This window comes from Panthera leo, chromosome C2, assembly GCF_018350215.1.
Source record: "Panthera leo isolate Ple1 chromosome C2, P.leo_Ple1_pat1.1, whole genome shotgun sequence".
NCBI lineage: Eukaryota > Metazoa > Chordata > Mammalia > Carnivora > Felidae > Panthera > Panthera leo.
Window position 1 is genome coordinate 151,376,656 of NC_056687.1, and position 144,179 is coordinate 151,520,834.

The 144,179-nt window shown below is 44.7% G+C and overlaps 1 protein-coding gene across 1 annotated transcript; it reads left to right on the plus strand.

Moving 5' to 3' along the window:
- The first annotated feature begins 12,166 nt into the window (after nucleotides 1-12,166).
- Nucleotides 12,167-107,041, plus strand: SCN11A (sodium voltage-gated channel alpha subunit 11). The gene is made up of 27 exons (XM_042955574.1): nucleotides 12,167-12,466; nucleotides 21,311-21,621; nucleotides 24,718-24,836; nucleotides 26,882-26,983; nucleotides 34,506-34,634; nucleotides 35,934-36,037; nucleotides 39,899-40,072; nucleotides 41,019-41,082; nucleotides 46,488-46,629; nucleotides 47,195-47,392; nucleotides 48,227-48,400; nucleotides 51,484-51,613; nucleotides 52,933-53,171; nucleotides 57,279-57,461; nucleotides 59,880-60,248; nucleotides 62,400-62,831; nucleotides 73,062-73,175; nucleotides 73,907-74,021; nucleotides 76,029-76,183; nucleotides 79,121-79,294; nucleotides 84,781-84,882; nucleotides 85,348-85,617; nucleotides 86,300-86,353; nucleotides 89,049-89,186; nucleotides 97,103-97,207; nucleotides 102,216-102,486; nucleotides 105,412-107,041. Exons 2-27 carry the CDS (start codon nucleotides 21,349-21,351, stop codon nucleotides 106,440-106,442), a joined length of 5,361 nt encoding a protein of 1,786 aa, XP_042811508.1. The 5' UTR covers nucleotides 12,167-12,466; nucleotides 21,311-21,348; the 3' UTR covers nucleotides 106,443-107,041.
- Nucleotides 107,042-144,179: the final 37,138 nt, after the last annotated feature.

Sequence of the window (144,179 nt, forward strand, 5' to 3'; positions counted from 1 at the left end):
GTGAGCAAAGCAAGACAGAGCAAAAAATAAAATAAAATAACAAACAGTGGTAACAGCTGACATTTGTCGAGTGCTTATGATGTGTCAGGCAATGTTTGAAAGGCTTTTCAAACACCAAGTGTTCCTTCTCCTATCAGCCTCATGCCTCATGTGACTTATTGTTTTCTGTAATTCACAGAGGAGGAAACTGAGGCACAGAGGGCTTAAGTGACGTGTTCAAGGTTGTGCAACTCTAATTCAGTAGCTAATGGGCGGGGGTCCTCCAAGCCTTCTGAGCAGCTGTGGTCTCAGGAGTGCTTGTGTGCCGGGCGGATGGAGGGGAAGAGGAACAGAAGCCGAGAAGCGACGGCCAGGGAGGAAACCGCACTCGATCTTGGCCAAGAGGCCGAGAAGCGATGGCCAGGGAAGACACCATAACATTTCGGACAAACTATGAGCGCTGGACTAGCCTGGTGGAAATTCGTTGTGAAGCAGAAACCTACTGTTCCGTTTCGTTTTGTTTGGAGTAATCACTGTGTACTCAGCAACAATAATTTTGTTCATGTCATTTTCTTTTTCCTTTTTTTTTTTTTTTTTTTTAGCAGAAATGCACGTGGATCCAAATTCACCATAAGACATCTGATTGAGAGGTTTTGAAGGGAGGCTTTCAGAGGGTTTGCTTCTCAACCCTAGTTAGGAACCACTGCTCTCGAATGATCTACACTCTGTGAGCCGTATTGGATATTAAATTATTTCTCCGACCACTTCTAGTTCTGCATGTAGTGATACATCACGACCTTCTGAGGACGAAGGCTCCTCTGAGTTTGGACAGAGGGACGGGAGAAAACTGAGTTGCTCAGAACAAAGACCAGGGAGGATTGGAGACCCTGGTTGCCAGAGGGGTGGGTGGAGGGAGAAGGACTAAGCCAGTGAGGTCACTTGAGGCATGGGACTTTGAGGGGTGACCAAAGAACTGTCCAAACTTTGGTTTGAAAAGGTTTGTATATCTGCAATGTGCAGGCCCTGTCACCATCTCCCAAGACCTTCAGTAATGTCCCCTGCATGCAGAAACGTCTAATGTGGGGTGTGAGTGGATGCTTCGAGTGTGTAAAAAGCGAGAAACAATACTCATATAACTATGGAAACTTGGTTTGTCACGGTATGTGTGTTTTGTTGGTTGACTTTCAGTATTTCTGTTTCCTTATGTTTTAATCATGTCTCAAAACGAGCCTACACCCGGAGTTTTAATTTTAAATCTAATATTACAACATTGTTTGAAACTGGAGAGCCCTGTTCACTTTTACAGTAATTACTGATATACCAAGATACATTTCTACTACGTTATTGTTTTCTTCTTACACTGCACCGTTTTCTCATTTGTTAAGAAAGAAAATCTCCATTCTTTTTTCTTTTTAAAAAACTTGTGGTAAGATCCACATGACATAAAATTTACCGTCAGCCGTTTTAAGGGTATAGTTCGAGCGTCAAACACATTCGCATGGTCATGAGACCGAATCCCCGGAACTCTTCTCACCTTGCAAAACTGAAACTCTATATACGTTGAACAACAATCCCCTGTTCTCCCCTCCCTCTAGCCCCTGGCAACCGCCCTTCTACTTTCTGTATGAAGTCAGTACTCGGAGTACCTCATGTAGGTGCAGTCTTTTTCCGACTGGCTTATTTCTCCTAGCGGAATGCCCAACAATCTCCTCCTTGTTTTCTTCTTCTTTTTTTTTATTATAATTTTTTTGTCAACTTGTTTAGAAGTTATATACTCTATATCTATTTCTTTTTTTTTTTTTTAAGTTTTATTTAAGTAGGGGCGCCAGGGTGGCTCAGTCAGTTAAGCGTCCGACTTCGGCTCAGGTCATGATCTCGTGGTCCGCGAGTTCGAGCCCCGCGTCGGGCTCTGGGCTGACGGCTCAGAGCCTGGAGCCTGCTTCAGATTCTGTGTCTTCCTCTCTCTCTGCCCCTCCCCCGTTCATGCTCTGTCTCTCTCTGTCTCAAAAATAAATAAACATTAAAAAAAAAAAATTTAAGTACTCTCTAAACCCAACATGAGGCTTGAACCCACAACCCCGAATTGCACACCCCTCTGACTGAGCCAGCCAGGCGCCCCTCCGTGTCTATTTCTTAGCAAGTTATTTTAACATGCCTTCGCTAGTTTAAAGTTAATCAACATTTTAATCCTACTGAGTTAGACAATCCAAGGATCTGAGCATGCTTTGATCCTTCTCCCTGTGATCCAGTATTTTATTTCTAGCCTACCTTTCACCCCTCAAATTAAGCATTATTATTAATGTTACTGTTATTATTATTAATTTTTAAAGTCAGTGTTTGTTTAGCTTTACCCACATATTAACATATTTTTACTTGGGGCGCCTGGGTGGCTCAGTTGCTTGAGCGGCCGACTTCGGCTCGGGTCATGGTCTCGCGGTCTGTGAGTTCGAGCCCCGCGTCAGGCTCTGTGCTGACAGCTCGGAGCCTGGAGCCTGCTTCGGATTCTGTGTCTCTCTCTCTCTCTCTCTCTGCCCCTCCCCCGCTCATGTTCTGTCTCTCTCTGTCTCAGAAATACACATTAAAAATTTTTTTTAAAAACATATTTTTACTCAATATCGTTTCATGTGTCTCAGACTTTCCATCTGGGAAAATTTTTCTTTAGCTTGAGGGATTGTGGCAGAGTTCCCTCCCTAAGGAGAGGAAACAAACAAAGAAACAAACAACTCAAGGCAACCTGGCTATAGCTTCAGTGACAACAGCCCTCAGGACCTTGTAACATGAGACCACTTGATCAGACTGCATGTTTGTGTGTTACCATATATGGGAGACAAAGAAATAGAAAATGTATATAAAAGAGGCTACGTGGCCTGTGGGGCTCAGTTCTTCAGGTAGGAACCCAACTGAGCCTGAGCTGGCCGGCAGGAAGCTTCCTGGACAGAAAAGTCTTGGTGTCACGACTGTGTGAGAATCCTACTACAGTATATTTTTAGTGAGGATCTTTTGTTGAGAAACCTTTCCTAGTTTTTGTCCAAAATTGTCTGTATTTCACTGTTGTTCTCAAAAGATAGTTTTGTCAACATGGGATTTCAGGTTTACTTTTTTTTTCTCTCTCCCATTCCATTGGATGTTTTATTCGGTTCCTTCCCGGATTATTTTTTTGCTGTTGAGTTGTTAACCGTCAATTACATCACCATCCGTTGTTACATGATCTGTCTTTTCTCCATGGAAGCTTTTAGAATGTAGTTACTTTGGAGGTTCTGAAAATTTTTTTTTTAATTAAAATTTTTTTCCCTTCTTTGGATTTATTGAGCTCCTTGGACTTAAAGATTGATATTTTCTAACAGTTCTGGGAATTTCTGCCAATTATACTTTGAACATTCTTTTCTTTATTCTATTTTTTCCTTTTGGAACTTCAATATGAACTTATGTTAGGCTTAATCTATCTTCCATATCTCCTAGCCCCTCCTACTGATTTTACATCCTGTGCTGCACTTTGTTCTAATTTCCTTATATTTATCTTCCAGTTTAAAATTTTTCTCTTTATGTGTGTCTAATCTGCTGCTTTACTAGTATATTGCATTTCTAATTGCAGTTAGTAAATGCTTTACTTTCTAGACATTTTTCGTTTCATTTTAAAATTTGCAAAGATCATTATTTACAGTCTCTTGCTCCCTCATATTTTTAAGCTTTTTAAAATCAGTTCCTAAATTTCCTGTCAGATAATTCTACAACCTGAAATCTTTGTGTTGTCTGTTGCTTTGACTGGTTCTTGCTCTTGGTGACTTATTTCCTTCCATGTTTTGTGATTTTGATTGTGAACTGCTGAGTTTTATTAAAACATTATTGTGGGAATTGCTTGAGGCCCTGGATCACAGTGGACTTTCTCCTGAAAGGATTTGTGTTTGCTTCTGCCAGACTCCTTCTGGAGGCAGATTTTATTTCTTGTTTACTGTGCATTGTGGGTGTAAGTGCTTTGAGGCTTCCACCTTATACAGTGGACTGTTCTGACATATCCCACTTTAGATAAGCCCTGGGCTTTCTGTCCTGCCCCACACACTGTGCAGCCGTCTATTGGACACATAAGGTCTCTAAGGCTTGGCAGAGATCCTTTAGGTAAAAGCTGGTTCCAACACTCTTTTCCATCCAAGGGTTTCTGTTTTGTCTTTATCTATAGAGTCCTTCGAGCTTTTTAAATATTTTAATTTTTCATCTTTTAATGTTTTATCCAGTATATTAGTTGTTTCAAATACAAGAAATTTTCAAGGTATCTAACTCTCCATATATATATATATATACACACACACACACACGTATTATATATATATGTGTGTATTATATATATATACGTGTATATATATACATATAGTATATATATACACGTATACACGTATATACATATATATTTTATATATACATGTATTTTATATAATTTTATAATTATAAAATTTTATGTATACATGTAATTTTATCATTATAAAAATAATTATATATATATATATATATAAATTATTTGTTTTCTCCCAGTACTGACTCCTGACTGTAAGGAGAGTCTGTGAACCTCTAATTAATAGTCCTGTGAAAAAGCTTTTTCTCCTGAGATAACATGTATTTACACAAAAGCTTCATGAAAGGAGTACAGCAATTAAAAAGTTTTTCCTGTGATAAAACTGAAGGTTGAGAACAGTCTTTAAACATAAGATTAAATATAAATTTAAGTCCACGTTTAGGAAAAGGGGCAGGGTCTTCAACCTTCTACTTGTGCTATGTCTTATAACCCTTGTTTTTTATTTCTGTAACCATAAAAATGTCTCTTGATAGTATTTGTTAAACTATCTTGTAGATGGGTAGACTTCAACATTTGAATGTCATCTCCCATATCAGGTAACTGTAACTCTCCAAGCCTTGCTAATTAATTGCCATGTAAACATTACTTGTGAAAATCTAGTCTTATAACAGTTCTAAATGTTTTGAAACCTCTTTCTTTGTTGATGTTGTTATCAGGCTAGCTTTGCCTGCTTCTTCTTCCTTCGGCCACAGGATTGTCAATAAAATCCCACACTCTAACAGATCCTTTGTCTTAAATTAAATGTTAGAGAGATTTTTTTTTTTTCTATGCAGCCAGCGAGTTCCATGTCTGTTCTCTCAGCTGAGTGAAGGCAGACGCTGCAGCTTACTTATTTCTGGGTCCCCTTAACCCTCTCCCCCACTAAGCGCTTTATAATTTGGTAGGAACTCAGGATATATATAGGAAATAGAATAGAAACATAAGAAATAACAGTCAAAATCCAAGTTTTTGAACAGAGATTGAATCTGCTGTTGAAGCCACCTGGCTTTCTTTAGGGTGAGAGACATCTGAGTAGGGCCCCGTGGGGCAAGGTTGGTGTTCAGAGCCTGGGGGATCATAAGGTTACCTCCTGCCACTCAGCTCACCCCTCTGATTCTCTCTCCCTTAGGAGACTTGGCTGCAAACAGCTACAGCCGCTGGGGACCAGAGTGTGGGTAAGGGGACCTGGCCACCGCAGGGGGCTAGGGAGTGAGGTTGGCCCCATGCTTGTCACCCCTGCGTGATGGCTTTGCGGTCCTAGAGAAGCTGCAAGCCTGAGATTGCTGCCGTCTCCCACCCCGTTCGGCAGGCTCAGCGTTCCCTCCAATTAACTGTGCATAACAACAAGGAGTGAAACCAAGTGATTTAAGCAATAATTTATCATATTCAGTTCACCATTAACAGCCATCTAGTGTTTCCTTTGCCCTTTTAAATGAGTCTTTGTTCTGATGCTCAGCTCTTCTGTGTATTCGAGAAGCTTTTAGTGAGCCTTTCCTTCCCTCCCTCTCCCTCCCTCCCGCCCTCCTCCTGCTTTCCTCGAGCTCTGAAGCACAAGGGTCTTTCTGGAAGCAGCTGAGCCATCCCTCATCTAGCTTCCTTCATCCCATTTAATAGGGAGCTTGAATGCTAATTCATGGGCACCCAGAGAGCGGGGTGCTGAGAGATGCAAGGGAAGAGGACGCAGCCTTTGCCCTGGACCAGCCTTCAAATAGGGTGACGAGGCTCATCCAACAGGGAATGGTCAGAGGAGGAAGGGGGGGGGGCAGTCAGTGTCAGCAAAGTGCGACCTTGCTATGAGAAAAACTCCCTAGAGGAGAGGGTGTCACCTAAGTTCTGAATGTTGGTGTGGATTCCAGGAGGAGGTAGCAGGGAGGGCAGCGTGGGCAGGGAACTGGCAGGAGCACAGGTGTGGCTTTGAATGTGAGCCTCCAGCTGGCACAAGGGAGGTAAGTAAAGGTCAGGGAGGTGAGCCTTAACCAAGCCAGGGCTGCTCAGGGCGGCCCTTTGTCTGCCTGCTTGCTAGTTTGTCTCCTCTTTGGGATCACCTGGCCTGTGAGCCTCCCTTTCTTAGCCTCCTGGTGTTTGGGGGTGTGGGGAGCACACTCTTATAGAAGAAATCAGGTAATGGCCCCAACGAAGTTTTAGGTTTTCTTGGTGTTATTTACTGTCACGTCTCTGTTTGCTGGGTTGTGTGGATGAGTGTCTGTGGTGTGTGTGTGTGTGTGTGTGTGTGTGTGTGTGTGTGTGTGTGTGTGTGTGAATGCATACCTGGGCTCTCAGGGAGCCTCATCAGACACTTGTGTTCTGGACTTGAGCCTGGGGCGATAATTAACAGAATTGGTGCGGCAGGGGCGATAGCTTTGAGTCACTGACGCTGTGAGACCCTCAGCCCCACTACGGGGACTCTGGTAGCAGCCCTGTCCTCACCTTGAGGTCTGCCAGGCCCCTTGATAGTGGAGGATGGGCCCAGGGATGGGGAGGTGGGGAATCCTGGGCCTTCAGAGGGGCTGAGGGAGCACCCAGGAAGGCCCTTCGTCTTGAGCAAGGTCCTAGGCCCCTGGGGACACACAGAAGGTCCCAAGGTCAGGGCCCACCGACCCACTGGGCCGGCCCCTTCTCAGAAGGAAATTCATGCTGAGTGCTGTGGGAGAGTGGTCTCACTGGCCTCGAGGGGCTGAGGTGCTGACAGGTTGGACTGGTCGGGGCACAGATAATTCCAGAGAGTGGAGAGGAGCAGAGGGGGAGAAGCTGCACCCCAGTGGTCTGACTCCCCAGGCATCTAGGAACGTCTACACCCGTACTCGCTTCATGGTGTCATTTAAGACTGAACTGTCTTAAAAACGAGGCCTCAAAAACATGAGGATTTACGGCATCCATTTTGATTTCTAAAGTTAAACGTAAAACCGATGGCAAACAAAATAAGACAGTATTACCTTTAATTCCAAAGTAGGCAATCCAGTGAGGGTAAAGACTTGTTTCTTTACCACATTTCTTTTGCAGAGAGCATATTATTTGCTCGAAAGAAATGCTCAGATAAATCGCTTGAGATGGCAGGTGAGACCCGAGGGCATGCGGGTAAAAAAATTGAGGGGGCATCTTTGAAACCGTTATGCTCAAGGCATGGAGAGAAATGTGCCTCATTCTTGAGGGGAAAGATGGCAGGATATTGAAGTGAATACAAAGACTTGAGGGCCCAGGGGGGCTGGGGAAGGCCGAGAGAGATTTCCCCAGAGCCAGAAGCGAGGGACAGCCGGGGTGGGTCCAGGAGACTTTGGAGGGACAGACCGCTGACATCGGTGCTACAGTTAAAAGGCTGCGTTCTCTAGATGGCCGCCAATGGCCACCGACGGCCACAGGCTCCAGCCCTCCTAGAGGTCTGGGTCGGGCCACGTTTTACAGCGATGGCCAGAGGAGCTACTGTGCTGAGGGTTTTAAAGAGACCGAATAGCATCAAGTTTAGGCTTTGACGTGAAGCACTTAACCCGAGGCCAGGGGAGGCAGAGGAGGAACGTTTTCCGGCTTCTCCTGGGACCCCCCTTCTGTGTCTGAACTTGAACCTCAGAAGACCTTGTTTCTCTTCTGTTGCACATGGTGAATTCATTTCCAGATGGCTTTACATTTGCTCCAGAAATACCAACATCCACTTTCTGCCCAGTCAGGGAAAAGCAGAGAAGACGCTGAAATGACAAAACAACGGTGGGGGTGGGTGGGTGAGGGGGGGACATCCTGAGGCAAACCTGCTGAACTGCAGTCCTGAGACCACCTTCAACCCCTAGGGGATTAAGGGCTGCTGGGGAGGGGGTGGGGAGGCAGTTGGGGCAAGACAGCTTCATAGGTAGATGTGTTTCTTCCTGTCACTACAGCTCAACCCCCCCTCCTCTGTCTATTCTCTGAAGGAGAGCTGTGCGGAGGTCTGATGCTGCGTGTTTGTTCAAAGCCTAGACCGTCCCTCTCCTTTACACGCTTGGGGGTGCTGTCCCTTTAAGACTTTTCCTTGCCTGTATTCCTTTCCTTCCCTTCCTCCTCCACACGGGCAAACCACCGAGAAGAATGAAGCCAGGGTAAATTGAGAAAATATTTGAAACCTATTAAGTGTGGCTACAAGTTTATTGCGATTCTTAAGTTAATTATATCCTTTTTGACTTCCAGCCAGTCCCTTCCCTGGGCTTCCTTATAGACTTGGCCACCTATCCCAGCCTCAGGCTGGCGGCATGCCTGTCTGCCTGCCTTGTTTCCCCCCTCCCTCCGTCCTTCGCTCCCTCCCTCTACCTCTTCCCCTCTCCCTCCTACACAAATAAGTTAGCAATACACTGTAGCTACTACTTGCTGGAGATTAAAAGTGGTAGGGGCTGCGGTGGCCATAAAGACTTTGGAGCTTGTGTGTATTTGTATCTATGGGGGTGGGGTGGTAAAGACGCGGTAGCCAGTGGGCGACCACACATGGGAACGCTGACTCTTACCGCAAGGAGCCTGCGTTCATTTCAGCTTGTACTTTGCAGTTCACAAAAGCGGTAGCCCCTGATCAGTTAAGTCTCACAAATGCTGCATACAGCAGGCGTTATCAGTGCCGCTTCTGGACGAAGAAACCAAGATTTAGAGAACGTTGAACAAGAGATCACATGGCTTTTAGGTGGCACAACAAGGCAGGATTCCAGGCCAGGTCTTGTGGTTCCCCAAGAACAATAAAGTTGTTTCTTTGTATACCGTGTAGGACTGTACAGAGAGAAGTTCGCACATGTTGCCTCATTTGATCCTTAAAACATGGTGATGTTGGTGCTGTCCCCATTTGGCGTTCTCCAGGAGCTGCTCCCCCTGGATCCATTCGGGTTGGCAGTGGGAGTGGCCAACCTCCAGCACCCTGACCTCTGTTGATCGGTTCAGAGTCAGGCCTCGGAGCCGAATGGGGTCATTCAGATCCTTCCCCAGGGATTTTGCATCCCAGAATGGAAAGGCTCCACATTTAAACGCAGAGGTTAGGATGCCATTTTCTGCCGGGTCAACTAGGATCACAGAAAACTCATGTACAGCAGAAAAGGGAGCACAGGGGCTGGGGAACAGCAACAGGAACAGGAGATGAGGAGAGACAGAGCTTCCTGAGTTTCCTGCTGGACTTCGGCTTTTCCGTCAGGGGCCACAGCCATTCTTCCCTTGGATTCTGTGCGACACCCCTGATCCCTGCCAATAAAATCTCTTTTCTGCTTATACTAAACGCTAGGGTTAGGATTTTGTTAGCTGCAACCCAAAGAGTCCTCACGGTTACATATCAGAAATACGCATGTCAGCATGCATATCAGACAGTGGAAGCTCTGTGGACTAAATGTTAAATGCAGGCTCCAGCAATGAACGGTAGGGGTTAGGTGATGGGGCAGTCTTCACTCCTGTGTTGCACGAGACCTCACGAGCTGGACATTGAAGCCTTCGCTCAGTCCCTACATGCTTGTCCGAGCCTTTGGCTGACCATGTGGCATCGGGGAAGGGAAGAATATATAGGAACCAGCTTTTAGGCGGTCTCTGACTAGAGCGGCTGCTTTTGGTACCCACTGCTACATTTCCTCGGACTACCTCTGATTTCAGCTAAATAGGTCACAGCCAGTTCCCCTGGGTTGGTTTGCTCCCTCCCAAGTTTTCCCGCACACGTTCCGTTCACTTCGGCTGCCCACACCTGCCGTGGCAATCGTCGAACCCTCCGTGAACATTGTTTATTTGCACGGATGTCTTACTGTCGGTGAGATATCGGTGGTGGTGCACATTAGGGAAACAGAAGACTTGGTGGTTATACATCATCAGAAGCTTACGGCTGTGCCGGCGCCATGCCTGTGACTCCATACAAGTTCAAGTTCAAACTCCCGGGTGGTAGTCAAGTGGTATTCAAGGCCACGCAAAGCCTCCTCCTCTTCTGTATCCTTTTCTGTGTCACCACTTCATCCTCATGGAACAACCTGAGGTTCTCTACACATGTCCTGTCCTTGCCGGCCTGTGTGTCCTTGCTCAGGCTTTTCCTGGAAGGTCCACCCTACCTGCTCTGCATATTGAGTTCTCATTCATCTTCTCAGCCTCAGCTCAAATTCCCACCTCCTCTTGGAAGCCTTCCCAAGGCTCTCTGCTCCCTTCTGTGAAGGCCTCTGTTTGCATCTTGCTTGCAGCTTCTTGAAGCCCTCTGTCCTGTTTTTAGTTCTTCGTACATCTTTCTTTCCTGTGCAGGAGGCTGCATGCTCCTCAAGGACTCAGGTCCTGTTTTGGTATTTCCAGGCGTTCTGCAGTAATAGAGGTTCAATGTCATCTTTGCTAAATAAACAGATGGGTGTGTGGCTGCTGCTAAAGCCGATGATCCCTACTTGGCCACTGATGTCAAAGCTGGTCAGCCTATCAGATGGAAAGACTGAGACTGTCAGGATCTTGCTCCCTGCTAGCACCCAAGGGAGGTGACAGTGCTCCAGGGACACAGCAGACGTGGGGGCGTCCTGCCCACGTGCTGATGTTGGCATCCCCTTATAATGCACACTCAACACAGGGGCTCTGCTCCAGCCTTCAGGTGCACATCCGCTTTCCCCAAGGGCTCCGCAGGAGAGGCGAGTCTGGGGAACGTCCTGAATGCAAACCCCATGCTGCTTCTGTGGCCTGTTACATTTGGAATCATTTGCATTTACCTTGAAGACAGAAGCTAGGATGTTCTCTGAGACTTCAGAGTGGGAAGTCAGAGAATGACTTAATAGCTCAGGAAAATAATATTTGCCAAGAGTTTGTATTTAAAAAAAAGCCAGGGCCTTTTAAGATAATGGATTTAGATGCCTCCTTTAACCTCTTCAGACACACACATTTTTAACCATGTAAAAAAAAATGCTTATTTATTAGCTCTAGGTCCTTTTCTTTTTTTTTTTTTTTTTTAAAGTTTTTAATGTTTATTTATTTTTGAGAGAGAGAGAGAGGGACAGAGAGAGAGCATGAGTGGAGTAGAGGCAGAGAGAGGGAGACACAGAATCCAAAGCAGGCTCCAGGCTCTGAGCTGTCAGCACAGAGCCCCATGTGGGGCTTGAACTCATGAACTTGGGAGATCATGACCTGAGCTGAAGTCGGATGCTTAACCGACTGAGCCACCCAGGCGCCCCTCTACGTCCTTTTCCTATTCACTGGTCTTCTCTTATTCTGAGAATCGCCCTGAAATCAGACAGAGGTTTAGAATTTCTGATCACTGCTTTAAAAAGTCAGGGCATATACATTGTGCCAAGCCCAGCACTAATCCCATGTCTGTGACTTCAGTGTGGCTGCGTGGGATTTAGGTGTCGAGTCAGTAGGGGGAGAAAAGCAACTAGGCCTTTTCCCTCTTAAAAATGAAGATACTCATATCCGGTGTTTGCACAGTGTTTTTGTAGCTATTATCATATTTGCTTCTTAAGGCTAAGGAGGTTTGAAAGAATGATCCCATTTTATGCGAAGAAAATTAAGGCTCAGGGCCACTGAGTGCTTCATCCAATATCATGCAGCTTTAGCGGTAGAGCTGGGATTTATGCCCAGTTCTTTTGACTAGTGTTCAGTGCCACTTCTGGCAGGACCGAAATCTGCCTGTAATTGCAATCCAACACTCCTTTAAACACCTACTTCCTGCCTCCTGCCCCCGTATAAACATCTTGTATCGTTTATCTCAGCTGGTTGTCAGCTAGCCTCTGGAAGGGGACAGCGGCCGAAAATAGCTTATGGTGCAACACTTCCCAAAGAGATCTAAGTTTTCCCCAAGAATTAATAAAACAAAAGCCGAGTTGGGGGAGTTTGGGGTTGGATGACAGATCATTGTAGCATCGCTTTGGTGGCCAAGGGATGTGCTTGGCGTCCCTTGTGACAACCACCTAGGTAAAGCATGTCTTTTCACAGGTCTGAACCCTCAGTGTTGATGGCCCGAGAGAAAAGAAGGGAGGAGCAGCCGTCTGGGAGCCTTATGAACCATTTCACATCGTGGGCCTTGGCAGGTTCCGGGGGGCAAGAAGCCGGAGCGCCTGGGTCGGGTGGCCTCCAGGCTGAGCGGCGTGGCTTTTCAGCTAGACTCTTCGCTGTTCTCTCACCCACTTGGACGAGGCCAAAGAAAAAAAACAACCTGTTTCTTTATTAATGATGCTCTCTGCAGGGTTAGATTAAGCGCTGATTAAAGGCAGATGCTTCCAAAGTATAAATGTAAGTACCATCTCAGTCACTTCTCCGGTTACAGGGTTTCCTACACGATTCTTTAAAATCACTTTGGCTGTGTTCCCATTTGCCTTCCTCAACACTCTCCACCCAGCTTCCGAGCTGCCCCTCCCAGAAGGCCTCCAACTGCCAGGAGCAGAGGCTCAGGCTCTGTGAGACTTGCTCCGTGGAGAGCTTTGAGAGGGGCTGCTGTCCGAAGCCGCCTTCCCAAGGCAGGTAAGTCCTCTGGGCCGGTGGCATCCCTGTTCTTCTGGGCTTTTGAGGCTAGACCTGTCACTATGGAACTTGCTCTGTGTTTTCCATCAGGATGGAGTACAGGCCTCTTGTAACCACGTCCTACTCAGATCAGAGTCAGGGACCAGGTACAAGATACACGGCTCAGGTGATGGGGTCCATCGGGTGCTTCTCCTCCATTCAAGTGCTCTGAGAAGACATGGGGCCAGGGGGACAGGAGATGGCTGCCTGGCCTGATAGGTGCTCGCAACACCGGACTTCATGTCAGGAATTGGGTTTTTCTAGAAAAGATGTGCTCAAGTCTTCTATCCCGAGACTGCAGTGCAGACCCTCCAAATAGTTTCTGAGTTCCCTGTGGCCAATTAGCTTAATCAGAAATTAATGTGTACTTAAAAAAAATTTTTTTTTTTTCTGAAGAGGTAGTAAGCTCATCAACCTAGGATTGATTTTGGATTGAGATCAATGAGAGTCTATTCATGTTCGTTTGTTTTCTGATCTTCTTGTGGGATCTAGGAAGGAGGAAGGGGCCATTATTTATTTGTAACCTGTGTTAATGGACATGGTTTGTGTGTCACCAGAGTTAAAATCTTGTTGTTCAGACCACCACCCAAAACGGACAAAGGGGCGTCTTACAGGGTACGTTACCATCGGGCTGTCTGGCTTGGGTGGATGAGACAGTGTCACGGTGGGGGTGGTGGGGTGCCCGAGGGAGTGACGTGTGAGGCTGTGGCAGTGAGGCTGATGTCCTGGGAAGCACGTCACACAGTGAGGATGTCACAGACCCCACCCAGCCCAGCTGGAAGCTGTGTGGCTTTCTCCTCCTGACTCCCTTCTCTCACCTTCTTGGGTTGTCTTAGCTTGGACTATGAAGAACTAGGCAGGTAGGTGGATTGCACAGTGGTGATTACTTGGGATTGAGATTCTCTGGCACTTCCGTATGTGATCTTAGGCAAGCCTCCCAATTCCTTTACGTCCTCGTGCTTTCTTCTGTAGAATGGGGGCGATATGACAATATCTACCTTGTAGATTTCCTGGGAAGTTAGGAGAGATTATGAGAGATGATCCATCTAAAGCATTTGACCCAGTGCTTGGCCCATAGTGTATAGCTTTTATTAACCGCAGTGTTGCATCTCAGGTTGTGTGGACCAGATCCACATCGAAAGGCTTTGGGTTGCAAACCTTTGGTGACTTGCCCAATGACCTCCCCTACTGGTTAGGGTCAAGTGTGAGAGTCGGTTTGTCCTTTCTCCTACTAACAGAGAAAGCTGGAGAGAAACTCTAGCCAAGGAAGGTACAAGGTTAAAACCCCTGCCTCTTAAGAGAAGGCCACAAATAATTCACCTTCATTTCAGACGAACATTTCCTTTCAGAAACCCCTCAAGGTTAATATTTATCTCATGAGATTGTTCTGAGGCTTAAAGGAGATAATGTGTGTTAGCACACTTAAAATTTTACCTGGAACAGGGTAGATGCCATTAAGTGATACCTATCTTTGCAAAAATGTTCGCAATATCCCATTAATTGAAAAGTTCACGAGATAAAATTGCCTATGCATGACAATGCCAGCAGCGTAAATATATGGAAAAAAGACCGCGGAACAGAAATATACCAAAATGTTAAAACTTGCATGTGCTAGGTGGCTTTGGTTTGTGGGCGATCGTTTCCTTTTCTTGTTTTCTAAATTTTATTTAATGGATGATGCCATCAGCCAGAGCCCTGGCAGGAAGCAGATGGCACATTCAAACTGGGCATTTCGAGGATATTTTATTAAAGGGACATTTTTTTTTTTTTTAAAAGGTGCAGGCAGAGCTCAGTAACAGCAACCGGTGAGGGTGCAGTTCTCAGGTGTGGTGAGAATGGGGTGCCATTACACCCACATCTGAAGGGGCCGGGGGAGGGAGGTGTTACAGAACCGGAGAGAGCCGTGTGGATGGGCCACCGGGCAGGAGCCGTGGCGCATGGCCGCCACTGGGGAGAGAGCTGGGAAGGAAAACCCTGACCTCACTCTCCACCGTTCTCTGGGTCTCTTGCTGGTGCCTCCCACTGGCCAAATGGAACCAGAAGCCAGAATTCAGGGGCTCCCACTGAGGGGTCCACGTGGATCAGCTGCACAGGCACAGAGCAAGGAGGAGAAGGACAGGGAGAGGCTTAGAGCGCAAACTGCAGATGTGCAGCACAATGAGGTTACTCAACTTTTATAATGACTGGTAGAGTCATAAATAGGGGAAAAAAGCCGTTTGCTACCCTCAGTGTTTTCACACATGCTCACACCTCCCTCCATCCTCCCAGCTCAGTGATTTCCGATTCTTCATAACCACGTTGTCCTCTGGGCTCCCACAGCACCTCGGGTTCCCCGCTAGTGCAGCCGTATTCACTGTGTGGTTTCATCCTCGGTCCCTGACTCACCCAGGTGCCCACCCCCACTGTAAGACCCTTGGGGCCTGGGATGGTGTTTTAAATCATTTTGCATTGCCCGTGCCCAGAGCATGAATGAGCGAGCAATCGGAGTTCAGATCTAACGTCTCTGTGAGGCTTGTAGATTGGACACAAAGCCCGGAGCGACCTGATCTTAACTGCAAGTGAATTCCCTGAGTAATTTAAGCTCTCTGCTTAGGGAATGAAGCTTCAGCCCTGTTTCCCTGGATGGGAGCTTGTTTTTTATCTGGCAAGCGTGGGCCTGTGGGCCTGTGAGCCTGCTGAGGGCCAGTCCTTAGAGGAGCAGGGACAGAGCCCCCTCTGACGGGGAGCCCTCCAGCCGGTCTAGGGCATCCCCTCAGGGAGGTCTGGCAGAGCCTTCTGGGGGGGTGGATGGGGGCTCCTGGTCTCTGTGGTTTCCCTATCACATCATAATTCACACGGCGCTGGCCTCCTGCTTTGGACTTCAACTTGAGATTCTGCTTGCTTCCTTTAGGACTCGAATTAGTTTAGAGCCTGTCATTGTACCTGATATTTTTGTACTCTCTGTTTTAAATCCGAGGATGTTTGGAGGCCTGGAAGGATTTTTAGTCTTTTAGCAAATCTGTAAAAGTGACACTTAGGTGTACGTAATTCCAATAACTCAGAAGGAAGAAATGCTGGGAAAGGTATCACATGAAAAATAAAATGCCCCCCCCCCCCGCCCCGCCCCCCCTTGCCTATCTCCTCCGTCCCACTTTGAATCCCTTCAGTGTTTCAGTGTTCTGGTTGTTGTCTGGCTAACTCGAACTGATCCTGTTAATGCTTTTATTTCTTGAGTTGTCAAGTTTAAGTAACAGTTATTGAATTGTCCCTGTGCAAGATGAGGAATTTAGTGTACTGACGGTAATCCTTCTCCCGTACCCAGGATTCCTTCAGTTTCTGCTACTTAGCATGTTTTTAATTTGGTCTTGCGCTGGATTACCTGCGTAATTTTCAGGGGTAGACTTACACTTGTATTGCTTGATCCACAGACCTTCTATAGGATGTCTTGATTCTTCAGGTGCTTAGGATGAGGAAACTGTAGCTCTGAGCATCCCTTCATCTTTGCTCTCCAACTCGAGCTTGCGATACAATTTTATAACATTTATGTCATTTGAATTCTATTCTGTAATTGTAATTAATTCTGCTTTATCTATAGGATGATTGTTAAAATAAAAAACTGGTGTATAACTTTTATGATATAATGAATTTGTAGCTTCTAGTCTCTAAAGCCAATATTTGGTATCTTATTTGGACCCATAGAGATGCGAATGGACTCTGATGTCACTGACCTTCTGTTTCATGAAGGAGAATGTCCTAAGTGTCAAGGTCAAGTGGACTTTCTTTCCCTCTTCTGTCAGCTGCTCAGGCCATTTAGTCAGCTTCATACGTAAAATCTGACTTTCTGAAGAGCTGTTGTTTTGATGGAATTTCTAGTTACCTTTCTTTTTTACCTATTAAGAAACCACTTGCTTAATCATTTTCCTTGTGACAGAGAACTTAACTTGTACTTGAAAAGGTTTTTCTTAGGGCTCTCTGACTTCTAGTTCTTCTTAGATCAATTGCTTTTTAAGCTGATCGTAGTGCAGTTATCCTGGAATTTTTTTTTACTGCACTCTTGGGTTTGGTACACTATGTTTTGGAATTCATGTGCCCACCATTTTTGAGATTCTGTTTTCATTATTTGGAAGCATATACCCAAGTAATTTTTTTTTTTTGTAAAGAATCACTCAGTGTCTGCAAACCTTGCCGTCATATTTGATTATTAGTAAAGCTTGAGAAAGATTGCACTGTAGCCAATTTTTCAACCAATTTTTCCATGCAATGCAGTCTACTTGCTGTATAGAAAAATTCTCAGCATCAAGTATCTGGGGTATAAATTTCACAATGAAGATTTGAATTGTTCCAAATGTTACCAATTATGCATACTGATTTTATTAATTTATTAATTGAGTTAATTTTGCATGCACAGGCTTTATTTCCATAGTCCAATTTTCCTGAGTCTACTTTTATTAAAAATATTTGATTCATCAATGTTTTTCAATTATAAGACAATTTTGCTGTGTGACTTATTTTTTCAGATTTGAGTTGATAATTTTTATAAAGTCCTCTTTTTTATTTTTTTTATTTTTATTTTTTATTTGAGAGAGAGAGAGAGAGAGAGCATGAGTGGGGAAGGGGGGCAGAGGGAGAGGGAAAGAGAATCTTAAGCAGTATGCACCCTCAACACAGAACCCAATGTTGGGCTTCATCTAATGACCGTGAGAACATGACCTGAGCTGAAATCAAGAGTCAGACACTTAACCGACTGAGCCACCCAGGGTCCCCTAAAGTCCTCTTGTTCCTGGGTCAATTTTTGTAGTTTTCAATGGTACCTTTAACATGTGGTTCTTTAGTTATTTCTGTGTCTATAACAAATTTTATTTATTTATTCATTTTTAATTCAAATTCAAGTTAGTTAGCATACAGTGTAGTCTTGGTGTCAGGAATAGAACCCAGTGATTCATCTCTTACGTGTGACACCCAGTGCTCATCCCAAAAAGTGCCCTCCTTAATGCCCATCACCCATTTAACCCATCCCCCCACCCGCCTCCCCTACAACAACCCTCAGTTTGTTCTCTGTATTTAAGAGGCTCTTATGCTTTGCACCCCTCCCTGTTTTCATCTTATTTTTTTTCCCTTTATGTTCATCTGTTGTTTTCTCAAATTCCACATATGAATGAAATCATATGATATCTGTCTTTCTCTGACTGGCTTATTTTGGTTAGCATAATACACTCTAGTTCCGTCCATGTTGCTGCAAATGTCAAGAATTCATTCTTTTTCATCGCCAAGTGGTATTCCATTGTATATTATATATATATACCACATCTTCTTTATCCATTCATCAGTTGATGGATGTTTGGACTGTTTCCATATTTTGGCTATTGTCAATAGTGCTGCTATAAACATTGGGGTGCATGTGCCCCTTTGAATCAGCATTTTTGTATCCTTTGGGTAAATTCCTAGTATTACAATTGCTGGTTCGTAGGGTAGCTCTATTTTTAATTTTTTGAGGAACCTCCATACTGTTTTCCAGAGTGGCTGCACCAGCTTGCATTCCCAACAGCAGTGCAAAAGGTTTCCCCTTTCTCAGCATCCTCGCCAACATCTGTTGTTTCCTGAGTTGTTCATTTTAGCCATTCTGACAAGTGTGAGGTGCTATCTCATTGTGGTTTTGATTTGCATTTCCCTGATGATGAGTGATGTTGGGCATCTTTTCATGCATATATCTATAAAAAATTTTAATGTGTGCAGTTTTTATTTTGTGTTACTTATTTCCATTAAGTCTCTTTTCTGCTAGAACCTAGGTGAAATATGCTTAGGGTCAGAACAACAGGGTCAGAGTGTACAGTTTCTTCTTTAATAGTCTCCTTATTATGGTAGCAGTCCTGTACTGGATTCCTTGCTGTAACTTAGCGTAAGCTTTTGCCATCCAGGGTCTTTCTAGGCTCATCTGTTTTCCAGGATCAACTAGCATCCATAGGCTGTTGACTGCAGAGGACTCCGTCCCTGTCTCAAATGTCTTTCATGAGCTCCAGAACCAAATACAGTAGAGTCTCACATAATCCCACCTTATTTATACAAATTCAATAATATATGTTTATGAGAGAGAAGGAAGTGGAATGGAAGAGAAGAGGATTGGAGGGGTGGGAAGGGAGAGAGAATAATTTAAATTGTGTGGCCAATTCCATCATCCAGGCATATCCATAAAGAGCTTAATGCTGAATGGATGGGACAGAATGCAGTGAATCTAGGTTCCATATGTCATTTCAGTTGACATATGACTCACACTATGGGCATTGCATTACCCTTAGTGTGTTTAAAGACACATATGTTGCCTTTATCATGGCCCTTAAACAAAACCTGACCACTCTGTTTGTGGATAACTGAAGGGTGACTGGTTCCGGCACTAGAAGAAAAACTGGCCATGTTGACCTCGTTGACCAGTGAGTTGGGATGTCTCTTCAGTATGGTGCCTTGCTGAGGGATTTCCAAGAGAAACTTGACTATGCTTTTTTTTTTTTCTTATATGCTATATTCAGAGGCTAATGTGTAAGCTATGATTGCCCTGTATTCAAATGCCTCCTGGCTCTCTCTACTTACAGGTTCATAAACAGCTTCAGCTTTACCTGTTTTAAACTCAATTTCTTCCCCCAAAGCTTCTTCCTTCCCTAGTGCTCTCTGTCTGAGTGAGTGGCACCTCTGACCAAGCCATTGGTGCCCAAGCCGGGAACCTCAGCTCCTTCCTGTCCCTCGAATCTCTCCCTCACCATGGCTATTTCGAAAGTGACTCTCCAATCTACCCACTCCATTAGGTCATCCTCAGCGGTTGCGATCATTGCAACAATTTCTTCAGTTCTACCTCCTCACCTCTTTCAGCCCCTGTCCCAAGTCCTATCTATTCTCATCAGTAAGAGGGATTTTTTTTTGAAACCCTGACAGTGTTACTCCTCTGTAACAACAACAACAACAACAACAACAACAACAACAACAACAACAGTAGCAACTCACTCTTTAGCAACCCTCCATTACCATCAGGGTGAGGTCCATGGTTTTCACTAGGATTCTAGGGTCCCACATGCTCTCTCGATGCTGACTGGGGCCTTATCTGGCCATTTTACAATGGCAGATAGAACTTGTTGATGGATATCATGTTCTTTTTCACCCACGGGTCACTGCATATGCTGCTTGTTTCCCCTACCATACTCTAATGTCCTCCTTTTTGCTTATCTATGTCTTATATCTCTTTCAGGTTTCAGCTGAGACATTAAAGCTTTGGGAGACCATCCCTGATTCCCCAAGACTGGTTCGATGCCTATCCCATGCACAGACATAGTACCCTCTCTTTCTCCCTATAACAGCATCTGTCTTACTCTTATAATTTCCTGCCTTTTATCTGTCTTCTCCACTTACACCAGGAGAGCATAACTTGTAGGACTAGGAGGAAGGACTGTTGTGTTTTTCCATTAGTGCCTACCACTGTTCTTAGAGCAGACACCACGCATGTGGTTGCTGAATGAACAAACCAGTGCTATGCTGGATTACTCGTAATTCTCTGGAGTGCCTTGGAAGTCAATCGTAGATTGGTATTCAGGTAAATAAGAAAGGAAAACGATGCATGGTATGGGAAGTAAAGGCATTTAACATGAGCCCTACTGCCTTGTCTCATAGCCTACTTTTTTGTTTCTTTAAATGTTTACTTATTTTTGAGAGAGAGCGAGAGAACGAGAGCGCAAGTGATCAGGGGAGGGGCAGAGAGAGAGGGAGACACAGAATCCCAAGCAGGCTCCAGGCTCTGAGCTGTCAGCACAGAGCCCAATGCGGGGCTCAAACTCACCAACTGTGAGATCATGACCTGAGCTGAAGTTGGACGCTTAACCAACTGAGCCGCCCAGGTGCCCCTTTCAGAGCCTACTTTTAAACTTGAAGCTATAGAGAAAGTCCTTGTAGAAGGGTTGTCAGGGATGGGGGCCAGTACAGCTATTATCCCATGGTAGAGTGACCCCGTTAGTGTTGGCAAATCATTTCTGCTTTCTTGGATCCTTACTTCTGCCAGGTCTGGGTTTCAGAAGTAAGAGAGTTGGCATGGAATCAGAGGTGTTAGTGTAAATGTCCTTGCCTGTGTTTATGGCCTTTTTGTTTCCATTTCATCATATTTTAAGAACTTTGCTGACCAAATGTGAGAAGATGTGTGCACTTAATAGCTTTGATTTTGCAGCTCATACTTATGTCCCACTTGATTCCCTATTTTTTCCTCTCTTGTTCACACTATGGCCACTTAGTCACCATCTGCAGGCCCCATTTCAGTAGTTTAGCTGGTTCAGTCTTACTGTGTTGCTCAGTGCTTGGGTCTCAATTTTAGAGACTGGGCTTCTTCTGCCCACTGTTCCCGAACTTAACTTTCCACTTATATCTAGGTCCTCCAGGAATGATGGCCTGCTTTGGTCTTCCCTGCGCCCAGAATTCCTGCTGTATCCACAATGGTGGTCACCTCTGCTGGCCTGCCCCACAATCAGTGAGCTCCCAAGCCCTCTCACCTCACCCAATCTTATAGCTCCCCATGACATCACCCCTAAGGAGCAGAATTCCAGGGCAGGCTGTGTGATTTCTATCTTCCAGAGCTCTCTGAGGATCTGCTGCTTATCTCTGTCCCGAGGATGAAAATGGATGACAGGTGCTACCCGGTGATCTTTCCAGATGAACGAAATTTCCGTCCCTTCACTTCGGACACCCTGGCTACAATTGAGAAGCGGATTGCCATCCAAAAGGAGAAAAAGAAGTGCAAAGACCAGACACCAGCAGAACCCCAGCCTCGGCCTCAGCTTGACCTAAAGGTCTCCAGGAAGTTGCCCAAACTCTATGGCAACATTCCCCATGAGCTGATAGCAAGGCCCCTGGAAGACTTGGACCCGTTCTACAGAAATCATAAGGTAGTTGGCTGGGGTTCTGGGGTGTTCTAGCCATGCAGTTATAACCGGTGTCACAAGAACCTCCAAACATTGATCTTGGGGTTTGCAGGGGTGTCTGTCCTCCTTTGCTATCACCACTTGTCATTGCCTCCATAGTCCTGAGACCCTCTTTCAGTCTTCATTTTCTCTCTGTAATGCATGTCTTGGCGAAGAAGAGAAGGTCCAGGGGGCAGCAGGAAGGTTAAAAGGAAAACAGAGAAAACATAAATGGTGTCAGGAAAGAGGACTAGACTAGCAGTCAGAAAAATTAGGTGTAGGCCATTTAAGTGACTGGCTTTTTGACTTTGGATAAATCCCTAATCCTCATTCTTCTAATCTGTAAAATGGGAATAAAGCATGCTTCCTACAACATGCTTCCCACGGAAGCACTTATAAACTGTAAAGCATTATACTGATATGAGAGATGAATATCACTGTCCAGGAACGTCCAATTCAGTAGTAAGTTTTCCTTGAAAAGCTCCCCAGCTATAGGCTTTTTAGGCTATTAAATGAGAATTCTGGAGGTTGGAACCATACGCCAACATGATGCATAAGAGAAGTTCAATAAGTGATGTTCAAGAATATGGTAATCAAGTGGGCAGGTGGAGATTTTGCATAAATCCCATGCCGATATGTGATAGGCTTGCTATTTAACCTACCTGAATATAGTTGTTGCAGGGAAATTCTAGTAAAAGTTCTTTAAAGGGGCTCCTAAGTGAGGAAATGTGAGCTCTGGGCTCCTCTGATGGCTGCTTGGAAGCCTGGGACAGTGAGGACGGTCCTCTGCAGACCATCCGGAAAAGCTCAGAAGACCTTGCCATAATAATCCCATTGTGTGATCCAGCAGAGAATGGAAAACCCACCTCACCAGACTGAGGGCAGAGAGGAAGGAAGTTTGGGTAGAAGTCCTAGAAATATGAGATGCTGAGACCATTCTCTGCTGGCAACCATGAGAAATCGATCTCTCCAGAGAAATATTGCCTGGTATGTTACCTTGCATTGGGACAGACTTAGGGTTACCAGACCAAATGGGAACTGTGTGTATAGAGGAAAGTGGGGTGTGAGTGGGAAAGACAAGAAAGAAGAAGAGAGATGAAGGAACGAAAACACCCCACTATTTCTCCTTCTTCTTATGCCCCAGAATCCCAGGGGCTTCTTGGAGGCAGAGTTGTTAAATGCGAATTAATTTCTGGAGGTCTTCTGCTTCAAGGCTGGAGCAGGTGGCAGCTTGGTATGCTGCAGACAGTCCTGGGAGGACAGGTTCTGTTCCAGCCTGGCTGAATGTTCTAGGACTATCTACCTCTTCTCAGCTTGGGCTCTCCCTTTAAATTAGAAGACACGATACTTTTTTAGAGCTCTGCACACCCATGACCCCGCATGGCTGGTACTCTCAGCAGTCATGTGAGGTATATGTGATAGTTAGCCCTCCACCTCATAAATGAGAATCCAAAGACCGGATGGGGAAGTGGATTATGACAGGTCAAGCAACCAGTAAGGGATGAAGCTGGGCCCTAAACCCAAGGGCTCTTTCGATAGTCTAAGGCCACTTCCTGTCTTTTGAAACTTCCATTTTGAAGAGCTACAGAGAGAGGGGTGGAGATATGTCAGCAAGAAGACAGAAGGAGCGGGTACCTATCATTTTAATAATTTAAACCCTGGTGAGTATAGTTAAATACACCATTAGCTGAAATATTTAAAGCAGGGAGAGATGGCATTAATAAAATATCAAGGGGCACAGAGACAGAGCCATATCATGCCACCTGTTAATCTGGGGTGACCTGCCTCAAGGAGGGGTTTGCTCTCTGCCCTAAAATTGTCTTTCTAGCCGAAGGAAGGGCCCAGAATCCCTAAAGTGGGTCTTGGGCTCCTGAGCTCATAGCTTTCAGAGAAGCCTGTGGCCCATTTCCTTTTGTTATGGAGGCAACAGAAAATATCCTGCCCCATTTTTTCCTGCCGCCAGATGGCCAGCAGACAAGTAAGTTCCAGCAACTCAGCAAAGGGAGGTTGATGGTTGGCAGTGGCTGAAGTTCTGGTACCTCAGCCAAGGCAGCACCCACCCTGCTATATTGGGCCTTGGCGACAAGGCCTGTCTTTCCTGTATAAGAACACACTGGATTACATGCCAAGTAGTACTTTTGCAGATCTGAAAGGAGCAGAGACATGGGGAAACAGGAATGACCCTCATTCTGTGAAGGCTTTTGTAACCAACAGCCTTGGGGACATGTAAGGGGACAGCCAGATTATAGCTAAATGGAAAGAAGGAGGTTTCGGGGGGTTGATGTGAGACCCTGTGAGTGATGGGTTCTTCTGCAGGCACTGCTTCATTCCTAGGTCCCAGGAAGAATTGGGCACACGTCTGGTGTTGTCTTCAGTGGAGCCCAGTGGGCATTTTGGATGGGACAGTGTACCACTTAGCAGATCTGTCCGGGGTTCGGCATCCCTAGACCTACCCACTAAAGACCAGTAGGGCCTCCAGTCGTTGTGACAGACAGCCAAAAACACCCACATGTATTTCCAGACGCCTTCTGTAGGGCCTCCCCCACCAGTTGGGAACCGGAGGCAGATTTGCTCATACATCAGTGGGGAGAATGGGAGAGCAAGTCTGGGAAGCTTGATGACTTTTTCTGTTGAAGATCCTCAAGGTTGGAATTGATCGGCAGACTATCTCGCGTAGAACTGCTCAGGTACAGCAACACAGACTCCCCGGGTCCCTGACTGTTCTAACCTTTATTACGAAGCTCTTATTCGTAACCAAAATAATTTAAAATAATCTGCTGAATGTGAATGTTCAATACTACTCCCCATCTCTTCAAGTTCCCTCCTAGTTCTTATCTCTCTAGACGGAGATACAAGACGAAGGGTTTTGCTGGTGTCCAGAGTCACAGCTTGGGCTGGTTGGAAAGTGCCTCGGGCTACAGAGTGACAGTAGCCCAATCAGAAACTGTCATGATCATGATAAGCCAAGCCACGCCTCAGTCCGCGGTCCCACTGAATTTCCTCTGAATGAACTAACTCGCGATAAATATTGTTCCGTCACTGCATGTAATTCTTGTGGCATTTGTTTGCTTGTCTTCGCAGACGTTTATGGTGTTGAACAAAAAGAGGACCATCTATCGCTTCAGTGCCAATCGTGCCTTGTTCATATTTGGGCCTTTCAATCCAATCCGAAGTTTAGCCATTAGGATCTCAGTCCATTCATATCCTTTCGTTGCATCTTCTGCCAAGTCCAGGTCATGTGAAAAGTGCCAGAGCCCCAGATTGAGGGGAAGGAGCTGATTCTTGGAACCAATAATGGCAGAGTGCCTGTGGCTGCATGGCGGGGGCTGTGCTTTTACTGCGTGTGAACAAGGCTTGGCCCTGCCCTGGGATCCTGTGGCCTCAGAAGGAGACGGGCCAAAAGGCAGGCAATTTCTTCAGTGGGTCGGGCAGTTTGGGAGCGGTAGTGTGGAGAGGCACCGCTGTGCTTTGGAGGCATCCAGGGGGACTTCCCGGAGAAAGGAACATCTAAGTTGGGGCCCAGACTAAGGTGGCAAACCATCTACCTGTCTCTGTATTTACCTGCTAACGGTGTTGTGTTGGACCTAGACAGAATTTATTTTTATTTAAAAAAAAAATTTTTTTTTAACGTTTTATTTATTTTTGAGACAGAGAGAGAGCATGAATGGGGGAGGGGCAGAGAGAGAGGGAGACACAGAATCGGAAGCAGGCTCCAGGCTCTGAGCCATCAGCCCAGAGCCCGACGCGGGGCTCGAACTCCGCGAGATCGTGACCTGAGCTGAAGTCGGACGCTTAACCAACTGAGCCACCCAGGCACCCCGGACCTAGACAGAATTTAAAGCTTTATGGAAACACTCTGTAATGTGGAAAGTCTGGATTTCTGGCTTCTTTTGAAAAACGGAACCTCTCTCAAGGCTCAGCCTATAGTCCTAGCTGGCAAAAATCGGTGTCGTGAGGAACCACTGCCTGTTTTAGAGGGTCCATGCAAGCTCTGCTTCACCACCTCTCCACCCCTCTCTGTGGCCCATTTTACCCATTTAAAGGACTCCCGAGGGGCGCCTGGGTGGCGCAGTCAGTTGGGCGTCCGACTTCAGCCAGGTCACGATCTCGCGGTCCATGAGTTCGAGCCCCGCGTCAGGCTCTGGGCTGACGGCTCAGAGCCTGGAGCCTGTTTCCGATTCTGTGTCTCCCTCTCTCTCTGCCCCTCCCCCGTTCATGCTCTGTCTCTCTCTGTCCCAAAAATAAATAAACGTTGAAAAAAAAAATAAAAAAAAAATAAATAAAATAAAGGACTCCCGAGACTCTTAAGGCTTTGAGTTTGCAACCTCAGTCTTAAGGATAAAGACAGGAGGGGATTATTGAGCATTCCTGCTGTGTGCAGGGGGTGGTGGAAGACGCCAGGCAGTTTTAGACTGGGGGAGGTCAGAAAGACATGGACTGGTACATGTATTGAAGTACTGGGGGGATGGGAAGGAACAACTGTTCAGGTTGGCTTCCCTAGAAGCAGAATCTGAGATGGGGATTCTTATTTAATCCCCATCTTTAGTATTATTATTATTTTTTAAATTTTTTAACGTTTATTTATTATTGAGAGACACAGAGAGACACAGCGTGAGCAGGGGAGGGGCAGAGAGAGGGGGCGACCCAGAATCCGAAGCAGGCTCCAGGCCCCCGAGCTGTCAGCCCAGAGCCCGACGTGGGGCTCGAACCCACGAGCCGCGAGATCATGACCGGAGCCGAAGTCGGACTCCGAACCGACTGAGCCACCCAGGCGCCCCCGCCCCCCGCCCATCTTTATTATTTAATTATTTAATACCAAATGATGACTTAGTAGAGGAGTTGCCCTCTGGAGAAGGAAAGAGGGAAGCAGGATGGAGAGAAGGAGGAACAAACAAGGATAGGGTCTCAGCTGAGCCCACATCAGCTGGAGTCCACCAGGAGCTCTGGAGCACCGATGACGTCACAGAGGAAGCCCACCTGGAAGCGAGGGCCAGCTTTTTTCTACGTCTCAGTCAGTCGGACATGAGGGAGGGAGTTGTAGCCCTCCAGGTGAAGGGGCTGCCATTTGGCTGAGGACCGTTCTTCAGGGGAGGGGACAGGTGTGGGCGGTCGCCCGCCAACACGCACCGTCCGCAGACAGGTTGCACCTGCAGCCAATGGGGCCTGGAGGTATGCCTGCAGCCTCCACCGTGACGGATGACCCGGGCCACCCTGAAGTGTACCTGCCTTAACAGACAGCGGTTACATTGTTCAGCATGTTCATCATCTGCACCGTCATCATCAACTGCGTGTTCATGGCCACCGCCTGTGGGAAGGACAACAGCAACATATATACCGACAATGCCGAGTAAGTGTTTGTCCCGCGCTCACCCGACCTAAGGTTTGGAACAAATACGCCTAAACGACCTGTGATTAGATCAGAGTTCAGCTATACGGAGAAAGACAAAGTCGCCCATGGTCCCAACTTCCCAGTGCAAATGCCGGAAGGGTCCATTTTAGTTTGGTACACATATTTTTAACAATTATTTTTAAAGACCTCCAAAATAATAAGCAGCGCACTTACAACTTTTATGTCTAACTTTTAAGAGGTTTTCTTTGTGTTTATAGAGGCTTTATAGGAATCTGCTTTTATGCTAATATAACATTCTATCAGGCGAATAAACCATAATTTACTTAACCGTTCTAGTATCTTACTCCTATAAATATCACTGCAGCAAGCATCTTTTTTGCATAAAGCTACTTTTCAAAAATGATTACTTTTCTTAGGGTAGAGTCTTAGAAATGGGTTTACTAGATCAAAAGTACATTGCAATGCTTGAAAAACATATGGGGACAAAATGTTTTCCAAAAGGTTTGGGATAGTTGTTAATTTATGGAGTTAACAATATTTCCATTTCCCATGTATCATTTTTGCTTTTTCCCTGGTGAGTTTGAGTGAGTTCTTCCTATAATTAAAATATTAACTTTTCGTAATTTTTAGTTGGCTATTCAGTAATGCAAGTTAATTTTTCAACTTAGAAAGTTCTGTATTTTGATAAGTATTCTCTTATCAAAGAGAATGTTGTCCTAGTTTTTCTAATTGAACATATTTGCTGCTTTAGTCTTTCAGGAATATATTGAATAATTGAGAGAATAATAAGAAATCACTTATTTTATTCACATATTTTTATCCCATATTTAGCTTAACTGTGTGATAGAAACCATCACAGTCAACATACAGAACGTACAGAACATTCCAGACACTCTAAAATTTCCACTTGGCAGTCAATCCCTTGACCCCCACTCGCAACCCCAGACAAATACTGATCTGCCTTCTGTCGCTCTAGACCAGTATTGCCTTTTCTAGAATTTAATATAAATGGACTCATATAATGTATATGATACCATACTTTCCTATCTGGCTTCTTCCACTTAGCATGTTTTGAGATGCACCTGTGCTGTTGTTTGTATCACTTGCTTTTCCCCTCCTTGGTGTTGAGTTGTATTCCTTTGTATGAGCATATCACAATTTGTTTTCCCATTCACCTGTTGATGGACATGTGGGTTGTTTCTAGTTTTGGCCATTATGAATAAAGCTGCTAAGAACATTTCTGTATAAAAGTCTGTTTATGGGGATCACTTGGGTGGCTCAGTCGGTTGAGCATCTGACTCTTGATTTGGGGTCAGGTCATGATCCCAGGGTCGTGAGACAGAGCCCCATGTTGAGTTCTGTGCTGGGTGAGGAACCTGCTTAAGATGCTGTCTCTCCCTCTGCCCTCTACCCTGCTCATGCTCTTTCTTTTTCTCTCTCTAAAAATTGAATTAATTAAGTAGGTAAGTAAAAGTCTTTTTGTAGATATATGTTTGCATTTCCCTTGGATAAATACGTAGGAGTGGAATTGCTGTGACATATATGTGAAGTATATGAGTGAGTAACTTTGTAAGAAATGGCCAAACTTCTCCAAAGTGAACTGTTTTACATTCCTGCAATATATGAAGGCTTCAAAGTCTTTATTAATTTCATCCTTAATTTGCTCTTCTATTTCTAGCTTCTTAAGGTAGAAACTTAAATAGTTGGTTTTAGACCATTCTTCTTTTCTTGTACAATTGTATAAAGCTATAAATTTCCACTACGCACTGCTAAAGAAAGCTTCATCCCACATATTTTGATATGTTGTGTTTTTATTACCTTTTGGGTAAACATTCCCTACTTCTTATGATTACTTCTTTGTCCCATGTGTTATTTAGAAGTGTGTTTTTTTCCAAATATTTTATATTTTTCTAGTTGCCTTATTGTTAATGATTTCCAATTTAATTCTGTGGAAAGGATATACTCTGTAAGTTTTCAATCTTTTGAAATTAGGAGAAACTTATTTATGGCTCTATGGGGAATGTTTCATGTGTACATGAAAAAATGTGGATTCTGCAGTTTGATATGATTGTCTGTAAATAGTCCTATTAGGTTAAGGTGGTTGATAGTGTCATTTATATATTTTATCCGTTTGCCATTTCAATTAGTACTTCTATGAATTACTGAGGAGAGGCTTGAAATCTCCATCTATGATTGTGAGTTGGTCTATTATCCCTTCATTTTTGGCAAATTTTGCTTTATATATTTTTGCAGCACTATTATTAGGCACATACAGATTTATGGTTATTATATCTTTCTGATGTATGCATTCTTTTATCAGCATGAAATGCCCTTCTTTATCTTTAGTAATATTCCTTTTAGTATTTGTTTTGTCTGAGGTTAATACAGCTGCTCCAGTTTTCTTAGGCTCATTGTTTGCATGGTATATCTTTTTCCATCCTTTTACTCTCAACCCTTTTGTGTTTTTGTATTTATAGTGTATCTCTTGTAAAGAGCACATAGTTGGCTTTTGTTTTTTATGCAGTGTATTTTCTAATCTCTGCCTTTTGATGGTATATTTATTTCATTTGCATTTAATGTAATTATGAATATGCTTAAATTCAGGTCTGCTGTTTTTCTATTGGTTTTCTGTTGCTCTCATCTGTTTTTTGTTCCTTTCCTCTTCTATCATTCTTCCATTCCTACCTTCTTTTTTGTTAATCAGGCATATTTAGTATTTCATTTTAAATCTCTACTGTTTTTCTGTTAGATTTACTTCTTTGCATTACTTTTTAGTGATTGCTCCTTCTCTGTCGTTAAGTGGGACTTGGGTCTAGTTAAGGACAGTGAGCTTGGGGCTATGCCTTGAAGCAAGGGGCATGGATACTGCTGAGAATAGAAGTGATCCTGGGCAATATTACTGGGGAAAATGGTCTCCCCTTTAGATAGTTGGCTATTCCATGTGAGGAGCTAATTGAGAGTGGAGGAGTTGCTCATTATTTACTGCAGTGTCTCTGGAAGCCTTTGTAGTCAAAGTGTAGCTGAGCCTGCTCGGCTCTTCTAGTGAGATGCAATGAGTCTTCTTTTTCCTATTAATGGAAAGCAGTGGCCCAATTGGATGCTAATCTGCTCAAAGGTCATTTTCACTACTAAAAGACCCATAAGGCAAAGATATGAAAAAACCCTTGTCTAGGCTGTAGGGAAGCTGCTGCTGTCTCCTGGTGGCATTTGTACTGACAATGGATGCATAAAAGTGAGGGTGGGAGGAGGAGGTTGAAAACGTTTTTACAAAAGAAGGCATGTGGTTGAGTTATTAGGCCCATGGGGGGAGAGTTTCTCTAATTTTGTCAGTGTCCTTTGGTTAGAAAACTTTTAAATGGGAAATTGATTCCAAGTCTATAGCTCTCAGAGAATGAATGCCAAAGTGCCCTAGGATCAGGCGATGGTGTTCTCTTAACCTACCTGGACACCACCCATGGCCCTGATTGGGTACCCTAACCGTGCTTGAACTGACAGTGACACGCTCCAGAGGGCCTCATTTGCCTGGTGGGTTGGGATCTCTCTGTCATGGAGCTCCCAAGCCCTGTTCCTTGTGGTGGGCATGGCTGTACTCCATATCAGATATCATGGTGGGTCTGCCTGTCCCTCTATTGGCCAGGCTTCGGCTGGGAGTGGGAGGTGGGAGACCAGGTGGTTAGGTAGAAATGGCAGTCAAGGGCTGCTGTCTCATTTGCCTGAGACCTAGATGGAGATTTGCAAAATCCCACAAATCTGCAATTACAGCTTTTCCCAAAATACCCTTAACTTTGTAATTATGCCTGTTTTTTTAAAACGGTATTTCAGGGCAGACATGAATTAATCTGCTATGTTCTTTTGTCACCTAAAAGGTGATCAGCTTAGAAAAAAAGGGCTGAAGCAGAGAGCAGCTCATAACCATTTCTGCCCTTGGATTTGGCTACTTTGGATTTTTCAAGTTTCCAAGATCTTAGCTCTTTAGCTTTGTGGGCTGCCAGTGGTTGGATGTTCTACCAGAAAAGGTCCATTTCTTTTACTGTGAACCAACAGATTGTTTGAATTGATTGTTTCTGTCCCCAAAGTGGAACCTGTTGGTGTGCGTGTGCCCACGTGCGCATGGACAGACCCAGCATTTTTAACAGACTGTTTTAATTGTGGTAAAATACACATTACAGTCACATAGTTGTGCAACCAATTATCACCATCCGGCTCCAGAACTCTTTTCATTTCGCAAAACTGAAACTCGGTGCCTATTAAACACTAACTCCTCTCCAGTCCCTGGCAACCACCATTCTACCTTTGGTTGCTATGTATTTGACTGCTCTAGGCGCCTCACTTAAGTGGAATAATACAGTATTTATCTTTTTGCACCTGGTTTATTTCCCTTAGCAGAATGACTTCAAGGTTCATCCACGTTGTAGCCTGGGTCAGGGTTTCCTTCCTTTTTAAGGCTGAATAATATTTTTTGGTATGTACCCCATTGATCTGTTTATCCATCAGTGGACATTAAGGGTTGTTTCCAACTCTCGGCTATTGTGAATAATGCTGCTGTGAACGTGCATGTACAATTATTTCTTTGAAGTCTTGCTTCAGTTCTTCTGTGTGCATGCCCACAAGTGGGATTGCTGGATCACATGGTAATTCTATTTTTAATTCTTTTGAAGAGCCTTCGTAGTGTTTTCCATGGCTGTTTGCATCATTTTACAGTACTGCACGAGAATTTCTGTTTTTCTGCATCCTTACCAACACTTGTTATGTTCTGAGGCTTTTTTTTTTTTGAAAGCAGCCATCCTAATGGGTATGAGGTGATATTTCACTGTGGTTTTGGTGTGCATTTCCCTGATGATTAGTGGTATTGAGCATCTTGTCGTGTGCTTGGTTGGCCATCTGGATGTCATCTTTGGAGAAACGTCTAATTCAAGTCATTTAGCCATTTTTAAATTAGGTTACTTGATTTGTGCTGTTTCTTTTTAAATTTAGTTTTTTAATTAAAATCTTTTTATGGAAATGTAATGACATCAATACTGTATTAGTTTCAGGTGTATAGTGATTCAAAGTTTATATACATTATGGGATGATCACCATAAGTCCAGTCACCATACAAAGTTTTACAGTGTTATTGACTGTAGTCCCCATGGTGTACATTACATCCTCATGTCTTCTTTATTTTATAACTGAAAGATTGTACCTCTTAATCCCCTTCACCTATTTCATCCATCTCCCAACCCCCTCCCCTCTGGCAACCATCAGTTTGTTCTCCGTGTCTAGAAGTCTGTTTTGTTTTGTTTCGCTCTTTAGTTTCTACATAGAAGTGAAATCATACAGTATCTGTCTTTCTGTGTCTAATTTTACTTAGCATGATACCCTCTAGTCTATCTTTGTTTTCATGAAGGGCAAGATTTCATTCTTTTTTATGGTGGAATAATATTCCATTGTGCACATATACCACATTTTCTTTACCCATTTATCCATTGATGGATACTTAGATTCCTTCCATATGTTGGCCATTGTAAGTAATGTTACAATGAACATGGCAGTGTGTGTATCTTTTCAAATTAGTGTTTTCACTTTCCTTGGATAAATACTCAGAAGTGCAATTGCTGGATCATATGGTACTTCTATTTTTAATTTTTGAAGGAACCTCCATATTGTTTTCCACAGTGGCTGCACCAATTTCCATTCCCGTTAACAGTGCACAAGGGTTCCCTTTGCTGCATCCCTGCCAGCACTTGTTTCTTGGCTTTTTGATAATATTCACTGCGACAGGTGTGAGGTAATATCTCACTGTGGTCCTGATTTGCATTTTCTTCATGATCAGTGATGTTGAATGTCTTTTCACATTCCTGTTGGCAATCTGTATGTCTATTCAGGTCTTCTGCCCATTTTTAATCAGATTATTTGTTCACTTGATATTGAGTTGTATGAGTTTTTTTTTTTTTTAATATTTTTTGGATGTTAACCCCCATGTGATATATCATTTGCAAATCTTCTCCCATTTAGTAGGTTGCTTTTTCAATTTTTTTTAAATGTTTATCTCTGAGAGAAAGAGAGAGAGAGACAGACAGACAGATAGAGCACAAGTGGGGTGGAACAGAGAAAGGGAGATACAGAATCCCAAGCAGGCTCCAGGCTCTGAGCTCTCAGCACAGAGCCAAACACGGGCGTGAAGGGCTCAAACTCGTGAACTGCGAGATCATGACCTGAGCCGAAGTTGGACATTTAACCGACTGAGCCACCCAGGCACCCCTAGTAGGTTACCTTTTCATTTTGTTGATGTTTCCTTTGCTGTGCAAAAGCTTTTTACTTTGATGTAGCTCCATTTGTTTATTTTTGCTTTTGTTATCCTTGTCTGGGGAGACAGAACCAAAAAAATATTCCTGAGACCGGTGTCAGAAAGCTTACCGCCCAAGTTTTTATCTAGGAATTTTATGGTTTGGTTCTTGCATTTAGATCTTTAAGACATTTTAAGTTTGTTTTTGTATATGGTGTGATTTTTTTGGTTGTTAAGTTGTGGGAGTTCTTTGTATATTCTAGATATTAACCTCTCATCAGTAATATGATTTACAAATATTTTCTTCTTGAAGTTTTATAGTTTCTGCCCTTGCACTTAGATATTTAATGCATTTTTGAGTTAATTTTTATACATGGTGTAAGGTAGGGGTCCAACTTCATTTTTTTGCATGTGGGTATTGAGCTTTCCCAGCGTTATTTGCTGAAAGGCTGTCCTTTTTCCATGGAATAGTCTTGGCATCTTTGTGGAAAATCATATGACCATATATGTTAGGGCTTATTTCTGGGCTCTCTGTTCTATTCCAGTGTTCTATATGTCTGTGTTTATACAGGCACCACACTGTTTTGATTAGTTTAGCTTTGTGATAGGTTTTGATATAAGAAAATCTGAGACCTCCAAGTTTTTCAAGATCATTTTGGCTTTTCAAGGTCCCTTAAAATTTGGGGTCCCGAAGTATGAATTCCAGGATGGATGTTTTTATGTTTGCAAAGAATGTCATGACAATGTCATGTCAATGTGATAGAGATTGTACTGAATCTGTAGATCATTTTGAGTGGTACAAACATCTTAACCGTATTAAGTCTTCTAATCCATGAACATGGGCTATGGAAAGATCCAGCTTTTAACCTTTTCATTTATTCTCCTTGTTTCTTTGCTATCATCCCCTTCTGTACATCAAAGTGACAATTCTAGAATAGTGATGACAAAATAGCAGTGACAACCCCCGTCCCAAGGCCCCAGGTTGCTAAAACAACTCTCAAGAATGTGGCCATGGAACTAAGCACTGAACAGCAGCTTACAACTTTATCTGTGGGCCTGTTGCTTAGAAATTCTGACTACTAGAACTTGCTTACGATGCTTGCCACTCTGAACTCGGGTTTACTGAAAATCAGAATGCTAAACGTCACACTGAAATGTAAAAAAACCACATAAAGGCCAGGTAAGACAGATGGCCTCTCTGCTTTTCCCATCACTTACCATATTCCTTCTTGTTCTGAATGATTTACTTTGCAGGTATGTCTTCACTGGGATTTATATTTTTGAAGCTTTGATAAAAATATTGGCAAGAGGTTTTGTTCTGGATGAGTTTTCTTTTCTTCGAGATCCATGGAACTGGCTGGACTCCATTGTCATTGCAACAGCGTAAGAATGTCAGAGATGTTTACTGAGGAGACTTGGGGTGGGAAAGAAGCTCCTTGGCTTCCACCAGGGGTCTCTGTGGGTCCATGTGAGTAGCTAAGCATGTCCTAATAATGCCTAGAGCTCTGAGTGCAGCGTGGGTTGGCCCTGAACAGCATCATGCAGCCAATTGGCCAGAGGCCTCCACACGTGAATCCATTTCTAGGCCACATTCATGCTCTCCTTCCTCCAGCCATTCACTCCCCAAACAGTGGCCTGTGATGGGCCAAGTTCTGTGCAAGATACAAGGGTTGTGATAATGAAAACAAAACAAAACAAACAGACATGGTTCTCACCCTCTTGAAGCTCACAGTCCAGATGGGAAGAGAGAAAATTAACAACCATTGCAATCTGGTAGGGTGAGTGCTGGGACAGGAGCTGGGCATGTATCGGGCTGTCGGAACGTGTAGGAGGAACCACGGAATCTGGAAAATCTTTGGCTACTGCAAGCTGTCAAGGAGTTTTCCTCATTTTCCTCTAGAAGTTTTCTAGATCTGGCCCTTATGTTTAAGTCCATGGCCCCTTTTGAGTTAATTATTGTGTGTATATTGTATATGACATGAGGTGAGGATTGAAGTTCTTCCCGGAGGAAAGGGCATCAGTTTGGCATCTGAATGATGACACAGGGTCGGCAAAATGAAGAACAAGAAAAGCAACGGCCCATCACTGGCACAATAATAGTAACCTAACATTACTTAATTTGTGCCAGCCATCGTCTTAAGCACTTTGCTTATGCTTTCCTGTTTAGTATTTGCAAAAGCCCTTTGAGGTAGATGCTATTAATTCCCAAGTTTGACATTTGAAATTCAACGGTTGGGTGATCTTGGCTATTGAAAGGTGGCGTAGTGCAGTGGTGAGAGCTCAAGAGTCAGATTGCCTGGGTTCCTTCTGGGCTTGGCCACGTAGTGAGACCTTACGTAAATGCACTGGGCCTGGAACCCGGTAGTCAGTCAATACATGTTTTGATTGATTTCTCTTATCGATAGCTGTAGCCGCAACTGCACGGACTATTCCAAGGGATCTTAATCTATGTCCAAATATAAAAATTAGCCGAGAACAGCCTCCCGTGCAATCTGTGGCCCCCAGCTATGGAGAATGATACTACAGACCCCGAGATGAAGGTGGGGCCAAGAAGGTGAGGCCCCAGATTTCACCTTGGTGGACAGAGAGCTGAGGCCACGTTTATTTGTGGCCCGCGTGGAGATACACAGCGCAGCTGCAGGACTGAGTAGGCCCAGGCTTTTCCTGTGCTTTGTCTTCTAGGTTTGTATCATACTCACCAAGTATCAGGGCCAGTGGCATCAGTCTGTCGTCCCTACGTACCTTTCGGGTGTTCAGAGCTTTGAAAGCAATTTCGGTGGTTTCAGGTAAGTCAGTCTGACTTTCAGCATTGCCTTTTAGTGGGAGGAATGTTCTTGTACGTTAAACGTTTCCCAAGATGACGTATAAACCAAAACCAAACAAATTCTGCTTTCTTCATTTGTTTGATCATTCAACAAATGTGTCTTTGAGCACCTCATATGTCTAGACACTGTGCTAACTACTTGGGGTATATCAGTGAGTGAACACACAGAGGTCCCTGCCCTCAGGGAGTCTACATTCTGAGTGGGAGTAGGGAGACAGATACTGAGCAATAACTATAATAAATAGGTAATTACCTGCCCTGTTAGAAAGTGCTATGTGCCTTGGAAAAATAAAAAGGAAAAGTAAACAACAGGAGGGCTACTGGAAGCCATGGGTTCAGGGAAACAGGATGCGGTTTTCAATAAAGTGATCAGGATAGGTGTCATTGGGGAGGGCATGGGAGGGCACGGGAATGGATTTGAAGGCAGTGAGAGAGAGTCCCACAAGCGGGTGTATGGGAAGGAGTGTCCTGAGCACAGGCAAGAGCTAGGAGTGCTGAGACTGAGGAATAGAAAGGATACAGATGCGCCGAGCAGACAGAGTGAGGGGCCAGGTGGTGGAGGTGGACCACCCTAGTGAAGGCGGGAGGTATGTAAGCACTAGGAGGACTTGGGCTTTGCTGTGAGATAAATGGGAGAGCTTTGGGCAGAGGAGTCACATGACCTGACAAGGCTTTGGTTTTGCTTTGTTTTTATGCAAGTTGGCCAACACACCATGATACGTTCATTTCAGGTGCACGATATAGTGATTCAACAGCTCTATAAACTATGCTGAGCTCATCGCAAGCGTAGCTACGATCTGTCGCCATACAGCACTCTTACAATACCATTGACTATATTCCTTATTCTTTTCTTTAAATGTTTATTTATTTTGAGAGGGAGAGAGAGTGCAAGCAGGGGAGGGGCAGAGAGAGAGAGAGAGAATCCCAAGCAGACTCTCCACTGCCAAGGGAGAGCCTAACACGGGGCTCGATCTTATGAACCGTGAGACCATGACCTGAGCCAAAATCAAAAGCTGGATGCTCAACCAACTCAGCCACCCAGGGGCTCCTCTATTCCCTATTTTGTGCCTTTCTTCTGCACGGATTACTCATTACAAAACTGGAAGCCTGTACCTCCCACTCCCCTTCTTCTGCCCATCCTCCTTCTTCCCCCTCTCTGGCAACCACCAGTCGATTCTCTGTATCTATGAGTTTCTATTTTGTTTTGTTTGTTCATTTATTTTGTTTTTGAGATTCCACATGTCAGTGAAATCATGCGGTCTTTGCCTCTCTCCATCTGACTTATTTCACTGAGCGTCTAGGTCTATCCGTGTTGTTGCAAATGGCACACTCTTGTTCTTTTTTATGGCTGAGTAATATTCCTGTGTGTGTGTGTGTGTGTGTGTGTGTGTGTGTGTGTGTATTTACATTTACCACGTCTTATTTATCCATTCATCTAATCTGACAGGTTTTAAATGGACTGCTCTGGCTGTTACATGGAGAATAGAGCGAAGGGAAGGAAAGGCAGAAGCAGGGAAATCAGATAGGAGACATGGTGGTCGCCATGGAAATGTGTCACTCAGATCTGCTGCGGGCAGCATAGCTGAATAATGATCCCAGCTGCCACGTCTCTGGATTCACCACTGCATCCGTTTCCATGCCAAGATCATGCTTTCCCTGCATGTCAGGGGGCCTAGTGCAGGCCCATTGCTGAAGGACATGGGCCCCCTCTAGTGGGAGACGTTAGTTCAGGGGCTCCTCAGCAGCCAGGTTGCGACTCTCTCGCAGTGGCTCTTCTTGTCCACTCCTGCTTCCTTCCCACTCTCCTTTCCCAGCTGTCAGCGCTGTGTCACGGCCCGAGGCTCTCCCTGCCAGCTGTGCTCTCTTCCCCTTTTTCTTCACGGGCATGTCACCCAACACATCCCATGCAGTTCTCATTCCAGAGTGTCTGCTTCTCAGAGAACTCAAACAGAGGCACAAGAGGCCACTGTCATAATCCAAGAGGAGAGACGGTTGTGCTCTAGGATCAGGTGGTGTGGAGGAGTGAGTCAAGGTTCTTGGCCCAGGTGACTGGCCAGATGGAGTCATCATTAACTGTAAACCCTCTTCACTAAAAAATTTTCCCTCTCTGCAGTCCTTCCCTTGCCCCTTCTTCTTCCCTTCCCTTCTAGTCTCTTCTATCAATGCTTAGCTCCCCCACCAAAACGCTAGGCAATTTGGATCCTTTTAAAAAGAGGGAGTGGGTTGGTTATTTTTTGAAACCTCAGAAAAACAGCTGCGTAATGGTAAACTGGCAGTCAAGGACACTTTATGTAGGATTTGCCCCTCTCCTTCTTTTCTTCCTCTTTTGCAAGGTCAGCCTTGGTTTCCCAAGTTAAGTGAGCGGCTCAGTGCCTTGTGTTTCCTATAGGTAAAATATACATCAGGCAGTCACTTAGCAGCTGTAGAGTTTCCTTCTTCATCTCTAAACGGGTGACCATAGTCTGTGTTTTGACCCATGAAACACATGAGATCCCTGGATACTTTCTGGAAGTAAGGGCATGAGGTATGATCCTTTAAGGAACTTTGTAAAAATTATTCAGGCGTCCCAGCCATCTTTCAGCCAAATCTTCTTGCTTGGGAGAAGACTCAAACGTGTTGTTATAGATGCGAGTCGGGCTTCGGTAAGGTTGAAGCGTCCACTTGTTTGGCTGCCGCTGGGGACACAGTGAATGTCCCAGCTTGGCCTGAAGCCTCCTCCTTATGCGGCACTGCACTTTGTGGGAAAGTCATTTGCTGCCGCTTTGGCCTCCTGTTAGGTGCCACTTTCCGTTCTCAAGTCTACCCGTCGTGGTTTACACTGATCACTGGAAACGTTGTCACTTTGTGCCATCCCACACACTGTAAGTCCTGTCTGGTTTTTATCTCTCCACCTGTGCTGACAGCGGGGCCCCTGGCTCAGTCATGTGCTGGGGCTGACTTGTTCTGGCTCCGCAGCAGGAGAACGTGCCCATCCTTTTCCAGCTCTGCATCCGGGGACGTCGTGCTGTTTAGCCTGAAACCAGCTGGATGGGAGGGCTGTACGGAGGGAGAAGAGGGATCTGCTGCGCAATTCTGCAAACAAGGAAGGCTGTAAATGCTACAGATGGGAATTTCCCTGCACATACACCCCCTCTCCCCTCCCCAGAAAGCTGATTTTAAACATTTGCCGTCCTACCAAGGATGGTGTCCTTATTTTGAAACTTGGCAGCCTATAGAGTGCCGTGGACACAGTAGGTGTTTAGTAAATATTTCTTGAATTAAAAAAACCCCTATTAGAAGTAGTGATCCGAGTTCCCCCCGCCCTAGAATATTCTCATTATCTGAGTCCAGAAAGAGCTCCTCCTTCTAGCTCCCTGCCCCCTGATTTAGCGAGGTCTCATGGCACCTTGCAGAGCTTGTGGTTGGTAGTGACCACTGAACGTTAAATACAGCTCTGTGTCCTCCTCTCGGGTGGCCTCACTGTGGCCTTAATGCTGCACGGGACCCCCAGCTGTGCGTTGTCTGCACAACTGTAACCAAGTTGCCTATATGGGATGTTTCTGTTCGGTCTTCTAACTCGCCCTGCGGAGCAACCCCGTCACAGACACAGGGCGGGAGGAAGAGGCTGAGCCCTCGACTGGCGCCCACCCAATGGCACGTAACTGCTCTGGCAGAGTTAGAACCAGAACCCGGGGCAGCAGAATCCTGGGCCAGGCTAGTTTACAGTCCCAGCCTGCAGTCGGGTGACACCCGAGGCCTTGGACATTCGCTCCACGCCCTTTGCCTGTGTCTGCTGTAGACGTGAGTGGGGGCTTCTTCCCACCCTGGTCCTTTTCCTCCCCAGGTCTGAAGGTCATCGTTGGGGCCTTGCTGCGCTCTGTGAAGAAGCTTGTTGACGTGATGATCCTGACCCTCTTTTGCCTCAGCATCTTCGCCCTGGTAGGTCAGCAGCTCTTTAAGGAAAATCTGAACCAGAGATGTGTCAGGAAGGACTGTAAGGATATGGATAACCTTGACGGTAAATATTCTGCCTTCCACACCTTGGTCCGTGCATGGCTAACTTTTATTCTCACCATTCATGCTATCTACAGATCTACGTTCCAGAGTCTTAGAAGGGAGGATGATTTCATCCTTCCAGGGGTCTCACGTGGGCAGATGCGCTTCTTAGAGAACTGCCTCATTCTTCGGGTTTCCGTGGAGAAGGCAAAGCCTGAAGCCATATCCCTACAAGTGGTGTCAGCTCCCATCCCTTCCCCTGTGGATCTGTCCACTCTGTGTCATGTTTTGCTTTTTTTTTTTTTTTAATTTGAGAAAGAGAGAGGGAGGGAGAAGGAGAGGGAGATGGAGGGAGAGAGAGAGAGAGAGAGAGAGACTGAGCGTGAGCAGGGGAGGGTAGAGAGAGGAGACACAGAATCTGGAGCAGGCTCCAGGCTCTGAGCTGTCTGCACAGAGACCACTGTGGGGCTTGAACTCACAAACCATGAGACCAAGAGCTGAGCCAAAGTCAGACACTCAACCGACTAAGCCACCCAGGAGCCCCGATATCACTTCTTTTTCTGCTGCACCCTCTCCACACTGAGGTCGACCCTCCAGCAATTTCCCATGTCCTGGATCTCACATGGCTACCCCGTTTCCATGTCTGTCTTGGTTTATTTAACTTCTCGTGGGTTGCGTCTGTGTCCAGCTTCCCCCAGGGCCTGGTCTCTGGTTCAGTTTTATGCACTGAGAGGCCAGGGGGGCATGGTGGTGTCCCTGCTTCCTCCTCGTCCTTCTTCCTTCTTCCTTTCCTTCCTTTTCTCTTGCTCCTTCCTGAGGGCTTACTGTCTGCTTCTTCTCTGGCTGCCCACTTCGATCATTTTAGAGGATTCCAAACCATTGGTTTCAAGCAAACCTGGCACATTGGCTGTTGTCTTTCCTTTCAGGTTTTGCTTTTAAATCTGAATTTATGATTCTTTCCTTTTCAGACCATTGCTTTGAAAAGAAAGATTCCACTGAATTCAGAATATGTGGCAGCTGGATGGGTGAAAGGTAAGAGGTTCACACTCTCCTTTTTTCTCCCAAGCAGATCACTTGTGTACCTTTTGGGGTGCTGTTGCAAACGGTCTTCATCTAATGACTCGTGGAGGCAGTGATGGCAGTTGACAAACAGTCCCGATTATTGCACGCATCTACGCAAGTTTCGACATGCATTATTAAGTTATTAACAACTCACCATTGTAATTAATAAAAATAAAATCAATTATTTTTAAAATTAGTAATAAAACAATAAACTTACTGTAATTGCTACGATATTCATTTAAACATGAATTTAATATAATTCAATTAATTTCATATAGTTTAAAAATAAAAAAATAATGTAACATAATTTTAAAAATTAATATAATAATTATTTCCAAGTGTTTACAGCAGCTTCCCTTCCTCCCCAAAGTTAGGTTGAATTAGTAGCTGAAGAAACCTACTGAGAATGTAGTATTTTGACTTTATGGAGTGAGTATTCAGGACTTTCAAAGGTTAGGAAGAAGGTTATGACTGAGAACCTCATGGAATCCTTATTTTCTGTTCAATGGCATGGTCCTGATGCAAGGCTATCTGAACGTCTTTCTCAGGTGCTCACGTGTTGATCACCAAAGCCTCTAATTTCATACACGGTTTTATGTGTGTTCACAGGCCGCTCGTAGCTCTCTGGCCCTTTGGGGATACCCTTCTTTCTTCCAGGGCCTCGGTGCTCTCTTGTGGTGAGAAATTCAATTCCGGGTGATTTAATGAGCATATTTCAACGTTTATTTATTTTTGAGACAGAGAGAGACAAAGCATGAATGGGGGAGGGTCAGAGAGAGAGGGAGACACAGAATCTGAAACAGGCTGCAGGCTCTGAATGGTCAGCACAGAGCCCGATGCGGGGCTCGAACTCACAGGCCGTGAAATCATGACCTGAGCTGAAGTCGGACGCCCAACCAACCAAGCCACCCAGGCGCCCCTAATGAGCATATTTCAAATTAAGATAATACGCAAATCCTTCTCATAAAATAGGCTAAATTTGCGCCCCAGTAACAGATAAGTATCAAAGGCCAGCAGCATGCCAAGCTCTGTGCTAAGCCCAAAGACTGCAAGTGCGAACCAGGGAGCATATTCCTCTGGAAGCTGGCCTCTCGCAGGAACGAGAGAAAATGTGTTTGACTCTTTGAAAGTATGATGAGTGTTTTAAGAGAGATGTGTAGATACTGAGAGAAATAACAGGGGATATAACCCTGTCTATAACATGAGAGAAGCATCCTGCAATACCACGTGGGACTGTCACAGGTTCAGACTCAGCCAAGCCCACAAGACGCCATAGGCTTTAATCTAATACAAAGTTTATTGAGCTTTCTGAAAGGATCCCCGGCAGGACACTGCACCCACAGTGCTTTCGTTTAATGAGGAGACAGACACTGTAACGTACAGTGCTTCCTTGACCCCACGCAGGGCAGGTACAGTTACTATGGGCAAAATCCAAGGGGGGTTGGGCCACCTGGACACACAGATACCGCAGCCTTGGCTTCTAAATGGTCTTTATTGTGTCTTCGTCTCTCTAAGCTTGTATGCCGGTCTTAGTTCTCTAGTCTAGGTGTAGTCTCAAAGCTCAGGCGTTGTGTTTTTTTTTTATTTTGTTTTTTAAGGTTTATTCATTTCTCAGAGACAGACAGAGCGTGAGCAGGGAAGGGGCAGAGGGAGAGGGTGACACAGAATCTGAAACAGGCTCCAGGCTCTGAGCTGTCAGCACAGAACCCAATCGGGGCTTGAACCCATGGACCACGAGATCGTGACCTGAGCCGAAGTCGGACGCCCAACCGACTGAGCCACCCAGGTGCCCCAGGTGTTTGATAGACCAACTCTTAGTACATGATCTTCTGCATTGATCATAGCACAGTAGTTTCCAAGGAGATGGCAGGTCTCAGGTCACCTTCCTAGGCAGGTCTCCTTCTGCCCAGGGCCCAGGCCTGGTCTTCAGCCTTTCCTCGCTGCCTCGTGCCCTGAAGACCATCCGGCTGGTTCTGAAGCATGAGTAGGAGGTTCTGGTAGGTGAGGAGATAGTGTGAACAAGTCCATTCAGTAGAAAAGTAACAGGGAAGGCTCTGCGCCTGAGGGCAAGTGGTCAGGGGGAGTAAGAAGAAACCCAGCAGCTTGTTGGGCAGAGGGGCAGGAGACGGGAACTAACTCTGCAGGGTCTGGTAGCCCGTCAGTGCCTAGGGTTTTTACTTTGATCACAAAGGAAACAAGACCTGACCAGGTTAGGGGTTTATAAAGGTCCCTGTGGCTGCTACATGGAGAATGGATGCATGGAGTAGATGAGGCAGCCACTTAGGAGACTACGTTGATACAGGTGAGAGTCACGAAGCAGTGCGGTAGAGATGATGAGAAATGGATGGATGAGTTCCAAAGGCATTTAGGAGACAGAAAGAGCAAGATTTGTGAATTGAACAGTAGGGTTTCGCTGAGGTCTGAGAAAGGGGCACAATGGATGTCTTCCTTCTGAGTCACCCTAACGCCAAGTCTACCCCTCACCGAGTCCTATTCTGCCCACCAAGCAAACTCCCAATCAATTTGTCAGGACCTCTGATTAAATGTGACTGAACAGCCCAGGCTTACCAGGTATCTGAAGAAAGCCTTTGGCATAAAGGGGCCGACATAAAGAAATGGGAAAAATGATCATTGTCATAGTTCAGGCAGCTATAATAAAATACAGTAGACGGAGTGACTTATCGACAACAGGAATTTATTTCTCACAGCTCTGGAGGCTGGAAGTTCAAGATGAGGGCACCAGCTTGGTTGGGTTCTAGTGGGGGTCTCTTCCAGATTGTAGGTGGCAGTCTTCTCTGCTGTGTCCTTGCATGGCAGAAAGGGGGTGAGAGAGCTCTCTGGGGTCTCTTTTATGAGGGTACAAATCCCATCATGAGGGTTCCACTCTCCTGCTCTAATCACCACCCACAGGCCCCACCTCCAAACAGTATCCCACTGAAGATAACAACTGCAAGGTACAAATTTCAGGAGGACCCAAACATTCAGGCCATAAGAGCTGCGGACAAAACAACAGTTTAGAGAGAACCAACAAGGACTTTTAAAACCTCAAATAGGGTCCTCAGTGAAATTAAAAGAGCTATTATATACATAAAAACAAAAATAGCTCATTATGAAAAAGGAACAGGGCTGTCTGGGTGGCTCAGTCGGTTGAGCGTCCGACTTCGGCTCAGGTCATGATCTCCAGTTTGTGAGTTCAGCCCCGCGTCGGGCTCTGTGCTGACAGCTCGGAGCCTGGAGCCTGCTTCACATTCTGTGTCTCCCTCTCTCTCTGCCCCTCCCCCAGTCAATGCTCTGTCTCTCTCTGTCTCAAAAATAAATATAAACATTAAAAATTTTAAATATTATTTATGTAATTGTTAAATTATTATTTATTTTATTATTATATTAAAATTTTTAATATAAACATTAAAAAAAGGAACAGTGAACACAAGGTTTTTTTGTAACATGATTCCAAAAACTCAATAATAGAATTAAAAGATTAAGTTGAGGAGGGGCACCTGGGTGGCTTAGTCGGTTAAGCGTCCAACTTTGGCTCAGGTCATGATTCCATGGTTTGTGAGTTCGAGCCCTACACTGGGTTCTCTGCTCTCAGCACAGAGCCCAATTCAGATCCTCTGTATCTTTGTGCCCCTCCCCCATCTGTGCGCACGTGTGCACGCGCGCGCTCTCTCTCTCTCTCTCTAAAATAAATACATTAAAAAAAATTTTTTTTAAAGATTAAGTTGAGGAAATACTCCCCAGAAAGTAGCAACAACAGAGACAGAAAATATGAGAATAAGTATCAATCCAGAAATTCCAACTTTCGACTAAATAGAAATTTCTGAAACAGAGTACAGAAAAAACAAAAGGGAGAAAATTAGCAATGCAACAATACAAAGAATTTTCCTCAGCTTGAGGATGCACGTCTCTCTGTCCCTCCGTGTCCCATAAAGTGCCCAACACCGTGAATGAAGAAAGGCCATGCCAAGGGCGTTATTGTGGCATTTCAGAACCTTTAGGAGTCAAGATCTTAAAATAAAGAGAAAAAGGTTACCCACAAAGGAACAAAAATCAAAATGACATCAGAATTCTCAACAGCGACACAGGATAACCACTGCACAATGCCTTCATATTTCTAAGGAAAAATTATTTTCAAACCAGAATTCTACTTCTGACCAAACTATCAACTGTGAAGGCAGGATAAAAGTATACTCACATAGGCAAAGATCACCCAGTCTTCTTAAGAAGCCACTTGAGATTTGTTCCAGAAAAATGAAGAAATACAACTTGGAAAAAGCAGCACACAAGAGCCAACAAAAAATGGATCTGACTGGGGAGAGCCATCAACCAAGGCCGCGGTACTTTTCTGGAAAGAGGGATGTAAGTGGTGATGGAGTGGGATAGGATATTGGGGAGCTAACCCTCAGAGCAGCAACTTAATCACCAAGGACTAAAATTGAGAGATATCGGCATAAACATTATCTTTAGAGGTACGGACATAAACGAGTTGAAAGTTGTTGACTTTGGGGTATGTAAATGGTGGTTAAAGAGTGGTGATAAAGGTCTTAATTACAAGTCTTTGGGTACCACATGGCTTTTAAACTGTATGCATGTATTCCTTCGATCAAAATGCTGTACTTATCAAAAATGAAGAAAGTATGTACCCTTAGTATTATCTGATAGATGCACTTAGTGATGTGTGCTCTGATGACGTGGGCAAAGACCCATGTACACGATATCCACTGTTTGTAAAGTAAAACCCAAATGTTTGTGAGACCAAAAAGACTTAACAACCGAAGCATAAATCTTCACCATTAGCACAGCAGTTAAAAAAATCATCGTGCTGTAAGGCACGAAAAGAAATGAGATATTTCCCTGTATGGTCAGGTGGAAAGGCCTCCGTGCTATCTTGTTCCATGAAAAAAAACAAGGCGCAAGAGAGCGGTCAAAGAACGCTCCCATAAATGTATTGTAAAAGGTGTATACGGGTACATACGTGCTTCTCTTTGTAGAAAACTGGTGGAAAGTTATAGAAGTCACTGTTAAGCTGTTACTTCTAGGAAGTGGGACTGAGGGTCTGAGGAGAGAGGGAGATTTCATATCTATTACCACTAATTGTTCACTGTGTCCCCGCACTCCATTTTTAATGAAAAGAAAAAACCTGCTGATATGAACTTACTAATCAATCCAGTTGAAAAGAGCCAGTGAGTGCCCACAGTAAGGTGCGGGCTGGGAAGCTTGGCAGCTGGGGCACAGTCACTCGACAAAAGCTCTAGGGCTTTCCAATGGGAGCCGTGGTCCCCAGAAGAGCAGGTGCGTTGGCCAGGATGGGCGGGAGGCAGGAGCGAAGCTGGCCTGGAATGTAATTCCTCCTCTGTTCCTTTGTTTCCATCTAGTGCCTGTTCTGAACAGTTTCAGTGCAACCACACCAAAAGGAATCCCGACTATAATTATACCAATTTTGACAACTTTGGCTGGTCTTTTCTGTCCATGTTTCGGCTGATAACCCAAGATTCCTGGGAGAAGCTTTATCAACAGGTTATCTAATTACCCTCCCTCCCCCTCCCCCTCCGCTCCCTCTCCCCCCTCCCTCCCTCCCCCTCCATCACTCATCGACATTTCTGTCGTTTATTCATAACTTGCCATCCACTCCCCGCCATTGTCATCTGCTCTCCGTCCTCAGCAGTTGTACTGTTAGGTTCTACTTCAGCTATTCCGTTAGAAACGCCAAAAAAGTGCCTCCTTTTCCTAGAAATGCTGCCCCTCTCCAGATTCCCTGCAGCCTGCGGTTCTGCTACCCATGCTGGGGTTTTCAGGAAGCATTCCTTTCTCTCCTGCCTTTTCAATTCTAAAATGCAAATACCCTTGAGAAAGTCATCATAAAGTTCCGAGACCCACATGGGAGTTCAGGGCCGGCCTCTCCTCACTGATGGGCAGCAGGAGCCCCCCAGGAATGGGAGGCTATCCATGATGCTGCTGTGGGCGGCTCAGCCAACCGGTGCTGGGGGCGGGCCGCTTGCCACTGTGCTGTGTCTCCTTGAGGTGACGGTCACCTCCTGTGGAACAAGGCTTCAGACGCAAGCGTGTGCTGTGTCCTTTGCAGACCTTGCGTACCTCAGGGCTTTTCTCAGTCTTCTTCTTCGTGGTGGTCATCTTCCTGGGCTCCTTCTACCTGATTAACTTAACCCTGGCTGTTGTCACCATGGCTTACGAGGAGCAGAACAGAAACGTAGCTGCCGAGACCGAGGCCAAGGAGAAGATGTTCCAGGAAGCCCAGCGGCTGCTGAAGGAGGAAAAGGAGGTAGGGACACACAGCGTCAGACAGTGGGGTCTGCTTAGGGGGTGGACTGCAGAGGTCACGAAGCCTTGAGCCTTAGGCCGGGGCTCAGAGCCTTCTCTACTATGCTTTTTGGAGAATTTAAGCCCCTTGAAGACTGGCTCTGCTGCTGTTCTTACTGAGCTGTCCAGGCACAGAGCTCTCGAGAGCAGGAAATCCTCGGTCTTCTGAGACCCAGGCCTTGTACGACAGACCCCAAACCGGGGCTAGAGGATAAAATATACATCTATGTACATTAAGGCTGGGCTCCAGGCTTGTTTATGGGAACCCGGAGATGCTTGTATTCAGGGCCTTTGCTTGCCGAGGCTTGGGGAAAGTACAATGGTGTTCTAGACACAATAGCCGTGATTACCGCTCCCTTCTTGAAATTCCCGTCATATTTACAGGCCATTCTCATTGTTTCTTGGCGTCTTTACATTTTTCCAACTCTAAGACTTCAGGAACGTGTTTTGTTCTCTTTCTCGTCCTCCACGGAGATTTGTCAGAGGGAGGCCCCACCGTGCTTCATACCGGCATCATCAGGCACAGACACGATAGAGTGCCGTGCTACGGTTTAGCGATAGAGGCACGAAAGCATTAACCTTGCCTTTGAGGCTGCAGTCTCTGTGGATAAATAAACAGGATATGTCCTTCTGGTAAATAATAACAAAGCTAGCATATTCCCAGTCGGCGATGAGCAATCTAAGTGGGTGGACGCCTCCAGGAGGGAGGAGAGAACGCTCACGAAGGTCAGGTCATTTGCAGTGTTTTATGGGGAGGTATAATCTGTTTATTAATTGCTTTTGTTCACTTTCTAAGGCTCTCGTTGCCATGGGAATTGACAGAAGTTCGCTTAATTCCCTTGAGGCATCATCTTTTTCCCCAAAGAAGAGAAAGCTATTTGGTAGTAGGAAACGAAAGTCCTTTTTTTTGAGAGACTCTGGGAAAGACCAGCCTCCAGAATCAGATTCTGATGAAGATTCCACGAAAAAGGCAAGTCTCGGCCCAGGGATTGATGATCCTATAGCACCGTTAGGGGGACAGGTCAAGTTGTCAGCCTAATTGAAGGGATTCACTCATTCATTCAGTCATTCATCCATTTGCACATACTTTCCCACATCCATGCATGCATCTGTTCAACTACCCATCTCTTTACAAACATCTATTTGAAGTGTTGACAGGGTTTACCAGCCACGTGGCACTGGGGTAGGTACGAGGGCTCTGTGAGATGTCTGAAACAGACAACTAACGATGAAGACCCACGAACAAGGAGGCAGTTATTGTTTAGTATGACAGCTGACATGATGATCACATATGGGAGAACAGAGGAGAAGCCATGTCTTAGTAGGGGTTCCTGGCGAAGCAAACCCTGAGACGTTAAAGTGCAGGTAGATTATTTGGGAAGTGATCCCAAGAGGCACCAAGAGGAGTGAGAAGAAGGGTTACATGGAAGGTAAAGTGGCCAACTAAGGTTCGTCATGAAGCTGGTTACCACTGAAGGTACTTGGAGTTTAATCTCCGTGGAGTGAGGGCACTAGAGTATTTATACACCGACTTTGGTCCATCATTGGTTCCAGACTGCTGGATTCAGGTGACAGTCATTTTCCTGCATTTCTGACTTTGTGTTCATTAGGGCAGAGGGTGGTCAGGTCGCCAGAGAAAGCCCTCAGGGAGGACCCGGGGACATACAGATCCAGCCAACGGCAGCATCTATGACTTGGGGGGGTGGGGGGTGGGAGAAGAGCCATGGATCAGAAGAGTTCCCAGAGGAAAAAAGCATCCGTGCCCAAAGGATGAATTAATGTTTCATCCCTGGGTAAAAAGTGAATGGAGCACCACAGGTAGAGGGAGCGGCACACACAAAGGCCTGGAGGCAAAGGAGAGCGGGAGAATGTGACCTCGTAGAACACTTGTGAGTGTGTGTGTGCACGTGCATGTGTGTATGAGGCTGGAGACGGCCTGGCAAGAGGCTATAGCGGTAGGATGGGGTCATCACAAAAGGCCTCGAAACCAAGCTGAGGGGCTCACCCTTTACTCAGGGACCAAGGGCTAAGCAGTATTGAAAGCTGTTTGTTTGTTTTTTTAAATACTTATTTATTTTTGAGATAGAGAAAGAGACAGAATGCGAGCAGGAGAGGGGCAGAGAGAGAGGGAGACACAGAATCCAAAGCAGCTCCAGGCTCTGAGCCGACAGCAGAGAGCCTGGTACGATACGGGGCTTGAACTCATGAACCATGAGATCATGACCTGAGCCAAAGTTGGACACTCAACCGACTGAGCCCCCCGGGCGCCCGTGAAAGGTTTTAAACAAAAGAGTGACTTGACCAGGTCGACAGTTTTGAAATCCTAGATGCACTGAAGAGACCGGACCAGAGCAGGACGAGACTGGAGGGAACCAGTTGAGAAGCTGTGGCGGCAATCCAAGTAAGAGGAGACAGGGGCTTAAACTGTGGTGAGGGCAGGAGGATGAAGAGACAATAATGGTACAGTGATTTCCAGAAGAGAAAATTTGGCACTTGACTAGATAGATGCAGAGAGGGGGAAGATGCCAGGTTGACTGCTTGGGTAGCCAACTTGATGGACGGTAGTTTACCGAGACCGGAAAGGAGCTTGTCCTGGGGGAGGGAAGGATGGCGAGCTCAGTTTTGGGTGTGGCAAGCTTGAAATGCCTGTGGGGCATCCTAGCAGGGATATTTTGTAGGCCAAGTGGATATGAAGCTATGAGGGGTAGAGAAAAACCCTATCTTTATCAGTGTGGTGGGGGATGTTTGAACATGTTTTAATTGTGGAGAGAGAAATCGGAGGAGAGGAAAATGTTGAAGATACAGGTCAGGGAATAATGGCGAGAGCCACTTTTCTGAGATGGGAGGAAGAGGTGAAGTGGTCGCAAGGGAGGGTGCATGCCTGAGGGGAGGTGGGGAAAGGAGGTCGGGGGCCTTTACAGAAGTAGGTGGACAGACCTCATCCATTGCTGTGTGCATTTCTCTGATGGAGGGACAGGGACCCATCTTTCAGTTTAGAGGCTTCTCTAATGTCAGACCATAGCATATTGAAGAGCCTGCAAATATTTTTTAATATTTTGAAGGGTTTTTTTTCTCATTTCACAAAACAATAGACCAAGAGCAGACAGCTAATAAAAAGTGTCTTTTCCCTAAGCCAAAATAGGAAATAGCTATAGAAAGACTACAGGTTGCCTTTAAAATAGCTTATCACGGGGGCACCTGGGTGGCTCAGTCAGTTAAGCATCTGACTTCAACTCAGGTCATGATCTCACGGTTTGAACCCCGCATGGGGCTCCGTGCTGACAGCGTGAAGCCTGCTTGGGATTCTCTCTCTCTCCTCTCTCTGCCCCTCCCCAACTCATGCTTTCTCTCTCAAAATAAATGAATAAACTTAACTAAAATAAAATAGTTCCCTCTGGGGCCACGGTTGGTCAGAACTTTGGGGAAATAAGTCATCTAGGTAGCTGAAGATTTATGTACTGTCGTGTCCAGAGACCTTAGAATTGTAGGTAAGGCGAGAGTCGGGCCCCCAAGCACGGCCTGAGAGAATGCTTGAGGTTTAGGATATAGACTTTGTCATATTTATTTTGGCTGTTCTTTTTAGTTACTGACTGTTTCAAAATCCATTTAGGCAGCCATTCTAACCTGGCCCCGATCCACCCTTCTAAATGTATCTATCCCCCCACTCCTGCCCTGCCACTCAAAAACATTATTTCTAATTTTGACTTTTTATTGCTTTTGTGTCCTGAACCGTTTATTGCTCCTTCGTTTTCGTAAAATTTTGTTTGCTCTTTGTTGACAATGAATAAATCACAGAGAAAGAAACATTTCCGTAGTTAGGATCCGGGAAATTTGCATACATTGAAAAGTATGAATGCCACCCTGTATTTTAGTTATGAAATCTGAAACAGGAAAGCTGAACCTTCATCCTGCCGTGAGATGCAAGGGAGCAGAGCTATATAAGGTACTAAGTCTTTTCCAGGCATGTGGCGTTCAAACAGAGTAGCTTGTGACCTTTTGAGGAGGGGCAGTCCCTTCCCTTTGAAGGTCTACCGTGCCTTCCTTCTCTTACAGCCACACATCCTAGAGCAAACCAAACGGCTGTCCCAGAATCTGTCAGTGGATTTCTGTGATGAGCACGGGGACCCCTTCCAAAGGCAGAGGGCCCTGAGTGCCGTCAGCATCCTCACCATCACCATGCAGGGTAAGCTCTGCCCTCCTGGCCCCAGGGACAGCCCAACTGCAGTGACGTCCCTCCATTTTCCTTCTTTCCATCTCCCCCAGAAGCCCTCTGTAGCCCCTTCTGCTTCCTGCAGAGTGACTTCTTGCGCCTCTTTGGAGCATGGGAGCCAAGTGGCTTGCGGAAGCAGGCCCACCCTGAGTTGGCCCTTGGGTATTGGTGGGAACTGGCTAGCTTTGGCATTTAGGACCAAGAGTACAGACAAGACCCCCGCCCTTACCCACCCTGATCAGGCCAGGCAGTCACAGGGGGTCGCAGTGGCAATGACAGTGACCAAAGAAGAGACGACACAGAAGTTTCCAGAAGGTGACGGTTGTCATGGAAGTTAGAGTTAGGAATCTGGCATGCAAAGTGGAAGACCTGTGTAGGTAGGCTGGAATCATCTGACGGACCTCATCAACAGCAGGTAACCAGGACCCCCAACTGAGGGGTTGGTGTTCAAAGTCAGGACCCAAGTCCTTACAGGGACGGGGTCAGATTCGTCCTTAGCACTTTTGAGCCCTATTGCATCGCTTCATTTGGCTTGTATGAGTCCCTTGAAATGGTGCCAGGGAAATCGGAAATCAGGGGTACAGTGGCCTTGTGGCCTGAATTCAACCTGCTGATAGAGTACCTTTTGCTTCAAAACAAAAGATGCCCCTGCCTGAATACCTGGCCTTCCTCTGAGCCCTGGTAGCTCTGTGTGCCTCTGGTACAGCTGTCACCGTGGTCTGCCTTGAATGAACATAATTTGAGCTTATACCTTTCCCTCTCATGGGTTCACAGCCTGTGAGTGTTGACTTCCCCATCTGTATCTCTAACGGTGCGGCTCAGCTCCCAGATGCTCAACACAAGTATAAAGACTGGATGTGGGGCACCTGGGTGGCGCAGTCGGTTAAGCGTCCGACTTCAGCCAGGTCACGATCTCGCGGTCCGTGAGTTCGAGCCCCGCGTCGGGCTCTGGGCTGATGGCTCAGATGTTTCCCATTCTGTGTCTCCGTCTCTCTCTGCCCCTCCCCAGTTCATGCTCTGTCTCTCTCTGTCCCAAAAATAAAATAAAAAAAATAAAAAAAAAACGTTGAAAAAAAAAAAAAAAAGACTGGATGTACACGGCTATACCACAGGGAAGTTGTATACGGCAAACCTTTCTGGCTGTACCCGTCAGCGCCCCTCTTGGCTGATCGTGTTGTTCACGAGAGACCGTAGGGAAGAGGGGGGGAAGAGAGTGGAATGCACTCAGGCAAACGGCGGCCAGATGGATTCATAGCTAACTACTCAACTGCTCTCCCATTCTCCTTCTCCAGAGCAAGAGAAATCACAGGAGCCTTGCCTCCCGTGTGGGGGAAACGTGGCGTCCAGATACCTCGTGTGGAACTGCAGCCCCCAGTGGCTGTGCATTAAGAAGGCCCTGCGAGTCGTGATGACCGACCCCTTTACTGAGCTGGTCATCACCATCTGCATCGTAATCAACACTGTCTTCTTGGCCTTGGAGCATTACAAAATGGACCAGAGTTTTGAGTATATGTTGTATACAGGGAATTTGGTAACTTTAGGCTTTTTAAAATATCCAAATATTCCAAACTGTGACTTATAACTCTTTCAAAGTCTAAACATTTTGTAAGTGGCCTAACCTAGCCTAGGTCCCTGGTCCCCTTAAGTAGAGTCGAGGGCAAATGCAACTGTTAGAATTTTGTTTTTACTCGTTTGGTAATTTTCCACGGCCCCTGTGTTGGCCCTCTGGTATGCCAAGGCATCTCTTTAGCCATCCAGTGGTAAGCCAGAAGGCAGCAGACATCTTAAAAGGTCAGCTATTTGGCACGATCTTGGGGGCAAGAAAACCTTAATGATGTCCAGAGACCCTTGGTAATGTGTCTCATGGTCCCCAGTGATGCTGATGGCATCATTTGTCACAAAATAATGTGACTGCCATTACTAGTTATTATTCCCCCTGGAAAGGTGGGTCAGGGCGTGGAGGCTGTGGGAGGCTTGCTTTCCCAGGAGGGAAAGCTTATGCTTATGTGCAAAGCTTATGAAGTACAATGCTTATGAAGGTGGGGTGGGGCTCCCGACTTGAGCCTGCTTCAGTATGTTTCTCGTTAGATGTATCTAATCCAAGTTAAATTGGGAAAATTAAGGTAGGAGAGCAGACGTTTCATGAACTGCTCAATTTATTGTTCCCGGAGAAGGCATTTTTCCCGAGGATTAATTAGTCTCCTAAATATCAGAAATAGCAAATTACCCTCTGAACGTTCTATCCTAATTAGCTAATGAGTGAATAGGCTAAAAATCTTAACCAGAGTATGTAGCCATTTATTCTTTTTTTTAAAAAATTTATTTATTGTTTAATTTACATCCAAGTTAGTTAGCATATGGTGCAACAATGATTTCAGGAGTAGATTCCTTAATGCCCCTGACCCATTTAGCCCATCCCCCCTCCCACAACCCCTCCAGCAACCCTCTGTTTGTTCTCTATATTGAAGCATCTCTTATGTTTTGTCCCCCTCCTTGTTTTTATATTATTTTTGCTTCCCTTCCCTTATGCTCATCTTTTTTGTATCTTAAATTCCTCATATGAGTGAAGTCAGATGATATTTGTCTTTCTCTGACTAATTTCGCCTAGCATAATACCCGCTAGTTCCATCTACATAGTTGCAAATTGTAGCCATTTATTCTTAAAGTTTTATTTCATTTTTCCAACTTAAAAAAGTAATGCATGCTTTTTTTAAATTTTAAAACTAAGGAAAATTTTAAAAATGAGGGGAATACAAAGCAGAAACTTATTTCCTATGGTCCTGTTAGCAAAGATGATCATTTTTTAGCATGGCAGAGGATTTCTAGGCAATATGTACGTATGTGTTTTTTAATTAATTATTTTACGCTGATCGGAACCCGCTATGCCTATTGAATCAGAAGTTGGTTCACAGAGCTGCTTCCATGCATCAGGTTTAGGTAACTGTCACCCTCAGTTCCAGGGCCCCTCAGGAGGAGCAGGGATCCAGTGGGACCACAGTGCAGGACCAAGGAGGCTCTCCATACAGTCTGCATTTAAGTTTCTTTCCCCAAACTGCCCTTGGGTGGAAGTGCCCTTGTGGGTGTGTGTGGGTCAGATCAGATTTCATGCTGCTCGATGAGCCTAACACACATGGTCCCTTCTAATAGGCTGGTGTCTTCTGGGCTCTAGGCCAGCGTATTCACCTATCTCCTGCTGACGTATCCCAGACATGGGCTGACAGTGTTATTTCCCTTGGAGACAGAAAGCTGTGCCCAGGAGACCATTGGTTCCCGGCTCAACGGAGTCAGCAGAGCCATCCTTCATCACCTCCTGGTGGATGGAGTTATTAGATTAGTTCCAGAGAATAACCCAAAGAACCCAAAGTCATGCCCCTAGACAGGGCTTTCCAGTTACAAAGGTGGCCTGTCTGTCCATCCCTTCATTTTCTGATCCAAGTGTGGGAAATGACAAAAGCCACCCTCTCAGATTTCCCACTGATTAGACGTTCTGGGTGTTGAGGTGAAGCTGCATTTTGCAGTCAGAAGTTGGATAATTAAGTGACATTCTTCTTCACTCTCCCCAGAAGTGGTATAGAAGGAGGCCCAGGGACATTGTTGGTGTCTGAGTTCACAGGCAGAGGCTGCACCCCGGGCCCCTGAAAATTGACACGAAACCTGCATTGCTGGCCACATAGCCTGTGCTTCCATCCCCTGAGCCCCGTTCCCTAGGCACACGATACGAGGGTGGTAGTCACCTCATCTGTGCCCCCGTAGCAGCGGTGGAAGGAGGCTTTGGAGCCCTGAGTTCCCAGGAACACATCCAAGCCTCCCTCCTCCAATGGGTGGGCGAGGCTTTAACTGGCCTGTGGAGGTTCTGTGGGACTGGACTTGAAAATGGACTCTCTAGGCTTTGGGACAGCTTAAATCAGGGGAGTACGTTGAGCTCCCGAAAAGCCATGAGTAGCAGTTGAGTGGGCTTGCAAAACCCATGGTCCCAAGGCATGTAGGGTTGCTGTAGGGCTAGACAGCTTAAGCCTGAAGGGGACAGGACGGGGAGGAGGAGCTCAAAAGGGAACAGAGATCAGTCCAGCACAATTAACTAGAACAGGTAACACTGCGTGCTTTCAGACTCTGGTCGCAGCTTTGGGCAGAAGTAGATAGAAATATTTAAAGGGAAAAGACTGATACGAGCTTTGGGTTTTTTGGTTTTTGGTTTTGCCCCCTTGATTTCTTTTTTTTTTTTTAATTTTTTTTTAACGTTTATTTATTTTTGAGACAGAGAGAGACAGAGCATGAACGGGGGAGGGTCAGAGAGAGGGAGACACAGAATCTGAAACAGGCTCCAGGCTCTGAGCGGTCAGCACAGAGCCCGACGCGGGGCTCGAACTCACGGACCGCGAGATCATGACCTGAGCCGAGGTCGGCCACTTAACCGACTGAGCCACCCAGGCGCCCCTTGCCCCCTTGATTTCTATTTGCCTATCTTGGATTTATCTTTGCTTATTCCCCCCTCCCCCCCCTTTTTTTTTTAACTTGTGTCACTTTATTTTAGGGATTTTTAAAGGTAAATAGTACGTCATCAAATTATTTATAAAAATGGATCATCTGTTACTTTTAATAAGGACGTTTAAAAATCATTTCTGGGGTGTTTCTTTTTCTTTTCCAAAGCTGTAGAGTCCTATAGCTGACAACCTTTTTATATTACCTTATTTCATACTATTGTTTCATACTATTATCACTTATTTCATGCTATTGTTTTCATATTTCATATTATTTCATACTATTGTCTTCTCATTATCTATTTATTTGTGTATGTGTGAGAGAAAATGTGCTATTTGCTATGAAGAAATGCTTTGTTTTCTCGTCTGCAAAGATGTAGATGATAGATGATGTAGAATTTGGCTGCCGCTCATTCAACACTGCAGTGTTTTTCAGCCTGTATTTATCTAATTTTCAAAGACAAAACCAAAAACATATATTTGTGCCCGTGGAAATCACATCGTTTCGCGCTTTCTGTAGCTCTTGCCTTTCTTTTTGATTCTCCGGTATTTTGTTCTGGAATAAGGAACCCTGCATTCTGCGAGTTAATGTTTAGGATTATACGCCAACTCACTTCTCCTCCTTTCAACCATGACCAATGCGGGGTTTAGCCCATGGTATTCATCATAGAGGCCAAGCCTCCATATTGAGTTGCTCAAAGATGTTTCCTGTTCCCGGCAGTGTTTTTTCAAGTCTCTGCTCTGGGCCCCTTTTAAGTCTTTTTCTGATCAAAGTGGTTGGGTGAACTCCTCCTGGGTTCGGCTTTATGGAGGATATTTATCTTCAGTTTTCAGAGCTGCCGTGTACTCCCCACCTCCCCCATTTTGGAACTTTCGTTGACATTTTAAAGGAACTTAGAGGAGGGATCGCTTGACATTTTCTATCACTCTGCCTTATTTTCAGCTGAATGGGAAATAATATTTATTCTCCATGCCGATGTCCGCGAGCTTGGGAACACTGGAATGGGCACTATGGGGAGAGGAATGGGGGGAGAGGAGCCAAGTAAATCAAAATGCACTGTATTTCTTCCTGACTTCTGCAATTCCCTTGGACCATTCTTAGAACTGTATCTTCAAGGAGCAGTAGCTCCCTTTTCTCATTCTTCCCTGTCTCACTGCAGGTTTTCACTGGCATTTTCATGGCAGAAATGTGCCTAAAAATCATCGCGCTCGATCCCTACAACTACTTCCGCCGAGGCTGGAACATTTTTGACAGCATCGTCGCTCTTCTGAGTTTTGCAGATGTGATGAACAGTGTGGTTGTAGGAAAACAAAGTCCTCTGTTTTTCCATTCCTTAAGAGTGGTAAGGCACTTACTGTTGTATTTTACTGAAATGCCTTAGCTGCCAGGGTTGACGAGAGTCTTGAGTGAGTTCAGTGGCTATTTTGCACTCAACTTGAACTCCTCTTGCCTTAACCAGAGACTCAAAACTGCGCTCCTCCTGCCACCCAGGATTTGCATATTCTTGGGAGTCCGCGGGGGTCTCCTCCCAGCTGAACCCCTACCTCCCCACTCCCAAGATGATGGTTTAGGCAAGCAGGTGCAGTGTTGTGTCTTCTGGTGTCAGGATTGTGCTCCTTGATTAGCGTACCACCCCTCCCTCCATCTCTTCCCCACCACCCACCCCTGAGCTCTGAGCCAGGCACCCTCACATCTGGGCTCACCAAGGGGGGGGGGTGAAGACTGACAGGCACGAGGTTCCACCTCACGGCTTCCAGTGCCACATTCCCATGCTGTCATCTCGGCCCTCCGTCTACTGCCCATGGAGGCATGCTGGTGACCTTTGCAGAGGCACCTGATAGGAGCTGACCCGAAGGAGGGCTGAAAGGGGAGGACAAGTACTGTCTTCAAGGAGTCTGGCATCTAGAGACGAGACAAGGCAGGGCCAGAAATGACCGTGAGGCAAAGTAGAGAACGTGACAGACCCCATGAGAAGTATGGATAGAAAGCTACAGAGAGACCACATCTAACAGGGGAAGCAGGAAGCCAGAAAAGGTGGCCTTTTGTCCCCTTCCAGAGATTTGCTTTTTATTTTGGCAGGGATGAGATTTCCAGGAGTAAGACAGTTGTCCCAGTTACAGAAGGTGTACATTTTATACTTGGGATATGTTAGGCGATCACACTGCCCAAACTCATGCATCGTTTTAGGCTGCTCTCCTGAAGTTTTATTGGTGCTCAGGTGAGCAAAGTTACATTTGCTTTATGATTGTTTAGGCTTATTACAGCCATGCTCTGACGGGAGGGACTCTGGAGTTGTCTATATGAGAACAGAACCGTGATTTCCCCCATCTACCCTCTGGGGACACAGCGCTGATCCTTCTCTTGGGCCATAAGTCTTACTGACCTGAAATGTTTCTCCCAAATAGTTGATAGGATTGTACTTTGGAATGACACCCATTGGTTTACATTGGAAGTTAATGTAGGAAATGACCTATGAACGTAGTTGCCACGTTGTCTCCTACAGGGTCTATAAGGTTCCAGGGAAAAAATGTTCTTTTTGGAAAAAGTGTGTGTGTTTTGAGTAGCTGATTGCTTTTTCTCTCCTGGGTACAAAATGTCATATTACTCTCATCACTGTTAGACAGTTTAGATTCAGACTTGTGACCTGAATTATGTAAAGCAGGAGTTAGCAGTTTTTTTTCTGTAAAAGGCCAGATGGTAAATATTTTCAGCATTATAGGCTATGTGGTCTGTGTTGAAATCATTCAACTCTGCTGTTATAGCACAGAAGTAGCCATAGACATTCGAGAAGAAATGGGCGTGACTGTGTTCCAATAGACTTTTATTTATAGGCGTGGACATTTGAACTTCATACATTTCTCATGTGTGATGAAATACCCTTCTTTTGATTATTGTCTAACCATTTAAAAATGTAAAATATTCTAAGCCCTTAGGCCATACCAAAACAGGCATTGGCTGGATTTGGTCCTTGGGCCAGACTTTTTTGACTCTGGGTATAGTATTCTATAGTATTCTATAGTATAGAATTCCAAAACATTTCATTTTATGCAACAGACACATATGCTTAATTCCACCATCATGACTCCAAAGTATCATTTAACAAAAATCAGAACAAAATATTTCTTTTTTTAAATTTATTTAAATTCTAGTTAGTTAACATAGAGTGTATATTGGTTTCAGGAGTAGAATTTAGTGATTCATCACTTGCATATATCCCAGTGCCCATCCCAACAAGTGCCCTCCTTAAAACCCATCACCCATCTAGCCTATCCCCCTACCCACTTCCCCTCCAGCAACCCTTAGTTTGTTCTCTGTAGAATATTTCCATTTTTATTTTTTTTAACTTTTTAAATGTTTATTTATTTTTGAGAGAGAGACAGCGTGAGCAGGGGAGGGCAGAGGGAGAGGGAGACACAGAATCCGAAGCGGGCTCCAGGCTCTGAGCTGTCAGCACAGAGCCTGACGCGGGGCTCCAACCAACAAACCGTGAGATCATGACCTGAGCCGAAGTCGGACACTTAACTGACTGAGCCACCCAGGTGCCCCAAATATTTCCATTTTTAAAACAAAAAGTAAATATGGGTGTTAGCGTAGGACAAGGAGTTGATGACTATGTTTAGGATGGATTTGGCTTTGAAAAGATTTTTGATAATCATAAATGCTGTGCTTTGGGAACGTGTCATTTACTACATAGCTGAGCAGATGGCATTTGTCTTTAACAGGCTTTTCTTCCACTTTTGTTTATTGTCTGTTTCTACAGCTAAGGGTTTTCAAGCTAGCCAAATCCTGGCCGACTTTAAACACACTGATAAAGATAATTGGTCACTCCGTCGGAGCCCTGGGAAACCTGACCGTGGTCCTGGCCATTGTGGTCTTCATTTTCTCAGTTGTTGGCATGCAGCTTTTTGGCTCTAAATTCAATTCTGTAAGGAATAACACCAAATCCTGTGGCCCTACAGTCCCATGTTTACGACGCTGGCACATGGGGGACTTCTACCGTTCCTTTCTGGTGGTATTCCGCATCCTCTGTGGGGAATGGATCGAAAACATGTGGGAATGTATGCAAGAAACTAGTAAACCACTGTGCGTCGTCGTCTTTCTGTTGATCATGGTGATAGGAAAACTCGTGGTGAGTGTCTTATATCTTTTTTTTTTTTTAATATATGGACTGAACGGATGCATTACCTTCTTTTGCAATGCTTCGCTAGTGATTATTACTCTACATATAAAATTATGCATGTAATGTTATATGATATTAAAATATGCATTTGAATTTGACTTGAGGAAATTATTATAAGCATGAAACAAAACCTCCTTGTCACACAGCGCTCATGTTGACGGATGCCTCAATATCTATTCTACTACAGGCGATTATTCTAAGATAATTGTATTCTCTTTGTCCATGAATGGCTGAGGTAGGGATGTGTGACTTAATTTGGGCAATAAGATGTAAAGGGATATCTAGTAAGGAAGATTTCTTGGTCTTAAAAAAAAAAAAAGGGATGAGCTAAAAAAAAAAAATGGTCCTTTTACTTTCCCTGGGCCTTTTTATTAAAGACTGATTCATCTCAGAGCTGCAAACATTATCCAAGCAGGAGAAGAGCCAGCCTAACACAAAGTTGTTAGGAAGGTAGAGGGAAAAGGTGGAACGAACCTATCTTCGTGTTCCCCATGTTTTATTTTTTTATTTTATTTTATTTTTTGAGAGAGAGGGAGAGAGAGAGAGAGAGAGAACACGCACATGTGTGCAAGCAGGGGAGGGACAGAGTGGGAGAAAGAGAGAATCCCAAGCTTGGGACGGGGCTTGATCTCACAACTGTGAGATCGTGACCTGAGCTGAAATCAACAGTCAGACGCTTAACCAACTGAGCCACCCAGACACCCCATCCCCTTGTTTTATTTTCAAGTGTCTTGTGTTACATTTTCTCGTTGTGTAAGTTACCTTGAGTCTATTGCCTGCAGCCGGAAACATAGACACTATTAGCTAATTGGGTACCCAGTAAAGATATGAAGAGACAAGAGACACACAGGACATCTGACCACAAGGTCTTGAGAATCAAGTTGGGGCTATCGTGCAAATATAATGAACCATCCGCATGAACACCATTGCTTCATCCTATGCACGAGATCAGCGTTGTTAGAAAGACAGTAAGTGATACAAAAGTTTCGGAACAGGGTATCACCAATGGGAGTGGGAACGGAGTGTTAACAAAGGATGTGTGGAAGATACAGTACTTGAGAAGGGTACTCAAGAGGCAAGGAGGTGGCGCCTGGGCGGCTCAGTCGGTTGAGTGTCCAACTTCAGCTCAGGTCATGATCTCACGGTTTGTGATTTCAGGCCCCACGTCACTCTCGCTGCTGTCAGCCCAGAGAGTGCTTCGGGTCCTCTGTCCCCCTCTCTCTCTGCCCCTCCCCTGCTTACACTCTCTCTCTCTCTCCAAAAAAAAAAAAAAATTATAAAAAAAAAAAGAGGCAAGGTGGACTTAGCAAAGAGAGGAAAGCTTGAGCAAAGATCCACAGGTGGGAATTCTTACGGTGAAGCTGAGGGAGAGTGATGAGACCCATTCGAGCTCATGAGATACGCCTCCCCGAAGGCAGTCTATTTTTGAGTGGGTGACAGCCACAAAGGCGCTTGAGGAGGTAAAGATGATGAATGGGAGGGTGTGTAAGTGTCAGCAAAAAAACCCCGAGTAGGAAGCTGATGAGATGATCTGAATTTAAATTGATCCAAGCTTCAACAGAAGAGTCGCAGATTCGCAGATTCGATTCCAACCCCTCCGGCTCAGTCCCAACACTTTGCTGTGGTTCAGGCAACAGGACCTAAAAAGCCTGCCCAAAGCACATCCTCTCTCAAACTGTACCAACAGGAGAGGACTCCACGGCAGTATGAGACATCAGACCCATATCCCTGTGGGCAATTCCAGGAAAACCAAGGTCAGGATTCGACGGATCCCCAAGGAATATACATGGCCACACAGCTCTGCTTTACCGTGGCCAGGGTTTACAACATCTGTTGCTTGTATGTAGACAAGGCAGACTTGGGCTGTTTGCACCATTTCCCTTCCGTTTTTCTTTTACCTTGCTCTCTTCCTCAATTTTTCTCCTCTTATTCATTTTATAGGTAAACTTTTTTATAGGTAAATACCAGAAGGACGTAGAACTCTCATTTGAGTTAGTTTTGGGTCTTGGGGGGAGAAGTTGCTCCGGAAACCTACTGTATCTTCCCATCTGCTAAACTTCCTATTCCCCTTGTGTCTCCCCTCCCCTCGCCCCGCCCCAGGTACTCAACCTCTTCATTGCCTTGCTGCTCAATTCCTTCAGTAACGAGGAGAGGGATGGAAGCTTGGTTGGAGAGGCCAAAAAAACCAAAGTCCAGTTAGCCCTGGATCGGTTCCACCGGGCTTTTTGCTTTGTAATCCATACTCTTGTGCGTTTTTGTCACACGTGGTGCAGGAGGCAAACGTTACCGCAGCAAAAAGAGGTGTCGGGAGGCCCTCCTGCCAAAAGCAAAGACATCATTCCACTGGTCGCAGGGGTGAAAAGGGGCTCGGAGACCTGGGAGGAGTTCGGTGTAGTCACGTCTGCACCAAAGACCTTGAGTGTAGACCATGACCGGACTTGGTTGGCCCCACTTGCAGAGGAAGAGGATGATTTTGAATCTTCTGGCAAAATCAATGCACAGTGCGTTGCACCACCTGAGGCTGGAAAACAGGTACGAAGCTTCATACGTAGACGTAGAGGTCACATGAAGGTAGAGCTGCCATGGGGCACTGGTGGCCCGCCCTGTTCTGAGCACCATGCGGTATTTGCGTGCACATCCTAGTGCCGGTTCGAATCGTGCTCCCGCACGTACGGAGGTGGAGAGATGGCAGAGGAGTCCAGAGGGGAGCGAGATCAGAGTGGGCCAGGGTGACAGGGGAATCAAGTGGCTGTGGTTGAGCCCTAAAAGAAGCGTAACGTTTGGATTAGCTGAAAGGTGGGAAGTGAACCGAACAGCACAGAAAAGGAGACGGTGGTGAGAACAAACGCAGTCTCTGAAGGGACCAGTAGGCGAGGAGTGGTGGGAGATGAGGCGGTCAGGGAGTGGCAGGGAGCTGAGCGCCCTAAATAAACAACTACAGGCTTCATTCTGGATGCAGCTGGGCTGTCTCAATATTCCTGAGTTTTCCACAGTGGTTGTACCATATTGCATTCCCATTAGCAATCACTGTAATCATTCTGACGGGTTTGTGGTGGTATCTCATTGTGGTTTCAAGTTTCATGTCACTGATAAATAATGATATTGCATAATATATCTTCATTGGTAAAGTATCTATTGTCCATCTTTATTTCTTATTATTGAGTTGTAAGAGTCTATTACATATTTGGATACAAGTCCTTTGATAGGTATAACACTGCACATATTTTCTAACTGCCTGTGGTTCATCTTTTATTTTCTTCCCGGTATCTTTCAGTGAGCAGAGATTTTTAATTTTGGTGAAGTTATCACTGATCAATATTATTCCTATGGTTCGTGGGTTTTCATTCCATTCTAAGAAATCTTTGTATAACCCAAAACTGGACATATTTTCCCATATGTTTTCTTTGAGAACTTTACAGGTTTAACTCTCAGGTTCAGGTCTATGATCCATTTCAACTTAATTCTTGTGTATGATATGAGTTGAGTCATTTTTTCCTGTATATATGAGTGATTATAGTACCGTATTTTGAAAAGACTGTTCTTATCCCACTGAATCAACTTGGTATCTTTGTCAAAGATCAAATTGGCTCTATCTGTTAATATTTTTATGTTATTGTAAATGTAATTTTTAAAATTTTAGTTTCTGAATGTTCGGTATTAGTACATGGATATAAATAGGCTTTTGTGTTTTGACTTTGTATCTATCCTGCAGTGTTGGTAAACTGACTTATTCATTCCAATAGCTTTTTTGTAGTTTCCTTAGGATTTTCTAGGCATATAAGAATTTCATCTGTAAATAAAAACTTCTTTTTTTTATGTGGGCTTTTTTTTTTTCTTGCCTTATTCCATTGGTTAGAACCTTTGGTATAATGTTGAATAGGAATCATGGGAATGTATTCCTTGCCTTGCTCCTGGTCTTAGGTAGAAACATAAAGTCTTTTCCCATTAAGTAAGATCTTAGGAGAGGAAGTTCCCTTCGTTCCATTTGCCAGGAGGTTTTATTTTTCCTTTAAATTATGAATGTATATCGATTTTTCTGAAATACTTTTCCCATATTTATTGGGATAATCATTTTTAACATTTATTTTGGATGCTAAATCACTTAGGCATTCCTTGGATTATCCCTATTTGAGCATGGTATGGTATTATCCTCTTATGCGTGTTTGCATCCAACTGGCTAGTATTTTGTTAAAGATTTTGCATCCCTAGGCTTTTCCCTTATAATGTGTCAGCCTGGTTTTGGTATCAGGTTAACATGGGCCTTCTTATAATATGATTAGCACCGTAGTATTAGCTAACACCTCCATCATGACACATAATTATTTCTTTATTGTGGTAAGAATATTTAAGGTTTACTCTCTTAGCAACTTTCAAGTATATACCATAGTATTATTAATTATAATCACAACACTGTACATCATATCCTTATTCATCTTCTAACTGAAAGTTTGTATTTTCGGACCAACAGCTACCCACTCCCCCTACCCTCCACCCCCCAGCCCCTGTTAACTACCATTCCGTTCTCTGCCTCTGCAAATCTGGCTTTTTTAGATTTCACACGTAAGTGATACCATGCTGTATTTGTCTTTCTCTGACTTGTTTCACTTGAGCATGATGTCCTGGGGTCCATCCAAATATTATCGGTTATAACTGAGGCTAGAACATTGTGTGTATTGTTTCAAATATTCTGTTCTTTTCTCTCTTCTCCTTCTGGTAGTCCCATTACATGTATGTTTCACCTATGTAGGTGCCCCACGGGTCTTAAGGATTCTGTTCCTTTTTTTCCCCGTATTTTTTTCTCTTTGTCTTTCAGGTTTGGAGATGTTTACTGAGATAGCCTCAAGCTCAGAGATTCTTTCCTCAGCTGTATCCAGTCTCCTAACAGGCCCATCAGTGACATTCTTTATTTCTCTTACAATGTGTTAGATCTCTAGCATTTTTTAAATCCTTTCTGAGAATTTTCATCTCTCTTGCTCAATTTGCCTGTGTGTTCTTGCATGCTGTCTACTCTGTCCATTAGAGCCCTGAGTATTTTAATCATAGCTGTTTTAAACTCCTGGTCTGACAATTCCAACAACACTGCCATATTGAGACTGGTTCTGATGCTTGCCTGTCTCTTCAACCTATATTTTTTGCCTTTTAGTATGCCTTCTATTTGTTCTTCAGAATCAGACATGATGTGCTGGGTAGATGGAAATGCTCTAAATGGGCCTTTATCAATGTGTTGGTGAGGTTTGAGGGGAATGAAGAAGCTCTGTGGTCCCATGATTAGGTCTCAGTCTTTTAGTGAGCCTGTGCTTCTGGACCGTGAACAGTGCTCCTCAGTGTGGCTAGCGTGAGCTAGAGTCGGGTATTTCCCACCCCCGGGTCAGTTAGGTCCTGATAAAACCCCAGCAGGTTAGGCTCTGGTTAGTTTCTCTTGAGGGAAGGGCTTGTTAAGAATAGAATTCTCTAGCATGTTTCAAAATGGTTCCTTTTACTCTCCCCCTGCTGGAAGCAAGTGTGGATTTTTCTCCTATATTTACTGTGAGAACCTGGTAGAGCTCTAAGAGTTAAAACTCACAAACGTGTGGGGGCCTCTGTTGACTGGGTCCCCTAGGACTTTTATCTCTTAGATTTGTCCACACTGAGCCTCCAGCAGTTTGTCAATTACAGTTTAGGTTTCCCTCCTCGGGGACTGATTCCCACGGAGGATTTTGCTCCTGGGCTTCCGCTTTGGTGAATTGTGATTCTCTGTATTATCCTGTCTTTCTCTCCAACTTGGGGGACAATAATTTGCCCTGGACTTATTTCTCTTATGGCTCTCAGAAGAGTTATTGGTTTTCCAGTTCGTTTAGCTTTTCACACGTTAGGATGGAGTGGAGACTTCCAGGCCTTCTTACATGTCAGACCAGAAACTGGAAGAGAGAGAGAGAGACAAAGCATAAACAGGGGAGGAGCAGAGGGAGAGGGAGACACAGAATCTGAAGCAGGCTCCAGGTTCTGAGCTTTCAGCACAGAGCCCGATGTGGGGCTCAGACTCACAAACCCTGAGATCATGACCTGAGCGGAAGTCACTTAACCGACTGAGCCACACAGGCGCCCCTCTGTGAGAAGTTTTTAAATTACAAATTAAATCTGTTTACTTTGTTATAGGAATTACAGGGCTATTCTGATGTTCTGTTTCTTCTTGTGGCTGTTTTGGTAGTTTTTGTATTTCTAGGAATATGTCCTTTTTTTGAAGTTATCTGATTTGTTAACATATAGTTAATCATAATATTTCCTTGGAATCCTTTTGGTTTCTATAAGGTTGATAGCAATGTCCCCTTTTGTTCCTGATTTTAGCAATTTGATCTTTCATTTTCTCTTGGTCAGTCTTATTAAAGTTTTGTCAATTTTGTTGATCTTTTAAAATAATCAACTTTTGATTTTGTTGATTATATCTATTATTTTCTGAATCTCTGTATGCTTATTTATGCTTGTTTTGAGTTAGTTTTCTCTTCCTCTCCCAGTGCCTTCAGGTGGAAGGTTAGGTTATTGATTTGAGATGGTTTTTAATTGTAGGTATTTACTGTATGCTTATTTATGCTTGTTTTGAGTTAGTTTTCTCTTCCTCTCCCAGTGCCTTCAGGTGGAAGGTTAGGTTATTGATTTGAGATGGTTTTTAATTGTAGGTATTTATAGCTATAAATTTCCCTCTAAGTGCTACTTTAGCTGCATGCATCCAACAAATTTTGGCATATAATATTTTTATTTCCATTTATCTTAAAGTCTTTTATACTTTAAGCCTTAAAGTCTAATATCTTTTGTGATGTTTTCATTTGACTACAAGTCAAATTGGTTGTTTAGGAATGTTTTGTTTAATTTCCACATAGTTGTGATTTTTCAAGTGTCTTTTTGTTCTTCCAATTTTATTTCATTATGATCAGAGAACACAGTCTGTACAATTTCAATACATTTAAATTTATTGAGGCTTGTTTTATGGCCTAGCATATTGTCTATCCTGGAAGTGTTCTGTGTGCATGGGAGAAGAATGTATATTATGCTGTTTGGAGTTGAGGGTTCCACAGGTGTCTTTTCAGTATAATGGCTAGGTCATGTTGTTCGAGTCTTCTATTTCTATCTTCTACTTAGTTGTTATATTCATTTTTGAAAATGGGTTATTGAAGTCTCCAACTATTATTATTGAAGTGTCTATTCCTCCCTTCAATTCTGTCAGTTTTTGCCTCATATATTTTGTGGCTCTTCTGTTAGGTGCATACATGTTTATAAATGTTATATCTTTCTGATACAGTGATTTGTCGTCATTATAAAATGTCCCTCTTTATGTCTAGTAAATTTTTTTGTTTCAAAGTCTGTTTTGTATGATATTAATATAGTTATTACAGCTTTATTCTGGCTTCTGCTTGTATGATAGCTTTTTCCATTCTTTTACTTTCAAACTGTTTGTATCTTTGAATCTAAAATGTCTCTTCTGTAGACAGTACATAATTGGATCTTGTTTTCTTATCCAGTCTAACATTTTCTACCTTTTTTATTAGATTGTTTGACCCATTCACATTTAACATTATTATTGATCCAGTTTATCTACTAATATTTTACTTTTTGTTTTTATAAGTTCCATGTGTTTTTATTCCTCTTTTCCTCCTTTATTGCCTTATTTTGCATTATTTAAGTTTTTTTTTTTTTTTTTTTTTTTTTAGCGTTTATTTATTTTTGAGACAGAGAGAGACAAAGCATGAACGGGGGAGGGTCAGAGAGAGGGAGACACAGAATCTGAAACAGGCTCCAGGCTCTAAGCTGTCAGCACAGAGCCCGACGCAGGGCTCGAACTCACAGACGGCGAGATCATGACCTGGGCCGAAGTCAGCTTAACCGACTGAGCCACCCAGGCGCCCCATGTATTTTCTAATAGAACATCTTAATTCCTTTAATGACTTTCATATCATTTTTTGAGTTACTTCCTCATTGATCGCTCTAGGAGTTGCCACATACATCTAACTTCTTCAGAATTGATGTCTGATAAGTTAACTTAGTTCTAATGAGATACAGAAACATGACTCATGTGTAGCTCTGTTCCCTCTCCCACATTTTTGTAGTATTTTTATTATACATATTGCATTCATATATGTTAAAAACACAACAATACATTTTTATCGTTGTTTTATATAATTATATGTTTACTAGTGAAGCTGAGAAAAGAAGGAAAACAAGTATCTATTTATAGAGTTTATTAATTTTCTCATTTATCATTTCTAGCTCTCTTCATTTGTTTCTGTGAATGTGAGTTACCTTCAGGTGTCATATCCTTACTACAATAAAACTTTGCTCCTGGTTGCCTCTTTGGTATTATTATTATCACATATATTTTATTTTTATATGTTACATGTCCAAAAATACGTTAATTTTAAACTGTTTCAGACGATTTCTTTTGAAATCAGAAGGGAAGAAAAGAAATACGCATTTTTCTCATCTTTTATAATTACAGACTTACCTTTACCTCCGCTCTTTGCTCTCTTGTGTGTACTTTTACTATCATTTAGGATCACTTACTTTCAGCCTGAAAGATCTTTTTCAGCATTTTTTTGTAAGGTGGGTCAGCTCGCCAAGAATTTCCTTTTTGTTAATCTGGGAATGTCTTTATTTCACCTTCATTTTTGAAAGATAGTTTTGTTGGATAATAAAATCTTGGTTCACATTTGCTTTTTAATTTCAGCACTCACGGCATATCATTCCACTGCTTTCTAGTCTCCATTGTTTCTAATAAGAAGTCAGCTGTTAATTTTGTTGGAATCCCATGGTACATGATGAATGGCTTCTTTCTTGCTATTTTCAATATTTCCTCTGTCCTTGGCTTTCAGCATTTTTACTATGGTATATCTATGTTTGGATCCCTTTGTGTTTATCCTATTTTGAGTTTTCTGAGCTTCTTAAAGGTGTCGATTAATATTTTTGGTCAAAATTGGGAAGTCTTCAGCCATTATTCTGCTCCTTTTTCTCTCTCCTTTCTTTATAGTTGGTGTGCTTAATAGTGTCCTACATTCCTCTGAGTTTCCTTTAGGTTTTCTCTCTTCTTTCTTTCCTGTGCTCTTTGGATTGCACAATCTGTACTGATCCCTCTTCAAGGCCACTGATTCTTTCTTCTGCCAGTTTAGATGTACTGTTGCTCAACTTAGTGAGTTTTTCATTTCTGTTATTACACATTTCAACTCTAGAATTTTTATTGGTTTTTAAAAAATATTTTTTTTAAGGTTTATTCATTTTTGAGAGACAGAGAGAGAGCATGAGCAGGGAAGGGGCAGAGAGAGAGGGAGACCCAGAATCTGAAGCAGGCTCCAGGCTCTGAGCTGTCAGCACAGAGCCCAACGCGGGGCTCGACCTCACAAACCGTGAGATCATGACCTGAGCCGAAGTCGGACGCCCAACCAACTGAGCCACGCAGGCACCCCAAATTTTTATTGTTTTTTAAATAACTTTTCTCACTTCATTGATAATCTGTATTTGATTATACATTGTTATCATAGCATCCCTTATTTATTAAATATTGTTAAAAATTCTTTGAACATATTTATACTCGCTGCTTTGTATTCTTTGTTTATTAACTCTAGCATCCAGGCCCTCTCACAGGCAGTATATGTTGTCCGCTTTCTTCCTATGTATGGGTCATACTTTCCTGGGTTTTTTCCCATGTTTTATAATTTCTGTTTAAAACTGGACATTTTAATATATTGTAGCGGACCTGGAACTTATTCCCCTTTCTCCTCTCTAGGGATTCTTTGGTGACTTGGTTAGACTATTCTAGTGAAGTCTATTCCCTCCTTTCCCTACCTCCCCTCACCACACACACACACACAAATGTGAAGTCTTTGGTGCCACTTTGGAGGGCACACCCTTGGGTTTGCTGGCCGTCACTGTAGGATGACAGTTATTTTAGTAGGTCTCTCTTTGACTATCTCTTTCCACGATCTCTCTGTTACTCTGTCTGCCATATATGGCGTCACACCCAGATTTTAGGCTCAACTAACTGCTGGCTTAATTGCTCTATTGTTTTTGACGATACCACAGGGCATTGATTGCTCCGCAGTCTGACCTAATTAAATTCAGGTAGGGTTTACTTATTAGGCCAGTCTTGGAGATTTGTTCTGACCCCAAGGAGATTCTTCTCTTCCTCTTCCTCCTCCTCCTCCTCCTCCTTCTTCTTCTTTAAAAAAATATTTATTTATTTATTTATTTATTTATTTATTTATTTACTTACTTATTGGAGGCATGCAAGCCGGGGAGGGGCAGAGAGAAGGGGACAGAGGATCCAAAGTGGGATCTGCGCTGACAGACTGACAGCAGTGAGCCCAGTGTGGGGCTCAAATTCACAAACTGCGAGATCATGACCTGAGCCGAGGTCAGATGTTCAACTGACTGAGCCACTCGGGTCCCTCCCCTCCGCCCCCAACCCAGGGAGAGTCTTCTCAGTTGTCTCTTTCCTCGGTTCTCTGTGGTGAACTTGCTGACCTGTGGTTTAGTTTGTTGCTGTTTTTTAATTTATTTATTTATTTTTAAGATTTACATCCAAATTAGTTTGTTGCTTTTCATGAAGAGCTACCAGTCTCTTCTTCCTTGCTTACCAGCAAAATCTCCGTTGTTTTCAAGAATACCCTTAGGCTTGGACTCCCTCACATTGTGTCAGATAAAGTCGGTTCTTTTGTGGAGAGCTTCAAAGTTCTCGTTTCTTCTGGAATGCCTCCTACCATAGACAAAAGCCCTTAGCTACTAATGCAAGTGCTTGGAGGGGCAGTAGTCTCACATCTTCTCAGCTTCCCTCTTGTCAAAAGAGGGAAGCTCTTCCCTACAAACTAGCTGGCATAAGGCTTATCAGGATTCCAGTATTCTCAAGCTGGGGAGCCTGGCATAGTCTCTGTCCTAGGAGACTGGTTTGAAAAAGAGAGCCCAAATCCTTGGCCGCATTCACCAGGAACGTGGCCTCGTCAACTCCGCATTGGAGAGGATAAGAAAAGCTAGTGATCTCCACCTCCTGATAAGATACATCTCGCTTCCTTGGGGGCTGAGGGTAGAGGGAACCTCATCTTCCTCGCAGCCGCCTCAAGTAAGGCTTCCATCAAACTGAGCTGGAAGGTGAGAGGGAGAGGGGACATCATGGCTCGATTGCCATGGACTCCTGCTGCTGTTACTGAATTCTGAAGATTTTTTTGAATAAGTGTTTCTTCCTTGGCTGTATGCCCTGAGGACAATTTCCAGAGACTCTAAGTGATTTCTTAAAAATATTTTTCCCCACTGAGGCTCATTTCTCTGGAGAACACGTCCACGGAGCTCCTTACATTGCCATTCAGGAAGTGAAACTCTGTATACTTTTGATTAAATCCTAAACTTACTCATTTTGATGACCCTTCCAGATTATTATATGATTTCGGTTTTTTTCTCAGGTAAATCCACCTCCTAGTAGTTAATTTACAGGGCTACTGATTTGTTTGTCTCCTCCTGTATTTCGGAGCCTTTGTTTAAAATTTCATCTTTAGTGAGAGGATCTGTCACTCCCTCTGCAGTCTAAGTTCTGTGATGTCTTTAATAGATACTTCTGGGGCAAGCAGCGCAGAACCAAGTCTTAAATTGCCAACTTGAGCTTCCTAATAGTGACACTAGGCGTATTTCAGATCCAGTGGGTACCTTTACTCAGGCCTTATTGCTCCCTTCCTCATATGGGGCACTTTTAGTTATCATTCTCTGCTACACACTTTAATTTTTTTTTAATGTTTATTTATGACTGAGAGACAGAGAGAGACAGAGCATGAGCATTGGAGTGGAAGAGAGAGGAGGAGACGCAGAATCTGAAGCAGGCTCCAGGCTCCGAGCCGTCAGCACGGAGCCCGACGCGGGGCTCGAACTCACAAACCATGAGATCATGTCCTGAGCCGAAGTCAGACACCCAACCGACTGAACCCCCCCAGGCGCCCCTCTCTGCTACACACTTTAAATTGTTACTACTTCGTATTTCTGTTCTGTGTCTGGTCCATAGATACATTTACCTGTGTTTCGTGTGTGTGTGTGTGTGTGTGTGTGTGTGTGTGTGTGTGTGTGTAATGTGTCCATGCATGTGTTCGAACGGGAGAAGTGTTCTTAAATTATGACCTTAGAGTGTCAGAGCCACAGGAATATTTACATACACCGTGACATCCTTCTTGATTATACCTGCAGGTGTAATCACATATACCTGCATGACTTTGTACATCTTTCTTGAATTTACCCACAGGTTGTCACACAAAATTCACTTTTTATTTTTCTGTAGTAATACATCTTCATTTGTCTCTTTATGCCCTTTTCTATTTCACTAAGCCAACCCTCCGTACCCCAAAGAATAAAAAAAATTATTTTCCAAATTATTCTTCTAACATTTTCTACTCATCTATTTTTATATTAGTACATCAAATCATTATGGATTTTATTTTTACTGCATTCTGTATTATATTTTTTTTTTCAGGGATAATTATACCAGTACCACTTTTTAAATAATTTATTATTTAGTCATTCCCTTCTGAATTATTTGGTGAATTTTGTACCAAAACCATATAGTTTTGCTTAAATGACTTTTGGGTAAGTTTCATTACCTGTTTCCTATGGTAGCTTTCCCAGAATTATTTTGTGTGGAGTTTCTCCAGGAGAGTTTTAAAAAGTGAAAAGAAAAGGAGTAAAACGTCATAATTCAAAGTTGTTTTATCTCAAGTGAGCTGTCCAGGAGAAATATTAATTGTACTTAATTGGCCTCCTCTGTGTCAGGCCTATGAACTCCCTCAGGAGACCAAGACGTCTACCAGCCCAGGAGCTCAAAGTGTGGAAATCGATGTGTTCTCTGAAGGTGACATTTATCTGTCAGCACAGAACCCCCGAAAGGTAATTTTCCCAGGGTGCTCCCAAGAGGAACCTGTGGCTTATCCATACACATTCTCCAAGACAGTCACTATGGCTATCAAGACTAATGCGGAACCAATTGCCAGAGTCCGATCTTAAGCAAAGGTGTAGGCCAGGGTTTCTTAACCTCTCCACTAAGACATTTGGGGCACGATAATTCCTCATGGTGGTAGGTTCTTCTGTCTACTGTAGGATGCTTGGCAACATTCGTGGCATCTACCCACTAGATGCAAATAGTATCCCCCAGTTGTGAAATCAAAAGTGTCTCTAGACATTGTCAAAATGTATCCTGGAAGACAAAAATCAATGAGAGCCACTAACATAGGCCTACTCTTCTAGGGATTGAGAGAGCTGAAAATTAGTCTCAGTAAAGTAGCCTTCACCTCATCACCCAGCTTCCCTATTTGGAGTTAGGTAGTGTATCAGAGGTATGATTTGTAGAGGGGGGAATGTTGAGACACTGTATCTTCATATACCTTGTCTTTTTTCAGCCAAGGGAGAGTAGTTAGGAAATTCTCTCCTAATGTCAGGGCTACTCAGAGCACTTTTTAAAAACACCCAATGAGAGGGACATTTTCTAGAAACCCCTATACCTGGAATCTTTGTCTAGCTAGCTTTATTCCTAAAATGTCACACACTAAGGTATTAGGTGCTACCATGGTGAGAGACAGTCTTGGTAAATGATTCCCTTTTTCCTTTGTTCTCATGTGCAGAAGTCTGATACTACCAGTGTTTTCTCAGAATGTAGCACCATTGATCCACAGGATCCTTTTGCAAGGATACCGGAAATGGTTCCCAAAAAAGAACCAGAGAGATGTTTTCCCAAAGGTAAGTGGCAGTATTCCTGCATCCAGTTCGCAGAACATTTGGAGGAAATTCTGTTATTCTTGGAAGCTCTGTAGATGCCTTGGTTCTACTTCTACTGGAGACAAAAGTGAAGAGAGGGCATCTATCAATTCTTGGGGCCATTATCAGATCCAGGCAAAGGAGATTTCAGGAAATTCTTGATTTAGGTGGGCTCAATTTATATAACCTAACCACTAGGGTAGAAACTCTAGAAAACTTTCCTAGAGAGCCCGCTGGGCCAATATGTCTTCCGCTTTCTCTAACCCCCAGTACATCCATTGTCAGGACGTAGACGAGGTGGTAGAAAAGGGAACCTGACCAGGGTTGAATGGAGCCCTGCCATCCCTCAAGATTTTTCTCTGAAAGAAAGATAGCATTGTAGTTAGGACCTTTGGCTCTGGAGCCAGACTGCCTGAGCTTAATTTTGGCCTCTCCACTTACTATCTGTGTGACTTAATTTACTTAGCCACTCTGTGCCTCATTTATAAGATGGCTATAATACTAGTATCTACTGCAAAGCGTTTTTGTTAGTATTAAATGAGTGAATGTAAATCACCTAGAAGAGTATCTGGCACATAATAAGCAACCAGTAAATGCAGTCTCTCTTGATTCCTTGAGTAGTTACAGTGGTTCGTTCCTATGTGCCTTTATTATTTCCTATATTCATGTGGGGAATTTATTTGTGTCTGTCTCTCTTGTGAGGTCCTTAAAAACATAGGCAGTGACTTAATATTGTATCTCTAGGGTGAGAATGGAATCTTTCCTAGATTATGGGCTCAACATAGATAGATGATAGATAGATAGATAGATAGATAGATAGATAGATAGATAGATAGATAGGGACTTAAGTGAATGAATGAATCTAAAAATTAAAAATTTCTCCATAAGTTTGACACTAGACCGGTCTCAGACAAGACACCAAGAATGGTTTCAAACATATTCCAGGTGATTTGACGGCCCCCCAACTTCCCACGGGGTCAGAAGTCAGGCTAGGAATAGATCACTGTTCTCCTGACTTACATTTGGACTGGTCTTTGAGGTATGCACAGGTTGTCAACAGTGGAGTTGGAGAAGAAAGGTTGGTTTCAAGAAGGGAGGGGTGGCATAAAAGAAGAAATAACCTTTCAGGGAGATTGACCTATTGGTGTTCTAAACAATGGAGGATGGCAGGGGCAGACTGAGGAGACCTCACGGTTGCTTAGGAAGATGATGAGGAAGGGAGTGGAATGTTGTGATCACTGTGAAATTAGCATCCACAGGACTTGGAGGATGGGCGGAGGAGACAAGGGGAGAAGGATGACGTGATTCATGCCGAGGGCTCGTGTGTGTTGAAGTCAAATGTCCAGCTATGTGTAAGCACCTCGACAGTGGATCAGATTCTCCCCTGTGTGGTTTGGGTGGTTCACAGAGCCTGTGCCCCTCCTTACCTCATTCCCTTCAGTCCTTAGGACACAGCTTACTATTGCCAAAAGAAATTGCAGTATAACAAACAGCCATGCAGCCCCAGTGGCACACAAGAGTAAACATGCATCTACATGATTCCGCTCATCTAGGCTTGGTATCTCTGCTGATTTTGGCTGGCTTTATTCGTATGAGTGGTAATAACTGGGAGCCGGCCAACCTAGCCTGGGCTTACCTGGGCCACTTGGTTCTGTACCACATGTCCATCCTCCTTCTCCTGAAACCAGTGGGCTGACCCAAATATTCCTTTCTTATGAAAATGGTCCTGGAGAGCAAGTGGAAACATGCACGGCCTGTTAAGGCCGAAGCTCGGACCTGGCATGTGTGACTTTCACTCTGCTCTATTGGCCAAATCAAGTCATATGGCCAAGCCCAGAACTGAGGGGTTGGAAAGCGACTTCACCTCTTTCTTCAGTGGGAAAAATTGCAAAGGTAAGGAATAAACATAAAGGCAGGGATGAAGAGTTAGGATTATTAATACAGTTCAAGGCAGGCACTAATGATAATGCTACTGCTTATTTCTTGTAGGCCTGGGTCACTGCTTCCCATGCTGTGCCACGGACAAGAGAAAGTCCCACTGGATCATTTGGTGGAACCTGCGGAAAACCTGCTACCAAATAGTGAAACACAGTTGGTTTGAGAGCTTTGTTATCTTTGTGATTCTGCTGAGCAGTGGGGCACTGGTAAATTATCACGGTCTCGTGGGGACATTGGGGATCAAGGCAGCTGGGCTACATTCTGACATGGGACTGTGAATGTGGGGAGACAAGGCAGAAGCGGGATCTCTGCTGCTGGGTCCCCTCAAGGGCAAGATTTTACACAACTTCTAGAGTCATGCTCCAACTGGCAAGTCCCCAAGCCAAAGACACTTTACCTGTGGGGAAGCGTGACTCAAATCAGCACTTTAAAGTGGCTACTGGAGCCTGCCCTTGACCCCCCAGGCCTGTCCCTCATTCTTGGACAATTTCTAGACATTTTCACTGTATCCTACATATTTCTTCCTCTGGACAGCAATGTTTCTATCTCTCTTTTCCAGAAGAACATAGAGCTGCTCTCCAAAAGGTAAAACATTAAGAGGGAAAGGCTACAGGGACCAGATGAGGATATAATATGTTGTCTTGGTATTTTCCACCACTCATGTTCCCTTGGGAGGAGAAACAAAGAGATAATGCTTTATGTACATGGCAGATCCTTCTAGATTGAGGTGTCAGGTGTGTCCCAGTGAGGTTTGGAAATAACTCCAAATCCATTGGCCTCCATAGCATATATCCTTCCTGCTCTCTCTCCTCACCTTTTGGTCCTTGCCTTCTCTTTGCCCCCCACCCTTGAGTGATAGTATCTTCTTCCTTACTACCTACATGTTTCTCTCTCTCTTTCCCTTCGTCCCCTTCTAGCTTGTGTTTTCCCTTAAAATGGACATAATATATAACTAAACTCTCTTACTATTTGGTATGTAAGTGAATGGAACCTTAGGTTCTCCCTTATTGATTTGGGGTCACAGAACATTAAGTCACTAGCCATTGGAAGGGACAAGGAAATGTCTTGCTTCGTCACCACTGCTTTCCTGGCTAGTGCTTTACTTTGTGTGATCTCCAGGTGAAAGCAGATGAGTGCACGCTGGGGCCCCCCAGACCCTATGATCAGCACCCGTCTCCATTTATCTACTTGCAGTACAAATTATTTCTCAAGAAAAAGAAAAGTAAATTTTTCTAAACCGTATCAGAGAACTCTCCTACTTTTTGTTGCGAACCCTTGGTCTAGGATCCCCTGAAGTCTTCTGGGCTTACATTTTCACTGGCTATTTACCTTATTCAAGTAATGGGGCTCTTCATTTATTCCACGATGATAATTGGTGTCTACCAAACCCTGTGTTACTCAGTGGGAAAGCACGGTGTTGTCAGAAGGCCAGGGAGACATGGTACCCTCCTTCTAGTTCTCATCTTTCTTATGTTAAGAGAAGTGTAGGTTGGACAAAGCAAGACTGAACACACAATGTTGAGGGTTATAGGAGAGGGACTCGGGTCTAGTTCCACTTAACGTATCTGTAGAGAAAGGAAGACAGGAAACATCTGGTCTTTTGCCACTGTCTGTGCTGTGTGGACCAGCAGCCTTAGTATCACTTGGAAACTTGTTAGAAATGCAGTCTTGGGCCCACCCCAGGCCCGCTGAAATCAGAACCTAGATGCTTTGGGACTCATGAGAGTTTGGGAAGCTCTGGTCTGGACAACTGTGTAATAATGGGAGCTTCCTGGACAAGGAAATGTCCTCATTATAGTGTGGGAGCCTCCAAAGCTCAGTTGCTAATATTGGCCTACTCTTCTGTGGAGCAAACAGATCTGCTGAGCCAGCTTGCTGCTCAGCTTCCAAAATGACAGAGGAACTGAGCTTCCACACCATTCCCATTTGTCTGTCTTTAAGAGGCAAACACACAGATAAGTCCCTGACTTCCAGGAGCAGGGAGTCTAGTAGGGAAGACAGATGGGGTCCAAGCAATTATAGACCAGGACCATAGTGATACACTCAGAGAAGCAGTGGATAACATGGGGCCATGTAGAATGGGCATCTAACTCATTCTTGGTGGAAGAAGGACAGTTTCCTATGGAAAATATCAGCCAAATTAAGACTTCAAAAATGATGAGGAGATGACAGAGGACAGGAGGAAGTGGAGGGTCTTCTCCAGTCAAAGCCCACCTAGGAGTTGAAAGTCAGACTGTTTTATTCTTTTGCATTATTGTTCCCTAGGGCCATGGGGCCGTGGGCTTACCTTTGTACTCAATAGCAGGACCGATTTCTTTCTTGCCTTCAGTGTTTGCCAGATGTCTTGACAGGTTCAGTACTAGGTCCCCTTATCTTCTTTTTTTTCATTCTCAGTTTTTACCCTAGTTATATAGACCCTGAAGAATCACATATGCACTTTGAATGAGGGAAATGCTTGCATGCAGCATGAAAAAGTGTCTCTTCAGAAGCTAAGGCGTCTCATTTTCATGATCACACTGAACGAATGTTTCACGTTCAAAGTAATTTACACTAGCCCAGAGCTTCCTCAACTTTTGCATGTGTTGGTACACATAAAAATGAGCACATCCATCGTGAGCACAGGGGTAAGTGGTAAGGCTGTTTGTGGTAGGTCGTTGGCATCAGGGTTGGCAGGATTTAGAGTGGGAGCTAAGGTGTTTGGACCTAAGGTGTTACAGGCAATGGAGAGCCACTGAATAGGGCTACTAAAATAACTAGGAGGATGAGAGAGATGGAATATTTCACTGAGTGGTTCTGGAAACGTTGGCAAGATATTGCTGACAAGAGTTGGAAGGATCAGGAAGATCAGGAAATTGTGTGGTGATCTGTTAGGAAGATGTTTTCACATTTCAGGGGTCAGTGATGAGAACCTAGGGAGCTCTTGTGGCAATGGAAGTCTAGAAATAGGATCTTCCTTGTGGTTTTACTTACTCAAGGAATTGATTCCACTGACACATTTCATCCTTAATACCTTTTGAGCAAAACCTCGTCACCAAAAGAGATACTAGTTTATTCAAATAAGGAAGAAAAATTAAAAAGTAAAGTCCTCAAGCAGTTCTGTGCAAATATTCAACCTGGCCTATGGCTATGCTTTATCATTTCAGGTATTTGAAGATATTCACCTTGAGAAACGACCCAATATCCAAGCATTACTTAATTGTACTGACCATATTTTCACCTACATTTTTATCCTGGAGATGGGTCTAAAATGGGTAGCCTTTGGATTTGGGAAGTATTTCACCAGTGTCTGGTGCTGGCTTGACTTCATCATTGTAATTGTAAGTTTACCAGCTCTGTGTGCCATGCGGGCAAGGGTTGGGGGGAGGGGAGGGGTGGGTATCATACGGGAGCTGCCTTTCCTGTGTGCCTTATATGGGTGCCTCTCCAAAATATTTTTCTTCACAGTACTTGCAAATAGTCGTCATCTACCCATCAGCAGTCCCGTCTGTTCTGGGTCACATTCTTCACACTGCACTTCATATTCTCACCACCCCAGCCCTTTCCATGATGACTCATCCAGTTCTCTCCATAAGCCCTGCTGATGTCTGATGTATGCCTAGAATAATATCGAGTGTCCTACCCTTCTCCTTCCAACTTTCTATTTTCTCTGAAGACTTCTCAAAGCAGGTCAGAAGCCAGTAGACTAAGCTGGTCTCCCTTTTGATTGCCAAGCAACATAAGAACATTCTTTCATTTAATCTGCACATCAATGCTCTGGCTTAAGCAGAGTTATACATCACCTACCAGATTACGGACAAAGAAATTTGAAGCTCAGGTGGTTAGCAACTTGCTTCAGATGAAACTGGGACTCACACCTTGGTCTGTGCGATGCTAAAGCTAATAATAGTATATCACACTTATCAAATCCTTTGTCTGTACCAGGTATTCTGCCATATGCTTCATATGCATTCTCGCTTTTAGCTATCACAACCACTCAGTACGGTAGGCACTATTACTTTTCTCATATACGCAGGAAGAAACTAAGTCATAGAGAAGTTAAGAAACGTGTCAGATTGGCTAGAAATGGTGGAGGTGAAACTCAAAAACCCAGTAAGCTTCACTCTAAAGCCCTTGATTTTAACATTGATATCCTTTCTACCATGAGCTAACTAGTTAGACTTTGTCCCTGCTATTTAAAGAAGCAGACACCATACGTGCATAACCCACGTGGTCAGCATACCTATTTAGAGAACCATAATGTTGCTAATGTTGGTGGACACACCCAAGCGTCCATTGACTCATGAATGGATAAAGAAGATGTGGTATATATGTACATAGTGGACTATTATTCAGCCATCAAAAAGAATGAAATCTTGCCATTTGAAACAATGTAGATAGAACCAGAGTGTATTATGCTAAGCGAGATAAGTCACACTGAGAAAGACAAAAGCCATATGGTTTTACTCATACGTGGGATTTAAGAAACAGATAAACATGGGAAGGGGGTAAAAGGGAAAGAGGGAAACAAACCGTAAGAGACTCTTAACAATAAAGAACAAACTGAGTGTTGCTGGAGGGGAGGTGGGTAGGGAGATGGGCTAGATGGGTGGTGGGCATTAAGGAGGGGACTTGTTGGGATGAGCACTGGGTGTTGTATGTAAGTGATGAATCACTGAATTCTACTCCTGAAACTAGTATTGCACTGTATGTTAACTAACCAGAGTTTAAATAAAAATTAAAAACATTATTGGTGGACACAAGTAGCCATGTGTTTCAGGCATTTTAGAAAGGCACCAGTGCTATGGGAGCTCCAGCAGGAATGATAAAAGGAAATAAATATATCCACGTCTGTCAACCCTGTCAGTTCCCAGGGTGCAAATGATTCTGAATCCATTATCTTCTTATATTATAGTGAAGAACCCATAAGACAGTGGACAAATGATTGGCATCTCCATTCTAGGGACCTGTGGTCCACTGACCTCAACTCAGGAAACTGATCCTAAAGCTCTCTTGCCTGTGCTTTTTCTGTGTAACCTTAAGCAAAGTGCTTCCTTCTTTTGACATAAACCTTCACATTAATAAAAATGAGAGTATAGACTTTTTACTGAGTGCCAAAATTTGACCAGAAACAAAATAGAAAACATAAATCTAACAATAACCATTTAAAATACCAAAACAGTAGTTCAATACACACTGTCAAAAAAAGGCACCAGGCCGAGATGGTTTTACAGGCAAGTTGTATCAAACTTTCAAGGAGTAGTGCTATATACTGAATGTTTGCATCCCCTAAAATTCATATGTTGAAACGTAATCCTCAATGTGTTCCTATTTAGAGGTGTTTATTAGGTTACGAGCAGAGGTTATGAGGGAAGAGCCCTCATGAATGGAACTACAGCTGCTATAAAAGAGAACCCCACAGAGCTTCCTCACCCCTTCTGTCACGGGAAGACACAGGGAGAAGAAAGCAATATGTGAGCCAGGATGTGGCCTCTCACCAGACAGTGACTCTGCTGACACCTTGATCTTGGACTTCCCAGCTCCAGACTGTGAGAAATAAATTTCCATTATTTATAAGCAACCCAGGCTATGATATTCTGTTACAGCAGCCTGAACTAAGATAGGCAGTTACCCCCAACCTTATTCAAATTGTTACAAAGAATAAGAAAAGAGAGGAAGCTTACAAACTTTACTTAATGAGACAAGTATAACCTTGATAACAAAATGAACGGAACAAAAATGAGTAGAACAAGGAAAGAAATAATCTTATAATTATATGCTTTATAAATCCCAGACAAGGCACTGGATAAGTGTGGTCCACTATTGCTGTTATTAGCTTTAGCATCCCATAGGCCAGGGTGTGAACGCCAATTCCACTTGAAGTAAGTTGTTAATCCTCTGGGCTTTGGGTTTCCTTGTCTGTAACATGGCAGGTGATATAAAATGTACTTAATTCAGAAAATTATTGTGCAGATTAAATAAGAGAATGTCTGTGAATAATCCTTTTACACTGCTTGTTAATCAGCATTGTGTAAAATGATCTTTATAATTTTGAAGTAGAAAAATAGAGGGGCGCCTGGGTGGCTCAGTCGGTTAAACATCCAACTCTGGATTTCGACTCAGGTAATGATCTCACAGTTTGTGAGTTGGAGACCTGCACTGGGTTCTGCACTGACAGCAAGAAGCCTGCTTGGGATTTTCTCTCCCTCTCTCTCTTCCCCTCCCCTGCTTGCATGCACTCTGTCTCTCAAAATAAATGGTCGGACTTAAAAAAAAATGTATGTAAAAAGAAAAATACAAACACAACCACAAGAACATAATTGAATTCAACTATCCCAAAATGTAAAGCCTCTGGTTTTTTTATTCAATAGAATTGTAATTATAAAGACAAGCTAGGGCCTGGAGACAGTATTTGCCATATACATAACAGAAAATTATTATCCATAGTATAAAAAACTCCTTACCGCTCAACAAGAGAAAGACAACCCAATGTAAGAATGGGAGAAGGATGCAAACAGGTAATTCACGTAAGGAACTCAAGTTGTAATAAATATATGAAGAAATACATACTAGCTACATCACCAATTAGCACAGAAGTACATGTTAAAATGAGAAACTGTGTTACTCGTCAGACTGACAAAAATTTTAAAGTTGGATAATCTCTAATACTTAGAAAGATATAAGAAAATGGAATCTGTAATCACTGCTACTAATGTAATAAAATTTCAGGGAAATTTTTGCAGTATTTTTTAAAAAGGTTTATTTGTTTATTTTGAGAGAGAGAGAGAGAGAGAGAGAGAGAGAGAGAGAGAGAGAGCAGGACAGAGGGACAGAAGGAGAGAGAGAATCCCAAGCAGGCTCCACACTCAGCACCGAGCCTGATGGGGGGCTCGATCCTGTAACCCTGGGATCATGACCTGAGCTGAAATCAAAAGTCAGACACTTAACCAACTAAGCCACCCAGGTGCCCCAGAAAAATTTTGCACTATTAAGTAAAATTACAAATGAGCCCAATTTGTAATTTACTATCCAGAAATACTACTTCTAGTTATACACGTAAGGAAAATTCTTGAGTACGTAGGCAGGAAAAATGCATACAGCTGTCCAGTGTGTTGTTCATAGCAGCAAAGAAGTTGAAATAACCTAGATACTCACCAAGGGGGAATGGATCCATAAAATATGAATATTTATATACTGTAATATTTTACAACAGTTAAAAGGAATAAACCACAAGGAAAAAAAGATATGTATCAAAATGGTGACTGTTCACACGGTGCAGACTGATAAATGCAAGTTAGATCGGAAAAAAAGATAAGATAAAAAGCAGCAGAAGACTGTGGAGTGGGAAAGAATGCGGGTGTTTTTATGTCTGCGTGTCTCATCAGTGCTTCTGAATCTAGTGGAACGGAGACTGGGGATCGGATTCCAGGTGAAAAGGTGGACAATGTCCCTCTAGGGACCCTTCTTCCCCACCCATGATAACAGCTACTGGGTAAAGCCAGAAGAACTGTTAAGCTGTGCTCTTCTTTTCCCTCTCGCCAGGAACCAGGTAGAAGGAGTATTTGTGGAAAAGCTGCTGAAATAACTCTCCCGACGGGCAGCGCCATTACAAGCAAACAGCCTATTTTAGGAAACCTTTATAAATAAGAGCATTCTGAATCGATAATTTTTTAAAAGCTGAATTACCCATCTAAAAATGTTGCCATTCTGCCATACCAACTCACTTAATTCCTCTGAATTTGCCAGTATTTTACTACTACGATGAGATTGACAGGATTAGTGGGGAATGGTTTTAGATAATAGTGAACTCTAATGTCAGCACAGTCAGTTGTAGGATAACTCACTTCCTGTCCCGCTGGGCAACCCGTCTTGCAAGCTGAGCCTCTGCATAATCGATGACATTGACTGGAATCCGAAAATGGTGGTGTGCAACTTAAGCCCATTATATTTAAGTTTCAGTTTAGTGTGTTTATAGAGCTTTCCAGTCCTTAGTCCTGACTCATTGGGAAGAAGTATGTTGGGAGAGAAAATTGGATTGAATTCCCCCCCCAAATTTAACTGAGTGAGGGGAAATACTAGCAAACAATTTATTATTTCATTGTAGCTTTTAATTTTGATATTGAAACGGATATTTGAGGATGTTACGGAAACGTTGCAAGAAACAACCTAAAGAACCCCTTACACTCTTTCCCCAGATTCACCAGTTGTTAACATTTCACCCCATCTGCTTTGTCCTTTTTGCTTCATTTTTCTTGCTAAACTGCTTGAGATTAGGTTGCAGGCACCACACCTCGTTACCCCTAAACATTCCAGTGTGTGTTTCCTGAGAACAATGAAATTGTCTCACGTGGTCACAGCACAATTATCAAAGTTAGGAAATTTAACATGACTCAATAGTAAGATCCATACACACTTTCTAATTTTGTCAATCGTTTCAATAAGGTCCTTTACGGTTAATTCTTTCTATCCACCTGTGTCACCTTCCCTCACCTCCCCCTAGTCCAGGATCCAATTCAGGACCCTAAGTGACACATCATTGTCATGTCCTTTGGTTTCCTTTAACAGTTTCTCACTTTTCTTTGTCTTTCATTAAACAAATCATGTAAGTGCATTGCCCTCACCTGCATGGGTTGTAGCTTTGGCAGACTGGAGCAAAAATAGCCTCTTCACTTGCCTTCCGACTTCTAGAAGGCTGGCTGGCTTCTGTTTCTGGATAATCCACTGAGGACACCCTGTGTCTGCCTCTCGGAATGAGGGCTACCAGCCCCCCACTGGCTTCCCTGGGAGCCAAGTCAGGTACACTACCTATCGCTTCTCTTCCCACCAGGTCTCTGTGACCAGTCTCATCGACCTAAAGAGCTTGAAGTCCTTCAGGACTCTACGAGCACTGAGGCCCCTGCGCGCACTGTCCCAGTTTGAAGGAATGAAGGTACGTTCTTGAGCAAAGGGGAGGAAGGTCAGCTGTCAGGGAGAGGTGGAAACACCAATCGTGCTTCTTGGGCTGGGCTTCCCTTAAATTGTCAAGCTGTTTCTGGACTCCTTCCTACCTAACGCGCTGTTTAGAATTTGAGAGATGAAAAATTTAGGATGTGGCGTGCATTCTGTGGTAGGCAAGATGGGTTCCGGCTTTCCTTCAATCCTAGGGCAGGTGTCCCATAGGTCTGTGACACTGTCATCAGAGGACACTTCTCAACTGATCCTCAGTGACAAGAGAAACGGGTCCATAGGGAGCCGAGAGCAGGGCTTGTCCTAGGATGCGGGGTTGGGAGTTTGAGGGTAGAAAGTAAAGACAGACCCTAAGAGGTCCAGTCCTGCACATCAGGCCCATCCTGAGATCCAGAGCGTGGTGAATCTTACACATCTGTTACGTTTTTCTTCCGTTTTCTTTTTTAAGGTGGTCGTCAATGCTCTCATAGGTGCTATACCTGCCATTCTGAATGTTTTGCTTGTCTGCCTCATTTTCTGGCTCATATTTTGTATCCTGGGAGTAAACTTCTTCTCTGGAAAATTTGGAAGATGCATTAATGTATCAGACACAAACTCAGTTATAAATTACAGCGTCGTCGCAAACCAAAGTCAATGCGAAAGTGGAAATTTCTCTTGGGTCACCCCGCCGGTCAACTTTGACAATGTGGGAATGGCTTACCTTGCCCTCTTGCAAGTGGTAAGTGCCGTTGGTATATTTTTCACCCTGAGGAGCAAAACCTTTAAAGAAGCATAAATCGTTTCTCGGGTTAATGAAAAACACAGTGACTGCATTGAGCTGGTAGAATCTACTCCCAGTTCCTCATGTGGAAGCCAGTGCCCTCTGGAACTGCCCCCCACCGAGTGTCTCCAACTTTCTTGTTTCCTGAGCCTCAACCTCCACGCAAGGCCCTGTACACCTCTCATGCTGTCCCGTATTGCGCCTTACGCTCCAGAGCCAAACAGGGGCGGAGACTCAGTTGCTAAGCAGCACTTCTTGGTTGGAAGTCAGTCCTCTGGTCAAACCACGGTTGCCAGGGCTTGAACAGCACAAACATGAGGCACGAGGGAAGCCTCAGCCAGGCTCTTTCCAGCAGCTTTAACACAGCTTCTCCAGAAATTTTTAAGGCAGGAATGTCTTTAAAAAAAAAAAAAAACTCTTTATTTTGTATAAATGAAGAAGAAAAAAAAAAACCCACAAGACACCCATAGTCTGAATTCCTTTGTAAAGGAAAGGAATTCTCTTTCACCTGGCCATTCCGTCCTGGAAGGGTGGGGCATCGTCTTAGACGCATCTGCCCACGGGGCCTCGCTTGCTGTTTTACGGCACTTATCTGCAGATGGCAAGTCTCTGTGTTCTTGTTTCTCTGCTTTTGTTACAGGCAACATTTAAGGGCTGGATGGATATCATGTATGCAGCTGTCGATTCCAGAGGGGTGAGCTCGTGTTCTGCCACGTTATAGAGAGTGCCAGGGTCACATCAGGGATGTCATCACTACACGGTCTAGAACTTCCCACGTCGTAGTTCCACTGGCTAGCGTTCTTGCCCTGTTTTCCTTGGGACAAACACTATGAAATAGGGATCAAAAAAAAAAAAAGTTTCCACTCATCTTCTGTTGAGCATTCCATTCCATTCTGCTCCAAAGCCCGGTCCTGTTTCTCCATAGTGACCAAGGAACAACCTCTCACGGAGGAGAACTTGGACAAAGGGGCTTTGGGATGCTTTGGAGCCAGAAGCAACAGAATCACAGAATGCCTTGATTTTCCTCTCTCACTTCTTTTCCAAATGGGTATACAGGCAGAAGCCAGATTTCAAAGGGTGCCAGCCAAGGGCTGTGGGAAGACCTTACAGATGGACTGCGTCTGATAAGAGAGGCTTCCCATGGCTACAGTCTCTCCAGAGACTAAACGGGCTTCTGGCGATTGCCACCTGTTAAATTCTAGTTAAGTAAGAAGTAAAATCATGGATTCCCAAAGTTGGAAGGGTACTCAGCCATCTAGGCCATTTCTATTTCGCAGTAGGGAAAACTGAGGAGTAGAAGGGAAGAATGCTGCCCAAAGCCATGGAGTAAGCAAATGGTTGAATCAAGAATGGAGCCAGCATTAATTTTTTTCCTGTCGTCACACACATGTTGTTCTGTTTGAGAGTCTGCAGAATTGATGCCTGGCACATAGTAGATGTTCAATACATGTGAGCTGGTAGAGGCAGCACTGGGGGTATGAGAAGTGGTACAGTAGCAAATTATAACAAACGCAGGATTTTAAAGTATTGATGTGCTTAATTTTTGTCTTTTGAGTATATGACCTTCACCCTAGTTTACCTTAGGCATCCATTTGCCTTGAGGTGGAGATGGGGGATGGGGAGGGAATCTGATGCAGAAGTCTGCAAGAAGTGTGACTCACGTATGTTCCCTGAGCGAATGATAGGTGGGTGGCGGTGGGTGGAGGGATGTCTAGCCTGATGCTGGTCCTGGGACATTATAGCTGGTATGTGCTGGCACCTAGCATGACGATACCCTTGTCTGCGTAGTCACAGAGAATCTTGCGGGGCTCAAATATCGGTGAAAACATGGGCCTTTCTCCCCCCTTAACTCTTCCTGGCCTTAAACACTGACTCTCTGTCATGTCCTCTGCTTGGCTCCCTGGCCCAGCAGGCTACTCCCATCACTTACCAAAAGCCCGTCAGGGCGGGCCCATGGCTATCAACTCCATGCCCCAGCCTCATGAAAACTGAAAAGTCTGAGAGACTCTGTCTGTCCAAGTATGCCACTCTAACCTCTTCAGTCATCCTGCCTGCGCAATGTATCCCAGGCCTTCCCAGCAGCAGCTTCCTTTTGGAAAAATACAGAAGTTGAGCAAAACTATCCTCTTTCCCCCCTTCGTGTTCCTTTCAATTTACTGAATCCCAAGTCCCCTCTCCAAACCCGTGGAGGGAGAATCAGGATACACATCTCATGACTCTGATGTTCTCTGTCGCTCTACTGCTTTTTCTGGGTACAAGAGAGGTGAGCTTTTGTCATTTACTTTCCCTAGTTGAACCTCCCTTTGCAGGATGGTTAGCCTGCATTATAACCTTATTTTAAATGTCAGATGCTGAGTGGTGATTCTTTCCATTATATAGTTTTTGTACTAATGGCTACCCTTAGTTCAAACAAATGGACATCTCAAGCAATGATTCTTTCCATTATATAGTTTTTGTACTAATGGCTACCGTTAGTTCAAACAAATGGACATCTCAAGCCAATTGGGACCAAGGCCAGGTACTCTTCAAGGCAAAAGACAAAAATATTTTCAAATATTACCTTCATTACATTAGTCTGTGTGGTGGGTATTAAATAACAAACATCATAAAAACATTCAACAAGTGACAGAGCTATCAACACTCATAGATATATCTTCGCATGTCATCTGGAGAAAGAAAAGAGAAATCTTCCTGTCACCTGTTCCCAAACTGCATAAAGCCAATGACAATGTGAAGAACTTGGACAAAGGGGGTTTTGGATGCTTTTGGTCACACCTTGAGTTGGGGGAACTTAGTTGTGGTCCATTTTTGCGTCTGCTCTAGAGCTTGATTATTAATTCACTCATCCATCCATCCATCCATCCATCCATCCATCCATCCAAGGTGTATTGAGAATCTACATGTCACAAAGTATGCCAGGCACTGGGAATTCAAGACTGACAGGGCACAAGCACAGACTAAATACAACAGTGGGCTCTATATGAAGGATGTAGCTGTTCAAGAGTTGGTAGTCACCTTCTCCAGTGGCCTTATCTCCAGTGTGGCTCCTTCCAGTTATGTGTCCATATAGACATTCTAGAGACCTTCTCAAAGGACACATGTGGTCATGCCATTCCCCAATCTTACAACCCTTTCATGATTCTCTATTGCTTAGGAGAAAAAGCCTACGCCTCTTTTCACATGCCCACCCCATTGCATGGTACCACTTAAGCCCCTCAAGGGGAAGCTTAAAGAGGGTTTCCCTGCACGAGCCATGGCTGGTTGGCAGAGGCTGGGGAGCTAAAGCTCCTGCCGAGAGACACTGTGGTCTTTTAGATAAGGTAGTTAAGATGGCTTCTAATTTTCTCCGGTAATTGTTTTCTTTTCTTGTTTAAAAAACTCCCTAACAGAAAGAACTACAGCCAGGGTTTGAGGAGAACCCACAAAACTACCTTTTCTTCGTGGCTTTTATCATCTTTGGCTCATTCTTTACTCTGAATCTCTTCATCGGTGTTATTATCGACAACTTCAACCAACAGCAGAAAAAGATAAGTATGGGGGTTGTTCTGATTTGGTGGTTTTATGTCTTCCCCAAAGGGCTTGGAAGGAACACAATGCTGATCTAGATTGTGGTGCAAAGCATCATCTGCATGGGAACAAAGCCACCTGGAGAAGATTCTTGGAGATATGGCTGAAAAGAGATTGAGGATAGCTGGTTTCTATTAAATCGCTGCTTTTATTCTCCACTCTACCCCCTTACACAGAGGACATTGTTGAACCCCAACAGAAAAACACGTACTAGGATTGGTATTTATGACTCTACAGTCATATTTAAGTAACCTTTCAAGTGTACCTTGTAATCCAAGATAAAAAGAAGAACTCTCCTTTTCCAGCAAACTTGTGTCCTGGCTCCCAGCACGCGAGTCTCGGCAGATTTTGTGAACTTACTTGGAAACAGGTTGGTTGGGAAAGAGGCAGGGTTTTTTTAGGGAGATTTTTTTCGTCATGCATTGTAATAAACAGATGTGTATTCTTTTTTTCTGATTCTGTAATCTATAGGGGATGTTTAGTGAATGTGGAAAATAAAAGAAGACTAAAAAAATTTAATCGCCACTAAGGTGGTCACTAGATGATAACAGTTTTAGAGTAAGCCTCGTCAGTTACTTTCTCACTAAATATGTATTCCTTGTACATGGTTGAGATGACAGAATATTTTTAATTTTGTAGCACCCCCCTTGCCCATTAGTACTGAGCCCATGTGATGAAATCATCTCTATTGTGAGAATTTTCAGGGCTGAATTGCATCTCATATTATAGATAGATAGTAATTTATCTTAATCATTCCCTTCTTTTTTGGACATTGAGGTCATTTCTAAATTTCTTGCTCTTCTGAAACAATCGTGAACATTCTTGAAATTCTCTCTGTACCTGTGATTATTTTCTCAGGATAAGTTTCTAGAATTTAAGGCATTAAACATATATTGTCAAATAACCTTTCAGAAATGCTGTGCTCGGCGCTCCTTGCAACAGGATTGCAAGATATAAAAATGCCTGTTTGCTCTGTTCTCATCATTCGTATTTTTATAATTTTTCGTTTCCAGCTTGATGGGTAAAGGTGTTATCTCATTGTTTTATATTCATTTATTTAATCATTTGTGAGCTTATATATTTTTTCAGATTGATGGTTATATTTCTCCCTTTGTCTCTTTTCCAAATGGAAATTGTCATTTTTTCTTATGTTTTTATATATTAAGTCCAATTTGTGACTTGCTTCTTATATTTCTGTAATGACATTTTTGATTTGTAGGCATTTAGTATTTTTATGGGGCCGAACTCCAATCTTGTCCTTTTTTGGCTTCTTCTCTTACATATAGGAACTGAATCCCCAAATCCTAAAATCAGGTAACTAAATATTCACCTTTGGTTTTCTAACTGTTTTTATGGTTCTTTTCAACTTTTCTTCAACTCTTGTAATCTATCCAAAATGTAGACTGATACTGATTAGCTTTGTTACTTATTAAAAATATTTTTTTAATGTTTATTTTTGAGAGAGAGTGAGAGAGAGAGAGAGAGCAAGGGAGGGGCAGAGAGAGAGGGAGACCCAGAATCCGAAGCAGGCTCCAGGCTCCGAGCTGTCGGCACAGAGCCTGACGCGGGGCTCGAACCCACGAACCGTGCGTGAGATCATGACCTGAGCCGAAGTCAGACGTTTAACTGACTGAGCCTCCCAGGTGCCCCTGATTAGCCTTTAGTGACTTCGGGGAAAGTCACTCATTGTCCTTCTGTAAGTTTACTGCTGCTATTACTTGGAGGTGTGTGGTGTGGAGTCACCTCTGTTATATGCGGCTTGACTGCAGTCAATACTTACAATTTGGATGTCAAGGCCTTGTGATTTTAGATTTCAGCTTACATTTGAAATCACTGTTTTGATCAGGCCATGGCATTTCGTTTTATCTTTACTTTTTATTATAGAAGATTTCCAACATGCACAAGAGTCTACTAAAATGAACCTACACTACCCATCACCCAACATGTTTATTGATTTAAGAGCTTCTTTATGGGGGCGCTTGGGTGGCTCATTCGGTTAGGCGTTCGACTTCGGCTCAGGTCATGATCTCACTGTTCGTGAGTTCGAGCCCTGCGTCGGGCTCCGTGCGGACAGCTCAGAGCCTGGAACCTGCTTCAGGTTCTATTTTTTTCTCTCTCTCTCTGCCCCTCCCCCTGCTCATGCTCTGTCTCTCTTTCTCACTCAAAAGTGAATAAAGCATTTTTAAAAATTAAAAAAAAAAAACATCTTTATGGCATCTCTCCCCTTATCCAATCCTGCCACCAGGTTTTTCAACAGAGCAAATGACAGCACATCATTTCATCCACCGATATTTCAAGACATATCTCTTTTTAAACATAAACACAGTCCATGATCACACCTAAAAAGTTTAACATGAAATCTTTAAACTTGTCAAGTACCCAGTCAACATTCAGATTTCTTTGAGTCTTTCATTTTCTTAAAATATTTATCTTTCATCCTTTGATCAAGTGATCTTAAAGTTTGTTTCTTTTCAAATCAGGATTAAAATCAGGTCCTCCCGTTTGACAGCTTCCTTGCCATCTGGAATGACAAGATGTTCCAGGGCTAAGTGGTATCACTCCTGTGCCAGATCAAGAATCAGCCATTTCTCTAAGGAGTTCTGTTTGGTTTTTTTTTTTGTGGGGGGTGGGGTGGGGAGGTGGTACCCCAAGATCACAACCTGGAACGCTCATTGCCATTGCTTCTAGGATTTTTCAGTGGCCAGAGCTATTCACATTTAGAACTTCAAGGAAATGCACGTAGAAATAGGAATACTGGTCATTCAAGTTGAGAACTGTAAGGTTTTCACGTAACCTCTTCTCTGATAATAACTTGAATTAAATCTCTTCTTTCCCATGCTGAGAAAACCGATTCTCACGGGCACAGGAAATGATAGAATTAACATTTTCCATGATTACTCATTTTTGCTTTATACCCCAACACACACACAGGACAGTCTCAGAATAACAGCACTAATACATACTGTCATGATGCATATGATTACTGAAGACGCATATCTGCCAGGCATCCGGAGACAATCTGGTTAACTTCTAGGGCTGCATTTTTGTTTTTTACAAAAAAAAATTTATTTATTTTTTTACGGTGGTACAATATACATAACATAAAATTTACCACCTTAACCATTTTCCATGTACAGTTCAGGGGTATTAAGTACATTCATAATGTTGTGCAATCATCACCCCTACCCATCCCCACAACTCTTTTCATCTTGTAAAACCGAAACTCTGTACCTGTTCAACCCTGCCTCCCCATTTTCCTTCCCCCTCCCCCAGCCCTTGGCAACTACCGTTCTACTTCCTTTTGCTCTGAATTTGGCTGCTCTGAGTACCTCGTGTAAGTGGAATTATATGGCATTTGTCCGTTTGGGATGGACTTATTTCCCTCAGCATCGTGTCCTCAAGGTTCGTCCGCGCTGTAGCGTATGTCAGAATCTCCTTTTTTAAGGCTGAAGAATATTCCCCCGCGTATATATGCCGCATTTTGCCCAGCCACTCAGCTCTTGATGGACGGTGAGGCAACCTGGGTTGCTTCCACATTTTAGCTTTCGTGACCAGAGCTGCTGTGAACATCGGCGTGCAGATATCTCTGACTCGCGGTGGTGAGCATTTTTTTTTTCATAGGCCTGTTGCCTATTTATATGGCTTCTTTAGACAAATGGCTAGTCGAGTCCTTTGCCAGTTTCTGAATTAGATCGCTTTATTTATTTATTTATTTATTTATTTAGAGTAGAGTGGACACATAATATCACATTACTTTCAGGTGTAGCACATAGTGATTTGCCAAGGTTATACGTTACGGTGTGCTCACCACGGTGTGACTGCCATCTGTCACTCTTCAACATTATTACAGTATCACTGCCTCTATTCCATATGCCGTGCCTTTTGTTCCCAGGACTTATTCCCTCCATAACGGGAAGCCTGTATCTCCCACTCCCCTTCCCCCATTTTGCCCACCCCCCCCCCTTCCCTCTGGCAATCATCACTTTGTTCTCTGTATTCTAGGTCTGATTCTGCTTCCTGTTTGTTTATCCGTTTGGTTTTTAGATTCCGCGTAGGCGTGAAATCATGTGGTATTTGTCTTTCTCAGTTTGACTTATTTTACTTAGCATAATACGCCCGAGACCCACCCAGGTGGTCACAAATGGCACAAACTCCTCCTTTTTTAATGGTCGCATAATATTGCACACCTGTGTGCCACATCTTCCCTTTTTTTTAATGTCTATTTATTTTTGAGGGAGAGAGGAAGAGAGAGAGAGAGAGAGCGCCCAGCATGGGCAGAGAGGGAGAGAGGGAGACAGAGGATCCAAAGCAGGTTCTGCACTGACAGCAGAGAGCCCGATGTGGGGCTCGGATTCATGAACCGTGAGATCATGACCTGAGCCAGATTCAGATGCTTAACCGACTGAGCCACCCAGGCACCCGCCCCTGTAGTACATCTTCCTTATCCATTCGTCTATCAATAGGTGCTTAGGTTTCTTCCATGTCTTGGCTATTATAAATAATGCTACAATAAACATAGAGGTGTGTGCATCTTTTTAAGTTAGCGTTTTTATTTTCCCTTGGTAAATACCCAGGAGTAGAATTATTGGATCATATGCTATTTCTATTTTTAATGTTTTGGGGAACCTCCGTACTGTTTTCCACAGTGGCTGCACCATTTTGCATTCCTACCAACGTGCGTGAGGGCTCCTTTTTCTCCACATTCTTGTCAACGCTCGTTCTTTCTTATCCTTTTTATTTTAGTCATTCTGACAGGTGTGAGGTGATATCTCACTGTGATTTTGATTTGCATCAAGATCCCAACAGTGATGTTGAGCCCTTTTTCATGTGTCTGTTGGCCATCTGTATGTCCTCTTTGGAAAAGTGTCTATTCAGGTCCCCTGTCCATTTTTTAATTGGGTTGTTGAGTTGTATAAGCTCTTTATATATTTTGGATATTTACCCTTACTGGATAAATCATTTGCAAAGGTCTTCTCCCATTTAGTAGGTTGCCTTTTTGTTTTGTTGATGGTTTTCTTCACCGTTCAAAAGTTTTTATTTTGATATACTCCTGATAATTTATCTTTGCTTTTTTTCCCCTTGCCTCAGGAGACATCTAGAAAAATATTGACAAAAATATTACACTCATTCATGATAAAAACTCTTAACAAAGGGGATTTAGAAGGAAATACCTCAACGTATTAAAGGCCATATACAAAAAGTCCACAGCTAACATCATACTCAGTGGAGGGGAAACTGAGAGCTTTTCCTCTAAGATCAGGAAGAAGACAAAGATATTCACTCTTGGCACTTTTATTCAACATAGTACTGGAAGTTCCAGCCATGGCTGGAGACAAGAGAGTGAGACAAGAGAAAAGGAATGAGTCATCCATATTGTTAAAGAAGTTAAATTGCCACTATTTGCAGATGACATGAAACAATACAAACAAAATCCTAAAGACTCTACCAAAAAACTACCAGAAGTAATAGATAAGTTCAGTAAATGTGCAGGACACAAAATTAATACCCACCAATTGGTAGCATTTGAATACACTAATAATGAAGTAGCAGAAAAAGAAACTAAGAAAACAACTCCATTTACAATTACACTTAAAAGAATAAAATGCCTAGGAATAAATTTAATCACAGAGGTGAAAGAACTATACTCTGAAAACTACAAACATTGATGAAAGAAATCGAAGATGATACAAATGGAAAGATATTCCATGCTCATGGACTGGAAGAATTAATATTGTTAAAATGTCCATACTACCCAAAGCAATCTATGGATTCAATGCAATCCCCATCAAAATACCAACAGCATTTTTTCACAGAACAAGAACAAATAACACGAAACTTTGTGTGGAACCACAAAAGACCCTGAAGAGTCAAAGCAATCTTGAGAAAGAAGAACAAAGCTGGAAGTATTGCAATTTCAGATTTTAAGATATGCTACAAAGCTGTAGTAATCAAAGCAGCATGGTACTGGGGCACAAATAGACACACAGACCAATGGAACAGGATAGAGAGCCCAGAAATAAATACATGCTTATCTGGTGAATTAATCTGTGACAAAGGAGGCAAGAATATACAATGGGTGAAAAACAGTCTCTTCAATAAGTGGCGTTGGGAAAACAGGACAGCTACGCGTAAAAGAATGAAACTGAACCACTTTCTAACACCATACCCCAAAATAAACTCAAAATGGATCAAAAACCTAAATGTGAGACTTAAAACCATAAAATTCTAGAAGAGAACACGGATAGTAATTTCTCTGACATTGGCTGTTTGGTTTTTTTGTTTTTAAGTTTTAGGAGTTTTCCATATATTCTGATTAATCCCTTATCAGATACATGATTTCTGATATATAAGGGGCACCTGGCTGGCTGAGTCAGTGAAGCATGCGACTCTTGGTCTCGGGTTTGAGTTTGAGCCCCATGTTGGGTATAAATATTACTTAAAAATAAAATCATAGAAAAATATGTATATGATATATACATATATAAAATAAATACATATACATATATATATATGTAAATATTTCCCCCCATTCTGTGAGTTGCCTTTTGGCTCCACTGATAATGTCTTTTAATGTACAAAATTTAAAAATTTTCATGAAGTCCAATTTGTCTCTTTTTAATTTTGTTCTCTGTGCCTTTCACATCACATGCAAGAAATCATTGCCAAATCTAACGTTGTGAAGTTTTTGTCCTATGTTTTCTTCTAAGAGTTTTGTTGTTTTAGATCTTACCTTTATGTCTTTGATCTTTTTTGAGCTATTTTTTTTTGTGTGTGTGGTGTTAAGTAAGGATTTACCTTTATTCTTAGTGCTGGGAAAATTGGGGATAACCAGTTTCCCCAGCACCATTGTTGAAAACACTGCCATAAGGCTGTATATTTTTGGTCCACACTGGTAGTGGTGAAAATTCAAATCCCACACTGTCATCAAGGCAGGCCTGGATTCACAAATTATCAGGGAAGACTGGATTTTTACCCAGAGTCCGAACTAAGTTTCCTACTTCTCTTCCTCCACCAACAGACAGATTCTGATTTCTTCTTCACCCTTTCATTGGTAGCACTTGGGGAGTCCCAGATTCATGGAGGCATCTTGGCATAAGCCCACTGCCTTTTTTCCCTCATGACTCCCTTATACTTATTAAGGCCCAAGATTCTAGTTTTTACAGAGATTAGCAAATGCTCTTGGCCCACAATGGCTTCAAGCTAGTTTCCTACTCTCTGTCTTTTTTGATCACTATTGATTTTCAGACCCTGGAGATTTTCCTGTCTTTTGTGCCAGTTTAGCTGTACGTTTTAAAAGAATTTGTTCTGATTTACCCAGCATTTCTAGATATTTTACTCCCTCCCAAATTTTCCAGAAGCAGAAATTCTTGTTCATATTTCTATTCTTTCTTGCTCAATAGTGACATTTAAAGCTCTCTAATTGTTATTGTTTTCTGAGAATTGGTCGGAACAAATCTTATGAAATCCTATTAATGGATGCATTTATACACTTATTCGGGAGAATTTTAATTGCCACTTCGTGAGAGTTTTTGTTTAAATGTTTGTTACTAGATTTTTGTTGCCCTGTGTTTGATTTATGAAACCTGAAATATATTCAGTTCTTGTAAAGATTCCATGGCTGTTTGCAAAGAGTAAGTAATCTTTGTTCACATTCTAAAAAGTAAAATATAGCTGATAAAAGTAACATTATTTCCTCGTTCCTTAATTTAAACCCTGTTACCTTTCAGCCTTCCCCTAGAGTCCCGCCTCTTTTGCTTCCCACTGGAATTTTAGGATAGAATGTAGAACTTTGAAACTGTTTCTGAAAATTTAGAACTTGTTTCCAAAAAAAAAAAAATACTGTTAATGATAATTAGCTCTCATCTTCTCCATATACTTAGGTGGTGAAGATATTTTTATGACAGAAGAACAGAAGAAATACTATAATGCAATGAAAAAATTAGGATCCAAAAAACCTCAAAAGCCCATTCCGAGGCCTCTGGTGAGAGCAATTGATTTGTTCTAAACACATAGATCTATTAAGTAGTCTTGAGCTCAGATGTCTACTGTGCCATTCTCCTTTATTTTCTAAGTTTACACACATTATCTAAGAACTCCATAAAAACCCAGATACACTAGTGTCTTTAAGGAAATGAGACATTCAAATTCAATAATAAGAACTTGGGCAAAAAACCTTTCCTTTGCTTTTTGGTAAGCGCACAATAGGTGTTTAGTATATGCTCATTGCAATGATGTGAACTTAACAGTTTAAATCTTTTTTTCTTTTTTAATTTTAAATTCCAGTGTAGTTAACGCACAGTGTTATATTAGTTTCAGGTGTAGAGTATAGTGATTCAACGCTTCCCTACATCACTTGGTGATGATCGCGACAAGTTCACTCCCCCCTTTTTTTTTTTGTACGTTTATTTCTTGAGAGAGAGAGAGAGAGAGAGAGAGAGAGAGAGAACACAAGTGGGGGAGGGGCAGAGAGACAGAGGGGGAGAGAGAGAATCCCAAGCAGGCTCCACACTATCATTGCAGAACCCAACGCGGGGCTCAAACTCACGAACAGTGAGACGGTGACCTGAGCCGAAATCAAGAGGTGGACGCTTAACTGACTGAGCCACCCAGGCGCCCCGCGACAAGTGCACTCCTTAATCTTCATCACTTATATTTCCCCCCTCCCCCTACACAGCTCCCCCTGGTAATCCTCAGTGTGTTCTCTGCAGTTAAGAGTTTGTTTCTTGGTTTGTCTCTCTCTCTCTCTTTCTTTTTCCTCTCTTTGCTCGTTGGTTTTGTTTCTTAAATTCCCCACGCAAGTGTGATCCTATGGTGTTTGTCTTTCTCTGACTGACTTATTTCACTTGGCCCTAGCTCCCTCCATGTTGTTGCAAGTAGCAAAATTTCATTCTTTTTATGGCTGAGTGATATTCCATTGTGCATATCCATCTTTGCCCATTCGTTAGTTGATGGGCACTTGGGACTGTTCCCATAATTTGGCTATTGTAGATAGGCTGTTATAAATATCAGGGTGGATGTATCCCCCCAAATTAGTATTTTTATGTTCTTTGGGCAAATATCTAGGAGTGCGATTGTGGGTCCTTAAGGTAGTTCTGCTTTTAAGTGTTTGAGGAACTCCATAGTGTTTGCCACAATGGCTGCCCCGGTTTGCATTCACACCAACAGGGCAAGAGGGTTCCTTTTTGTCCACGTCCTTACCAACACCTGTTGTTTCTTACGTTGTTAATTCCGCCCACCGTGACAAGTGTGAGGTGATTTCTCCCTGTAGTTTTGACTAAATCTTGACCAGTTTAAAATGTATTTATACTATCCTTGACCGGTCTTTTCTGGTGTGAAGTCTAGGCCATGCCTACTGGCTTCCGCCTCACCAGCATTTACCACGAAGTTTCTGTGTCGGGAGTTGACACACTTTTTTCCGCAAAGGGTCAGATAGTAAATATTTCAGGCTTTGCGGGCCGCATGGTCTCCACTCTGGCATTAGCACAAAGGCAGGCGTAGACAGTATTGAACTAATGGTCATAAAGCATGGCTGTGTTCTAGGGCAACTTGATTTATAGACACTGAAACTTGGATTTCTTTAATTTTCACATGCTGACATTTTATTTTTCTCGTGAGTTTTCCCCCAAACATTAAAAAAAATGTGACACCCATTCTGAGCTCCCAGGCGACACAAAAACCAACTGCGGGCCAGATCTGACCCCTGCTCTCTGTGAATCGTGCTTTCTCAGGTAGTCTGGGGCTGTCTCAGGCTTGCAGCTTGATTGAGGCTCTGGAATTGGGGCACACCAGATTAAAAAGGGATGGCTAGCCATAGTTAGCAGCTCTGACAAGTGAGTTTCAAGGTAGGGAGGGGGCTGAAAAGTTCAGGAAGGCAATATGGAAGAGGGGCTTGATATCTGCAGCATGTAGACGACATAGAGACTTTCACTCGAACACGAGACCCCAAATTATCAAAGGTATGTTTCGTTTACTGCTATTCCCATGACGCAGAATAGAGCGTGGCACAGCGTGTATTGTCCGTAACCATTGGCTGAGTGAGAGGTTATGTTCGAGGGCCCACACAGAGTCCACCCCACTAGGATTAAATATTTGCGTTGCGCTAAAAATACCTGTGAGTGTTCGGGCAAAGGGTTTAGAATTTATACCAGGAAGAATTTTTCACCGGGAGGTTAATGATATAACTATATTTGAGGAGGTTGTCATTTGACCTCGAGCCAACAAAAAAGACAGAGAGAATTTTTATTCGCCCGTGGGTGTTGTGCAACCGCTGATTCGGGACTGGTTGGTCCTAGGTTTGAAATTAACTGGAAGACTCAAGAGACACAATATGTTCCCACGTATTTACCCGTCGACCTCGTAAAGGGTATGAAGCAAGCAAGGCAGCACACAGCCAGACAGATGTTGCAAGGGCACAGATGCAGCTTCTAGGCCTTTCTGCTGCCCTGGGCATGCTAGGCTGCAAGCGCTGAGCTTCCGGTGGGCACGAGCTACTTTACCCCAGGGAAGCTGCCACCTCCGTGCTTGAACCATGTCTTATGGCGTTTGTGTCCCATGGATTGTCTGCGGGTAGGTGTCACCCCGTAACCCCCTGTGTAGCTGCAGCTTACCAGTCATAGCTTCACACCGAGCGATTCCAACAACCGAGTATCATTTCCCCAGTTAACGCATCACGTTTACATTAACTTCTATGTTCCAGACAGCAGTCTTGCAAGAGGTAAATACATACTCCCCGATGTCCCTGAATTTAAGACTTTACATCAGCTGTTAGCACTTAACTTGCAACTTGACCTCCCTACTGACATTAAAAAAATTTTTTTTTAATGCTTATTTATTTTTGAGAGCGAGAGAGACAGACAGAGCACAAGTGGGGGAGGGGCAGAGAGCGGGTGAGACACAGAATCCGAAGCAGGCTCCAGGCTCCGAGCTGTCAGCACAGAGCCCGACGTGGGGCTCGAACCCACAAACTGTGAAATCATGACCTGTGCTGAAGTCTGGCCCTCAACCGACTGAGCCACCCAGGCGCCCCTCCTACTGACTTTTTTTAATCTCTAAAATCTAAATATTATCTTTGGAACAGATGAATAACAATTGCATGGGGGGAAACTCTAACTGTTTTTACCTGAGCAGTGATGCATTTTCTTTTTAACAGTAGAGGAAGGGATCTGGAGTCATTTCTGATTCTTCCTGAACCATCCACACAGTGGCGGGGCGGGGGGGGGGGAGAGGGGGGCTCCATTACCGGTTTAAAAATGATACCGAGGTGCAGGATTCACTGTACATTCTAATGCTTTTTTGTACATGCAAATGCTTTTTTATATCTGCCAACTTAGCTACCTTGTATTCTTGATCTCCTCTGTTTGTCAGAGTTGAACTCTTAGGCCTAGGCTTACCCTCCCTCACTCTTAATTCTTGCCACTCACTGGGCTTCCCCGGACAGCGCCCTTAAAAGTACCTTTTCTCCAGTTCCTTTCTGACTTCCCAGATGCATTCTCCCATAGCAAATGCAGTTGACTTTCAAGTTTCTCCTCCAGACTCCTTTAATGATTCTGGGACAAAATTTGGAAGACACCAACTTACGTGTAGTATCCCTCCAGTGCTGTCCCTAACCCCTCTTCTCATTGCTCTCGCCCTTCCTGACTGATACCGTTCACTCTCATGGTTTTAAGTCATGTCGGCACTGGTGCCCTTGAACTCCACATCTGCGTTCCAGCTCTGCACCTGAGCTCCGTACCCATACCGTTACCTGCCCAGGGCCCTCGGATGCCTCACTGGTGCCTCAAACTCAGTGTTCTCAGGACAGATCTTATCATCTCCCTCCGAAATTCCGCATTGTCTGCTCTGTGGCTGGCCCGGTTCCACCAGCCTGAGATGATAGCCTCAGCTTATCATTTTCCCGCAGCCACCGCCATGAAAACACTCCTTCTGCATTTACTTCCCTCTTAGCTCTTCGACCTAAATGCTTATATCTCTCTCCACTATTACCACCACAAGCCACCATCATCTTTTGCCTGATTACCGTAATGGATGCTAGCGTTCTAACGATGATTCTTAGGGGTTTAGGAGTTTTCCAAGTAGACTGGCGTGTGTATATTTTGATTGGATGATAACATAAAATACCTTAACATATACATATATTATAAAACAATCAATTTATAGTCAAGCATAATTAGTGTCTGAGTTTGTGTTTAAGAATAGCTTTCCACTAAGAGCAAAGTAGTGCTTCACAGCCGTTAGATTACGGAAAATATAGTGGAATAGTTGAGTCATATCGCTGCGTGTGGTGGGTTAGGTGTGCAAACTTGAGCTAGATAGAACCTGTACCAGAGCAACTGTGCATCGGATGGCCATCTGTGTACCAGCCAACTGTGCAAGTTCACCATCAGTAATAAAATGAAATCATTTTTCCATTTCTGTTTTTAGTAATCATTGCCTCACAATACCATTTACGTAGCCTTATTTTCAAGTGAGCCACATGTGGAAAATTGGCATTCAAGAACTGCTCGCATACAGGGTTTGGGTTAAGTACAAGGTCTTACTATTCTGAATTAATGAACGGAGCCTTGGGGATGTGAATTCCATTTTGTCCAGCATACTTATGTGAGCAGGTGTTATTGAAGTCAGAGTAAAGAAACAGATGAGGTATAGAGACCAAAGGTCATCTTTTTGTCATTAAATCCAACATGAGCTGTTCTATTTCAGCAAAACACATCCATCATATCAAAGTTATGCTGTTACTAAGAATTTTTAATTTTTTGTGTTTTAAAATGGAATTAAAGCTGTAAGCCTACAGCTTAAAAGCAGTCATGTAATTAAATTTAAATGAACATGTATATGCAAGAATTTCTTGTTTAAAAAGGGTGTTCATTTTTCAAGAAACTGCTTTAATTGTAAGGGAGGACAAATTCTGTCGTGTGTGTCTTCCTTATGTACGTGACTTCGTTCTTACAATGCAAAATGATCTAAGATTTATTTTTTTTTCCCCCTCTCAGAATAAATGCCAGGGTCTCGCGTTCGACCTGGTCACAAACCAGGTCTTTGACGTCATCATCATCATCCTCATTTTCCTCAACATGGTTATCATGATGGCTGAATCAAATAACCATCCCGAAGACACAAAAGCCATCCTTGAGGATCTCAACCTGGCCTTTGTGGTCATCTTTACAATTGAGTGTCTCATCAAAATCTTTGCTTTGAGGCAATACTACTTCACCAATGGCTGGAACTTATTCGACTGTGTGATCGTGGTTCTCTCTATTGTTAGTAAGTAAAATCAGAAGCCAGAGGGGCCTTCATCTGAGAGCTAGAAGTAAATCCTATCATTTGGTAGCGTGTCCAGACTATCCGCAACGCAACAAATTAGGCTTAACGTGGATTCTGAAAAAATAGGTGTACTGATGCCATTCTCTCCTGGGAAGTTGCTAGGAGATACGGAGCAATTTTCATTCTCTTGACTGTTTACATGAGTGAAATAGAGAGTCCAATAAATGTGCGGATCCATTTATTCAGTGGAGAGAGACAAAGTTAAGATGACCTTAAAGTGTCTGTGGGGGTACCTGGTACAGTCACATAGTTGAGCCAAAGCTCTACCTTTCCTGTGCAACTATAAGCTCTCGTCAGCATCTTTTAGTTCGAAGGATTTGGCACTTAGTTCCCACGGTTTCCTTAGTTCAAAATCCATGTGGATATCAGATCACAATTACTGTATCCCTGGGACATTCCTAGGCCCTCTCTCACCTCCTATACAGGGCCTCCATGGCTTCCAAATTGGGCTTCCAAGAGTGTGTCCTAAAGATAAGCAGAGCTTTCTCTTTATTCTGAATCCCACGTTAACCTAAACCACAGCATGAACGATGCTGGTCTCTACTGCTTGGACCCCATTCACCAACCAGCCTTACTCTATAATCAGTATATTTTTCTTAACATAAGCAGGATTACCTATAAGATTTATGGAAGAAGAATACAGAAAAAAAAAGAGCTGTTGCTGTATACCTTTTATAACACACATACATACACACACACATCAACTTTGAAATTAAATTCTTCATGGCTAAACCGTGAGAGTTAACACTCTGGGTTTTTGCAGTTTGCTTTTAACTAAACCGATAATTTGACTCTTTATAATTGTGTGCAACCACCCAGAGGCCATTCTCGTAGTTCAAAAAGCAATGAAGATAATGAAAACTGATTTCACAAGTGGGAGCTTTTGTGCTCCTTCAGAAAGGATGCGTTAAACAGATATGCGAGATCAAAATATTTTGGTTCCTATCACTACGGCAGCAATGCCGATGTTTCCAAGAACGAGAAAACGGTACAGATGATAGTCTGTTCTGGCTTCTAAGCCATGAAACTTATGTAGATAAAGTTTAGCAATAGATCCTTCCACACGCCTACAGTGAAATGGATCGCTTATCTTCGTCAATCAATTCCAATCCCAAGTCCCGGTGAAACTGACAGCAACAGCAAACCCAGAAAACTGTGGTAAGGATGGGTCTGGCACAGCCCTCGGAGAACTTGAAGAGCCCGTCCTCCAATATGTAGAGAGCAGCCCATTTATCCCACCCCTTACTGAGCTCCTTCCAGGCAGTGCCAGCCATTGTGTAGTTTGTGGGAATATCTCTTACTTCTGTCCTTGGAACAACCGCTAGGCAATTTGAACAGACCCCAGCAGAGCACTGTATCGCATTTTGCTCCAGTGGATGAGAAAATGCGTGCGCTGAGCCAAATCCCACTCGCCGATGTGGGCAGCATTTTATCTGCCTTTGCCAGTAGATAGATATCCCACCCAACACTAAGCTTCTATGCTTTCTCAAGCTCTTTCCTAAGCTTTTAGATAAATACAAAATGAGTGCGAGTCAAAGTGAATCTCTCTAGGAGTTAACGAGGCAGGTGACGTATTGAGACTTACTCACCTTAAAGAGTCAGAAACCGAGAAATGAGCTGCACACCAAATCTCATGGTACACGGAATTGAGCTCAGATAAAGGACGGATTACTGTTGGCTCGATTAGTCAGAGAAATATTCGTGGAGGAGGTGGCCTTAAAGGGTGGACCTCCTCCAGTTGTTGCTGAATTGGAACTTAATAAATTCCACATCTACCAGCGTTGGCTGCAAAATTAACATGTGAATTTAACTTCATTGGCACAACAGGGCAGTTGGTGAAGTAGATTATCCACCACTTCTCTTTAGTCATTAGGCGATAGCAGACAATTCTGGCTGCCCACCACCCCTAATGACCTCAGAGGACCCCCCAGAGCAAGACCAAGGCCATATCTACACAGGGTAAGCAGGTCCCAGCCGCTCTATAATATTTAGGCCAAAATGTGAGCTGTTTCAAATCCTGTATCATTTCCTTGCAGAGCAGGCGATGAGAGAACAGGATGACATTTTAGGGCAAATATTCAGCTGTTTGCGGAAACCTCTGCTCGAGATGCTCTTTTGGGGGGTGTCTACAGCAATACGGAAAGTATCTCCAGTCCCTCAAGCTTTTTGAGCAGACCCCAGGAGTCCTTCCTTGGGATGAGCATATTGACAAATATGAGACGCCCATGGCAGCTTCCGCCCAGATTTGAGCCTCCCAACACCTTCTCCCTCCAGCCCTGTCATCACCTGTAGCAGGCTGTGCTCACATTCCCCTACACAAATAGGAACTGGCCTTTTTAAGGAGTTTTGGGGTTAGGGTTTCCACAGTTTCTGATGACAGCTCAGGTTCAAGCCAACCTTCGGTAACAGACATTTCTCCCTGCGCTCTAATCTGAAGGACTCCATCCTTAGTTTATCTGTTTTCCATCTGTTTTCCACTTCCATTTCCAACAAATATGGAAAACTATTTATCCCGTGAATGACTTTCAATACCCGGCACAGAAAATGTACTTCGAGTGTATGAGATAACTCACAAAATAGCCTTTTATAAACTGCATTCTCTTTCCATTCCTTGGGTGCCTTCAATATTTTAGATCATCTCCTATTCCATCCAAAGTCCCATCTTAAAGTTGTACGGTGCTTGGAAACTATTTTCCAAGTTAAGGCACAGGTAGATATTGCCCTGATATTGGTAAGTGTGCAGTGCGTAAATTGCAAAGTACTGAGAAAAGTCGGTCACGCTAAGATTCCAAGGCAGGAGCGACAAGCTGGATCTGAAAGCAGTGTGCCTGCTGGAAATTAATCGACCTATCTCCTTCTCCTAAGGTGCCATGGTTTCTGCCTTGGAGAACCAGCAGCACATTCCCTTCCCTCCAACGCTCTTCAGAGTTGTGCGCTTGGCTCGGATTGGTCGGATCCTGAGACTTGTTCGGGCAGCACGAGGAATTAGAACCCTCCTTTTTGCTCTGATGATGTCCCTTCCCTCTCTATTCAACATCGGTCTTCTGCTTTTTCTGGTTATGTTTATCTATGCCATTTTTGGTATGAACTGCTTTTGCAAAGTGAAGGAAGGGTTTGGAATTGATGACATATTCAACTTCAAGACTTTTGTTGGCAGCATACTCTGTCTCTTCCAGATCACCACCTCGGCAGGCTGGGATGCCCTCCTCAGGCCCATGCTGCAATCAAACGATTCATGCAACCCCAACTTAGACAGCCGTCACCTCCCTGCCATAGCCATAGCCTACTTTGTTAGTTACATCATCATTTCCTTCCTCATTGTTGTCAACATGTACATTGCTGTGATCTTAGAGAACTTCAATACTGCCACTGAAGAAAGCGAGGACCCTTTGGGTGAAGATGACTTTGAAATATTCTATGAAGTCTGGGAAAAGTTTGACCCAGAAGCAACACAGTTTATCAAGTATCCTGCCCTTTCTGACTTTGCCGATGCCCTTCCTGAGCCTTTACGGGTGGCAAAGCCAAACAGATTTCAGTTCCTAATGATGGACTTGCCCATGGTGAGTGGAGATCGCCTCCACTGCCTGGATATTCTCTTCGCGTTCACCACCAGGGTACTTGGTGACTCCAGCGGCCTGGACAGCATGAAAGCAATGATGGAGGAGAAGTTCATGGAGGCCAACCCTTCCAAGAAGTTGTATGAACCCATAGTCACCACCACCAAGAGGAAGGAAGAGGAAAGATGTGCTGCTGTTATTCAAAAGGCCTTTCGAAAATACAAGCTGAAGATGTCCATGTGTGCCTTAGAAGACGGGCCTCGTTCACCACTCCAGACACTCTGCAATGGAGACCTCTCCAGCTCCGGGGTGGCCGAGGGCAAGGTCCACTACGACTGAGCCCCTACCTCCACCCTTACCTCACAGCCTCACCACCTTGCCTCCGGCCTCTCAGCTCCAGGGGTCCACAGCTCGGTGTGTGAACGAGCAACTGACTCCCCAAAATAGCCATCCCATTTCTTTTTCTGCCTAAAAGAAGTGATACGTCAATGTTTATTTCAAACGGTTCTTACAGAGATAGACGATAAGGCTGCCTGACTATGAACCACTGGCAGTATCTTAGCCAGGAAGACACTAGAAGGGCTGTAGAGGACACACCAATGTTAGGATTGAAACACAGTTCAAATCATGGAGAAAAAAAAGAATAAACAAAACAAAAACCACATTAAAACTGTAGATGGTGTTTTTCCATATTGTTTCTAAGCACATTGTTCAATACCTTTGTTCCGTGTTTTCCCCAATGCAAGTATGTGGCTTATCCCATATAACTCCTTTGCATGCTGAGTAAAAATTCAAAACCTGCCAATAAATAAATAACCTATTGCAGATACTTTTTTACCAGCCATTAGTATTTTGGTTTTGTTTTGAACCTAAGGCATGATCTCGACTTCTCAGTTCCCACCCTATCTTTCACCAGCTGCAATCTCCGTTATATACATTTCGAAAAAATAAATAAACAAATGAGACTTTTAGTTGGCCTTTCATTCAGATGGCACACTGAAAAAACATCTTGTTTGGCGGTTGTCTAAGGAGTCATTTAAAAGTGGTGCTTTGCTTCGAATTTCGATGGAAGCCAGTCATCTGCTGATAAATGTATAGCAACTGGCTCTTCAGGAAAAAAAAAAAAAAAAGGGCCACGATTTGTAACATGTACTGATTTCTGTGGTGAACTCTCCCATCAGGCCTGATTTCAGGCTACCGACATGATATTACTGAATGTGGAGCGGGAAAGAGATGCCCGAGCAGTTCTCACGAGCTGGCCCCAGCACACCACTGGCTGGAACCAGTAAGAAAGCCTCCCTTAATGGGGCGCCTGGGGGGTTTAGTCGGTTGGGCGTCCGACTTCGGCTCAGGTCATGATCTCATGGTTTGTGAGTTCGAGCCCCGCGTCAGGCTCTCTGCTGACAGCTCAGAGTCTGGAACCTGCTTTGGATTCTGTGTCTCCACCTCTCTGTGCCCCTCCCCAGCTTGCACTCTCTCTCTCTCAAAAGTAAACATTAGGGGAAAAAAAAGAAAGCCTCACTTAAAATATCTGCAGTGGCCACCTTGGGCAGGGAGAGCACCTTCTTAGCCACACATGGACCCCTGGGTGGGGGAGCCGTAGTGGGTGAGCTGATGAGCCCTACATTCAGTTCTGGCTGAATGCGTGAAATGCAGTCCAGAGAACCAACCAGGCCTCTCAAAAGGCCCGGGACCTCCCTAAAAACTGGAGGTGTCCTGAGACCAAGACAGGCTTGGCAAGAGGCTACCCTGGGGGCGGAGAACCTACCTCGTGACAGTGGAGGCGTGGAGGAAAACCCTGTGCAAGCCGGGGCTGCAGGCAGGCTGGAGGGGCTGGTGCCTGCCAGCGGCCCTGGGTCTCAGGTCTGAGCCTCTGACCTGCTGCTCCTTGTCGCGGGGAGGGCACAGGCTCTGCTTCGCTTTAGCCACAGACTGAGCCACGCTTCCTTCACTAGATGGCAGCAAATGCCCGACGTGCTCTTTTCCGAGCGCTGCCCGGCATCTGTGTGTGAGCCTGGCACTGGGAGACCCAAAGGGCTAAGGGAGGAAAGCCAAGGCGGGAGAATTATCCAAATCCTGGGCGGGTGCTAGAAGTCTCTCTCCTCTGAGAGAGCTCGCACCGTGCGGGGCTCCAGGATACCCCCAGGACACAGAGACGATACTCTGTCCTCCCGGGGCTAAGCTGCATGTCCAGGGCAAACAGCCCTCCAGGCACAAGAAGCCAGGCGTCTTGTCTTCTGAGTTGTATTTCCAGGCAAATCAGCCCCTGCTGAATTCAATCGACAGCCACGTCCCTGAGGGCCAGTGCAGGACCACCCCGGGTAAACTGCTCACAGCCAATAGCCCTTAACGTCACGAGCACATACGCTGGTGGGGCAGGGAGTCAGACAAGGACTCATGGGATAATAATACAATGCAACGTAACAGGTGCAGTAAACCAGGGACATCCCTCTGTTCTCGAGAGTGTGTAGTAGGCAAGCTCCCGGGAAGGCTTCACAAGAGAAAATGGGGTACCCGACGTGACACTGATAGATGTGCAGGATTGTGGCAAGGGAAGCTGGCTCGGGAGGGTGTTGAAGTGGAGACGGCAGAGGTGGCGCCGTGGAGGGGAAGGAGAAAGGTGTAGAAGGTATAAGGAAGTACCAGCCATCCAACTGACCCATTGGGACGTAGGAGCACCTTGGTGGAGCAGCCCCAATAGGATCTTGGAAATGGGCTGTTCTCTGAAGAGCCTTAAATGCCAGGGCGAGGAGTTATAACATATTTAGGTAATAGGGAGGCACTGAAGGTGTTTGAAACGGGGAGAAAAACTAATCAGAGGATGCAGGGTGGAATACAGTGGAAAGAGAGCAGAATACTGGTCTTGGAGGGGAAGAGGCGCTGAGGAGGGAGGCAGGGGCAATGCATTGTGACCCTAGGATGCTTGTGCCCACTGACCGGCCGTGGTGGAGGGATCCAGGGGGAACCTTAGGATTTGAGGGTCAAGGTGACAGGGTAGACAGCAGTGCAAGTTGCCAAGTTCATGACTATAGGAGGGCAAGAAGTCGTTTGATTTCACGGCTACGGCGGAGGAAATTTTTCATATAAAATATTTTTTAATGTTCATTTATTTTTGACAGAGAGAGAGAGAGACAGAGCATGAGCGGGGGAGGGGCAGAGAGAGGGGGAGACACAGAATCCAAAGCGGGCTCCGGGCTTCGAGTTGTCAGCACAGAGCCCGACGCGGGGCTTGAACCCACAGACCGTGAGATCACGACCCCAGCCGAAGTCGGACGTCCAACCGTGGAGCCACCCAGGCACCCCTGGCAGAGGAAATTTTTTAATTTTTTTAATTTTTTTTTTTTTTTTTTTACCAGTTCAGAACATTTTTAACAGTTGGGAACATTTTGAAGGTTTAAGATGCCGTCCAAGTGACGGTGTCCAGCCAAGACCGCGAGGATAAGGCATGAGCAGGGATGGCGTTTGAAGCCCCAGGAGCAGATGAGCTCATGGAGGAGAGGACCATACCCAGATCTAGAAGGAGGCAGAGGCCTCGCCCCGGGGGACATGCTTTCAGAGGGTAAAGGCGAGGAGGACAGACAGTTCGGCCAAGGGCGTGGGGAGGCAGGGGAAGGGAAACACGATGCCAGGCCGTTTGGGCGTGGAGCGGGCTTCACGAGAAATTCACAGCCAACAGGATGAGTTACGTGGTCCCACCTTCCCACCCCTTCCACCAAGAAGCAAGCCAGGAACCAGGACGCGGCGTCGTTGGGTTCCAGGAAAGGACCCCACTGCCCGCTCTTCTCCCTGTCTGTGGAGCAAGCGTGAGACCTTGCCGTATACACAGTCCGGGCTCAGGAGCCGGCTGCTCTGGGGAGCCGTCTTGGAATGTCAGCCACTCGTGCTCGGTGCCCTTGGGAAAGTTGAAATCCTGTGCGAGCTCCTCCTGCTCAAGGAGGGGGAGCCGCCGGTCCCGGAGAGCTTGTTGCCTGGCAACACAGAGAGAAGCGCCAGGGTCATTCACTGGGCAGTCCTGTCCCCGTGGCTGCACAAGGAGTAATCAGAGGCGGTAAGGAAACAAGAGCTAACATTTATTGAGCGCTTATTCTGGACCCGGTGCCACTTTACCGGGACGACCCCGTTTCATCGGCACAACGGCTCTATTAGAGGCTGGTTTTAATCCTCACCGTTCTAATGAGAAAACTGAGGCATGTAGAGGGTATAAGAGGTCTGTTCAAGGCCACCTAGCCAACATGGGGCTCTGGCAGGATTCAAACCCAAGCAGTCGGGCCACAGGGCGCAAGCTATCAACCGCTGCCCTCCACCGGCCAGACACAAAGGGGTAGTGTGACTGGAGTCGAGGAGGGGGGACAGAGTCGGTTACGTCCGTGAACCTTTCGCCACCCCCCTCTTCTCCTCTGGAGATAACGCATGTTTTCCAAGTTCTTGCATTGTGGAAACATCACCTACAGCGGGGGGACACAGATGCTGCCCCCCTCCCCGCCCCCGTGCATGTCACATCCTCCGTTCTGTCAATGTACTCGGTTCCCTAACATTTTGATGTAGTTTCCATCCTTTTCCCGCTCTCCCCCTCCTTCTCCAGACAAACTCTGGTTAGTCTATCTCCTTTTGGACAATATATGTACGGCTATTAATGTCAGCTTCAAGCGTGCTAACGTGACCGCGATGGTACAGGAGGTATCGTGGGGGTGCTGATTTAGTCCACCCTAATCTCCATCCCCGGCCCAAGCCACCCGGGACAAGCACACAGTCCCCCGAAAACCACCGTGTCTGCTGAGCCGTTGGAAGTTCGAATGCCCTTACCTCCTCTAAGCTCTTTTCGTATTTTAAAATCGCTTCCGGATCCAAATGTTAAAATCACTTCCGGATCCAAATTTTAAAATCGCTTCCAGATCCAAATCACATTGATGCACTCTATTTTTTTCCCAGCTTTATTGAGGTACAAAAATTGTGTCTAAGGTACACAGCATGATGGTTTGAGACACGGATGCATTGTGGAATGATTACCGCAATCAAGCTAATTCCCACGTCCAACGCCTCACTTAGTTTCTTAGCAAATGTCTGGTATATGACACAGTGTTATTAACGATAGTCACCTTGCTGCACGTTCAATTCCCAGAACTTAATTCATCTCACAACTGAAAGCTTACACCCTTTAACCTGGATATGTTTCCCTTTCTTCACCCCACCCGCAGCTCCTGCTGACCCCCTTTCTACTTTCGGGTTCTATGAGTTTGATGTTTTCTAGATTCCATAGATAAGTGAAATCATGCAGCATTTGTCTTGCCGGGTCTGGCTTACTTCGGTTAGCATAATGCCCTCCAGGTTCTTCTATGTTGTCACAAATGACAGGATTTCCTTCTTTTTTCATGGCTACGTGATGTTCCATTAGCATTCCAAATGATATTTCGTTCACATTTTTAAAATCTGTTTATCTGTTGATGGACTCTTAGGTCATTTTTACATCTTGGTGGTTATGAATAATGCTGCAATGATAATTGGAGTGCAGATACTTCTTCGAGAAAGTGATTTCATTTCCTTTAGATATATATCCAGTAATGGGCCCGCTGCATTGTATGGTTAGTTCTATTTTTTATTTTTTGAGGAACTTGCATAGTGTTTTCCACAATAGCTGTACCGGTTTACATTCCCACCAACAATACACAAGGGTTCCTTTGACTCCACACCTTTATCGACACTTGTTACGTCTTATCTTTTTGATAATAACCATTATTATTATTATTTATTTATTTTTTTTGAGAAAGAGTGAGTGAGTGAGGGGCAGAGAGAGAGAGCGAGAGACAAAGGGCGTGAGAGTGCAGAGCCTGGAATGGGGCTCGAGCGACCTGATGCGGGGCTCGAACTCACAAACTGTGAGATCATGACCTGAGCCGAAGTCGGTTGCTTCGCGGCTGATCCCCCCAGGTGCCCCTGATAATAGCCATTCTAACAGGGGTGAGGTGATATCTCATTAGTTTTGACTTGCATTTCCCTGATAATTAGTGATATTGAGTACCTGTTGGCCATTTTCTATATCTTTTCCGGAAAAGCGTCTACTCAGATCCCTTGTGCATTTTTAAATTGCGTTATTTGGTTTTTTGCTATTGAGTTCTTTATATGCTTTGGATATTAATCCTTAATCTGATACATGCTTTGCAAATATTTTCTTCCATTCCATAGGTTGCCTTTTCTTTTGTCGATGGTTTCCTTTGCTGTGCGGAAGCTTTTTAGTTCGATGCAGTCCCACCTGTTCATTTTGGCTTTGTTGCCTGTGCTTTTGGTGTCATATCCAAAAAATTATCGCCAAGACCAATGGCAAAGAGCTTTTCCCCTATGTTGGCCTCCAAGAGTTTATGGTGTCAGGTCTCAGGACTTTGGATTGGAGAATTTAATCCATGTGCACGTAATTACTGAGAAGTAAAGACTTACTATTACCATTTTGTTAATTGTTTCTGTCTGTTTGTAGTTCCTTTCTTCCTCTGTCATTTTCTTCCTTTGTTATTTATTTTTCACAGTGGTGTGAAAGGCTTTAATTCCTTTCTCTTCGTCTTTTGCGTATCTCTTGGCAGTATTTTGCGTTCGTGTGGTTATTACCACGAGGCTTACATAAAACCTCTTATGGCTATAACAATCCCTTTAAAACTAATAAAAACTTACATTCAATCACATACAAAACCCTATACCTTTACTTCTCCTGTCTCCACATTTAATGATATGGACATCACGCCTTGTATCTCTTTATATTGTGTATCCATTAACATGTATTGTAGCTACAGTTATTTTTAATACTACTGACTTTTAACTTTTATACTAGAGATAAAAGTGATTTATACACCACCATGATAGTGTTAGAGTGTTTTGAGGTTGACTATGTATTTACCTTCACCAGTGAGTTTTTCTTTTGTTTTGTTTTTGTTTTTTAAGTAGGCTCCATGCAACCCGGGGCTTACACTCACTACCCTGAGATCGAGACCTGAGCTGAGATCACGAGTCAGATGCTTAACCGAGCCACCCAGGCACCCCTTTCCTTATAGCAGTGAATTTTATACTTTCATGTGTTTTTATGTTGGTGTTTAGCGCCCTTTCATTTCAAACCGCAAACAAGTCAAGTGTCCATTAACAGGCGAATGGATAAATGAGTTGTGGTATATCCATCCAATGCTGTACTACTTGGTACAATGGAGCAAACTATTTGTACAAGTCATAACATGAATGATGCTCAAAAGAATTATTCTAGGTGAAATAAACTGGATAAAAATGAATACGGGCTGCATGTTTCCATTTCTATAAAACTCCGGGAAACATAAACTGAACGGCAGTGACAGAAAGTCAATCAGCGGGGATCAGGGGCTGGGGGAAGGAAGGGTTGGTAAGAGGGAGGACAAAGGTGAATGAGGAAACTTTGGGGAATGATGGATATGTTGACTATCTTGATACTGGTGATGGTTTTATAAGTGAATAATAAATATCAAAATTTATCCAATTGTACACTTTAAAAATGTGCAGTTCATGGTATGTCAATTATATGTCAATAAGCCTAAAAAAAAAAGGGCCAGCTCTTGAGTTTTTTGGATCTAAGTGAAAGTCTCCGTAAGCCTCTGGATCTTTATTTCAGCGCTCAAGTCCGCAGGGGCAGGCTGCTACTGTTCCGGGGAGGGCTGCTAAGCCTTGCCACCTGCACATCAAAGGTGATACCCTGCCTGGGGTTGGGGGGGGGGGGGAGGAGCTCTTGGGATAAGACCTGGGGTAACTCCCTCATTGAGGAATGACAAAGCTCAAAAAACTTCAAGACATCATCTTGACCAACTCCTCATTGCCGTGTGTAGAAAAGAAAACCGATGCCCTGAGATTGGTAGTGATCCAACCCAAGGTCCATGACTGATGGTGGGACAGGTTCAGGGACGGAATGGTGAGCGAGCATGGTCAGGGGAGGGAGGGATGCTCCCTATGAGCAGGGACTGCGTTACATGTCTCTTCTCCCCTCCCCTGCAGTGGGCACTCATCCAACAGGCTTGACTGCCTGAGGGCCGTTGGGTAGGTGCTCTTGGCTCCCATCCCCCCCCTTCTTCCCCTAGATTTAATGAGAATCAGGCGGCCACTGAACCCCGCATCCTGATCTGCTTTCTCTCCCAGGGCCTCACCCCTCTTCTCTCTCCCAGGAGAGGACTCCACACTGCAGCCCCGAGGATGAGCTTTCTGCACCCCAGACGCAGCCCCAAGAGGCAGGAAATGCCAGGCACTTTCCTTCTCCCTACAGACCTTGTGAGCTCATTCTGGTAAAAATTTAATGCCTAAAAGTCAATTACACTTAAGAATGCTCTGATGAGCCCCACAGCAGCCTTTTCTCAGAGCCACCGGGGCCTGCAGCTGCTTTCCGGATCCTTCTACGCGATGCTGAGAAAACCTCCCCGCCCTTCCTCACAGCACAGCGGGGGCCTGACCTCCTGCTTTGCCCCCAACTTGCTAAGTGACCTGGAACAAGTCCCATCCCCTCTGTGGGCCTAACTTTGATGTGCATAAAAAAAGGAAAGGCTACTTGGGGTCCTCTCTGAGGCTTGGCTCTTTCAGGCTCACAGCTCCGCGCCCCGCGGAGGGCGAGAATAAGAGGACACCCCAGGGTAGAGACCTGGGGTGCAATGGCCAGGGCCAGAAATGCCAAAACACAGAAGTGCGGGGGGCACAGGGGAGAGATTCCGGATGCGTTTCTGTTCTCTGTTTTTCTGTTCTCGTTTACAACGAACGCACAGAGAATTCTGCAAAAGGCAGCGCAGGTTACAGTGACCTGGCCACCTTTCCTGTGTGGCATCCAGCTCCCGGTGCCATTGCAGCTGTTTCATCAGCCGGCCCCACGTGTGCACAGCTGGCTTCAGGCAGGGGCTGCGTGGCTCAGACAGGCCCAGGGAGAGAAAGAACGATGGCGCCTGGGTCTTCCATCATGGGCACTTTACCTCTGATCTAGCCATTCGTTGCTTCCCATTCAGGCCCTGCCATCCCTCAGTGGGTCTCTGCATAATCCTGGAAATGTTCTCGCCTTCCTGTTCCCTGCCCAAGCAGCTCTGGGCTCGACCTCAGGCACCTTCTCTGCCTAACTGCACTCCGAGATGCCTTGGAAGATTTCTATCCTTAAACTCTACCCATGCCAGCACTACGCAGGGAACAGCTCAGACACGATGTGGAGGCTCTGGAACCATGGGCTTTGTCTGCTCCCCCGTCCCACCACGGGGGCCCCACACTGCGTAAAAAATCCTGGCTAAGACGCTGGTGGCCCCGAGAGGTTCGTTCCATAGCCTAAAAGGCAGCTCTTTTGAGCCAGGGGAGACCTTCCCTGTGGGGCACAAGGGCGTGATTCTGTTCTGCATTGAGGCTGCTTCAGAAATGGGGGACAGTGTGTGAACCGGGGGAGTCTGGGGAAGAACCACTGTCCTCAGTGAGGGCCTTGGACAGCGCAAGCCTGGGGACTGAGGAAGGAATAGAAGAAGAGGGAGATGGGATGGAAAGGGGGCAGGTGGGAGGGGTAGATGGCAGAATAGAAGATTCAGGTCTGAGTTAGTCCACAAAACACCAGGAGAGGCATCTTCCCGCCTCCACCCGCTCATCAAATGGGATCAAGGTGAGAGCCAAAGCGAGTGCAGTACAGGTAAGAGTCTCTAGGCTGGCAGCTCGGGGTGGTTCATTTAACCTTATTTCTAGGCAAGTTTTCTTGAAGCGGCAAATGCTGCCTGTGTTGGCTCTCAGCCTCCCATGCTGCTCTGTCTCTGGGGACCAGCATGCCAGCTGCCCTCGGGCCCCACAGACAGTCCCAGCTTAGAGAAGACTGCGCCTGCTGGTGTGTGTGTGTGTGTGTGTGCGCGCGCACACACACACACACACACACACACCCATGGGTAGGCAGGGCACCTTCCTCCTGCAGTTACCAGCAGCCTCGCATTACTGCGCAGGGGGCCCCTTTGTCGAGTGGAACTGCCTCGGGGTGCCCTCTGTGAGTCACTTCCTGTTATTCTCCTTGGAGAAGTCCTGCCATTCTTTAAAGCGAGATTTGACATTTTTACAAGACGAACTTCGGGGGCCTTCTGGTCAAGAAAGAAAGAAGCAGGGATCCTTTCTTTTATATTTACAAAGCCATTAATCGGCTCCTTTATAAAATTAGACTCTATTATAAGCTCAATTGGAGTGGGAGCACAGCTTTATTTAGTCCCAAACATCAAGCAGTCTTTTAAAGGATTCTTGTTAATAACCAAATGTTTCGTAGCACGAAACTGGCACGAAGACTGGCGAGGTAGGCTCCCCTCCCTTCTTTTCTGCTGCTGAAAGCGGGTCCAAGACCACGTTCATGGAGTGAGGCTCTGGTGCGAGCCACTGTTGTAACAGGTGGGAAGGTAGAGCCCAGCTGGGGAGAGTGATTTTCCCAAGATACTTGATCAGGCTTGAGGAAGCGTCTGGGGCGAGCTTACCGGTCTCCTGTCACCTGGCCTTCCCTAGGAGACAAGCTCACAACTCTTCACAGAAATGCTTGTGAGGCCTAAATATGCTCCTGCATCACCTGGGACCCCGTTAAAATGCAGATTCTGGCTCAGTAGGGCTGGAGGGGGGCGGCTGAGAATGTTCATTTCTGGCAAGCTCCCAGGTGGTGCCGATGCTCCGGGTTCTTGGACCCCATGTAGTAGCGCGGTCCCGGACGATGGTAGTACCCCATATTTTATGAGGTGCTGTTACATGCATTAGCTCCCCTGAGGCTCACAGGAGCCACCGGACAAAGTCAAGTTCATGTATAGGTGCCTTCCTCCCTGAGGCCAGCCCAGAGACGGGATGCTGCTGGGAAGGGTTTAGAGCTGGCCAGGCTCACCTCAAAGTTTCTTACGGTTGAGCCGCTTACACTTTTGTCTCTATAAAAATGCTTCTCATGGCTGACCTTGACCATCATAGCTCACCTGAGTCAGGTCAAGCAAAGCAAAGTTATGACAGAGGTGGGAAGGGGCTCACCAGTAGCCACTCTCCTCTTTTCTCAGTAAAAGAAATCAGACTTTGTTAGAAATACCAAGTGGCCACCTTGAAAAAAAAATAGTTCCAATCCTCCCTTAAGCTAAGCACTAAGACTTGTACTAAGTTCTGGCCAATGAGGTATGAGTGACCATTACTGGATGAAGCTTCTAGAAAAGCTCCTTAAAAGAGGGGCTGACTCCATCAAAAAGAATGAAATCTTGCCATTTGCAACGACGTGGATGGAACTAGAGTGTATTATGCTGAGCGAAATAAGTCAGTCAGAGAAAGACAAATATCATATGATTTCACTCACATGTGGAATTTTAAGAAACAAAACAGATGAACCTAGGGGAAGGGAAGGAAAAATAAAATAAGATAAAAACAGAGGGGGAGGCAAACCATGAGAGACTCTTAATAATAGAGAACAAACTGAGGGTTGTTGGAGAGAAGGTGGGTGGGTGATGGGCACGAAGGAGGGCACTTGTTGGGATGAGCACCGGGTGCCATATGTAACTGATGAATCATTAAATTCTCCTCCTGAAACCCATACTATACTATATGTTAACCAACTTGAATTTAAATAAAATCTTGGAAGAAAACGAAATAATAAAGAGGGGCTAACTGGGTTCATATATGCTTTTTTTTTTTTTAATCTTTTTTTACCTCCTCCTTCTTCCTGCCTGGAATATAGATGCGATGGCGTGGCTCTCATAGCCACCTTGTGACCTTAAGGCACACTAAAGAATGGCAGCTACACCCTAAGTAGGGCAGAGCAGAAAGATGGAAAGACTGAGGCTCTTTCACCTGCTGTACCGGCTCAAAACCACCTACTTCTGCACATCACCTTAGGTTAGAGAAAAAGACCCACATATTTTTTAAGCCATTCTTTTGTGAATCTCTGTTTCAAACAATTGTGGAGGTTGTCTAACTGATACCATGATTCCGTCATCAACCTTGAAGGGTGATACAACATTTCCTATGTATTCCGTTCCCAGAACAAAATAACGGAACTCAAATTGGGTTTACAATGACCAGATCCTGAGGCAAGGGAAACAAACGCAAAAATAAATTGTTGGGATTACATTGAAATAAAAAGCTTCTGCACGGCGAAGGAAAACTAAAAGGCAACTTAAGGAATGCGAGAAGATATTTGCAAGTGACCTATCTGATAAAGAGTTAGTAGCGTCCAAAATACATAAAGAACTTATAAAACTCAATAACCAAAAAACAAATAATCCAATTAAAAAATGGGCCGAAGACCTGAGCAGACATTGCTCCAAAGAAGACATCCAGATGGCCAACACGACAAGATGCTCATCGTCATTTATTAGGGAAATACACATCAAAACCACACTGAGATATCACCTCACACCTGTCACAATGGCTAACATCAACAACACAAGGCGGGTGCCTGGGTGACTCAGTCGGTTCAGCGTCCGACTTTGGCTCAGGTCATGATTTCCTGGTTTGTGAGTTTGAGCCCTGCTTCGGGCTCTGTGCTGACAGCTCAGAGCCTGAAGCCTGCTTGGGATTCTGTGTCTCCCTCTCTCTGCCCCTCCCCCACTCGGGCTCTTATGACCCAGCAATTGCACCTTTGGGTATCTACCCGAAGAATACAAGAACACTAATTCAACGGGATGCACGCATCCCTATGTTTATAGCAGCATTATTTACAATAGCCAAGATATGGAAGCAGCCCAAGTGTCCACGGCCTGACGAATGGAGAAAGAAGGTATGGTGTATACATACACAGTGGAATATTACTCAGCCATAAAAAAGAGTGAAATCTTGCCATTTGCAATGACATGGATGGAGCTAGAAAGGAAAATACTAAGCGAGACAAGACAGTCAGAGAAAGACAAATACCATACGATTTCACTCATATGTGGAGTTTACGAAGCCAAACAAACAAGCAAAGAAAAAAAATAAGAGAGAGAGAAACACAAAGCAACAAACAGACTCTGAACTCTAGAGAACAAACTTATGGTTACCAGAGCGGGGGGGGGGGGGGGGGGGGGGGGGATGGGCGGAATAAGTGACGGGGATTAAGGAGGGCACTTGTCCTGAGGAGCACTGGGTGATGTATGGAAGTGATGAATCGCTGTATTGCACACTAATAGAACACTGAAACTAATAGAACACTGAAACTAATAGAACACTGCATGTTCACTAACTGCAATTTACATAAAAACTGAAAAAATAATTAAATAAAATAAAAATAAAATAAAATAACCGGAAACAGATACATCGGGGTGGAGTGAGCTAGGGAGGGTCTGGGAGAGCAGTCTGCCCCCAGCCCTCCTCCATCCTCACTGCAAGGACTCTGTTATTCTCTCTGGGCCCCAAACATGGCCGACAATGGAGGCTGCTTGGGCCTCACGTCCATACCTACCTCATGAGGTAACTGCGATCCTTAGATGAGATAGGGCTCGATGCATGTTATGATTGTACGTATTAAATCTTCATTGTATGTATATTTGCTATATTTGGAAGAGTCAGGATGGGATGAGTAGGATGGGATGAGTGTTCCAGACCTTGTACGGAGGCCTGGAGGGCTTCCCTCACCCCCGGGAGGGCATAGAGAGAGGAAGAGCCCCGGGGATGACTGAGATGAGGTTCTCATTTCCTGGATGGATGGGGGCCCACAGACACACATCATGGAACCTTAGAAAACTAAAGGAATGTAGCATCACGTGTCCCCGAGCATCGTAGTGCAGGAAAACCCCTGCTCGCTACACACAGACCCTCCCGTGGTCGGAACATCTAACAGCCTTGACGTCAGCCCACCCGCTTGCACAAGATCCTTCGCCGGGGTGTTGGCCCCTCACTGAGTGTCCTTCCCATCCTCCACCAGGCAGTCAGGCCCCGAGTGGGCCTGTGCAATGTACCTGCTACGGGCTGAACTGTGCCCCACCCCCACCCCTGAGTCATAGCCTCAAATCCTGACTCCCAATGTGACTGCGGTTAGAGATAGAAGGTGATTAAGAAGATAATTAAAGTCAGGGACACCTGGGTGGCTCGGGTCATGATCTCACGGTTTCCGAGTTCAAGCCCCGCATCAGGCTCCCTGCTCTCAGCACGGAGCCCGCTTTGGATCCTCTGTCCTCCTCTCTCTCTCTGCCCCTCCTCCACTCATTCTCCCTCTCTCTGTCTCTGTCTCTGTCTCTCTCTTTTTCAAAATAAATAAATAAATTTAAAAATAAATATTAAGAAGATAATTAAAGTCAAATGAGGTCACAAGGATGGGGTCCTCGTAGGGCGTCACAGTCCTCATAGGACTGCGTCCTTATAAGAAGAGCAAGGAAGGGGCACCTGGGTGGCTCAGTCGGTTAAGCATCCAGCTCTTGACTTCAGCTCAGGTCATGATCTCATGATCTCACTGGGTAGCGCAGAGCCTGCTTGGGATTCTCTCTCTCTCTCTCTTTCTCTCTCTCTCGCGCGCGCGCGCGCTTTCTCTCTCTCTCTCCCCTGCCCCCTTCCACTTGCACTGTCTCTCTTTCCAAATAAGTAAATAAGCTTAAAATAGAAAAAGAAGAAGAACAAGGGATGCCAGAGATTGTACGCAGAGCAGAAAGGCTGTTTGAGGACCCTGTGAGAAGGTGGATGTCGACAATCCAGGAAGAGAGCTCTCGCCAGTAGCCCAACCCTGCCAGACTTAATCTGGGACTTTCCAACCTCCAGAACTACAAGAAAATAAATTTCTGTTGCTTAAGTCCCCCAGCCTGTTGTATTTTATGACAGCCCACACTAATATACTACCTGAAATATAGGGCTTGATGTCCTGCACCAGAATCATCTGAGTACTTGTGAAACAATGAAAATTCTTGGAACCTACTCCAAACACATGGAAGGAGGAAGGAAGGAAGGAAGGAAGAGAGGGGAGGGAGGAAGAGAAAATAAGGGAAGAGGAGAGGAAAAGAGGAGGGGAGAGGGGAGGAGAGGGAAGGGAAGGGAAGGGAAGGGAAGGGAAGGGAAGGGAAGGGAAAGGAAGGGAAGGGAAAAGAAAAAATCTCTAAGGATTGGAGCTCTAGGCTATGCATTTAGGACCACCCAAGGTAATTCCTAAGGTTGGAGGTGCTTCTGGACAGCATACTCCTGCCAGTGACATTTGGCCACCCTCTGCTCGTCCATTGCTGGGTGTCCCCCTCCCCCCATCCCACCTCTCCACTCAGATACAGCCCTGCCCCTTCCAGGAAGTCTCCAGTCCACCCTGACCCACCTCCAGTGAAATCCTCAGATGAATTTTCTGCTCTGAGTGCCAGGAATTGTACCCTTCAGAGATCCCAGACCGTTTGCCATGTTATAGTCCTTTCTGACTAGAGGAAGAAATCGTGGGCCAGGATGCGTACTTCTCCTCTGCATTAACAGCAGCTTTTCAGGACACCCAGCCTCCACCCACCTGCTAGCAGTCCTTCTTCAGCTTCAGACGGCCCTCCCATCTTTATCGGCTCCAGGCACAGATTGTTCTAGAATATCTGTGCCCAGTGCATGAACCTTCACAGCCCATACTGTGGGTTTACTGAGGGAGAGACCATCTGGGTGTCTCCCCCCTGCAATGCCAACTCTGTGCACAACTCCTGACAGAGAGACTCGGCCCAGGTGTTTCCCACCCTAACCTGCTATCAGCATCTACTGTCATCTTTCACTCTGTGGTTGGTTCATGGGCCAGGGGAGGGCCAACTCCCTGGGAGGGCCCAGGGGAGTGGGCATCTTACCCACCCCTGAGGAAACTCTCCCCCAAGAAAATAGACTCCTAACCAGCCCCCCACCCAGTTTTAATCTTATTCCAATTATCAACGTAATATCTTTTCACTGTAGAAAACTTGGAAAGCACGGGAAATTAGCTGCCTCATTAAAGTCCATTTTCACAAACCTCCTCTGACAACTTCAACTTCTTTCATTCACTTAATCAATTGGTCATTCAGCAAATTCTTGAGCTAACAGTTCTCTCCAAGAATAAGCATCAGAGAGGGAGAAAATAAAGGTCACAGAACAATTCCTACCCGGCATGGAATTGCTAACATCATTTTGATTTAAGATATGTGGTTCCTTTCAATTAAATATATATTATATTGAAATGCTCCTTGGATTCATATTTCATCTGGGATTGAGATATCCATTAACAGCCATTCTATACTTCCTTTGTCCATTTGGATTAAGTTGTATTCCGAGCTCCCGATTCTCCTGGGCACGGCATAGCTCTTAGAGGGCGCCCTGCTCCTTCCAGCCCATCTCTGAATTTTTCCTGAAGTCAAAGGCTAAGGGATTTGAGATCCCAAATGTTTTCTCTTCTTCTAAAACTCTCTTTGGCCAACTTCTACTGAACCCACAGCAGGCGATGCATTTTCCTTTGATTTAGGCATTTTTTTCTTCCATCTATTTTCTCCTTTCACTTTGAAGTTATGAAAACAGGTATCAATTATGACTCTAAAACAATTGTCATTTAAACGAGCGTGACTCTATTTCAAAGATAATGTGCGTAATAGTGCAACTCTCCTGTACCACCCCCATCCAATCCTATTGTAACAAAGAGCTTGAGGCGGAAAATAAAATCGCATCTCTTTTGCTATTCAAATTCATATAACTCCAAGCCCCATTCTGTTCCCTCTGAGAGTGTCTTTCTTCTTTAGTGCTGACTGCTCGCGCACAGTTCCAGAATTCGAAGGAGGTTCACCACACTTGGTCCATCGTATCCCGGTAAGTTGGAGCCACGAGGGGAATAGTCATGGTATCATACCATTTCCTTCCAGATAACGCCTTGACCACTGTGCACAGTGCCCCTGTTTCATTCCAGTGACCTTCCTGGCTTGGGAGTTTGGGGTGGGATGTGGTTTGATGAATCCCATGCCTACAGAGCCCCAGGCCTCTCAAACAAATGTCCTTTTATACCTACCCTCAGAGCAAAGGGCATTCCAAGTCCTGGCAGGTGTTGGATGAGTCCTCGTGGTGCCCTCCGGTTTCAGCTAAGCTCCAGGATTTAATCTTGGCTCTGGCATTTGTTGGCTGTGCAAACTCTGGGATCGCCTCCCTGAGCTCCAGGCTTATTATCTGTAAAGTTGGGATCAAAAAGCATACGCCCAATGGCCACTCTCAGTCGTGGCTCCTGGAGCAACAGGGGCCCCGTCTCCCCTGGCCTGAGGCAGCAGTGGCCATCCTTAGGGAGAGGGCCCCTGCAGGGAATCCCAGTGCAGAGTCCCAGGGAGCTGGGATGCCAGGAGTAGCAGGAGCCCGCAGAGGCCATCACACCTGCAATGCCCACGGTGGAGTCGGGGTCTGAAACATCAGCACCCACTGCTGACCCTGTCTCCCCAGCATCTGGAGACAGGATCCCCGGGTGGACCCAGGAATCTGTTCTAACAAGCTCTCCGGGTGATGCCAAGGCACACTGAAACCTGAAGACCATTTCTCTTATCTTTCCCCACCGTCCCCATGCCACCTCTGGGCATTTTGCACCAAGGAGCCCCGAGACCCAGACACAAGAGGCCAGGTCCCCTGCATCCCTAGTAGACTGTCACTCAGCACTGCCTTTTAAAGGCCTCCAAGGCTCCCCACCACACTCACCAAGCCAGCCCAGCTACATTGCCTTTTCCCATGGCTCCGAATCCCCTCCTTGGGTGCCGCTTCAGGAGCCCCCCTTGTCACGGCTCCGGGAACATTAGGCTCTCCCCTCCCTCCGGCTCTGCGTGACTTCCCCCTTCCTGCTGCAGCCCACGGACCATGCTGTTCTGTCCTCCACGGCGCTGGTCCCTTCGTCCAGACCCTCTCGATCCCCTGCACCGTGGTTGTGCAAACAGACTAGTCTGGAGTCCAGGCCCGCCCCACAATGGCTGTGTGATCCAGACGAGCGACCTAACCCACCTGGGCCTCCATTTCCTCCTCTGCAAAGTGGGGAGGACAACGCTCACCTGCCGGGGCTGTCGTGAGGGTAGGAGGAGGTTCTGGCACCCTCCTGGCAGGTCGGCTGCTCACGGAACGAGAGTGACCGTCTTATGCCATCAGGAGGTGGGGAGGGAGAAACACAGCCCACCTCACAAGCCGTACTTAGGAGGGAGGAGGAGGGGTGTAGACCCGGGAGGAGGACTAGCCACGTGAGTCCTCAGGGCTCAGCTCCCTGACTCCCCACTTTTGCTGAACAGATTTCTGCTTCGTAACAGGACGCATACATTTCTCAAGACCGAGGGCAGTGTCTTTTTTTCTTGTGTCACTTCTCCCCCCACTGAGGTCCCGAGGACAGCCCAGGTCTCTCGACACGGATGCTTCAGTAGGCAGTGGGTGAGCAGAGGAAGGGGACGCTGCCGGCCTCATCCTCAGTGCATGGGGATCCTGGCAGGTGGGGATACCTTGTTGACTGACCCACGCTTGCGTGAAAGTCACGTGTTCACCCCCGCACAGCTTCCCGCAACTCTGGAGCCCCGTCTGCGGCAGCTTCCGGCACAGTGACCGCGGCAATGAGGAGAGAGGCCATCCCACCTGGGCTAACACACTTGCTGCTGGGGCCAGGCTCTGCCACCTGGGTGCTGTGGGCCCCGGGCCCTTACTTCCCCCAAATGACCACTGCACCCTCCTCTGTAAAATGGGATAACACACGTACCTCTCTCCCAGGAGGGCACAAGATGATAGAAACAAAGGGTGAAGGGCCAGAGTCCGTGGTAGCTATTTTTGCCATTATTACTACGTCCCTGACATTAGAGGCACGCAAGATTAGAATCAAGCCTGGGAGGACTTTCTAGACTAACGGATCCAGACCCAACAAGTTTCCAGCGGGGAGAGCTGCCCAGGACCCCACGCAAGCAGGGCAAAGTCATAGATATGGTGGACGCGGTGGGAACCATGCCACCTTCCCTTCAGCGAGGGCTCACTGCCCAGCTCTGGGCGTGCTCGGGGCAGACTTCACCGGCCAGCCTTTTAGGGGTGCCTCGGCTGCTGGTGGCTGCCTCCCCAAGGTGATGCCCTTCTGGGGATGGCCCACATCCAGTGACCAACTGAGGAGGGGACATGAGGCCCTGGCCATCCCGCCCCGTGCAGGACAGCTCTCGCAGTCACCTCAGCACCAGAACTGCCCGTGGGATCGGCCAAGGCTCCATAAAACCTGCATCACGGTTGACTTCTCCCCTGCCCTGTCCTGCCGCTGCCCCCTCCTTTTACAGCTGTTGGCCCCAGGGCTCCCCTTAATAAACCTCTGCAAGTTGACCTCCCTCTCTGAGTCTTCCTGAGACTCTGACCCGTGACAGCAGCTGGGCGAGGCATTGTCAGTGAACAGCCAGATCTCCTGGCTCCTGGTTTCTGCCATTTCCACATAAGGGCACCGGGCCAATGCCCTTGGCCACACCTCACACAGAAGGAGATCCCCGACTCTGAGAGAGATTAGTCACCAACCTCGGGTCCTCGCCAGGATTTCTGCGGCCACGTCACTGTCCTCCCCGCCTTCCATCCCCTCCTTCAACCTGCCTTTCATTGCTCCCCAACATCCACGGTGACCTTTCTAGATCGCTCCTCGAGCCACCCTTCTTTCCTTGTGAAATGAGTCCTCTTTCCCCCACAGGACAGAGCCCGAGCTCTGCAACCTTCCACGGGGGGAGGCTTGCACCTTCCCCTGGACGCACATCCTCCTTTCCCTCTCTCTCCAGCACCCAGACCTTGTTATCTCACAGAGCATATTCTTTCCGTGCCTCCTGCTTCCCCTTCTGAAACTTCCCCAGAGTCGGTCAGTCCCTCCTGTTTCTCGTTCCTAGTTCCACTGTGGCCAGACCATGCTACTTGTAATTACCAGCCCAGGGGCCATTGTCCTTGCCCCTCCTTGAGGGTGGGGACCTTGCGTCTGCCACCTTGGTGTTCCCAGGCATGGAAGTGAGGTGTGTGTGTGGGGGGGGCAGGGAATGCCCCATGCATGACACAGAAAGCCCCACCGTGCCAAGCTCTTAAAGCTATCTTTGGTTGGAGGATGGGTTGAGGGACAAGGGCACCTGTCACTCCATCTTTCTTCCAGGAGCTCTGAGCAGGAGAGGAGCTGCTTGAACTGCAGGGCAGTTTTGATCTGGGGATCTGACCACAGGCAGCGTGTGCCCACATCCGTCCCCATGGGAACCGTGTCAGGCAAAGCCCCAGCTCAGAATGAACAGCCTGCCTCGGGCCTGAACCCGGTGGGGGCCGACGTGGGCACAGGGCTCCATCGGGCCACCCGCAGCCCCCGCCTCAAGGGCCCAAGAGGGGCTGCAGCTGCAGGGACCGGGTGGGCAGGTTGCCATGGAAACCAAGCTGTTCGCCTCTCCTGGCGCTTGGAGTTCTGACAAGGAGGCTGGACTCCACAGAGCACCCTCGCCCCGGGCTCCCCCTCGCCCACGCAGTCTGTGTTCAGGGCACATCGCAGGCACAGAGATGGATGGCAGGAGCTCAGAGGAGCAGGGCAAGCAGAGGGATCAAGACACTGGCAGTGAGTCTCTCCCTTCCACTCATCTGACCACTGCCATGATTCCGGGGGACGGTTACTGCCTGAAAACAGGTGGCTTGCCCAAGGAGCCATAATCAAAGAAGGCGAGAGTCACATCTGGGAAATCTGTGCTGGCAAGAGCCTGGGAGTAGGAGACCTTGAGCCCTCCTCCTTGTCTTCATGCTTTGCATGGCTGTGGGTCACTGGTGAAGCCTCTCAACCTCTCTCAGCCCAGTTTTCCCACATATAAAATAGAGATAATTTGATCCACCAGACATCCATCAGGTACCATTATTCAAAAGTAAGGTATAAGCTATTAAGCCCTTTTGTGGATAAGAGATGGTTACTACAGCAGGCTAAGACCATAATCTGTATTCCAAAGAATTAGATAAATGCATGCGTGGCAAATAGATGATGGATTAAAAGGAACAATTCCTTTTAAGTCTTAGCTTGGTGCCTCTCTAGGCAGGCATGGTGCCAGCGGCTGGAGATTGGAGGGACTCCCAGCATCATAGAAGGGTTCCACATTGGCTCACTGCACACCTAGCGTGAGGCATGTTGGAATATGCATGGACACGCACAGAGAGAACTTCTAAGGGCGATGAACACAAGACATACACCTACAAGACGTGGAGGGAGGTTGTAACTTACTGGGGAAGAAGACTTTCAGGGATGTCTTCACTAGGAACCTTCAGCCCAGGGACTATCCTAAAAAGGTCCCTAGGATAAAGTACGGGAAGAGAAGGTTGGGTAAAAGGAAGTGAGATGGGTCTGCATCACCAAAGAATTCTTCAGTTGTTTGGAGAAGAAGAAATCTTTGCAAAGTGTATTGCTTCCTGGAAAATTATTCTTTTCCTTTAATATGCTAAGAGTGTCCTGAACCCCTCCTTCCAACAGCTGTGTGTGTGTGTGTGTGTGTGTGTGTGTGTGTGTGTGTGTGTTGGGGCGGCTCCCTCACAACCGACGAGCAAGCCTCCAATTCTAGCTGTGTGTCCTACAGGGCAGCTCAGTTCTGACAGTAACTGGGGTTGGCAGAAGATTCCACAGCTCAGGGGTTAGACCCTCAAAACTGACGTTAAATAACAAAAATTCAACAGAATAAATTACGAGATCTAATTGGCTTTATTCCCACCATTCATGAGTAGGGCAGCATCCCGTCTCACAAACAGAAAGGATCTCCACTGAGCTGTAGAGAAGGAAAGGTTTTTAAAGGCAACAAGGGGGGCAGAAAATGGAAGATATTAGCAAAGAATGCATTGTTTCAGGCAAGGTCGCCTTCCTAAGGGGAGCAGGTGCCTCGGATTATCGCCCTAGTGCTCACCAGGTAATTCGTGTTGACGGGCTAAAGTTTACAGTCCCGGGGGATGGAGGCTACAATGAAGTTAGGTGTTAAATCCCTGCCTGCTGATATGGGATTTAGCAAAAATGACTCCCTTGTGGGCCTGCTGTCTCCTTTTTAACACTGTCCTCTGCTTCAGATGCCAATTGCGAACCCAGGTCGTCGCCTGTGCTTCTGACGGACCAGCTACCACGCAGAGGTTCCCATGAGCCCCTGCTTGCTAGAGCGGCTCACAGAATTCAGGAAAACAGTTCACTCACTAGATTACCGGCTTATTATAAAAGGCTATAACTCAGGAAGAGCCAGATGGAAGAGGGGCATAGGGCAGGGTACGTGGAGGCAGCAAAAAGCATGGGGCTCCCTAGCATGCCGCTCTCCCCCAATCTCTACGTGTTCACCAACCCCAAAGCCCCCCAACCTCGTCCTTTTGGGTTTTATGGAGACTTCATTACATAGGCACGCTTGATTAGATCACTGGCCATTAAATCACTGGTGACTGGTTCAACTTCTAGTAGCCCTCCCTTCCCTGGAGGTCGGGGGGTGGGAGAGAGATTCCCACCCTCCACTCACTGATGGGTCCTCTTGGCAGCCAGTTCCCACCCTTGTGGGGTTCCAAAAGGTACCTCATTAACATCGTGAGAGACTCTCATCACAGGAAACTCCAAGCGTTTCAGGAGCTCTGTGCCAGACCCAGAGGTGAAGACCATGTATGCATTTCTTATAAAAGACAGCACCACATACGTGTTTGTTCATTTTTTTTTCTGCAATTTTTGTTTTTGTTTTCATGAGAAACTCGAGCCTACTTCCGCGAAGATAACTTTTGACCTGAGGTTTAATGATTGAAATTACTGGCCCAGTGGTAGTTCTCTGGCACAAACACCATAGTATTTCAACTTCCTGTTCGTTAATTTTTTTAATCGTTTATTTTCTACTTCCCCTTCTAGAATGTAAGCTCCATGAGAGAGGAACTCCACCTTTCCATTTTTGTATCCTCAGCACTTGGCTTAGATATGGCATAGGTTCTTCGTAAGCACTAGTTAAGTAAGTAAGTAGGGAAGGTAGACATTACACAAATATCTTGAAGAAGTGCTTTACATGCTCAGTCATATAAACAGTTCATTCCCTTTACTTTTTCCTGTTGTAACTGGTTGCACAGTACAATCCTGCCATAATGCCTTAAGCGAGGCCCAAAAAGTCCATTCGTGTAGGATGTGTGATGCATTATCATGAGGCTCATGAAGTGATGGGGGTGAGCCAGCTGCTAAGAATGAGAACTGATCACCCGTTGCTGCCTGAATTTGCATTATTATGGCTATGTCATCACAAGACACATTGTCATGGTCATTAGCAGAACTATTTGTTCAGTATCTCTGTCCCACGCTAAACTGTGGGTTCTTGGCACATAGACAGCTCTCAATAAAAATGTGTTGAATGAATGAAAGAATGAATTCATGTGAGGGCATAACATGAGCATCCACCCTGGTTTGGAGAGTCAGGGAATGTATTCTCAAGGGAGCGATGTTTAGTTTGAGGAGTGAAGGATAACCAAATATTAGTAATAAAAGGAGAAGGGAGGAAATTAAATGCAAGGAAACAAGAGTGAACATCATCTTCAAGGACTCTGAGTTGGAAGGTAGCGTGGTGTATTCAAGCTTCTGAAAGCAGCCCAGTATCCCTGGGGCACAAGGATGGCGTGAGTGGGCCATTGTCACCACTAAGATTACAGGGAGCTCACAAGCTATATCTGGGATCTGGGACTTCATTGTAACAACAATGGCCCGCGTTCATGGGTTTTCTGCAGAGGTGATTTCTGATCAAATGTCTGTGGCACAGAATATTCTAGCTGCTGTATGGAGAGTGTATTGGAGAGTGGGAAGTGGCAATGGGGAAACTGAGGCCCAGAGAAATCAGGTGACTTGTCCAAAGACACAACACTTCTCTGGCATCCACCCCAGGGCTGCTTCCCTCAAGGGTGCCACTCTGAGAACACCGAAGATGATCTCCCATGGTGATGACAGGGTCTAACACACAGCCCCGGGAGCTCAGGGAGCATCCCTTGACTGCAAGGATCCCCTTCTCTCAGGCCAGCATTCCCAGAAGCCCCTTTTTCCCACCCACCAGACCAGGACTTGTGGAGCAGAGATCCTGGGAGCTGGAGCTCTAAACATGCTCTCTAAAATTGTCTTAGGGACACCTGGGTGGCTTAGTCGGTTGAGCGTCCACCTTCAGCCCAGGTCATGTTCTTGCAGTTTGTGAGTTTGAGTCCCACATTGGGGCTTTCAGCTGTCAGCATAGAGTACGCTTTGGATCCTCTGTCTCCCTTTCTCTCTGCCCCTCCCCAACTCTCTCTCAAAATAAATAAATAAATAAATAAATAAACATTTAGGGGAGACTGGGTGGCTCAGTCGGTTGAGCATCCAACTTTGGCTCAGGTCATGATCTCACGGTTCATGAGTTCGAGCCCCATGTTGGCCTCTGTGCTGACAGCTCAGAGCCTGGAACCTGCTTCGGATTCTGTGTCTCCTTCTCTCTCTGCCCCTCCCCCGCTTACACTCCGTCTCTCTCTGTCTCTCAAAAATGAATAAAAACGTTTAAAAAATTTTTTAAAGAAATAAACATTTAAAATGAATGAATGAATGAATGAATGAATAAATAATAGTGTTTTAAGTTACCATGCTTATTGTGAAAAAAATAACAAAAAGTTACTAATACAAAGTAAATCACTCCTAATTCCACTATACATATACAAACAAATAAACTTTTGGTGTCTTGCCTCCCAGACAATATTTTCTACAGATAGCTACAATATTTGTTCACAAAGCTAGGATCACGATAGTGTCATAATCCACTTTTCATGTAACAGCCTTTGCATGAGCACCACATTTTAAAAACCTTTTGTTAGAGAAATTCAAGCATAGTCCAGACTGGAGAGAATAGTGTGGTAAATCCTTGCCTACTCCAATTCCACAATTATCTACTCATGGCCAATCTTGTTTCATTTTCACCCCCCTCTTCCCCCCCCCCACCGCCTTAGATTATTATTTAGCAAATCCCAGGTAACATGTCATTCTACCTATAAATACAGTTGACGCTTGATCAACACAGGTTTGAACTTAGTGGGTCCACTTCTACACAGATTTTTTTTTATAAATACAGTACAGTACTGTAAATGTATTTTTCTCTCCCTTATGATTTTCTTGATAACATTTTCTTTTCTCTAGCTTCCTTTATTTTAAGAATAGAGTATATAACATATATAACATACAAAATGCATGTGCAGGTCTATTTATGTTATCGAGAAGGCTTCAGGCCAACAGTAGGCTATTAGCAGTTAAATTTGGGGGGACTGAAAAATTTTATGTAGCTCTTCACCTTCAGGAAGGGGTGTCAAAGTACCCCCAACCCCCCAATTGTTCAAGGATCGACTGTATTTCAGAAGCATTGCCTTTGGAGGCACTTCAGATGCCATTGCTTGGATGGACCACAAGGAGAAGCATCTTTTTTTTTTTTTTTTTTAGTTTATTTATTTGACAGAGACAGAGAGAGAGCACGAGAGAGAGCAGGGGAGGGGCAGAGAGAGAGGGAGAGAGAGAGAATCCCAAGCAGGCTCCTCACTGTCAGCGCAGAGCCCGATGCAGGGCTCAATCGCACGAACCGTGCGATCAGGAGCCCAAATCAAGAGTCAGAAGCTGGACGGACTGAGCCGCCCAGGCACCCCCAGAAGAAGCGACTTGAGGAGACTGCAGCGGGCAGGGGGCAAGGAAGCTCTGTCCTCCCTCCCCACCCTCCCATGGAGTTGTCCAGACCCTACACCTCCACCCTTTCTACTGAGCTCTGCCTTAGAGCAGGGGTGTTCCCCCTCCTCTGCCTGACCCTTTGAAAGAGAGGTCAGCATTTCATAAGATATGAATCCTGACTTGAAGAAGCTGCTTTTTGTTTGATTTGGGAGATTTTGAGTAAATGGAGTTGTAATACGATAAAGCATCCAGCCAGTTAGTTTTCTGCAGTACAAACTGGGCATTGAGGGACAATCCCCATGCCTGCCCACAGTGAGCCAGGCAGCCACAGTGGGGTCACCATGGGCTGCGACCTTCTGTCTCACCTCCCCCTCCCTCTTGGCCCCATCGCCACGAGCCTGGGTTATTTTCTCCGGCTCTTTTCTTTAAGCGAACCTGAGGTTTGAGACCTTTTCTATCATTTCATTTCAAACTCTTGTTTCACACGACCTGGTCTATTACTGAGGATGCATGAAGAATATGAAAATTACTCAAACGCTTTTTTCAATTAAATGTCTCCAAAATGCAAATAAAAAAAAAATGTTTTTTTCTTTTAGGTTTCAGTCGGGGAAGGGGAAACAACATTTTGATAAACGTGAACGTTTGTTCTGGAACAAGGACCTAGAGACGAGGAAGGCACCATAGGAATGGGTGCAGCTCTGCTCTCTGGGGTCAGTGGTGGGAACCAGTGGGTCGGGCTCTCCCGGGCAGCCTCGTTCTGGGCCGGTAGTCTGGCGTGCATGCTGGAGGCTTCGTTATCTAAGTGCAGCCTCTTCGCTGCCTCGGGTTTCAGCGTTTCCCATGAGACCATTTAAAATCACATTTGTTACTTTACCATCTAATCACACATAAGCTTCTCCCCACGCCCCCGCCCCCGCCCTGCTTCCGTCGGAGGAGTGCACTTTCTGGGGCACCGGCAGCCAGGGTGGGACTCCTGACGGGAAATGGGAATGGCACCCAGGGAAGCATGACTCCTCGCAGTTCCCTGAACATCAGGGAGGTTCCTACCAGACGGGCCGGAGCACCTTAACTGAAGGCACAAACAAGTCTAAGTCTTTGCAGAGCAGGGGGGTCTCCGACCCGCTTCCCCTGCCAGAGCCGCTCACTAGCCTCTCTGCAGAACAGACACAAGACGGAGTCTCTTCTTCTCGCTCCGCCCGAATGTTGACCTGAACTTGTGTTCCAGGAGCTCATGGATTCCAGGGGAGGCGAGCTGGGCTAGAGGAGAGGATCTCTTACCCAGAAGACAAGCGAGATTGAGCCAGCAAAGGTTTGGCTGTGGGACTCGGGGGCCAGTCTATGGCTAATGGTGTAAAGATACATGCGCGGGGTCGTGTGGGAAGAATGATAGGTTTTATCCATGAGCCAAGATTGAAGCATGTTTGTGGGCTGTTTGAATATACGACCTTCCCCAAACACCCGCAGTTCTTAGGAAACTAGTATTATTATTCTGTTGCTACAGAAGACTTCCATGTTTCCCTTCCTCTGAAGGATAAGGGGAAAAAATTACAGCCAGATCCAAAAGCTAGCAAGCTGTATATGACAGATCAGTGTCAAGTTTATGTTCTTCGAAGAGTCACATTCACATAAAGAGATGTCTTATCAGCAGGTGTGATTTCAGAAATTTTACCAAAGCTGAGGTAACAGAGGCCATATATCCTAGAAGTATTGATGAAAATGTTACAGCTACATAAAAATGGGCATAGAAAGCAGAGAACCCATAGTCCTCAGATAGGAGATGATACACTCCTTCAGAGATGAGTTTTGCCTCACACATGAGGCAAAAGTACTCTCATTAGAAAAGTGGATAAGGTTGAATGCAGTGGTTTCCACTCTGGGTCCAATATCAGAATATTGGAGAATGTTTTAGGGACAGACTCCCGACCCCACTCTCGGCATGCTGAATATGAATGTCCAGGGGTGACAGCCAGGTATCTATGGTTTTTTTCAATGCTTTCCAGAAAATTCCAGTGGACAGCAAGGTTGAGGGGCACCTGTTTTGAGATATTTTGATGAAAAAAGACAGACCCAGGGGACCAAGAGTATTTTCTAACCTGCAGGGAGCATTTATACATGAACAGAAAGGTGGCAACAGGTTGGGCCTAAGTCATCTATTCTTTGTTTTTAGCCCAACTTTGAAATCCAGAGGAATGATTCATTGAAATATTTCTGTGGTTCTGGCTTTGCTTGGCCCTTTCCCCCCATAGCTGAAGTGCACTTAGTGTAAATTGACTCCTGATCATGATTTTGCTCTTTGAGTTTACCTGATAGGCTCAATGCCAGAAAAAGAAAAGTCGGCTATGAGTTTTTAAATGTAGCTTGAGTCACCTTTACTGGCCGTGCAAAGTGAAGCAGGTAGAGTAAACTGCACATAAGTATTTTGAGTAGCAGAAGCCAAAAGGTTGGACTTTCTAGCCACATGGTGTGGGAAGAAGGCAGAATGACGCAGAGAAATGAATTGCTTTTAGTCTGATGGAAAAATTTGTTTTGAAATGGCATAAAGTTGGTTTGAAATGTTAGGAAGATTTTAGAGTGGTCTTAAAAAGCAATTTCTTACTTCCCTGTCCACTCACTTAGCAGTCGACTAACGTTGATTACAACAATAATAATAACGAACAAGCATTGAAGGTGAACACCGGAACATATATGCAAAAAGCTGGTTTGGAGAAAATCATCATCAGAAGGAAATGGAAAAAGATGCTGAGGGTGTTCTGTAATGGTAAATGGTAGATAAAGAGTCTTTCACAAATAAATATTGCCGAGGAAATGCTATTCTAGGGGGAGAAAAAAAATAGTGATCGCCGACTCTGGGCAGGTACATGGTCATGCATTCCCTTGTATCAGAAGCCTACCAGGTCAAGAAGATTCCTGAGACCCCGGCTCTATTAAGAGCTGTAGCCCCATGCTTGCCATTCATTCTCCTTCCCTCAGAGCAGACTGGTCCTAGGGTTCCACATACAAACCAATACCACGAGTTTGGAGTTGATGCTTCCTGAGCCCATGGAAGATGCAGTTTCCCTTCTCCCTTTGGAGCCGCTGTGTCCTTTCTCATACATTCTTCACCCTTTCTGCATAGTCACTCCCTGCCCAGACCTTCCCGTCCTTCTGGACGAGCCTCCATTCTCTCACAAGACCCTGTGCTCTCTCTCTCTCTTCTCTGCCCCGGCATCATCTCTTTATTTATGTTAGTGTGTATGAGCCTGTCTCCCATTACAGTGGTGCCTTCTGTTGGTGCCTGCCCCCTCCCAGACTGTGAACTCATGAGTGGCAGGGGCTCGGCCTGCTTGATTCTTATACCTCCATCAAAACTTTGTACATGATAGCAGTTCAGTAAGTGCTTCCTGAATAAAAATCATGGCTTGGCGTCCTGGATCATGTGGGAAGGAGATTCAAATATGACAGACAGCACCTTGTCTCACCTCCCCTTTCAAACAAATGTGGTCCCTTCCTTCCCCATTGGCATCGATTCTGAGAGGCTCAGAACTCTGTCCTGAGGGAGGATGTCACTCTGGTCCATCATGCTCGTGAGAGCCCATGGTCACTCTCCTTGGCTTGCCACTTGCTACTGTGCTTTTCCCTGGCTCTCCGAAGACAACTAGAGCCATGTTTTATGAGCTGGTTCAGAAGAATAGGAAGAGGTGACAGCGGCCGCTACCAGGCGTAAAGGGACAAAGAGCGCAGACCTGGGGGCTGGACCGGGCTTTAGTCAACATTCCAGCTTTTCTATTTATTAACATGTTGGACCACTCTCCCCCAATCTTTTTGTTTCCTCAACTGCAAAATGGCCATACTAATACCGATTTCACAAGACAATTGTGAGGTTTAAACCAGGGGATGTGTGAAGGGTTCAGCCCAGCCAGTTAGCTACTATTCCCATTATTATTTAGTCTGATGCCCTCATTTTATAAAGAAACTTGGAGTCCTAGAGTTTCAGTTTCAGTGAGTTGGTCAGGGTCACATAGCTGGTTACGGGGACAAGAAGCAAGAACCCTGGTCCCCTGCCCAGGGTGAGAGGCGTTCCCTCCCCCACCCCCTAGGCCCACCCTGCACACCGTATGGCACTAACTGACTCCTGGGTGAAAGAGGAAGGCCATGTGGGAGAGGCCTTGTTCACATTCTGTAGGAAGGGGCCGAGGCACCCAACGTGAATTCCGTGAACTTAACCTTGCATTAGGTTAAGTTCGTAGGGGACAGTCGTAGGGGAAAGGAGGTGGAGCGAGTTGTGATCTTATTGTTTTTATTAGTTGTTGTTATTATTATTTTGAGGTGTTTTCAAAGCCAACCAGCAGGACATATCAGAGGATCCTTCAGGGAGGGCTTGAATAGCAGCTGGGTTTTAGAGAAATGGAGAAGAGGGGGGAGGTTGCTGTGCCCTGGGTGTGGTGACATGGGCAAAGGCTCAGAGACACCTAGAAAGTGCTGGCATCGATGACAGAAGTCACAATAGTGGTCATCTCCAGGTGGGACCTGGATAGCCACTGGGAAGGCATCAAACTCTAAATTTAAGGTCAGTGGAACTCACTTATTTTGTATATGTATATTCTCCTTCTATTTAAAAAATCACCAGTAGTGTCAATCCCCAAGAATAATCAGGGTTCATATTTTTATTTTTTACCTTCTGGGATAGAAGACATAAGAGTAACAACTTAGATATCCAATAGGCTATGACCTTGGCTAAGCTAGCTTCAGGGCTTTAGTGCCTTACCTGTGGAAATGGGTTAATAATAGGATACATTTCCTATGATGCTGTGAAGATTAAGTGATACAATGTATGTAAAATACCCAGCATCCTCTACAGACTGTATATATGCAGCCCCACATATGACAGCAAACAAGAAAATGTATTTATTAATAGGACAGTCACCTTTTTTGGTTCAATTTTTAAACAGGTGAAGTTGTGACTACTTTTTTTTTTAAGTGCTGGCTGGCTCAGTGGGTGACCATAGGTCAAGCGTGGGTCAGCGTCATTCAGAGGCTGCATTCAGAGTGCCTCAGAGCTTGTCAGCAGGCAGGCACGGATCCGGGTGCTCAGAAAATATTAGCTTATTCTTGGCTCCGTGCCCAGCTGCAACCAAGTGAGCAGAGAGGGCTCAGCATGTCCTGCCCGTGGTTCAGTGCTCGTCCAACACGGCTCTATGTCTCCTGCTTCAAGTGATTCCAATCCCAGCTTTGTGGGAAATCAGGATGAGGGCAGGAGAAAGGGAATCCTGAGACGACTGACAGCATTGATGCTGGAACGTGGAAAACACTGGAAAATCTGGGTTAGTGTCCCAGCCCTGCCTTTTTCTAACTGAAGTCCTTGAACGATACTCATTGTCCACCAGGACTGTAGATTCTTCATCTGTTGATTGGAGATAGCCATCTAGTAATTTGCACAGCGGCGACTTAAACCCAGATAGTCTGGTTCCAGAATCCAAGAGTGTAACCGTTACACTCTGTTGCCACACTTTACCTCGATTTCTTGACCAGTGGAAAATATTTTGTTGTGTTGGGGGAGACATGTGATAAGTGCAAAAACGTGTACAGATGTGTAAAAAAAAAAAAAAAAGGGCAGAGGACCAGGTATTAGATGCAATCACACAATGCATTTTGAAAACTCTGAAACATAAGCATATGCTCCATGATCTGAAAAATGTGACTATTTCACTGAGTCCCTACTTTTCCTTAATGATGACATTTCATGCTGTACATGGTGCCAGACACTAGGGACACAGAGCTGTGGACGGAAGAAATTTTGCTTCTGCCCTCACAGGACTGACAATCTAGTGGGGCAGACAGATATTGAATAAACACACAAATAAATATAATTATAAACTGTGACAGCATCAGGAAAGAACAGGATTCTCTGGGGGATCATCCCGCAGGCTCCTAATTTAGAAAGGCAAGATTGAGGAAGGCATCTCCGAGGAAGTGACATTTAAGTGGTGGCCTAAAAGGAGATACGTTGTTTTTGTCATAATTTGCCTTTTGGAAGCAGAGTTTCGGGACCACGTCACAATGTGATTTGTAGACAAAAGATGATTCCTTCAATGTTGGGAGCTGGGCAGCCGCGCTGGAGTTTCTGAGTACACTTTGCTTTCCTGGAATAAACCGATGGGCTGCATTATGTTGGTTGGCATTTATATAATATTCACAGTGCTCTTGCCTTAGACCTTGTCCAAAACCCATTTCTACCTGTCAGAATTGGCATGGTTTTTCTTTAGAAACTTAGCAAAGAAAAAGCGGGATTATTGTTCATGAGAAACATATTTGGCTCTAAAATAATTAATGTTTAAGAAGATTAACAGCATAGAATTGCTTCATGAAAAAGGCCTCAAATAGGTGCCTCTGCCTTTAGCAGGTGTTCAATCAAGGCCAGAAAGTGCCCCAGAGGGAGCATTCAGCATACCCAGTGGGCGTACATTTGCATATTCTTCAGGGTTCCAGACCCAGAGGGTACTTATACCTCTCAAGCTAGAGCATGTGGATCCATATTACAAAATATACAGTCCTAAAGACACTGTACAAACAACTTCCTCCAGGAAGGCTTCACTGAGCTTCTCTTACTGTTTCGGCCCCTCCCTTCTTCACTTTGAGTCACTTGTCTTTATTGCTTAAAACTCCATGGTCAGAATCACATAATGTAGCCCTTATTTATTTTTCTAATTATTTCCTAGTCAGGAAGGTTTCTTTTCTCCCTGAGAAGACTCAAAGGCCTCCAAAACAGGAAACATGGCTTCAGTATAACCCCAGACCAGTCCCCTCATTGTACAGATGAACAGTATGAAATGCAGAGAGAGAAGATACCCAAAGGCTGAACATGGCTCATTACAGACCTGTGGCTGGGACTCCAGTCTTCTGACTTCTGCCCACTGCTCTTCCCTCTACACCACACCATCTTCCATGACACTCGATAGTGCTAAATGCACAGTAAGCCCTTAGCAATTACTGAGAGTGAGAGAATTTCTGAATATTTGACAGAATGAGGAAGAGCTCAGTGCTCCTGACTCACCCTGCAACCTCCGGCAGGCTCAGCTGGGCACTTCCAGGCTGTGGCAGTTTGAAGGGAGAAGCCTCTGAAACTTACAGGCACAAGGTCCTGTTCATATTTGAATGTAGCCAAGAGAACACAGTTCTGTTGCTTCTCCTTCCCTCGGGAGGCAAGAATCAGAACAAATATGAAGGGTAATTGTCTTATCCCTCCAGGAGTTGCAACCAGAAGGCAATTGAACAGGGAGGGAGAAATGCTGGTGCCAGGTCATGATCAAACCCAGTGCTGTTGCTGCAAAGCCAATCCATCTTCGTGGAACCTACCTAGTCTTTCATTAAACAGAATCTTAGTTTCCTCACAAAACCAGAATCAGAACAAGTCACAGCCGTAGCATTACTTCCAGATTCCTGAGGCAACAGAGCTCACAAAGGACACCTGAGAGCACTTCCTCATCTTTCGCTATGGTGATTGCTTCTCAGAGATCAAACAAACAAACAAAACATACTCAACATGAGAAAGCAAGTCGGCAGAAGGACCAAGGGCAAACTCAGGTCTCCTCATGCCCCAGTCATAGTTGTTTCCATTGCATCACAAGGACTTTCTCTTAGTGAATGTCCTTGAATTCTCCTCCAGTCATCTTTCCCCCCATTTCAGTTTTCTTGCATCCATGTACAGCTCCAGGATTCTTTTTCTATACCAAAGAAGCTCAGTCATTGGACGGTGGGAACAATCTTTTTTACACTAAGATCAAATCAGGTACACTGACAACAGAAACTCTTGACTGAACAATCATAGGTCATATTCATCATGCTCCTCTAAAATAGTTTTTCTCTGAGAGCCACCCTCACTCGTGTATTCCTCTACTCAACAAATATTTATCAAATGCTTAAATGTGTCATATTAACCTAAGTGCCAGGGATACAGCAGGGGGAAATAGACATGGTCCTTGGCATCAGGGAGCTTACTTTCTACCATAGGAGCAGACACTGAGCAGGTCATTACTGAAATAAATGAAAGTACAGGCTTCCATACAAATGAATGACAAAGCAAACTAGTCTAGTCTGGAGGGCAAGGAAAGAATGCTATGAGGGAGTCATACTTAAACTAAACTGAAGGAAAAATAGAAGCCAGTCAGGGGAAAGAGACAGAAAAAGCATTATTGAGAGAAAAAAAATGTGTTTGAAGCTACCAAAGCAAAAAGGAACTCAATGAATTTGAGTAAGTGAAAGAAAACCAGGGTGACTATGAGGGAAAAGCAAGGAAAGAAGTGATATAGATGAAGAGATGGGCAGGGACCAGATCTTGCCAAGACTTATGTGTCATGTGAATGAATTTAGGCATTGTCTGAAGAGCTTGGGAAGCCTTTGAAAGGTATAATCAGAGGGATGATATGATCAGATTTACATATTAAAAGTATTATGTTTGTTGGTACACATATAGGTAAAACAGAATATGTGGAGAGACCCATTAATAAGCAAGCATAGAAGCCAGATAAGAGATGACTGAGGCTCGGTGATTGAGGCCTATATGGACAGTGAGGGGGAGGGAAAGTTTATGAGTTTATGATGTAAGCAACCATAAAGGTACTTATTTAATAAAACATGGAACAGGGAAGAAGCCAATTTAGATGAAGGAACTAGAAACACAAAAGCAAAAACAGGCAGATAGTCAGGTCTGGGACAGAAGAGATGTCTGAGTGGAAGTTAAAAGCATGGAGATAAGATTCCCACGAGAGGGAGTGTAGGTGGAGTCTAGGACAGACCCCAGAGAAGCTCAGTATTTAGTAGCCAGATAGAAAAGAAGCCTTCCATGATGTCTCAGATGGGACAGAGAGAGAAGATTTCAAGAAAAACGGAATGGCCAACTGTGTCAAATCTCACTGAGAAGTGAAGTAAGTAGAGATGCAGAAGTTTGGATTTGGCATCCCCGAGGTGATTTACAACTTAGTAAGAGCTTTGATGAAAGGGGCTGGGAGAGACGTATTAGAGCGTATTGAGGAGTAATGACATGTATGAAAGGGTGCATTTGTCATGTACGCCCTTTGCGATATCATGTCAGTCATCTAGTTAAATCTGATGCTGATTTCCAGCCTCCCTAAAAATATTAATTGACTGTCCAAATTCTACTGTCCATCGGGACTTTACAAATGGCAAAGAATTATCTATATGATGATTTCAGTATTCTGGTTGAATCAAGCTTACACCTTATCCTTAAAAAATCTTTAGCTTACTTAAATAGACTTGGGCAAAATTAAGCCACAGTTTTAAAAATCATAAGAACTGCCTGGCCAGACCACGTCCCTGAAGGTGGACATGAATTCTGAAGGTCTGTTAGTGACATATTCTGATAGGATCCTGTTAAATAGGACAGGAATTCTGTTGGGGGAGAGAATAAGAATAGGGAAAAGGAAGTAGATTCTACATGTTTTAAATAAATAAAAATTTTTATCTGCAGCATAAGCCCCCTTCAAATTATTGAGTCTATTGTAATTTGTATTACTTCATTAAATAAACACTTTTATTTGGGACAGCAGAACCGTATTCAAAAGTATTCACACATTAAAGGCGGAAATAGAGAAATAAAGTAACAACATTATGAGTTCCTTATACTGCTTAATTGTAAATGATCTCCCAGCTTATTTCATTTATATGCTGAGAGCTAGTGGCGTGGAATTGAAATAAGCTAAGTGGCTATTGGTTATTGAATAGCATGTGTAATGGGAAATATTAAAGTCTATATTGTGCATTTGCACAGCACTTAACTTACAAAATGCTTTCACATACATTTGATTCTCCCGACAACAGTGTCGGATTAGCAGGGCGGATGTTATCATCACCAGCTTTCAAATCACAGAAATGAGAGTCAGACAATCAAAAGACTTAGTTAGTGTCAGAACTAAAGCTTTCTGTCTCCAAGACTAGTGCTATTTTGACAAAACCACACTACCTCCCTGGGTCTCTTGAATAATTATAACTTGACTTGAAGTCTCTAAAGCTGACTCAATCCACCATCCTGAGTTTCTAAGTCCACAACACTCCCAGACTATGTGATGAGGAACTTGTTTTCTTCCTTAGTGATGAAAATCTTTTTTCCTCTTTCTAATCCCATTTTCAATGGGTTGGAGGAGATGGATGGCAGGGAGGTAAGGATCCTTTATAAAGGAATATTTTCCTCCTCTTTAACTTCACTTGGATATTCATTCTGGTGAGCAGAGATGTTTTGATTAAATGTCTTTTGGACACTTTCTTCCCCAAACTCCTAGATTTCTTTCTTCCTTTAATTATTCCTTTCTTCTATTTTAGCTCCAACAGAAACTCGTTTACTCTTAGCACTTCAGCCTGGCACACTCATTCAGCATTACAAACATATCAGTTATTCACCAAGCTTCACAGAAAATCATTCCCACTCAGCTTTCACCCATCCCCACCCGTCTGGTTTAGCACCACAGACAGCTCAAGACCATACTAGACACAGCCTTGCTCTTTCAGAACCACGGACAGTACACGTACTTTCCCCTCTTGTGTGAATACATTTGTTGTACTCCATCCCTGGACAGTAGATTAACCAGCTATTATCTCTGAATTATTTGGAAGTAAATTATGTTCAGCAAGGGTTTCCATAACTCCAGTCCATTAGCACCAGGGGCAACTCAGGACTATTCAGTTTCAAAGATGGTTTAGTGACATTTTCCTGGTGCCACGGATACCTGAGGCTCAATCTTTGACTACTGGGCAGTGGCATAAGTACTTCAAATTCTATCTTTTCCCTGGACAACTTGCTCACATGTCCAGTGCCCTGTTTCTCCAATCAGGTGCCTAATGATCAAACATTTCAGGGCAATGGATTTCTCAGATAGGCACATGCCAGTATCACTGCTGATCTAAAATGCTGAAATCTCAGGGACTTTTCTAAGACTTGAATGGTTAGGTGGCCACATCCACCTAAACAGAGATTGAATTCCATGCTCCCATTGTCATAGAGAGTCCAGAAATCATCCCAGTGCCAAAGCTAGCTTGGTGTCTCATTCCATGAATTAGAGAGCCTGACCACACTCTCAGCACCATGTGCAACAACACAGTTTCACACAGATGTTTCAGTATCTTGGCTACTATTTCTCACCACCAGCTCATCATATTTCCAATCCAGTGCCATGAAAGGTCCAACTACATTCTCAGTCTTAGTGACATCCTGACAACATGCTTGCTATTCCATCAGGCAGGCAAGTGAGGGCAACAAAACCTGGATAAGTTCATTATCATGGCCCTGCTCTTTGGGTACCTCATGTAATAATAGTTTATCCAAGTTTCAGTTACACCCATATCACAACTACTCTCTTTCAACAACACAAACAATCTAGTCATATCCTCTGCACTTCATGATGCTTATTCACTTTCTCTGACTAAAACCATTCCCATTACTAGAACAAAACTCAACAGTTCTTAGAACTTTTCTTCGTGTTATTTCTACACCACCAGTATTTTCTTGTTCTTCTTCCTTTTTGGCTGGAGCGTCTCTATAATGTGCAGTGCTTCTCTGCCCCCATAGCCTCCCAGGTTCCAGCCTTAATTTTTCTCCTCTCACCTTGGATAACAAATTTTATCCAAATAAGAGTGGATTTTAGGAAAGCTTTCAGTTGTTACTGAGCAGACAACCTATTTTTCCCCCAGCAACATGGGAAATGGTTAGTTTCTACCCACTTTGGTCTCATAGTTTAAGTACTGGTGCTTGTTTTCCCAAAACTCAGTTCTGCTGCAGATGAAAATCTCTAGCAATGTTCTGTAAATATCTGATACCCGTTCAGGATCCTTTGAGTTCATTCACTCATGTATTCCACAAATGTTTGTTGATCATCTAGTATGTGCACTGTTCTCAGTGTTAAGGGTTCGTTAACCAAACATACAGAATCCATATTTTCAGGAAGGAAAAATTCTAGTTTAAGGAGATAGTAAATATATCAAAATGTTAATATTAGTTATAAGTACTATGAGGAGAAGTGAAGGGAGGTAAAGGGATGGAAAGTGGCCAAAGGTTGTTGTTTGGGAAAGAATGGTCAGGGAAGGCTTCCCCAACAGGTGATGTTTGAAGGAGCCATGTGTTTACAAATGGGAAGAAAATGCCAGGCAGAAAGAATAGCAAGTCCAAACACCTTGAGACAAGAGCATGCTTGGTGTGTCCAATAAACATCTAGGTGGTCTATGGGCCTGGGTTTCAGTGAGCAAGGGAGATAATGATATGAGGGGAGCTCAGAGATGAAGTTTATGGAAATACACTTCAAAGGATCACTCGTATTGCTTCCAAAAGTGTAGACCGCAAAGATTTGAGAGGATCCTAGCAGTGAGACATGTTGAGAAAATATAATAGCGGCCCAAGAAAGACATGACTATGGTTTGGGCTATGGAGGTAGCAGTGGAAGTGGGTAATAGTGTTTGAACTATGGAGATAGCAGTGGTGGTGAGTGATAGTGCTTGGACCATTGCAGTAGTCATGGAGATGAATGATAGTGGTTTGGACTATGGAGGTAGCAGTGGCTGTGATGAGAAATAGACAGCTGTACTTCACATGTAAGGTCATTGGTTTTCTGATC

Coding starts and splice junctions, on each gene's coding strand:
- SCN11A (XM_042955574.1), top strand. CDS start 21,349: ATGAAAATGGATGACAGGTGCTACCCGGTGATCTTTCCAGATGAACGA. Junction 40,073..41,018: donor GGATATGGATAACCTTGACG/GTAAATATTCTG, acceptor TTTCCTTTTCAG/ACCATTGCTTTGAAAAGAAA. Junction 48,401..51,483: donor ATGAAGATTCCACGAAAAAG/GCAAGTCTCGGC, acceptor CTTCTCTTACAG/CCACACATCCTAGAGCAAAC.